General features: G+C 37.6%; 3 protein-coding genes across 11 annotated transcripts; 2 read left to right on the top strand and 1 right to left on the bottom strand.

The window, feature by feature from the left end:
* Nucleotides 1-1,422: 1,422 nt before the first annotated feature.
* Nucleotides 1,423-80,314, top strand: LOC109067372 (IQ motif and SEC7 domain-containing protein 1-like). Of its 9 annotated transcripts, XM_042750728.1 has the most exons (15): nt 1,438-2,013; nt 5,331-5,360; nt 5,611-5,718; nt 60,139-60,424; nt 64,265-65,313; nt 66,713-66,874; nt 69,235-69,357; nt 69,550-69,716; nt 69,822-69,961; nt 70,205-70,234; nt 71,231-71,356; nt 71,465-71,564; nt 72,735-72,896; nt 74,278-74,457; nt 78,636-80,314. In XM_042750728.1, the coding sequence occupies exons 1-15, from the start codon at nt 1,784-1,786 to the stop codon at nt 78,647-78,649; spliced, it is 2,907 nt and encodes a 968-aa protein (XP_042606662.1). In that variant the 5' UTR covers nt 1,438-1,783; the 3' UTR covers nt 78,650-80,314. The 9 variants fall into 9 exon arrangements, with proteins under 9 accessions (XP_042606668.1, XP_042606662.1, XP_042606665.1 ...); XM_042750731.1 differs by lacking the exons at nt 1,438-2,013; nt 5,331-5,360; nt 5,611-5,718 and adding an exon at nt 21,132-21,375; XM_042750729.1 differs by lacking the exons at nt 1,438-2,013; nt 5,331-5,360; nt 5,611-5,718 and adding an exon at nt 33,985-34,607.
* A 1,662-nt stretch (nt 80,315-81,976) lies between these two features.
* Nucleotides 81,977-86,294, top strand: LOC109067371 (platelet glycoprotein IX-like). The gene is made up of 2 exons (XM_019084327.2): nt 81,977-82,177; nt 85,450-86,294. Exon 2 carries the CDS (start codon nt 85,451-85,453, stop codon nt 86,168-86,170), a length of 720 nt encoding a protein of 239 aa, XP_018939872.1. The 5' UTR covers nt 81,977-82,177; nt 85,450; the 3' UTR covers nt 86,171-86,294.
* Nucleotides 86,295-99,656: 13,362 nt separating this feature from the next.
* Nucleotides 99,657-107,610, bottom strand: LOC109076741 (cellular nucleic acid-binding protein-like). The gene is made up of 5 exons (XM_019092406.2): nt 107,462-107,610; nt 105,724-105,835; nt 105,580-105,645; nt 104,039-104,237; nt 99,657-100,657 (listed from the first exon to the last, which is right to left on the bottom strand). Exons 2-5 carry the CDS (start codon nt 105,830-105,832, stop codon nt 100,540-100,542), a joined length of 492 nt encoding a protein of 163 aa, XP_018947951.1. The 5' UTR covers nt 105,833-105,835; nt 107,462-107,610; the 3' UTR covers nt 99,657-100,539.
* Between the last annotated feature and the right edge of the window lie 10,138 nt (nt 107,611-117,748).

Below are 117,748 nucleotides of genomic sequence, written 5' to 3'. Positions count from 1 at the left end.
ATTTTCTTCTTTTTTTTACCTTTATTTATATAGCGCTATTAACAATGCAGATTGTGTCAAAGCAGCTTTACAGTAACAAATCAGAAAATAGTGTTAATAATGCAAAATGACTAACAAAAACTTAAAGATGATGGACTCTAAAGTGAAAAACAGATCAGATGTCTGAATACACTGGTAGAACTTCATTCCAGGTTCAGACTGCATTACAGTTTAATCTCATTTCATCTATTTGTTCCTCTTATTTCACAGATCCTTACAGTCCTCCTATTACACCACAGTAAAAGAGCCAAAAACACAAAGACATTGATCATGCTGACCAAGCAGATGACAAATTATGAGGTATTCATTTGTTTTCTTCAGAAATTACTTTATTAATATCCATATAATTCTCTCTCCCTGCATAATCACCTTGGATTTTGCATTAATTTTCACAAACAATGGCCCATTGTAAATTATTCCTTAAATAATAAAGAGAGAGAGAGAAAAACCTTGCATCACCTTAAACATAAAGCCAGTCATTTAACATTAGCGTCTTAAACTGCATTGACTGCATTGAATAGAAAAGCAAGAATTAGAAATGACAGTTAAAAGTCTGAACACCAACATATGCTTGCATATTTGTTTTGTTTTTTTGCACTAATGAAACGTAATAATATTTGTGATTTTCTTTGAGGGTTGTGTTTAGAGGACCAAATTCCAACAGTTGCTGTCAGTAGTCAAGGTAGTCAAAGTAGTCAAATGTTGAAACTTTTTCATCCACATTATCATTAAAACTTGTCTGCAAATGAATAAATCAAAATGTATTCAAATAATTTTGACTCTTAAGGTCTAATCTGATGTAAGCTACTGTCATTTTTTTACTTTATAAACAATAAAGAACAATTTATAGCAATATATTTGTATTCTACACTACTAGAATAGTACTAAATATTCTACTATGATATATCCAGCTCCTTTACAATGTTGCTGCTGCGTGATTGCTAGTACAGCACTGCAGGAGCTTTTTGCTCCTTTACTGCTTTAGTGCTTGACCTGCCTTTATTTCTGCTTCTGGAGATCCTCAAAGCCATAGCCTAAAGTGACCCCAAACGTGTTTGGACACTGAAAAATGTCTTTGCATTAGGCCTATATATCAAAATAAGCGCCATTTATTTCAAATAAACAGTAAGCCTACTAAATGGGGAAGAAAAAAAATCATTAAAATCAGAAAAATGCTATAACTGCCATATATTGGGATGTTTAAGCACTGAATTGTATCTATAAAGCAGTGATTAAATACAGGTCAAAAACAGCTACACTGCTGGACGCGACGCGAAACAGGACGCTGCAGACGGATATTGACGCGTCCGTCAGGACTGCGGTGGAATCGTGACGCAGACAACCAGTCGACCAATCAGAGTCTTTGTTTATTTGTGCGGCGGGTTTATTCGACCGACGTCGCGCGTTCGCAGTGTAGACAGCTGCGTTGTTGCGTCGCGTCGCATCGCGTCGCATGCGGTGTATTCAGGGTGTTACTGCGCCACCATTTATAAGTGCATTCTAGAGTATGGCAAGTGGATTAAATATTCTCTACTGCACCACGAACTCCTTCCAGAACTGTGAACTGTGATTTTTAACCATTTAAGCTTTAGTGGCACAAAGCACCGCAGGAGACGCAGAGTCAGTGTTTGACAGAAGCATGGCCGAGCGCGGGACGTGCGCACCTCTCATGTATCACCGCGCGTCTTGACCTGGACAAAAGAGGCAATATTTGACTCAGGTCAGTGCGCTGAATGAGAAGACGATGGACAGCCGGACCGAGAATCCGACGAAGGCAGCGGGCTATCTGAAGGAGCTGAATAAGATCATAGAGACCCAGCAGACGCTGCTGGAGCGGCAGAAGAGGCGCATCTTTGAGCTGGAGCAGCATGTGTCCGACCTGTGCGCAGAGAACAGCCGCCTGAGACACGAGTACCAGCGGCATCTGCTCACCTGCAGACTGCGCTCCATCCAGGAGAACAGCCCGCTACAGCAGTAAGACTCCTCTAGTGCACCTCCTGCAGAAACCTGCCTCTTAATCACGCGAATACACTGGCAGGAGGATATATATTTTATTGTTTTTAGAGTTTGTATCATTTTGGAGCGTGTTTGGTTAGTTTGATTTTGAAAAATACATAATTGCAGTGTCTGGTACGTTCATAATACTATTAACGTAGATTGTGCTTTTTTTTCTAACAGCTGTGGCAGTTAATGCTTTCAGCTATAGTCTCTCAGCCTGACCATAATGTGCCCAAAACCATATAAAAAGACTTAGATCTGAACAACCAGCATAGGCTGGTTTAAGATTGGTGTGTGTGATCAATCTCTGACTAAAGAGGTCCCATAAGCAGGCTCCAAGGCAGCAGTGTTGCAGATGTTGGTTAAATCTGCTGAAATCAGCAATCAAGTTTAAGAACAAATTAGCACCAAGTGAAACATTTCTAAAGTTTATTATGTGGGACTCCCACGGTTTAGATGTTCATGAGGTCTAGGAAACCCTCTGCTAGCCCTGTATTTCACACCTCTGCTGCAACTACGAAAACATGTCGGGTGAGATGCACTGTAAAAAAAAAAAAAAATCAGTAAAATAACAGAAAAAGTACTGGCAGCTCATTACACATGACATGACATGACATATCCATTAATTTAACAGACATTTCTTTTAACCCTAAAACACAATGCAAGGAAGTGTAAAATTCTAAATACTGTTAAAACACCGGTAAAAAATAAATACAGAGAAATTCCTTGAATTTATATAGTATATTGTGCCCTATTTTTACAGATTTTTTTTTTTTTTTTTTTTAGTGTAAGTAGATTTTCATACTCCAAATCACAACATCACACGTTAGTCTACCGGTATTTCTGGTTGATTTTCTTTCTCTTGCCCAGTCTGTAGTTATTTCATACATTAATGAAAGTGCTATTTTGATGTCAACAAAAAAGGCAGAATCACTTAGCTGAATGACGGCTGTCTAGTTGCACTTGTTGTTTGAGTAGTTGGGCAAAGTATGTGGCATCTTCTCATTGCTTCATGACTCCTTGAATAAGAGAGGAACAAATGGAAGATTGATATTTCATCACAGTATGGGATTCAGTAACATAGTGCCCTTAAAGGACATTTCTCTCTGTAACTGGATCTCTTATTTTCTGACAGAATATCTTCAGAATAGACACCAACACATGAGTCTGTTGACTCTACCATGAGTCTGAGCACTGGTGTCCCACAAGGTTCTGTAATCGGACCTGTACTGTTCTTCTCGTTTACACACTGTATTGATGTATTGTCAAGCATATCTCATAATAGCATAATAGTAGAAAAACTGTCATTCTTTTCAGTCAGATCTTTTTAATAAATCAGTTAAACTAGTTCATAAAACTATTCTGGCCCAAACAGTTCATGAGTCAAAACACTCACTGAATCATTGAACTGAAAACCATCATTTATGCAAATGTAAAGTTTGCAGGCTAATTAACCAAGAACCCATGGTTGAGCTGATAAGAAGAGGATTTGAAGTGTACATAGGACCTGACTGCTGGGTTGGAAAAAAAATATTTTTAATAAGTGATGTTAAAGAAAAGGATGTTAAAAAATAAAACACACTGGGTATATGTTTATGCCTTACCAACACACATAGAAGAGAGTTAGTTTTAGTAATATCCTTTAGTAATATCATAAACTTTTCAACCTAGTGACGAAATGTATTTTAGTACTGACATGAAATTACAATAGTCACCCTTTATAATAAACCTTAATATACTGTAAATCCTTAAAAAAATTGCAATATGTGCCTATGTGTGCAGTAATTCTGAGACATTTTCACAAATGGGCTTCCCTTAAAAATATACTTTAAGAAGATACGATTTGAAGCACATTGCAAGTGTCCATTCATTACAGTTGAATGCACTTATTTTTCACAAAAGTATATGATGCATACACTATCCATTCTTCTGAAGCCATGGTTTTATGGGACATAGGGACATACATACATATGGGACATACATAGGGGGTTATGTATAACACTGGAAGCCAGCAGTAAATCAGAGCAGTAGTCAATGTGTTTATAGCTTCTTTTCTTATGGAGTAGGCTGATGTTTCTTCAGACAGTGCAGTGGGCAGCTGAGAGGAGACTCACCTCTAATGGCTTCTGTTCTAATGTTACAGTCCTGAGATCCATTAGATCTGCAGGCATTTGTCATCCAGCTCCAGCATGACGTTTGCATTCAGTCAGACCTTTAACGATCAAATCCAATATATCTATACAGTTCATAATTTTACCCTCACTGGAGCTGATATTTGACATTAGAACACTAGTATGTACTAATATATGAGCTGGGTCATGGCCACAGATGCTGACAGTACAGAGTGCTGCAGCCGTGACGTCAAAACCCGGAACTAATTCACCACTGCTTTCCCTTGAGATTTTCCTGTGGGCTTTTTAATGGGTTATGTAAGTCATGAGCAAAATAAGCTCTTTGGTAAACATAACTTGACGAAAGTGTTGAGGATACGCTGTACTGTTGTGCAACGTAAACTGTGCACACAACACAAACCTTATGTAGTTACTTAAAAAAATAAATAACTGCCTTAAAATTTGTGTGTTTGAATTATGTTGTAGAGCAAAATGTCCAAGTATCGAAGTTATGTTTACTGCAGATCTTATTTTACTCATGAAACAAACAAAAAAAAACTCAAGGGGAATCAGCAGCACATAGTCTTCTGGGTTTTAATGTCACAGTTGCGGCATGAAAGCACTTTATTACAGTTTTTTTCAACTGCTTACACACAATATCTTTACTTGTGACAGTTTCTGAAAGCTGACACTCAAACAGCAGAAGCACACACCAAATCTGCAGGACCATACGCTAATTCTTGGCCTTTGACTCAGTTTTCAATTTCATAAAACACCCTTTGCAACACACAACACACAATTCTCCGTGAAACACACAAAATTCTAACAGAAATTAATATTATGGCAAAGGTGTTTTCAAATGTTTGCTTTTGAGAAGTGTTTGTGATATTTTGAATGCAGTGTTTCATTTTGCAAGAGATGTGAGGCATTTTGCATTTTGTGTGTGCAATTCTTGGATTTGTGTGGGTAAAATTTTAAAAATGTGTGTAAGCCGCTGTAATTCCTGAAATATATGCTGAAATTTGTCATAATTCTATAGTGGCACTTGTTAAAAGGCATATGATTTACAGTTGGCAAGGTTTACTGAATGTTTTCCATTCCATTGTAACTCTAAATGTGATTTTGATTTGTTCTACTCTGTTTAGATATGTTTTTCTAAAAAATAATTTTTGTGTGTTTCAGGTCAGAATATGGCAGTACAAGAATCGTCAGGTATGTTGTATGTTTACTTCTGTTATACTGGTGAATATTGTCTGAAGTTGAAAGATTTTAAACTTGTCGATTATAAACCAGATTACTCTGTGAGTGTTGGGTGCTCTTTCTGAGTGGTTGCTAACACCCTGCTAGGTGTTTGAGTGTTCATTTGGGTGCATCACATTCGGTGTCCACAGCTGTCCCGCTCTGCATCCACTCCTATGTTCTTGTGACGTGTCTGGAGTCTGTGTTGTGTTTCTGTCTGCAGAAGACATGCCTCCCTTCCTGTGGAAATGACAGACAGTCCCAGCAGCCTCAGATCAGCCGTGTGCAGGAGAACTGTGCCGTGCCGACAGTGGAAGTCTGCATCCTTCGGGTACAGTAAACTCTCGTCTTTGTTTAGATCATACTGTAGGCTGTTTGTATACTATACTAGAATTGTATTATTTTTCAATGACAGTAAGTCATAGCAAGTGGAATGCACTGTTTGTCTACTTTGTAATTACTTCCTTTGTTCAATTTGCTGAATTTGACTCATCATTAGTCACTTGTCAGTGACTGTAAATTCAGTACATTGAATTCTAGTATAATTTTAGCCATCTTGTGTCTTGTCACACCAGATTGCTAATTAACACAGTTAGAGCTACAGCAGCCATTCATTTCTGAAAGGAAGGTTTCAGGTTCAAAAAAGAGGTGAAGCACCATCAGAAGCATGAGGGTTGAGATGTGTTTTGCAAACACTGTTTTTTATGCAAAAACACTATTTATATTATAAGTGAACCGCAAGGAAAATATTAAAATAACAAAGCATGTCAAGACTGCTTTAACAAAAAAAAAAAAAAAAAAAAAAAGGAAACGGTCTGAAAAAGAAACTACAGCCGATTTTATTAATGTAATTTACAAACCCGATTCCAAAAAAGTTGGGACACTGTATAAATTGTGAGTAAAAAAGGAATGGAATAATTTACAAATCTCATAAACTTATATTTTATTCACATAGAATATAGATAACATATCAAATGTTGAAAGTGAGACATTTTGAAATGTCATGCCAAATATTGGCTCATTTTGGATTTCATGAGAGCTACACATTCCAAAAAAGTTGGGACAGGTAGCAATAAGAGGCCCGGAAAAGTTAAATGTACATATAAGGAACAGCTGGAGGACCAATTTGCAACTTATTAGGTCAATTGGCAACATGATTGGGTATAAAAAGATCCTCTCAGAGTGGGCAGTTTCTCTCAGAAGTCAAGATGGGCAGAGGATCACCAGTTCCCCCAATGCTGTGGTGAAGAATGGTGGAGCAATATCAGAAAGGAGTTTCTCAGAGAAAAACTACAAAAAGTTTGAAGTTATCGTCATCTACAGTGCATAATATCATCCAAAGATTCAGCGAATCTGGAACAATCTCTGTGCATAAGGGTCATGGCCGGAAAACCATACTGCATGCCCGTGATCTTCGGGCCCTTAGACGGCACTGCATCACATACAGGAATGCTACTGTAATGGAAATCACAACATGGGCTCAGGGATACTTCCAGAAAACATTGTCGGTGAACACAATCCACTGTGCCATTCGCCGTTGCCGGCTAAAATTCTATAGGTCTAAAAAGAAGCCATATCTAAACATGATCCAGAAGTGCAGGTGTTTTCTCTGGGCCAAGGCTCATTTAAAATGGACTGTGGCAAAGTGGAAAAAACTGTTCTGTGGTCAGACGAATCAAAATTTGAAGTTCTTTTTTGGAAAACTGGGACGCCATGTCATCCCGGACTAAAGAGGACAAGGACCAACCCAAGTTGTTATCAGCGCTCAGTTCAGAAGTCTGCATCTCTGATGGTATGCGGTTGCATGAGTGCGTGTGGCATGGGAAGCTTACACATCTGGAAAGGCATCATTAATGCTGAAAGGTGTATCCAAGTTCTAGAACAACATATGCTCCCATCCAGACGTCGTCTCTTTCAGGGAAGACCTTGCATTTTCCAACATGACAATGCCAGACCACATACTGCATCAATTACAACAACATGGCTGCTGCGTAGAAGAAGGATCCGGGTACTGAAATGGCCAGCCTGCAGTCCAGATCTTTCACCCATAGAGAAACATTAAACGCATCGTAAAGAGGAAGATGCGACAAAGAAGACCTAAGACAGTTGAGCAACTAGAAACCTGTATTAGACAAGAATGGGACAACATTCCTATTCCTAAACTTGAGCAACTTGTCTCCTCAGTCCCCAGACGTTTGCAGACTGTTATAAAAAGAAGAGGGGATGCCACACAGTGGTAAACATGGCCTTGTCCCAACTTTTTTGAGATGTGTTAAATGCCACAAAATTTAAAATCAACTTATTTTTCCCTTAAAATGATACGTTTTCTCAGTTTAAACATTTGATATGTAATCTATGTTGTATTCTGAATAAAAAATTGAAATTTGAAACTTCCACATCATTGCATTCTGTTTTATTCACAATTTGTACAGTGTCCCAACTTTTTTGGATTCGGGTTTGAATATACTTGTTTCGAAGCCAATTTCTGACAGCATCAGACTCATAATAATGCATTATATCTTATATTCATTAGGTAAATAGTTGGAAAAAATGGTGTATTTCACTGTTAGTATTTTTCCTTGTACCTGTCAATGTTGTGATTATTACTTTGAGTGACTCTCTCACAATTTGCAGAAATTCATGAATTTGTCAAATGCAATAATTTCATAAATGAGTTAATGAAATTGCAGAAATTCTGAATATAAACATGCATTTACACATACGATGCAGTGAATGCGATGAGAATATAGTTCAGCATGTTAATAGAGCACACATGTGTAGACGTGATGTAAGGCAGAGCTGAGCTCTTACTGCACTGAGTGGGCTGGAGTATCCTCACAGGAATAAATCCATCTGAAACAAAGCCTCATCCAGGGCAGCGCTGTGTCCTTCACGCTCATGGGACAAGCTGTCAGTGTGTGTTAGCTGCCGGTGACCGGAGAGACAGAGAGAGAGAGAGAGAGAGAGAGCGAGAGAGAGAGAGAGAGAGAGAGAGAGAGGGGCCACCAAACCAGAAATGCTGTAGTGAGTAGTGAGGGCCCTATGAAATTCATTTTATTTTTCCCAAATTCTATTTTTCTGGATTCCATTTTTGTAATTTAATTACATTTTAATATTCAAAAAGCATGTCTAATATACAGTACACGTCTAATATAATGACCTATATCCACAATAATTGATTAAAATTAAACAACAATAATGCATGCTTTGTGTCTGGATTCTGTATTTTATGATTTAATACACATTTTATTATCAATTAACATGATGGTGATTAAATGAATGCATAAAACTTTAAAACTTTAATAAATATTTTCAAATGCAATCAAATTGAAATTAATAATTAATTTAAATGTTTGGTTCTGCATAACAGAGGGTTACTGTTTAAATTAAAACATGGAAATTGTTATATTCCTTAAAATTATGATTGAATAAGTTACATTGTTATTATTATTAGTTTTAGTTATTTTAACATGAATCAGCACGTGATGCTTCTGGACACATCATCAGTGATGTTTCCTAGGGTCATCAGGTGTTTTCACCCTTGCCCAGATGACCCAGCCGGGGTTGATCATGTCCCGACTTGTGTTTAGGTAGCACTACCCCGCCCATATCTCTCCTACCCTAATCTGAGCCACCTTGAAGCTACCTCCACTGCCTCTGCGGCTGACTTAATGTCCCTTCGTCTACTGGCCCCTCTGATGCCCAGCATGTTGTAGACCCTGCAGAGACGCTGCAAACCCTCTACAGCCATATCACCCTGCAGCATAAGACTGGTTGCCTACTGAAACTAAGCAGGACTGAACCTTTTTAGTACCTGGATGAGAGAGCTCCTGGAAAAACTAGAAGAGGTGTTAGTGAGGTCAGCAGGGTGTCCTCACCCTATGGTCTGTGTGGGTCCTAATGCCCTAGTATAGTGATGCTAGGGACACTATAGACGGTTTCATCAGGTGCACATGCCTGGCCCTAAGTTAACTTCCGGTCTGTGTTTGTTTAACAGTCTGGCTATGGCACTGTCTACAAACGCAGTTAAAGTTAAGGTGATGAGTAGACTGAAGTTGGGTTCAGGTGGTTGTGCATTGGGATGTGTTTCCTATACAGTTTATTTATTTGTGGCGCTCACAATATCAAAACATGACAAATTTTCCAAAAGGCTTCGTTGAATAAACATGAGCTCGTACTGCACGTTTAAAAACAAAACGAGGTGCAGGTGTTTTTATATCACTGAATTTCTGAAGGAAGACTATCTTTAATTAGTCTGTAAAATTTTCGATGTCATTTTCATTTCATCTTGCATGTTATATGCCTGATAAAGCAGCGTTTGTGAGCTCACTGCTGCTTTGTGCACCACAGTTACTGGAGAAACCTCTGTTTCTCCCGCTTTAAAGCACCTCCTGCTGGCAGAGAATGAATTTGCATTTGCAGTAAGTCTGATTTATGGAACTAACATATTTTGCTTGTTATCAAAAGTAATCTACTCTAGAGGGACTACTTAGCTGTTGTTATTGATTCTGTTTGGAAGTCTACCGGAAGTTAAGTTAGGGCCACAAAAGCGTGCATGCGCAGTAACGTTTGTTTATGTTGTTGCCGTTGAAACCGTCTATACTGTCAACAAGCAAAGTTAAAGCGAGGACCTGACTGTCTGTGGTCACTAAAAATCCCATGGCACTTCTCGTAAAGAGTAGGCATGTAACCCTGGTGTCCTGGTCAAATTCCCTCCACTGGCTCTTGTCAATCATGGCCTCCTTATAATAATCCCCATTCTCTTGATTGGCTCTATCACTCTGTCTTCTCTCCACCTGGTGTGTGGTGAGTGCACTGGCGCCAATGTACTGTGGCTGCCATCGCATCATCCAGGTAGATGCTGCAGACTGGTGGTGGTCGAGAAGAGTGCCCCCCCCCCAATGAGTGTAAAGTGGTTTGGGTGTACAGCAATGCACTATAAAGAGATGGATACCTCATTCATTCAAATGCATCATTCATACATCCCACCTCAGTGGGCTCACACCTTTTCTTTTGCTCTTTTTCACCAGCTCTATGTACTTAGATCTCTTTCTCTCATTGGCCTCCTCAATACGATCTTCCCAGGGGACTGTGAGTTGTAGGAGGCTTCTGAGATCAGTACCATGTCTGGCCTCAGCGATGTTATAGCAACAGTTTCAGGTAACTCCCAGTTTCAGGGAACCATCTCATACTGGAGATGGTCTTCAGAACTTTTGTCATGTTGCCAAGTATAGCATCCCTCACAGGGCTCCAAACTGCGACTAAAACAGTTGCATTTGCGACCATAAATATTCATATGCGAGTGAAGTTTTTGCTGAGGTCGCCACTGGCTACTGCCTGCCGAAAGCGCCTCAGGATTTAACCGCTAAAAAATTTTCTCAGGCAGCTGATTTGCTTCATTTTAGCAGCGGCCCGTCTGTGACAAAACTAACTCAGGCCGAAGGTTAATACACACAACTACACCGAGTGTGGACCCGCTGCGTGTATGACAGCTTTCAGCCGAGATCAGCCCATAGAGAAAAAGCCATGTCATCCAGAAGTGTTTTGTAGAGTTGGCACGGCTCTGGCCCATTATCTTCTCATCGATGCCGATGCTGAGCCAACAGAGACGCATTTCAGCCAGAATCAGCCCATGTGTTATTGCTATCTGGGTATATATTTACATCTTATAACTTAAAAATTGCATGTAATGCCTTTTTTCCTAATTGTTTTGCGATCAAATCTTTTATTATGTTCACATATTAAACTGAGACGATGCGCATCAAAGTTTTAATGGAAAAAAAAAGAGTTTTAAACAGTCCTCATCTCTGCCGCACATCAGAGCTGACGCACACAGTCTGATAAACGCAGCTCCGCTGTGCAGCGAGAGAGACATGACGGAGACAGAAGAAGGGAAAGTGCAGAAAAACAGCGTCTATTTCGTGCACAACTTGAACAAACTAGAACAGGTATGGATATTGGCAATATCGTTAACAATTCTCATTTATAATAATTACAAATATGGCTGCTTCTTAACAAGATCTTGGTCTGTGTTCTTTTAATCTGTGAACTTCATTATTTGAAGCGCACTTGCCGTTCAGTAATTGCAAAAAGTTCTGTGCTTTGTCACTTTTTAATAAACAAAGCACCAGCTTAAAATTATTCCAAATTCATAACGAAATTCAAACAATAAATACAGTTTTGGCGCTCTTTAATGCAGCAGGCGCGGTCATTTTGGCGCCTCAGTTCAAGGGCAAGTAACCCATTTAATCTTTCTCATTACTACTAGAGTACATAATGAACATGAATTAACATCAAAAGGTAGGCTATTTTATAAGAGAGCCTACAGGACAACTTAATGAAATGCCTCATGTAAAACTCATTCAGTGTTACAAACTGCAGAAAACACGTAAAGCTTGTAAACATTGCAGCGTATTATACGTTTACCTCAGAATAACCATTTGGTGTCCATAAGCTCATCAGTCAGCTAGAAAAATAACTATAAAGAAGAGCATTTTGCTATATTTATGCGCTATTGCATATTAATATTTTTACTTAACCTGTTGTCTACATGATTCAACTCCTCCTATAAAATTGGATTTTACTAATTACTAATTAAAAAACAGACTGAAAGACTGAAAGACATACACTCTTAAAAATAAAAGTGCTTAAAAGGTTCTTCACAGAACCATTTTTGGTTCCACAAAAGAACCATTCAGTCAAAGGTTCTTTAAAGAACCATCTCTTTCTCAACTTTTCATAATCTGAAGAACTTTCTTTCTCCAAGAACCTTTTTGTAAAAAGTATAGGCTCTTCAGATGTTAAAGATTCTTTATGAAACCATTTAGACAAAAAAGGTTCTTCTATGGCATTGTGAAGCACCTTTATTTGTATGTGTATGACAACATTTACAGGATGCATTGAGGACGAGCCCAAACTACACTCAGTGGCCAAGTGATGCTTATGCTCCATGATACTGGTACAGATAATGAACAATTCTTTGTGACTGTATATTTCAAGTTGGAAAAGACATTTAGTTCCCACTTTAAGTGAACCTTAGTTCCCAGGTCATCTACAAGATGGATTAAAATGCTGATAAAGTCAAGAAAAGATGAGACATAAACACATGACAGTAAAACACGTTTATTCTGTGGCACCTTTTTTTTTTTTTTTTTTAAAGAAGCCAATAATTGTCAAAATAATGATTGATCAGTTTCTGTTAGTCCCACCCACAATTATGTTAACGACGTGAGGAAAATAGTGTTAAATTTGAAAGTTGAATTTGAAAATAGTGAAACAAACCTTAGTCAGTATTTAAAAAGTATATATTGGATTTCCCAAATGAAAGGTAAGTCTTAACACTGAATCCGGACCGCCTATAAATGAAACCAGACCAGCGGGTGATGGATTTATAGATTAGAAACTTCTGAGCCAATAGTGTTTATAAGCATCATATTACCATAGGTACAGTGTTTGATCCGCTAAATAGATGGGTTCTTTGTGAAAAGAAAAAAATAAACATTGTGCTAGATAGGCCTACTCTTCTCCACAACGAACTGCATATTTGCAGCTGCGCTCATTTCTACTGTTCTCGATATCTACTCTCCTTTTGAACGCGAACTGAGACACTTGATTATGAGATCATCCGCAAAGACCCATCGTCTAAGATAGTGCTTTACATACAGTAAACTTTAGTTAATGTTTGGCAATGCCTTAACTAATATTAATAATGAGAAATACATTTGGTACTGTATTAATTAATCTTTGTTGACATTAGTTAATAAAATTTCAACTTTTCGTTAGCTCAGGTATGGTTAACAGATAAAACTTTTAATTTTAATAATTAGTAAATGTTAGTAAATATTGGTAAATGTTGAAATTAAAATTATTTTTTTCAGTGCTTTAGTAGTATTGTGTATTGAATCTTTGTGCTGTATTTTCTGTTTGCAATTTGATATGCAGTTTTCATATGCTACACTTTGCCCACCCAGTTTTATGTAGGCCCACCCACTTAAACATTTCCGGCCTTGCCCCTGGTTTGGCCCAAGTAGCTCTGCATTCTACTACATGTTCCCACCTTGTCCAGGCTCCCTGCTCCGCCTGAGAGACTTTCGGGTTACATGACTCCCAATATTGCAACACCTCCCTAGGACAGGTCACAATAAATTCTTCATTCACACTGCTGACGGGGAGTTTCAGCTTGTTGTTTCGCCCATATAAACTGATGCTGCTTAGGCTTCGGGGTAATCCAAGCTACTTCCATAAAAAACCTTCTGATCCTCCTCTCAAAGCCCTCCATTGTGGAAATTGGAATGTCGGGGCCAAAGAATCCTCGGCAGGATCCCATGTTGGTAAATCCAGGCCTTAAACTTGGCAGGAAGGTGTGACTTTTCCACTGCACCTAGCCAGACTTCTAGCTCTTGGTTGGTGGTTCGGATGGATGCTATGTCTCTCAGACGGCAGTCAAACATCTTCCCTAGGCTCTTAACAGTTTCTTTCTGTGATAGATGGTATCTGGGTATTACCAAGTATAAAGTGAAACTTGTCTGTGACCTTTCTTCAACACCAGGGATTTGGACTTTGCTGGCTTAAATCTCAAGAGTCAAGAGGCATTTATTTATCATTTGCATAGTTAACACTGGGGAAAATTGGGTATTGAAATGCTTGTGACAAGGCTCATACAGTGACAATAACAGGACCATACATGAACAGATATAGACGTACGTGGAGGGCACTGAGAGATTGAGTGACTTCAATGACCATAGGCAGAACGATAAACACAGACAGAGCATTAAACACAAATAAGTGGCAGTAACAGATACAATAAGGGTAGACAGTGTTAAGAGTTATAAGTAGTCCTGAGGTACTAATACAAGAATATTGGGATAGAGCAGTGTCCAAAATGTCATTGTCACAGAGTGTCGCAGAGTTACATGAAAGAAAATTAAAAGTGGCAGTGCAGATTCAATAAATAAACTTAAGAGCAGCATGTATTCCGATTTTGTATTTCCGAGTAGAAGAGTGTCCAAAATATCATTGTAGAGTGTCACAGAGCTACATGAAAGAATTTTAAGAGTGGCAGTGCAGGTGCAATAAATAAACTTAAGAGCAGCACATATTTCGATTTTAGATGAAGGATAGCTGGCTGTTAAGCAGTCTGATGACTTGAAGATAGAAGCTGTTCTTCAGTCTGGTTGTCCATGATCGGATGGGTTATAAGCTTTTGTTTGGTTTGGTTTTTGGTGATCGGGTGATGAGCAGGGTGAGTGCGGTCCTTGATGATGCTGTGAGCATTTCTCAAGCAGCGAGTCTGATAGATGTCCTGTAAGGCTGGGAGTTTATGTCCACTGATGAGCTCCGCTGTTCTCACCACTCGCTGAAGAACTTTGTGGTCAAAAGAGGAGCAGTTGCCAGTGATGCAGCCGGTCAGGATGCTCTCTATAGTGCAGTGGTAGAAACTTGACGTAATGTTAGAGGAGATGCCAAACCTCTTCAGCCTCTGCAGGAAGTAGAGACGCTGACGGGCTGTTCTCACTGTTGTCTCGGAGTGTAGGCTCCAGGAAAAATCCTCAGAGATGTGAATGCCAAGGAACTCGTAGCTCTTAACTGTCTCTACTTTCTCTCCATTGATGTGAATGGGAACATTACCCTCTCTCTGTGACTTCCTGTAGTCCACGATCATCTCTTTGGTCTTGCTGATGTTTAGGGAGAGATTGTTATCAGCACACCATGCTGTGAGTGCATTAACCTCATCTCTGCAGGATGTCTCATCGCCATTTGTGATGAGTCCTAGGATAGTTGTATCGTCAGCAAATTTAAGGATGATGTTGGAGCTATGCTTAGTAGAGCAGTCGTAAGTGAACAGGGAGTACAAGAGAGGACTGAGTACACATCCCTGTGGGGCGCCAGTGCTGAGTGTAAGTGAGGAAGATGTGTGATTGCCAATTCTAACCACCTGGGGTCTGCCGATCAGGAAGTCCAGGACCCAGTTACATAAGTGACTGTTAAGACCCAGATCTTTTAGTTTGACTATTAGTTTGGTAGGGATGATGGTGTTAAATGCAGAGCTGTAATCAACGAACAGCATCCACACATAGGTGTCTCTTCCCTGTCTCTTCCCCATGGCTTATGATATGATTGGTTGAATGGTAAGCTCGCATCTGATTGGCTAAAGAGTACGACAGACCCACGTGGGAAGAGAGCTCTGCCAGGAAAGTCTCAAAAAAACACACACACAAATCCGAGTGGATTCGTAGTAAATGACTATTTGTACATTCAGACACTCGTACATTTTAAACATTCAAAGTTTTTTGTGCACAGTTGTATATCTACGAATTGTGTTTTGCATTTGTGAAATGTATTTTATGAATATATAATTTTATTTTGCGCATGTGAATTGCTTTTTCTGAATATATTTTTTTTTTCACGCACGTGAAATTTTTTTGTGTGTACGTGAATTAGGTTTCATGCATGTGAAATTGTCTACGCATGTGTGAATCGTGTTTTTTGCGTGAATTATATTTGAGACTAATCTGCTTCCATAATAAATCGCCATCCTAATCCATGAGTTTTATCACTGAGGTGATATGTAAATGTATTTTTGCAGACGTCCATATGAGAAACAATTACCTTCCAAATTGGGCTAAAGACAAAGTTTTAAAAAAAATTTTTTTTTTTTATTTAGGATAAAGTGAAGTAGAGTTTTAAAAAAAATTTTTCTTGAAAATTGTGATTCAGCATTCCGGATAGGGGTGGGAAGAATATTCCACCAGCCAGGAATGGTGAACAAGAATGTTCTGGAAAGTGATTTTGAGCCTCTCTGTGGTGGTACCACGAGGTGTCGTTTACATCTCAGACTTCTGGAGGGGAGGTAGATTCGTAATAGTGAGTGGAAGAAGGCAGGTGCTGAGCCTGTGACTTTTTTATATGCAAGCATCAATGTCTTGAACTTGATGCGAGCCGCAACAGGTAGCCAGTGCAAGGAGATAAAGGGATTTGTAATATGGGCTCTTTTGGGCTCGTTGAAGACCAGTCATGCTGCTGCATTCTGAATCATTTGTAGAGGTTTGATTATGCTTGATGGAAGTCCAGCCAGAAGAGCACTGCAGCAGACCACCCTAGAAATGACAAGGGCCTGGACAAGAAGTTGTGCAGCATGCTCCGTTAGAAAGGGCCTGATCTTTCTGATGTTGTGCAATGCAAACTTGCAAGATCGAGCAGTCTTTGCAATGTGGTCTTTGAAGGTCAGCTGGTCATCAAAGATTACACCAAGATTTGATGGGGTAATTGTAGAAGAACCTAGCTGGATGGTGAAATCATACTGTAGAGTTGGAGTGGCAGGGAAGACAAGAAGATCAGTCTTTGACAGGTTGAGTTGTAGGTGATGTTCTTTCATCCATGCTGAGATGTCCGCCAGGCAGCCTGAGATCCATGCAGCTACCGTTGGATCATCTGGTTGAAATGAGAGATAGAGCTGTGTGTCATCAGCATAGCAATGGTAGGAGAAGCCATTTGCCATTTGGACCCAGTGATGAAGTGTATATGGAAAAGAGGAGGGGTCCAAGAACTGAGGAACCCCAGTGACAAGTTGATGGGCTTTGGATACCTTCTCTCCCCATGCCACCCTGAAAGACCTACCAGTGAGATAGGATTCAAACCAGCAAAGTGGAATTCCTGTGATGCCCAGTAATGAGAGCAGGCAGGAGGATCTGATGATTGACAGTGTCAAAAGCAGCAGATAGAGCCAGCAGAATAAGAACTGATGATTTGTAATCAGCTTTTGCAATCTACAAGGTTTCCATGACTGACAGTAGCCCAGTCTCAGTTGAATGGCCACTCCTGAAACCAGACTGGCGTCCAGTTTGTTGTTCTGTGAAAGAAACAAGGACATTACATTGGAACATAACTTGATGTTCCTGACAATCACAGTACAGTGAATACTAGCCATAGTGTAGTGTCTATTTCATATGATGAAAGATGGATTATGATTACATTCTCCATAAGTGGGCAACATAACGTCATGACAAAAACACACACATGGTCCTTGTGCTTTGCAATCCCAATTTTGTCAATCTAACTTATACCTGAGACTTAGGCCCACTGCTAGATATATATGACAAATGCCCTCAAGATGCACCACTCTTAAAATATGGCCCTGCATGCCATTAGAGCTTCAATAAAACATACAAAATGCATAAAACTGACTCCTCATGAATGAAAACACAACAATATGTATGCATCGTGTATTATTAACACTCCATTTACACAGACTAATTTTGGCCCTTAGCCTTGTGACACCTGTGAGCATTTCAAAGGAGTTTAAGCTGGACTTTAACTAGGTCACTCCAACACTTAAAGTTTTGTTTTTCATCCTTTCTGAGGTAGACTTGCTTGCTGTCTTGCTGCTACATGACCCAACTTTTAGTTCCTGATGTAGCAGAACATCCCCAAACCATCACACTACCAGTGTGTGTATGTATGGGGAACATAACAGGGCCTGTTTTGCATTCTGCTTGTACTGTGTCTGTTCATAAGACTTTGATCCATAATTCATCCAGGATCATACAGGTGGAAGATTAGCAACTATTCCAAACTCTCTCCATTTGGATAAAATGATTCTGATCATGGTTCACCTGAGCCCTAAAGCTTAACAAATTGCAGCTACGTTAACAGTGTAGCCTAAATGTGTCTGATCACATGATGTCCTACAGGGAAATGCGTGTTTGTTTTGTGAGAACAGCCATCTGTACGTATTCCAAAGTCTTGTTTTATTTAGGGTTACGAAAAAGAAAAAATACCCCAAAATGAATTTCTTAGTAAATATATCACTACATGTAAATATTAGGCTTTTCATCATCATTTATGTTGCCTGTGCATTGTTTTTCTCCTGTCTATACAACCTGAGCTTGTTTTGTTGAATGTTGGAATTTTATTTGCATGCTAATGAATGCCTTTTGAAGATAATTGAATCAACCCTTTGAACTATGTATGTCAATAGAAGTGTTCATCAGAAGGCATCTTTATACACTATTGCACCATCTTTCAGTGGCACAGGCGTTCATCTGATGTGACTCAGGGGAAGCTGCAGCAGTACAGTTCTTCCTCTTTTCTCACAGCTCTTCTCACTCTTCTATAGTTTAACAATGCATGCGTAAGACTGTGTCAGTGCACAGATAGACAGACAGACAGAGGCAGATGAGCTTGTCTCTGAGCTTGTAGTTAACTGTAATGCCATCTGGTGGCTATATTATGCTACGGAACCCCATCATCAAGAAATGTGCCTATTTATTTTAAATATGTGTGTGATATGCTTAATGCTTGTGGAGCCTAATGTCATTCATTAGACAAACTGACCTCAGATCATTCCTATGAATCATTTATGTGTGTGACCTTATTTTTTAAAATCTCGGTCTTTCATTCCATTCAGAGGTCAAAGAGGTCGAATACTGCAGCTTCACACGCTATTTTAATGCGCGTACTGCCTCAGCTTGTGCATATTAGAGTTAAATCTGTCTTGCGTTTTAGTCTGTGGATAGAATAGAAACAGCCCATTGTTACACTTGCATGGCACAGCAGTGCAGACACGCTCTCAGGTCCATTTTTAGCACAGATACACAGCAGAAAATAGTCTGAGAGGTGGAATTCCCAGCCCACCATTCCCATGCACCATCACTGCTATTATATTGCTGCTTGCTTTCCGTGGGACACAATGGGGCACTTTTTAGAAATGAAATCTCAACTGAAGAAAAAAAAGTTTTTGTCTGTTATTATGGATATCTTAATACCATGATGAAATTCGAACTTACAAGCTACTGTATATGCATTCAGGATTTATAGTCTCTTTGTCACCAGTACAGACCCACAACCTTCGTGATAAAACGACTCTTAAAGCTGTGCCTGAAATCAGTCATTTATTCAGACATTAACCGTTGTCTGTCTGGTAATTGGTCTGGTAATTGTGCACTGTATAGGGGACAGTGAATGATTCAGACAGTGTAAATATGCTTTTATTTGAAATAAATCGAATAAAGCCTGGTTTGTGTCAGTGTCACAAAAACCACTACAGTGGGTTGTGAAATGCTGATCAAATCCAAATCAGTCAAATAGGATTGACTCGGAAAAGATGCCAACGAATGCACTCGTGCCACTTGATGCACAAATGCACATCTTCCTTGTTGCATGCGCAAATACTGATACACTAATGTAAATAAAAACATCTGCATTCACAAACATGTTTATATTTGTACAAATCGCTGCATGTTTGTGTAATTCTGAATTTCACAGACACAAGTTGACAGGCATCTGATTGTGGATAGTGAGATACATTTGCAACATTTATTAAGTTCATGGATAATTGTGTGTGCATTTGTAAGTAAATTTGAAACTAATTTCATCCCATAATGCACAGACATTCCAGCACCAGAGAAAGACAGAGTCAGTATGTTCAATCTGCAAAAATCAGATGCTGACGGGGTAACACACTGATCCCACAAAACGAAACGAATGTGGCTTTTGTGGTTTGTCTGCGTCTGTCGTGCAGTGTGAACTGGCTTCCATACAACTGCGGCCGTCACACGCTGTCAGATGTGGCTTTGCCTGGCTGTGACTTTAATAAACAAAAATTAAAAAAGGGGATGAGGCACTCAATATCATCTCATCCTGAGTGCTGTTTCAAATCACATCAGAGGGAATTGCATTTATGAAATTATGTATGTTAGATTAACTTTAATATAAATGAAACCTAGAATGAATAATAGCTTGTTTCTGTGATATCTGTATTTGACTACTTAACATGATGAGGTTGACCTGTGCGACCTGAGAGCCATTTACAATGACAACTGCATACAACATCATCATTTTGACATAATCTATTGAATTGGTTTTTTAAATTGTCAATTTATTTTACTAAATGAAATATTTTTTAATTATTAACAAAATTGAATGACCAAAAATTAAATATATTAAGCTGTTCCGTATTTTGCACACAACCATTACCACAACAGATTTTTTATTTTATTTTATTTTATAACATTTGGTTACACTTTATTTTAAGGTGTTACAGTGTAATTATACATTTAAGTGCTGAGTAATATGAATTAACTACATGTATTTGGTATATGGTTAGGGTTAGGATTAGGGTTACTTGCATGTAATTATGCATCATTTATTGTTATTATAATATTAAGTACATGCAAAGTGTAACAAGGACATCTTAAAATAAAGTGTTACCAAAAATTCCTTCAAATTGCATCTCCTGACATCAACTGGACCTTTTCCGTCCCTCAATGTATGTACAGTTTTTTTTCTTTTTAGTCCGGTGGAATTTATTTTATTCACTTTCATATGTCACAATATTATAGTAGTAGTACCAAACTATGTTTGATAATTAATGGAATAATAATCATTTTTAGTCGACAGGTTTTATGAAACTTCCGTCTCCAGGCCTAAAATAACAAATAAAGTCATGACATAACTGAACATTTTTTAACTGACTGTTTAAGTACCTTTTTTGTTTTCTTTTTCATATAGTGACATTATATTCACAACCTTTTTATCACGCGTGAAATTCTCATGAACAAATGATTAATTTACTGGCCGTGCTGTTTCATTTCTCAGAACAGAAAGCGATTCTCTCTCTTCCTTGCTTGCCCTCTGTCTGTGATGTTGATGCATTATTAGGTGTGTAATGGGTGCTGCATTCAGGATCTCTCTCCTCCTGTTTCTATGGAGACCAGAGAGCCAATCAGCTGCCGTGGCTGTGGACTGTACTAAAGGCTGCAGATGGAGGAGGCAGAGCATGTTCTCCACATTAAGAAATCTCTCTCTCACACACACACGCATTTCCTCAGCAGCATCTGTGAATTGCTGTCCTCGTTCTGCGCAGTGTCAGTATTTGCTTGCTGATGTAAGTGTGTGATGCATGTGTGACGTCACGGGCCAGGAACACAGCGCTGTAGCGTTGAGCAGACTGAATGAGAGCCACGGCCATGGCACACAGACTCGGCATCATGTGAGTATCAGATGCGGTCCGCATGCATGACAGCGCTCAACAGATGTGTGAGGCTGTGCGATTGTGTGTGTGCTCCACAGGGAGCATGTAGAGATGGATGGCGAGGCGAGTTCTGCATTGGTCATAACGTGTTCGGGATGTGCTGTTGCAGTACACGGCAGTGATAGCTCTGTGCTTGCTCTGCTGAGGTGAGGTGTTTTCACGTGTCGAATAAACACGAGGAGCTGTGACCCTCCGTGTGTGTGTGTTTGGCTGTAGCTGATGTGCATTGTGACGCAATTTCACAGTCACATGCTTAGAGCACAATGTGCTGCTATGAACTGTGATCTGTGATGCATTTCTTCTTCATGTGCAGTGTTCAGTCTGGCCATCTGTCCCATAAATAACTGCAGAAATCTTTTTGATGCTTTGGATTTTTATTTTTGCAATTAGTGTATTCTTGCTCTTGTCAGCATATAAAGTGTACATTAGGCATCTGAAAGCAGCATCAGAGATGTGTGAGTGTTCATTGGAGATTCAGTCCTCTCAAGGTGACTGAGGTTAAACTGAAGGGCATTAGTTCATGGGCTGAAGGCTATTTGGGCACTTTGTAGGACGTCCCAGTGGTGAATTCAAAGTGATTCAGTGAGGAACACCAGCATCCTGCTTGTACTGCACAGTGTGTACTTTAAACTGCTAGTTATTTGTTTATTAATTTTTTTTTTTTCAAATAGCATGCAAATCAGTATGATGTGTGCAATGATAACATTTCCAATAATAGTATGTCACATTGTTGTCACATGACCTCATCACATTGCTTTTATTTCAGCCAGTGGCGTCCTGTTATCATTATAATCAGATATATATTTATTTAGTTAATTTGTGTTGTATGACAGATATTGTTGCGATAAAGCTCTTGTATTTCTTTACTTGTATTTAGGGCTACACAATTTCAGAAAAAAAATTTCAGGTTTGATGGCCGAAATGTTTTTTTTTATATATAAATATGGTTACTTAATAATAATAATAATAATAATTATTATTATTATTTATTATAATATTTTATTTTTACAATAAGCAACAACCTTTATTTATTATGTTAAAGCCAGGAACATTATTTGCCCCTTAATATTTGGTGGCCAAGATGAGTTTGCATGTGATCCCCAATGAGAAGTGATTATGTTTTTACAAACATTTGAATGCATTAATAACATTTAAGCTGTATCTGTGAAATATTCCTGTTACGTTGATGTAAGTTTATGGAAATCTGTGACTGAAGCGGTGACGTTGTGAATGTGACAGCAGTCTGGTGCAGAGTTACATAAAGACCTGAGTACTCATGGAGAAATGAACTGACCTCATCTTCACCTGTCATTTATTCATCAGTATCAGACACAAACCGCCATTTACACAGCAAACTCTTTATAAGGCTGTTGTTTCAATCGTAATGTTATTTTGGAGATGAGAATCTGCTAAAAAAGCATTTTAATTCTTCTAACAATGGATAGGAGAGAGTATAAAGTCATTTGGTTCTCCTGTCTGAGAGTGAATCATCGTATCCACACACTGAGCAGAGTACTGCAGGGCACTGTGAGAGTGATGGGCTGACGTGTGTTTGTAGAGTCGAGTAGATGACGTCTTTGTTTCTCCTTGTGTCGTAGGTATGTAAATGCTTTGCACCAGTACTGCTGTCCCACGCCGTTGTGCTCTAAGCAGCTAGCTGTACCTGCTCCTCTCTCTGAGTGCAGGTAAGAGGCGCTCAGAATGCATCCTGTCAAACTCTCAATCCTATCAGACCTTACGTAATGCTCTGTGCAAACTTTCAGTAGCTCTGCTGTTTGTTTTGTCTCTGTTATAGTCAACTTTCATATTTTGGTCTGTGTCTCACTTTAAATGTTTTATGTACTGTATAATATAAGTTGTCAATACTGTTGGCTACAAATAATATGATGGAACAGTAGCAATTTAAATATTTTAGTGAAATTGTTGTTTAATGAACTTGAAGTCTTTGCATTGGGGTATTTGTAAATATGAAATATGTGAATCTCTAGTGTCAGAACAAATATTCTGAAACGTTTTCTACAAACATTTTTTTTACATTGTTTATTGTAATTCCAGTTCATGAGAATGAGTTTTGTTTGTTTCTATATCAAGCTGTCTAATGAGTTTTAATAAGAATAGCATCATGTGAAATGTCATGTGATTTGATTTGATTGAAATTGCTTCAATTTAAGCAAGATGATATATATATATATATATATACAAGTGCATCTCAAAAAATTGGAATATCATGACGTTCTTGTTAATAAGTTTTGTAACTTATTTCAAAAAGTTAAACTTTCATATATTCTAGATTCATTACATGTAAAGTAAAACATTTCAAAAGTAAAACTTATTTTTTTTTTTTGATGAATAGAGCTTACAGCTCATGAAAGTAAATAAAATCAGTATCTCAGAATATTAGAATATTTACATATATATAAATTAGGTAGGAATTTCACCCCTTCAAAGTTGACTGGAAGGAAGAAAGTGGGTAAAAAAGGTGCACAAGCAACAGGGATGACCGCAAGCTTGAGAATACTGTCAAGCAAAGCCCATTCAAACACTTTGGAGAGATTCACAAGGAGTGGACTGAAGCTGGAGTCACACGCTCAGACGTCTTCAGGAAAAGGGCTACAAAGACACTTCTGAAACAGAAACAACGTCAGAAGCATCTCACCTGGGTTAAGGAGAAAAAAACTGGACTGTTGCTCAGTGCTCCGAAGTCTTCTTTTCAGATGAAAGAAAATTTTGCATTTCATTTGGAAATCAAGGTTTGGAGTCTGGAGGAAGACTGGAGAGGCACAGAATCCAAACTTCTTGCAGTCCAGTGTGAAGTTTCTGAAGTCACAGATGATTTGGGTGCCGTGACGTCTGCTGGTGTTGGTTCACTGTGTTTTATTAAGCCCAAAGTCAATGCAGCTGTCTACCAGGAGATTTTATAGCACTTTATGCTTCCATCTACTGACAAGCATTATGGAGATGCTGATTTCATTTTCCAGCAGGACTTTAGCACCTACCCACAGAGTAATCCAATGATTCAATGATTCCAATGATATTACTGTGCTTGATTGGCAAGCCAACATGCCTGACCTGAAGCCCATATGGAATCTGTGGGATATGTTCAAGAGAAAGATGAGAACAGTGGATCCGAGCTGAAGCTCAATAGTGCCTCAGCAGAGCCACAGACTGATCGCTTCATGCCACACCTCACTGATGCTGGAGCCCCCGCCAAGTATTGAGTGCAGAAATTAACGTACTTAAAAAAAAAAAGTTTTTTGTTTTGCAAATCCTATTTTTATTTTGTTTTTGATTGATCTTAGGAAATATTCTAATATTTTGAGATACTGAATTTTTTACTTTCATGAGCTGTAAGCTCTAATCATCAAAATTAAAACAAAAACACTTTTGAAATGTTTTACTTTACAGGTAATGAATCTAGAATATATGAAAGTTTCTCTTTTTTAAATGTTACAAACAATTAGGACCTTTTTCACTATTCTAATGCATTCTGATGCACCTGTTTATTTGAAAAAAAAAAAAACATATTTTCAAAAATCATGTTTTATTTTTATTTTATGTTTTTTTTTTTTTTTTTTTTCTTTGTGTTATTTGTATTTTTTTTTTGTTTTTTTTTAATGTTATAAATATAACAAATGTGGTTTGATTGAGATTAATTGGAATGCACAATGAAAAAACAGTTTTGTTAAAAACATAAAACATAAAACATTAAACATCGCAAATTAACTAATTGGAATTTATATATATATATATATATATATATCCTCAAAGCAGTTTTTTATGTTTTTGCCTAATTCAGATCTGAAGCATTGTGAATCAGTTCAGTGTTTGCAGTTGACAGCTGCATTATTTTCTGTCGGTTGTGAATCTCTTGTTCTGTCTCTTGTGTAAATGTAACCTGTTGAATCTTTCAATGTGGCTCAGTTTGCTCACTAGTTGAGTAGTCATTTTAGCTACAGGAACTATTTATGAAAAAATATTTTTAATGTGTGGTCTGCAGTTTTTTTTTTTAGATTTGTTTCATTTTTATTAGATTTTTATTAGATATCATTTTTGATCAGATTTGTTTAATGTCTGATTTTTCTTGAGATTTTGAAGCTTGATTAGATTAGACTGGTTTTTAGAGCTGTTTCACATCTCTGCTGTCTGTCCTATTATTCTCATGAACTGGAATTTTAGTAGCTTATTTCTGAAATTGAAATAAAATGATGTGAAATGTGTTATTATAGACCAATCTCTTGTCAGTGTCACACAATAAACTGGTGGCAAAAATGACCCAAGTAGACTCAAAAGAGTCCAGTGCTGTTGAGAGACGACAGTGTTGTGCTGCGCTGTCTGCTGTTAAAGGGATAGTTCACCCAAAAATCAAAATTATGTCATTAATGACTCACCCTCATGTCGTTCCAAACCCGTGAGACCTCCGTTCATCTTCGGAACAACAGTTTAAGATTATTTTAGATTTAGTCCGAGAGCTTTCTGTTCCTCCTCCATTGAGAATGCATGTAACGTATACTGTCCACGTCCAGAAAGGTAATAAAAACATCTCAAAGTAGTCCATGTGACATCAGAGGGTACCGTTAGAATTTTTTGTAAGCATCGAAAATACATTTTGGTCCAAAATATCAAAACTACGACTTTATTCAGCATTGACTTCTCTCCCGGGTCTGTTATGAGCGCGTTCACAGCACAATCCGGTTCGGCGAACGAATCACTCGATGTACCGGATCTTCTTGAACCAGTTCACCAAATCGAACTGAAACGTTTGAAACGGTTCGTGTCAACAATAAGCATTAATCCACAAATGACTTAAGCTGTTAACTTTAACATGGCTGACACTCCCTCTGAGTTCAAATAAACCAATATCCCGGAGTAATTCATTTACTCAAACAGTACACTGACTGAAACGAGCCAGATAACGAACGAACATTGACTCGTTCTCGAGTCAAGAACCGTTTCAGTCGTTAACGCGTGCGATTCGAGAACCGAGTGAGCTGATGATACTACTGCGCGATGCGTGAAGCAGACTGACACACAGCGCGTCTGAAATTGAACTGGTTCTTTTGATGATTGATTCTGAACTGATTCTGTGGCTAATGTTTGATGCGCGGGTAAACTGAAGGCTTGAATCAAGGGCAATCATCGCCAATGAAGTCATTACGGTCGAACGCAAAAGAACTGGTGAACCGTTTTCGGCAACCGGTTTATTGAATCAAACTGTCCTCGAAAGAACCGGTTCGCGGAGAAACAGAACTTCCCATCACTACTGGTGATCCGAAAACCGATGCAACCGGGTTCTTGACTCGAGAACGAGTCAATGTTTCGTTTCGTTGATCTGGCTCGTCCAGAGTCAGTCCAGTGTACTGTTTGAGTAAATGAATTACTCCGGTGATATTGGGTTATTTGAACTCAGAGGCAGTGTCCAGCCATGGTAAAAAAGTTAACAGCTTAAGTCCATTTTAGTGATTAATTGCTTATTGTTGACGAAGCGAACCGTTTCCAAACGATTTTCTTTTTTTTTTTTTTTTTTTTTTGGTTTTCTTTTTTTTTTCAAGTTCGATTTGTGAACTTGGTTCAGAAGATCCTTGTTACATCGGAGCTGATTCGTTCGCTCGAACACGCGATTCGTGCTGTGAACGCGCGCATAACAGACCCGGTAGAGAAGTTCAATGCCTGAATCAATGTCCGTAGTTTTTGATATTTTTTGGACCAAATGTATTTTCGATGCTTCAAACAATTCTAACGGCACCCTCTGATGTCACATGGACTACTTTGAAGATGTTGTTTATTACCTTTCTGGACGTGACAGTATACCGTACAATACATTCTCAATGGAGGGAGCACGTGAAAGCTGGTCTCGGACTAAATCTAAATAATCTTAACCCTGTGGTTCTGAAGATGAACGGAGGTCTCACGGTTTGGAACGACATGAGGGGTGATCCCATAATGACATACAGTTTTCATTTTTGGTGAGACTATCCCCTTAAAACAATGCATCATGACGCTCTGATCGTCCGCTATAATCTTACTGTACTCTAAGAAGCCTGTGCACTCTTTTTTTGCGATGTGGCTGGTAACCTAACTGAATCCTTTGCCATCAAAGTACATGCGAATCATTGTGGAATTATACTTTGGGTTAAATTTTGACACAAGGATTTATTGTGTGACAGCTAAATGTATTTATATATACATGAAATTTGTGTGTTTGTTTTTTTTTTTGTGTATATTGTTTGTTTGTTTTTATTGTTTTTTTGTTTCATTTTAGTAAATAGTAGTTACAGATTAGCACAACAGAAGATAAGATGAGCAGATAAACCATAGAAACTTTTAGAAAAAAGAAAAATTTGAATTAATTGTGACTTTTTTTGGACTGGATTTCTGCCATCATTGAGTGTACGTGTGCTGCAGACACTGAATAAGACATATTTTGTTTTGGACCTAGAACCATAAGTTCTACATGACCCTAAAATCCAGTGTCCGATCTGTTGGGGAATATAATACAATTAAGAAATTGCACCCTGGAACAAACGTTCAACCATGTTAAAGGGATAGTTTACATTTTGTGAGCATTTACTCACCCTCAAGTTGTTCCAAACCTGTGTGAGCTTCTTTCTTCTGTTAAAAGAAGATATTTTGTTAAAGGGATAGTTTACATTTTGTGAGCATTTACTCATTTGGTTACCCACATTCTTCAAAATATTTTTTTTTTTCTCATTCGATTTATGTGCCAAAATAGTTTGGTTGGACACCAGCAACAAAAATGTAGGTTGCATCTATGCAGTTCGAGGTCAGAACATTTCTGTTCACCTTTGTACGGTAAACAATATTGATAACATTGTGTTTGGGCCGCCGCATGATGTCCAATATAAAATCTGCGTCCTGAAGCAATAGTTGCTGAGAAGTGCTGGCCTAGAGTGTGCATTGATGTGTGTGCTTATAGCTTATAGTGTGCTTCTCTCACAGGGATGATAATGTGCTGCATCAGTTCTGCTGTCCTCCATCTGGAAGCAGCAGTCCTTCAAGATAGCAGGAATGACATCTGCTCGGCCACGGATCTGTCCTCTCTCTCAAAGCATACTTCATCCGTCCATCTATGCATCCGTCTCCTGAGGGACTAAATGTCATTGTGTGTGCCGTCGCATTCACATGGAAATCTTTCTGCAGTAGTTCATTTCATATTCACTGGAAGAACACAACTGTAGCGCTAGAACTGATGAATCCTGTCGAGTGCTGAACCTCAAACGTGTACCTCTAATACAAACAGTGTGGAAGAGAACTTCATCCAGTACTCGGAGTGATGCATGAAATTAAAAAGCAATATCTATTTAAGAATCAGTTACTGTATCATAGCTGTGTTTGCTTTGCCTGATATCAGTAGCTTATTGTCTTGACCATGTAATAAGATTCAAATTAAAAGTTAAATTTTTGACCTTCTTGTACTGTATATGATTTTTATTTTTGTATTTTATTTATTTAACACTCAATATCTGTGCAGTTGTGTGTTTTTCTTTCATGTGTGCATTGTTTTGTTTAGATAATCTAGAGAGATTAATAAGGACTGTGTTCAGATCGTGCTGTATACTGTTTATCATGTTTATTTTATGTAAAACACTATGTAATGATAAAATGGGAGTAGGTTTAAACAGTAGTATGCTGCATGGTTGCCACATGACCTCATTACATTGCATCATCATCATATATTTATGATGCTTTTCTTTCTTCTTTTTTTTTTAACAAATTTTGTGGTAAAATCACTTTAAGAACAAGTTCAGGCTGAGACTTCCTGTTCATTTGTCACACTGTAAATGAAAGGTGATGGCTTGGAACAGCAGTGTGGCAGATGTTGTACTGTTTTCAGTCAGGTTTATTTATATAGAGCTTTTCACAATACACATTATTTCAAAGTAGCTTTACAGAACATCATGATGTTGATGTTTAATAATGTTTATATTATCTTGTTCTTACTATATTCCTTTATAGTTGCATTTGGCAGATTAGAGCTGGGTGATAATTTAGTTAACAATTTGAGATGATAAAAGCAATTGAGCAGTTGACATCTGCTATAGGGCATAGTAAATATCACCCTATGTGAGTACATTGTAGAACAAAGCTGGACATACTTGCATAGCTAACTTTATATAAAGAGCTGGCTGATAATTATATTTTACATTTTGCGACAAAATAAAAATGAATAAAAATGACAGTGCCAACTTTCTGAATACTATATGTCCAGATTATATTCATACTACATGTGTACAGGATTGTGTTACCCAGGGTTTAGGACGACCCATGGTTTACTGTTTGATGAGTGAAAAGCCCTTGTCCTGCTCTAGTGGACCACACAGGCCATTACATCAAGATCTTGGCTTAATCCCAGTTCATACTTCTAAGTATGAAAAGTATGTTATGAGCTGATGTGTACTTTAAAAGTTCACCAGCAATAGCTTGTGAAAGTGACGTGACATTCAGCCAAGTATTGTTGTCTAAGAACCTTTGGTGCACTATTTTCAAAATCCTGTGATATTCTCAATATATTTTTATTTAAATTGTTGTGTGGATATTGCTTCAAAGCAGCTTCACACTATTAAACAGGGAAGTAACAGAATGAATGATGCAAACTTTAAAATGATGCAAATCCAAAATGTGCTATAAATAGGGATGTAACGATTCACTCAACTTACGATTCGATTCACGATTTTGATTTCACGATTCAATTTGATTTGATTCGATTCACAATTTACACAATCATACACAATGAGATTAACAATTTTTTTTTTAACTAAATGAGACAAATTATACATTAAATGTGTCCTTTTATTATTGCTTGTACAAAATGCTACACATTCCTTTGTGAAATTGAAATATAACACTATAATAATATACTAATATAGCACTTGCATATTTTTGCTCTTTTGTTGGTTTTGATTGCTTCTATTGTCCTCATTTTTAAGTCGCTTTTTGGATAAAAGCGTCTACTAAATAATTTTTTTTAAATATAACGTAAATGTAAATAACAAAACTAAAATGAAATTTTAAAACAAGCCCCAAATCAAATAAATAACACAAATAAAATAAATATCTTCATATAAACAAAACAAGGCTTTGTCTGTGCTCTTTTCATTTAAAATGAGAGGAAAAACCACTGCATTTTAACATGATCCGAACAAAGAAGCTGCATACATGCAACATGAGCAGTTTTTAATATAAATTAGATTGTATAATTTCGAAATTTGAAGCAAAAACAGAATGGTTTGACTTCAGTTTTGTGAAACTATACATAAAAAAAAATCAGCATGAAACAGAAACAGCAGATGAGCTGAACGAGACGCAGATTCACTCTCTGCCAGCAGGTGGAGCTGCACTTCTGAACTTTGATATCCATTATACAGAGGCAAGATGAAAAGAAAAAATACCATTTAACCTTTTCTAAAAACAGTAAGTTCCCCTCAGACACACATTCATATAAACTCCTACCCCAATTTGATCGCGATTTGTTTAGCATCTCAACCGATTTGAATCGTCACATATTTGAATCGATTTTCAACCAGCTTGCAGTTAATCGTTGCATACCTAGCTATAAAGCATCTGTAGAAAGACCATACTGTACAGTAGTGTCATTATTCAGCTCCAGTCAGTTCAGTGTTGATTCAGTTCAGTTCAATAAGTGTGTAAAGTTCACTCATTCTGAAACAAGTTCAATTCAGCTATGAACAGCTCTGCTGAATATGGTCAGTGTCATTATTCAGCTCAATTCAGTTCAAGTTTTGTTCTCATCTGATAGTGTCAGTGATGTCTAATCGATGATATTACTGAATTTTATGTGTCTTTGAGACTCCAACTAATTAAGCCAAAGGCAACAGTGGCAAAGTTCCCAAACTCCATCAGGTTACAAAAAGATTCAGTTCTCTTCTGGCCTAAATGAATGAACATGGTGTGATGTTGATCAGGATATGTTACAATGGCATCAGGCGGGAAGGAAGAGATGTAGTCTGTCCAGCAGGCTGAAATATGGAGGTAGAGCTGGAGTTTACGGAGTAGTAGGCCTTAAGCACAATCAGCATCCTTCTAGTTAGAAGGTCTCTGTTTCCAGTCTCGGCCGAGCTAGGAGGTCTTTCTGTGGAGTTTGCATGTTCTCCCTGTGTCTGCGTGGGTTTCCTCTGGGTGAAGCACAGGTTTCCCCGCAATCTTAAAGACATGCAGCATCAGAGAATTAGACACAATAAACTGCCTGTAGGTGTGTGTGTGTGTGTGTGTGTGTGTGTGTGTGTGTGTGTGTGTGTGTGTGTGTGTGAGAGAGAGAGAGCCCTATGATGGACTAACCATATACAGGGTGTTTCCGCCTACGGCCCGAGACGCTGGGACCAACTCCAGCATCCTCACCAATATACAGGGGACAAGCAGCTTGGATGAATGCTGCTGATGTCCAATTCACACCTTCAGTGAAGCAGTTCACTAGTCATGTCATAAACACTAGTGTTTTTTCCTCCATTTTCCCAACTGATGAAGACACTTGGATAAGTGGCAGAACATCTTTACACAGCAAAAACACTGCAGTTGAAATTTTTAGATCAGGACTGAAGGAGTTTTTTTTTTTTTAATCAAATTCCTGTAGTAACCAAAATGCAGGATTATTACATTTAGAAATGAATAAGATAGAATTAAAAAATGAAATTCTCATAACTGCTGGACTCTACCAGTATACTCTTTTTCTTAACATGCTGCTTTTCTTTCTTTGCGTACATTTTTACAATGTTTTACAAAGTAATGCATAAAACATGAAGAAATGATTTCATCACTGATGCATTTTTTTGTGACAGAATAATTTGTAGCTGTTTTAAACTGCATCATTTGTGTGTGTTCTCTTCTTTGTGAGCCCTTTGTGACTGATTTATTGATGGCAGTTTCTTTCCATGCTGATGGCTGATGCTCACAGACTCTCATGAATACTTCAGTGCATCAGTACATGCTATAAACTGTGACTGTCTCTGCTGTGAGCAGTACTAATCAATTCACACTGAAGCTAGCATGTGCTTTCAGCTTGAAGGTGCAGCGCTCATAGAAGGAGGTGTGGAGGAGTGAAAATGATGGCATTATGATGTGCTGAATTACCCCGTGATACCTGCATGCTACCTCTGTTTATGACTCAGAGCTCTGGTAGGGTCTAATTGGTGTCCCTTTATTATTAGACAAAAAAGAAAAAACAACAACAGTAAAGGGGCATTTCCTTCATTTCATGTGAATGTGAATGAAGTAAACAGGCAGCTCAAGTTCATTTGAATTTCAATGCATTCCAAAGTTAAAGTTTGTGACCAACAGAAGATTGATAAATTATGGTGTGACCTATTAAAAAGAAAACAAACTTGCATGATTGCAGCGTTGCAGTAAAGTTCAGTACAGTGTTGATTGCATATTTTTGCACTTTGAAAGTATTATGTGTTGAATTATGTTTACACAGAGTGTGACATCATATTACAACCGATGCAAGCTACAAGTGCCTTGGCCTTGAAGTTATGAATGAATGAACCTTTCTGCATCTTGAGAATGTGCTTTTTTGATGTGACCAAAAAGCAATCACTTTAGAGTATTAACCACCTGAAAATCTAGCATATTTACAACCTTACAACCACTCAGAAAACCTTCACAAACTTGTATAGCAAAACCGTAACATAATAGGGGCATGTTTTAAGGCAACAGTCTCTTAAATTTTTGTAAATGTTAAAATCTAGTTATTTTATGGCAAAAGTGTATTATAATCCAGAGATGTTTTAAGGCAACAGTCTCTTAAATTTTTGTAAATGTTAAAATCTAGTTAGTGCAAAACTGCACTTTACTCATTAATTTATTTTTTAAAAACATCAGTGCTGTTTATATATGTTTGTATTACATTTATGTTTATTTTATGTTTTTTAAAATTTTTTATTAAATTTTTTTAAAAATTTTATTTTTTTTTTTTTTTTTGGAATGTCCAGTTTTCTTATCATGATTAGAACGCCATTTACAGGTTATAAAAAACATTTCTTAGAACGTTTAAGTAAGATAACATCATAAGGACGTTCCGAGAATGTTGGTCTAAGAAGGTTTTCTCAACGTTGGAAGAATGTTCATCAAGTACGAATAATGTCACAAGGATATTTCGAAGAATGCTGTTCAAAGAACTTTTTGTCCTAACATTTGTATCTGTTAAAAAAATTGTCAGAACATTCCATGTTAGTTGGGCATGTGCCATCAAATGTCTCTCAAAATGTTTCTCAGCCAATTACACCAATATCAAAAGAAATGCTGTACATTTCTCATGCTTCTTAGTGATTCTGTTGTCAGTAATGGCCCTTTGTAGGAGCACTTGAGCCTTACTGATGGGTCTGATTAGAAAAGCTGCTTTACATTTCTCTATTTACTGCAAGACCGCACTGTTTTTCAATGCAGTAGAATTATTTACACTGTGGTTTATGCACATGACATCATAGTATTGAGGATGAGGGAGTCCCTCCCCTCTGACAGCCCAACCACCAGAGTATTGTCAGCAAACCATTTGCAAGTTCAGTAGTGATGTTGTTGCCAGGCAACCGACATTCAGCATATATAGGTGGAGATCTCTTCATGGATGCAGTGAAATGCACTCGTAGGGAACAGCTGAGGAAAATCCTGCAGCAAGGAGCACCTGCACTCTGGAAGTTCACTATCAGATGTCAATCTGACACAGTTTATTCAGTGTACGCTGAGGTGCATGTCAGAGACTCCATCCTCTGGTGTTTGCTGGATCTATATGTGAAGACGCTGAAGCTGATGCAGTGAGGGTGGATCTGGAGCTGACCTGGTTTCCTTATCAAGGATCCGAATGCTGTAGGAATCTCCTCCTGGATACACAGAGTGTACCGGGCTTGCCTGGGATCTCTTGAGGATGCTTTGGGTTCTTCACAGCTGCAGGAGAAAGCAGAAAGCTGGATGATTGGACTGTCAGATGTGTTTGGCCCATCAGATTCATTGCAGCATTGCACGACCTGCAGACAGCATGTAACACGGACAGAAATGTTCTCTGCTGCACGAATCTTTGGCTTGCGTCTCTCAGGTGAAAATGAAGGTTGATCATTTTGCCATGTGACTGAGCGTCCAGCCCTGAAAATGTCAAGATTTAAAGCTCTGTGTTTGGATTATTGGCAGTTTTTGTGCCTGCAGCCTAATAGCACATTTTTCAAAAGGTAAGTATGAGTTGTTTGTCAAATAATAAACATTTAGCATGCTCTTAAAATAATTGACAGTACAAGCAGAATTTATATTGAACATGACAATTATAATTGGCCCTATTAGCACAGTTGTTTAGTGTTTAAATCATTAATCAAAATGACTTTTCAGCTGATGTCACCTTGACCACGTGGACTACTGTGAATGTTAACCAATAGACCAATAGCTGTTTAGGCGCTGTTTTCAGCTGGTTATGGTTGGTAAAGCAGTCCTTCTGAAATCTTGCGAATGGGTTATTCACTTATTTGGTGTTTTTGTCATTATTTTAAGTAATGCTAGATTTTGAAAAGGGATGCAAGCACACACTCTATCCCAGGCAAAAAGCCTCTTCAGAAGTGGATGCCGGCAGTGTTTCTGTTTCCAGCTCTGACTCTGTTTTTACAGATTTTCTACATATTTTCATATTAAATATTCTGTTTAACTAAAATATGCCACATTATGGAATTAAAATTGGCCAGTTTAATGTATTTTGATCAAATGTAATTTTATTTTTAGAGGTAACAGTTCTCTGAACTACTACAGCATACTGAGGGTCATAAAGTCTTTACTGTATAACGTATCACAGGTTGACTCAGAGATGGCAGAGCGTAGGATCCAAGTGCAGCATAAAATATTTAATAAAAATATCCAAACGTGAAAAAATAGGCTAAAACAGTGTCACGGAATGCTCCAAAACAAGAAGATCCAAAAGCAGGATTTATTGAAGAACAAACAGAGTTATCCACATCAGGGCAAAAACAGAGCAACAAAAAACACGTAACAGTAAACAAACCGGGCTTTTATGTGAAAGAGATAACAAGGTAAATGAGACATAGCTGAATGTAATGAGACTGATAGTCAAAGCAAAGGGTGATGGGAACTGAAGTCCAGAGAAACAAACAAAACTAAGCGTGCCCTCTGGTGGCTATACATGGACACACCAACTAGACACTGTGACATTACCCCCACCCCCTCTAAGGAGCAGATCCCAGATGCTCCACAAAAAGTCAATGAAATCCAGGAGGGAGGCGGAATGAAGGCAGACCAGGGGGAGAGATGGCGGGCTAGGTCCATGTAGTGAAAAAGGTCTAGAAACAGAGGTAGGCCAGAGGGCCAGGGTGGAGCCAGCAGGGCAGAAGGCCAGGGCGGAGCTGGAGGGACAAACCAGCGAGGCTCCGGCCGAAAAACAACCCCGACAGGCGACCAGAGCAGAGTCAGGAGCTTGGCAGATAGCAAAGGCAGAGCTGACGACCACCTCGGTGGAGCTGACAAGGCCGATGAACCCCCTATCAGCTCAGGCACGACTGCAAAGACCACAGAAAGGTTAGTAACAGCCATGATGGCTGTAACAGGACAGGCAGACAGTTCAACAACAGTCTCCCTGGCCATGACAAGGCAGACTGAGAGTTCAGGAGTTGACACCACCACCCAGAGGGGAGCTGAAGTGGACGCCAACATATCGAGAGGCTCCACAGCAGAAACCACCACCTCGAAGGAACTAGAGCAGACTCAGTAGTGGACTCTTGGACTGGAATGAGTGCAGGAGTGAACTCAGAAACTTGAGTAAGCTCTAAGGTGGACTTGTAGACTGAAATGAACTCTTGAATGAATTTGTAGACTTGAGTGGGCTCTAAAGTCAAGTCAAGTAACCTTTATTTATATAGCGCTTTAAACAAAACAGATTGCGTCAAAGCAACTGAACAACATTAATTAGGAAAACAGGGTGTCAATATTGCAAAATGACAGTTAAAGGCAGTTCATCATTGAATTCAGTGATGTCATCATGCAGCTCAGTTCAGTTTAAATGGTATCTGTGCAATAATTTGCAATCAAGTCAACGATATCGCTGTAAATGAAGTGTCCCCAACTAAGCAAGCCAGAGGCGACAGCGGCAAGGAACCAAAACTCCATCGGTGACAGAATGGAGAAAAAAACCTTGGGAGAAACCAGGCTCAGTCGGGGGGCCAGTTCTCCTCTGACCAGACGAAACCAGCAGTTCAATTCCAGGCTGCAGATAAAGTGAACTCATAGACTTGAGTGGGCTCTAGAGTGAACTCATGGACTTGAGTGGGCTCTAGAGTGAACTCATGGACTTGAGTGGGTTCTGGAGTGGGTTCTGATGTGGACTCTGAAGGCTCCTGGACTAGAGCAGGTTCAAGGGTGGACTTCGAGGGCTTCCGGACTGGAGTGGGTTCATGAGTGGGCTCTTCAAGGGTGGACTTCGAGGGCTTCCGGACTGGAGTGTTTTTTCGGCCGGAGCCTCGCTGGTTTGTCCCTCCAGCTCCGCCCTGGCCTTCTGCCCTGCAGGCTCCGCCCTGGCCCTCTGGCTTACCTCTGTTTCTAGACCTTTTTCACTACATGGACCTAGCCCGCCATCTCTCCCCCTGGTCTGCCTTCATTCGGACTCTGAATGCTCCCATAAACGCTGAACAGCCCAGAGGCCAAAGGCAAAGACGGCCTTCTTGATTATGGCATCAGCAGTGAAATTGGGTGGTTCTGTGGCGACCTCTGAGACCACCAGAGTCAGGTCCTCTAGGACCACCAGATTCGGGACCACCAGTGTCGGGTCCTCCAGGACCACCAGACTAGAGACCACCAGAGTTGGGTCCTCAAGGATCACTGGACTGGGAACCACCAGGATTAGTTCCTCCAGGACCACCAGACTCAAGGACACCGGAGTCGGGTCCTCCAGGACCATCGGACTCAGGAGCACTGAAGCCGGGTCCTCCAGGACCACCGGACTCAGGACCACTGGAGCAGGGTCCTCCAGGACCACCAGACTGGGAACCACCAGAATCGGAAGAGTACAAAAACAAACAGAGTAATACACATCAGGGCAAAAACAGATAAACAAAAAACACGTAACGGTTAACAATAAACCTGCAACCAAAGGCAAAGAAAACTGGTCTTATATGTGGATGAGGTAACAAGGTAAATGAGACACAGCTAAATGTAATGCGACTTGATAGTCAAAGCAAAGGGACTTTGCTGAACTGAAGTCCAGAGAAACAAACAAAACTAAGAAGCATGCCCTCTGGTGGCTATACAGGAGCACATCTACTAGACACTGTGACACATAGTAAATCGAGACAGAGCTGATGACAACACACTAGACAGACAACACCAGGCACCAAACTGAGCAGATAACAAGGAATAAATAGCCTACACTTTGGGATCTAATCAAGGAAATGAGTCAAAGGTGAGAGACATGAGGGCTAATGACAGAGACTATAAAAACTACAAACAGAAACAGGAAACTATGAAAATGGGAAGCACAAATTAAAAGTCCAAACGAGCACAAAATAGAAAACAAAAGGCCCAACAGAGAACAAGGCAGGTGGCAACATATACTTACAATTATATTTTTACATCACAGTTAGGTAGAATTTCATATTTAATTTGAGGGCAGGGTTGAATTAACTGTTATCAAAATAAATATTAATGGTTCTAAAAAGTTTGATTTATAAAGCTACATTTTCATATTTTATTTTATTTTATAGTTATTTAGCAGTCTACTTTTCCCCACAGGGAAAATATTAATGAATATGCCAAAACAGATACTTTCATACTAATGTTCTTGTATTCATGTAATTTAAGTTTTTTTTTTTTTTTAGTAAAAACATTTGAATTTGAGTTTCTGTAAAATAGATGACGTTTATGAGAAGATCTCTCAGTAAAGAAGCAGCGTGACATTGGAGACCTCAGATAACTTGATCTACTCATCTGAGACAGCAGACACCATTACTTATTTACTGACTGACCCAGCCTGCAGCAGATTATGCCAGCACACGGCTCATAGATCATTCAGTGCTGCCATCTGATTGTTGTGTTGAAGGGGCTTGTGTCTTTTGCTGACATCAGTGGTCTTCTCTGAGCTTCTGTGTACTGTCCGGGACGTGAGTGTGCCTCTCTTTTTCATTCATTAAACACATACTCATAGTCTGATGAATGTTGAGCTTTCTAAACTTTAGTATAGTGAAAAACGGGTTTGTTAGACTTTGCCTAATCCTTTTTGCCTAATCATTTTTATCATGAGTAGAATGTCTTCAGGTTTCATGATTGTCTTTACAGATAATCAATCATTTGTCTGTATTATGCATGACATTACAAAAGAATGCTTTTGAAAATCAAACTGGTTTAAGTTTACTTCATGGAGTATGGTATTTGATCACTGCTAGGTACATCCACTTTCAGGTTTTATGAGTCTATACTGACCAACACAAAATATGAATATGGCTAAAGCACAATTAACTTTATTTATGTTTACATATTTTTTTTTTTTTTTTGAATTTTGAAGTTAAAAATGCTGTATAGAAGCCTTATATTAAATAACTGGAAGTCATCTTTACCTCCCTCTTTTCAAATTTGGATTATGGACATGATCTCTGTCAAATGGAAAGAATTTAATTTCTGAGGTCTAACACCGTTGAAAAGTTTTCCACTGTCTAGGGTTCATTTCTTGGATATTTAGACAAACTAGCTGCCCAACCAACCACTAATGTTTCCTGTGAGGTTTGCGTTGTGAAGTACATTACCTTCAAGCATATGATATCTCTAACTACTGAACCTGTATTTATTATTGTAAGCATTATGATTTATGTAAGTTATTGCATGTATGTGTATTTTTTATTATTATTAATGTAATTATTTTTTTTAGTTATTATTTAATTAATTTATTTATTTGTGAGTGCGTTTGTAGTCTGAGACAATGTTGTTTGTTCTGTGTTGTACTTTGAAAAAATCCTTTAAAAAATGCTGGATGGAAATGGAAAACATGCCCCAAATATGCGCAACCAAATCTCATGTGGCTTTGCCTCAACAGATCATGTGATTGGATAAATATATAATTAAGTCACGAGACTCTAGATAGTGCACACCGATGGGCCCATAATGCTATCAGCTAGATATCACATGATCATTACATGGCACAAGTTGATTGGTTTCTTCTGCATCTGCAGACAATAAGCTTGCTGCCTGACATTTAAAAAGCTTGGTTCTGTGTTTGCTGTAAGTCTGTACCCTCCACCTCCCCCAGCTCCACCTGCATAGATCTGCTACAGGTGATTCAAAGTATGCTATTTGTGCAGCAGCACCATGCCTTACTTGGTCACAGCAGTATGTCTGTGGATAAATTGGCAGTATCAAGTCTCTGTACTTGCTCTGCCACAACAGCAAAAATAATGAACAGCAGCAGAAGTTAAGCAGATCTTTTCCACCAAGACCAAATACATTAACACTGCCATATCCATTTTGAGATTTGTCATGTCTGAACTGGACTAAACAGTGCACCAATCAAATTGCACACCATCTACAACATTGTTTTAGTCTGTCATGAAAGTTATTTGGTATAATTACCTCTTAAAACACCATTGTATTTCCAAATATCTGCTCCAGTTTCTCAGAAAGTGAAGATTTTGCTCCCTTGAACACATGGGGTGGACACAGTACACAGTCATGAAAACATTGCTATCTACATTTACTCTGTTTGTGCCAAGGGAATACATATCACAATTTGAAATCAGTTAAACAGAACCAGCTGCTAGTCAATAAAACCAGCACTAATAACCATCATAAACTAACCTGAACCAGCATGGAAATGCATGCTGATTTAACTCTTTCCTGACCACTGGGCTTTGTGATGTGCTCATGCTGCAGCACTGCAGCGTATAAGTTTGTGTGTGAGTGAGTGTTTGCTGTGCATTTCATTCCCAGTGTGTTATTAGAGTCTGGGTTTCTATATAGTGAAGCTCATATAGTTGTGTTCTGTAGAGCTGCAGTCAGCAGCATTCAGACTGAAAGGAAACAACTGGAAACACTCGAGTGGACAGCACTGTTAGGAGTGTTGTGTGTGTGTGTTTGTCTGTGGGTGTGTGTAAGTTTTATATAATGGCGTGGCTGCTGTAGGCTACAGTAGAATGTTTACACCAGGTGTAACCAGTCTCGGTCCTGGAGGGCTGGTGTCCTACAGAGTTTAGCTCCAACTCGCCTTAACAAACCTGCCTTGAAGTTTCAAGTATACCAAGCAAGACCTTGATTAGCTGGTTCAGGTGTGTTTAATTAGGGTTGGAGCTAAACTCTGCAGGACAGTTTGATGACCCCTGGTTTACACATAAACAATGACTGTCAGGTGTGTCAGCATGCCATACATCACTGACAGCCTTCAGATAAACTCCATCCACATGCTGCCTTGTATCTTAGGCTTTTACGGGCAGGAGGTCACATGTTGTCCCAAGTTAGTTTATTTTCAGTGCTGTGCATCCCCATTGTGGTTGCAGCTTTTATGCAGACAGGTTTGACAATTGTGGGGGTTTTAATGATTACAGAGAGTCAAAATATCATCCAAACAATGTCTGGATCAATATACTGGGCATTAAGGCAATGACACATGATGATGGTCCTCCATCGGTCGAAGTAGGGCTGTCATTAAGTGTCTGTCAGCTCCGTTGCTGCTTTGTTTTCCACAGTGTCTGAGCTAGTCGGACCTTGTCGGCTGGTTTTTAGCCAACTGAGTAAGACGGAGCACTTCATTGGCTGTTGAGCTTAGCGAACCATTGCACAAGAAGAATCTTCGTCTTCATCTCACTTGAGCATTCTAATAAGCAAATATTTTAAATGGGTCATATGATGCTTTTTACAAGAGCATTATTTTGTGTATTTGGAGTAACAGAATATGCTGACATGCTTTAATGTTCAAAAAACACATTATTTTTCAAATAATGTACATTATTGTAGGTCCTCTATGCCCCGCCTCTCTCAAACACGTCGTTTTCTACAAAGTCACTCCTCCTGACAAGCACAGTCTGCTCTGATTGGCCAACTGACTGACCAAACACCACAAGCATTCGTCGGAAATGTAAAGTCCATAATGACGAGCAACATCTTTCAAAATAAATGTAAAGACAGTTAATATTGTCTGCAGTTTTACCATCAGTTCAAGCCCAGGGGAACAGAGTTCACGTGACAGACACCGTGATGAAGCTCGTATGTGTCTGCAGTCTCTCAAGATCAGACGGTTAAGACAGCTTTCTCCACTGTGTGACCCTGTCTCTCTCTCTCTCTCTCTCTCTCTCACACACACACACACAATGCGCAAAACTCCACATTTGAACAGTCAATAGCAAATACTTTAAAAACAAAACATACTCACAGTAGCTGATTCAGATTGTCGTAGCAAAGTCAGAATTACCTCCTCTCCTAGATTCATGAAACGGCCGTCCATAAAATGCATTGCTGTTCTGTTGTAAATAATCTTAAAGATTCCTAAATGCATCAACTTTGGGAAGACCAAATAAAGTGCTTTTGCTTTCGCCTAGATAAACACAGCATCTCTCTGACATGGCTGCTTCAACACTAACTGCGGTTACTGAAACCACGCCTTCTTTCTTTGCGTGAACATTTAGGTGGCATTATGCAAATCTTCCCACATCCTGACGTAGACATGTGGGGGCGTGTTTGAATGAGCCGTTTTAGGGGGGCGTGGCAGAGTCTTAACTTTTATACAGAATATCTCTTTGGATTTGGGAGTTTAGTCTTTGCAACTTTACAGATCTTTTTCATGCACCAAGTGCTTGTAACACTCCGAAGAGAAAGGAAAAATTGAAATCTCATCATATGACCCCTTTGACAAAGACATGGTCATCTAGAAAGAATGTGATCAACATAATTCATATTCAAAACTGTAAGAAATCGTTTTTTGAGTAACAAATATAGACTACTGCCACCTGCTGGTATGTGAGAGATATTTCCTTTCACAAATGTGCAGAACACACATGCTAGTGGCCTGTTGACTTTAGTCTTTATGGGATGTTCAAGCACAACTTTTTTGGTCTAGAAGCAGGCGACAACAAAGTCAGCTTTCATTGCCGCAGGTTCTTTGATGTTGGTCTGGTGTGTCATGGCCTTTAGGACCCACACAGGCCACAGAATTAATATGTGACCCTGGACCACAAAACCAGTCTTAAGTATCAATTTTTCTTTTTAGATTTATTTATTGAAATTGAGATTTATACATCATCTGAAAGCTGAATAAACAAGCTGTTCCATTGATGTGTGGTTTATTAGGATTGGACAATATTTTATTTTTTTATTGTCTGTGAGGTGAACAGTAGTTTTATTTTTCCTTTACCACCAACTTTTACTTACTGACCCAAGCTTTAACCAATACATCATAGTAGCACTTTATTATTAGTAGGCAATTAATAGGTGTGTAATAATTTTTATGTCAAAAAATTATTCTCCTGATGTTCATCTTCCGCTCTCAAAGAAAGAAAGAAAGAGTGAATTTAGATCATCATAAAGCTTCAGAGATTAATTGTCTGGTTTCATAGTTCAGTGCTGATAACTAGAGCTCAGATGTGATGTTGTTGCCCCATCTGCTGGGTAAAAAACCCCATAAACAATGCTAAATCATATCTGAAAGCCTCTTATGTAAGCTGCTCCTGACCGGTGGAAGTGTTGTTTCTGTCCTGAGGGTGTTGTGTGCTCTGCGTTTGGTCAGATAGGAAATGAGATATTCTCATGAATGATTCAGCATCATCTCTCCTACAGGAAGAACCAACCCAAAGCCTGTGTTCCTGATGTAAATCCTGAGAAAAAGCTAAAAACCTTAGGATAACATTAGGATCAAAGTCCACTATCACAGCAGGAGAACATTGTTGAGATAACCTTGGGTTCTCCTGTCATTGACCTTAAAATGACATGCTTTTGTGTAGGGTTGAAACTAAATTCTTTGGACAGTGACCCTCCTGGAACAGAAAATAGTCCTTGTAGATCCTCATGAAAATAATTAACATTTCAGATCATTTGGGATTAGTTTAGTTTGGATATATATTTTACACAGTGGTTACACAATTTTTTTTTTTTTTTTTTTTTTTCTGATAATAGTACAAAAGATTAAAAAAGCAACATGAATGCAAAATTTTTGAAAGATTTTCCTTGTATATCATTATTTGTTATGGACATTGATACATGATACATTATGTTTGTGTTGAGTAGATATTGATGCTGTTGCTGGTTCTTTATCAGTAGATAGCTGATGTCAGCTACAAACATTACAGACAGCACGCGTGTTTTGAGTGAGAAACTTTACGAGTGTGTAATGAGTGCTGAGACTGAACTAATGAACTCGTTGATTATTTGACCTAGTGTCAGATCTGCAGTCAGCCACCATCTCAGTCTCCTGAAGATCTGCTGATCTGGAACGGGCTTTGGGTTGAGTATGTTTGTGTGTGTATGTGGCTTTCTTTTGTGAATATGAATGTGTCAGTTGTCTATATGGTGGAGTGTTTTGGTAATATTTGTTTCATCAGCACAAATCTGTCATTTTGTTACAGTATATATTAGAGATGCATATGTAATTTATTATAATTTAATATGATATATGAGTTGGGTAACACTTTAGTATAGGGACCAATTCTCGCTATTAATTAGTTGCTTTATTATTATTAAAATATTATTAAAATATTGGCTGTTTATTAGAACTTATAAAGCACATATTCTGCATGACCATATTCTACATCCCTAATCCTACCCAACACCTAAACTTAACAACTACCTTACTGACTATTAATAAGCAGAAAATTGGGCGATTATTGAGGCAAAAGTCATAGTTTATGGGTTGTTAATAGTGAGAATTGGACCTTAAAATACAATTTGATCATGAGTTGTTTAAATAAAAGTTAATTATCAGGTTTCTTTATGTAAAAACGACATCTTAATGTACTATTAGTTTTTCCATCCAAAGTGTCTTATAGATCACCTATTACATGTTTAGACCTCCTGGAGCAAACTACGGTCAAGTATCTTGAACATGATGGTGGTAGTTTCTCTTTCAGCTTTAAACTTCTGCTAACACACCATAGCAAGTCATAACAAAATCATACCTGGACAGCATAACTAACATATATTTTTAAGTGGAATTTGTAATCATGCAGAATGTGACTGAGTTTTACCTTGAAGTTCATGTTTGGAAATGGCTGTCCCAGTGTAAAGTGTGTGTGTGAATGGAACAGCATTCTGACGTCTGTCTCTTGTCTATCTGTGATTATTGTTTTTCTATGAGTGTTCATAGAGTGCATTTTTATGCATGCAATACAGTGATGGATGAGAGATGAACAAATAGATGTTTCTCAAAAGGCTAAAAGAGTTTTCTTCTTTTTGAGTTTTGCTGCAGGATGTTATTTCATAATTGTTTGTCTCCATGCATTCTCATGAGAAAAAGGCAATTCGTAGTCCGTCTGCCACTAAAGTTTAGAGGATCCACATGAGCCTGGGGACCCGGTCTGGGGCCTGAGTAAATAGAGAATGAGTCTCTCTCATTCCAGAGCAAGAGCCACATATTCTCCAGCAGGGATTTATGTGAGCCAGCGACCCTCTGGGCATGATAGACTGAAAGAGCAATCTATTGGCTTTTTGGCTAATCATGACAACATGACAATACAGCACAGTGTCCATCACAGCATTAGCTTGTTACAACAGGAATTTCTTATTATTGCTTTGGTATAAAAAAGCTTTGGCTTTGGTATCGCTTTATTTTAAGGTGTCCTTGTTAAACATGTTACATGTACTTACTATTATAGTAACAATAAATTATGCATAATTATATTCAAGTAACCCTAAGCCTTATCCTAATACTAACCATATAGTAAGTACATGTAGTTAATTAATATTACTCAGTACTTAAATGTATAATTACACTGTAACAAGGACACCTTAAAATAAAGTGTAACCTAAACTTCTCTTTCTCTTCTTTGGACCCTGCAGGTAGTCACATTTATTTAATGCATTTACTGTTACGTTACTACACATACTGTATATCTGTATACCTGCTTATTAAAACTTCAAATGAAATTCATGACAAAAGGCTAAAATCTCAACAAAACAACTTCAGTTATTCTGTTTATAGACCTATGTATTGTGAGGACTCGCCACCCTGGGTCACATCACTATAACGGACTTGTGGAAGGGATTTAGTTGTTTGCTTTCGCTAGGAATGTCACTTCAAATGACGTCCTCTTCTTGAAAACACCATTGAAATTAAACCAGATCTTCTGTCTGCAGTCCCACAGATTCTAGTTAAATTCAGCCTGTTAAACAAACCTCAGCAGATATGACCACATAACACACCTGCTTTCAGAGAAAGCACGTCAGAATCAGAAATATAGAATGACATCAGTAGCTGTTTCCGTCCACCAATTTTTATGCACATTTTAGGATATTGCATAAAAAAATGCTGGATGGAAATGACAAAATATGCATTAAAAAAACTTATGCGCTCAACTAAGTAGGATAATTTTTTTATTTGGTAAGAAAACATGCGCATAAATTGCACATAAACTACGATGGAAAGACATGTGACTTTGCGATGGGACAGCATGAACTGGACCAACCAATGGACCGATCTCATTGCACAGCATCTGAAATGCTAGTTTTGTCATTCTAATATGCTTGAGAAAAGTCTCGTCAAAGTGCTTTGTTATAATTAACTCCAAGAACTGTGTTTCCAAACAGAAGACTCAGAAAATAAGAGAACACGACTGCGTTTCACCAGCATGCTCTGAAACTCGTAATTTATTATATACAGTATACTAATTATTATGTACAGTGCCTTCTACTATACTGCAGCAAATTTAGTTTTTCTTTATGATATTTAGGTCAGGTTAATCAGGACTGACGATTTTGTTCTCTTCAATTCCCTGGGTTTATATTTATTTTTGTTTAATGTGGATTGACGATTTTGTTCTCTTCAATTCCCTGGGTCCGGTGCTTTATTTGCAAATGTTTTATGTAATAATAATTTTTACAAATAACAAGAATTTAATTCATTTAACATATGTAAATGTGTTATATTCTTATTAAAGACATATTTGTATTTTGCAAATCAAACAAGTGGCTGTTGACTTTTTTTTGTAGGGGCTTTATTTGGTGTAATGCTTTTTGCCCATACATTTAATTCATAACTTTGGATGGAAACATAGCTAGTTTCCGCTGGTACTGTGTGACATTTTTTAGGGGTGGTGTTGCTTTTTAACACTCATATTTTCTGGTCAGTTCTTGTTAAACCATATAACTTTGTGATGACTTAAGGCTGGGTAATGAGAATATAATAATGACTGGCAGGCACAATAATAAGACGCTGTGATTGTGGGCCTGGTGGCAGTTATCTTTGAGTTGAAGCAGATGTTTTATGAGAGGCCAGTTGGGTTTCCCGGATCTGTCATCAACCTGGCTCTGTCTGTGAATAACACCACAGGCGCAAACCCTCCAATGTACTACACATTTTAGTGTGATATGAAGTAAACACAATCAAGATCAGATCTATTGCTGTTCTGGTTGAGGTTTGCTGCATGGATGTCTGTTTTCTGCACTGGTGAGCTAAAGAGGAGATGTGAGATTGGGAAGTTTAATGTGACAGGTGACACATGCATAAGTGAACTGTGAGGTCTGGAGGAGGAACAGTAAAATAGCCCATAATGTCTCATGCTCACAGACTTCAAGTGTCATTCTTTCTTTGACTTATGGACGTTTGCGCTGCTTCTCTGAACTTGTGAACTGTTCCCCTTAGCAATGCACCGTTTTAGTTTTAGTTGCAAACCAAAGGAAGCAGTCGTTTTCTCCACATGGAGAGAAAACGTCCCACTTCTAATTAGAGGACGTGGTCACCTTCATCCAGTCATGCAGCCGCAGTGATTGGTGTCCTTGTAAAGGAAACAGTTGGCCATCTGGTACTTATTTTCTCTTTTTCCTGTCACCTCACATGCCATTATTCAGAGAGGGCCAGTGAACCTTGCAGCACCTCTACAGCCCCATCTCACGCTCCTCACACCATCATCTAGAGCCCTGTCAGTCCACGACTACAGCTGCCTGTCACATCATACATTTTTGTACTTGACCTCTACATATACAGTACTTGAATTATATATAATGCCCCATGATGTAATGAAATACAAGATTACTATTGCTTTGTTCATGTTAAAACTATATTGTAACATAAACTAATAAACTTAATGTGGTGCATATTTTTCAGTGAAACATAAATGAACAGGTAAAAGTTCTGTAATAGTACTAATTAACCGAATGAGTTTTAAATACAAAATAACCATATATATATATATACATATATATATATATATATATATATATATATATATATATATATATATATATATATATATATATATATATATATATATATATATATCAATTTATTTATGTATTTATCATCAGTAAAGTTTCAGTTTCTTTCAATGTCATTCTTTTTAAACTGAATATTGCTTGTTCCACAGGTAGACATATTTTAGCCAGGTTCATACTTTTAAACACAATACACTTAATTATATCAATATGTACCAATATTGATAATTATATAATTTAATTAGATTAATATTTATATGTAGACCATTCTTGCAAACCATTCATTATAAACTATGCCATGATTTATGGCAAGTATGTAATATATAATCTTCTTTTATATTTGACTGAAAAATATGCAGTATATTTAAGTTTATTATTTAAATACACAATTTATTTATATAGTTTATTATTTATATTAACTTTGTTTATGTTAAGCTGTGTAATTTATGTGTAAATTATGCATTTTATATGTAATTAAAATGCATAAATCTTACATTTAGGCTTTTTTATGTGTATCACTGCTTTTATGTTTTCACAAATATTTAGGGCCCAGATAATACAGAAGACATAAAATGTTGCCCCTTATTCTGTAAACTATCTATCTGCATCATTGATGTTTGTAATGTGAAATTATAATAAATTAGTTTAATAAACATAGGGTTTTTGTTTAAAATCCATTCCCAGTGTTGCAGTGAATTGGTTTATGTGCTGTAACGCTGTGTATTCTTTACAAGAGTAACCATAACCGTACAGAATATAAGAACAAGAATCAAGACAGCCTCTATAAAGGCTTTTGTATCCACATATAAATTTGAAAAAAAAGGTAATTGAATCAAGGTCAATGAATACTCAACGTCTTTTTCTCTTTAAAAAGCATGCAGCATGTTTTTGTAATGCTGAGAAAGTGCATTTGTCTTTCAGAGTCTAAACACATGAAGCATGTAAATGTGAAGCATAAACACATGATCGTCAGAGCAGAGCAGCAAAAGCTGGAGAGTTTGAACAGGACAAGCTCTCTCTCTCTCTCTGAAAGGCTCTATTAATAGAGGTGCTTCCTCTTTTTCCCACTTGCATTCCTCCACTGCCCCGTGCAGAAGTCACCCTGTGAGTGTTCACTCATTCATTGGTTCCTTCCCTCTCTCCCGCCTTCTTTCACAAGCACAACCTCTAACTGTAGATCTGAAGCAAGGTTTGCGTTTCATAGGCTGCTGGCATCAAGTCTGTCGGTGGGATTCCTTTTGGTGGATGTGCCAGATAGAGAGAGCCCTGGAGCGCATGGATCCAGTGATGGTTGAGTTGGCTGCGTTGTTGTGGACGTGTGTTCTTCTGCAGATACAGTATGTGGTGTTTGCAGTGCAACTCAGAGAAAACGCAGTCTCTGCTTGAACTGGAGCTGGACAGCTGGTAAGACTGGACTATAACTAGTGTTTGTGTGAAAGTTTAGGTCTGAACTAATGATTAAACAATGCATTTTGAGTATAATGACTATAAAATGAATGCTATTAAAGAATATTTGTTGATATTAGTGCTGTCAAACGATTAATCGTGATTAATCGCATCCAAAATAAAAGTTTTTGTTTGCATAATATATGTGTGTGTATATTTATTATGTATATAAATACACTGACATGCATGTATATGTTTAAGAAAATCATGTTAAGTTTATATATTAAATAAATTTATACATGATAATTTATATGACTATTAATATATACATGCAAATACTAAAAACGTTTATTTTGGATGCGATTAATTGCGATTAATTGTTTGACAGCACTGGTTTATATTCATGTATTCAGTGATGTTATTGGAAGTGGCCTTTGTCCAGTTACAGTACATCTGAATTAAGTCAACAAAGGTTTCAAAGTGCTGTAAAACAGACTGTGGAATATAATGTTTGCATTGAAAAGCCTGTGTATATACAAGCTTGTCATATGCTGTTGACCTGGTCTATGTCAATTTAGCACCGGTTTCATTCATTCTTTGGTCTCTGTAGCAGTGGTCATGTGCCCTGACAGAAGTATTGCTCTATATTTATGAGATGATCACATAATAAAAGTGTTTTTTTTAGCCTGTCCAGCTGAGAGATACAGTGTAACATGACAGTCCACATGTTTCAGGTCTCGAACACAGAGTTCTTAGACAGTATAAAACTGGATATATTTGCTTGTCAGAGATGTCCTCGGCTGATGTTGTTAGTCTTATTAGTGGAGTTTTTTGTTGTGAGGTGTTTTTTAGATTTTTGTTTTGTTTTTTTTTTATTGTGTAGTGTTTTTTTGTGGGATCTGTGTTTTTCTGTTTTATGTTGGAAGGCCATGAGGCATTTGTCATTCTGGACAAATTATCAGTTGCACTTTATTTTAAGGTGTCCTTGAGTAATATTAATTAACTACATGTACTTACTATATGGTTAGGGTTAGGATTAGGGTTTAGCTTAGGGTTACTTGCATGCATGTAATCATGGCTAATTTGTTATTATAATAGTAAGTACATGGAACGTGTAACAAGGACACCTTAAAATAAAGTGTTACCTAAAGTGCTACTGAATTTTCAAATTGAAGTAGCTGTGTGGGTTTTTTTTTTATTACCTTTCGTGGAATTTTTATTTTTTATTTTTCCTGTGGTGAGGGAAATCAGGGCCTGAGCTTTGAGTTCAACACTTGTGTGTTGTGTTTTTGTCTATGTCACATGTCTGCAATGCTGAGCTAGATAACAGAATAACACCAGAAAGATCAGCAGGGAACGGCTGCTTCCTTTGCTGGAGGACACATAACAGCCACCTCATATCCTGTGCAAACAGCCCTACAGCAAAACCACAAATCAGCAGACAATTTGACTCGGGACATATTATTTTTATTGTAGCATTGTTAGTAATGGGATGCCTGTGTGATTCTTTGGTTGCCTGTGAATGTATCATTCAGTAATTCAGTTACTAATTGCGAAAGGTCTGCAAGAGGAGTTCTTATGTAGGAAATGTAGCGGCAGAAGTATTAAAAAATATAGATAACAAAATATCAAAGCAAGTGGCATCAGTAAACTATTTGTGCTAGAGCTTTTCTCAATTACATTGCACTTTTGGATTGACTCACTTTTGCAAGTTACTGGTGTCAAGTCAGTTCTCCTCAGGTGACCACAGGTGTAGTTCATATGTAGTTCATTACATCACAGCTATGAAAAGTTCCATTAATGTTTGACAAAGCAAAAAAAGTCATTTTTAGCTGTGTATCTCATTTGTTGTAGTTGTTTTTACCTCAAACCTACAACACATTGTCTTTATTTTGTGAAACATTGTGCTTGGCTGTCCCTCTTTAAATATCAAACCAAGTGGTATTTATTTTAGTTATCAAATATGATGACTTTTAAGTGTGGCTTTGTGGTTTAAGTATCCAAACGCTTTTTGAGATCACTTTATGTTTAATATGTGATGTTGTGTTTGACTGTCATTTATAGTAAAACTGCAAGTGGGTCATGTGGTCTGCAGTGTGTTTCAGGCACATATGGAAATCCACTTGAGACGACCAGCATGCTCTGAGAAACACACACACACATATACACACACACAGGGCTGAAGTCTGCTATTCATTAACGTGATGGACTCCCAAAGATTTTTCCTGCCCTCTTTCTCATCCACCTTTATTCCCTTGGAATGCTGGAATCCCCCTGCTGTCTGTCAAACACCCATTGGTTTGACAGACGCACATCCTCTCGCACACACACGTACACAACAAAAAAACACAAATTAATCTAAATAATTTTAATACCATCTGGGGGTTTTTTTTTGGGGGGGGCATTTTGGACTGAGGTACTAGTTTGTTTTAATAAAAGTCAATAATAGAGTAATAGACACCCGGTGGTTTGACAGACGCACTTCCTCTCGCACACACACGCAACAAAAAAATCCAAATTAATCTAAATACAGTAATTTTAATACTAAAATAATAGACAATAACAGACAATAATAATCCTTTGAATCTCATTCAGTTACTGTTACCTACCCTCTTAAAATCCATTTTGTAGGTGTCTATCGACCCCCAGGACCACTAGGTAACTTTTTGGATGAATTAGATGTGCTGTTCTCAACCTTTCCTGAGGATGGTACTCCCCTAGTTATACTTGGAGACTTCAACATACACCTAGAGAAACCTCTATCTGCAGACTTCCACACTCTGCTTGCCTCTTTTGATCTCAACCGAGTGTCAACTACTGCTACTCACAAATCAGGCAACCAACTGGACCTTATTTACACATGACACTGCTCCACTGATCATGTACTGGTTACTCCACTGCACACCTCAGATCACTTCCTCCTCACTCTTAACCTCAACATGGTCCCTAACACATCACTTACCCCTCCACATGTCATCTTTTGATGTAACCTATGCTCACTCTCACCCTTCCGGCTAAACTGTTAGCATCTTTTGATACTAACAGTGCTACTGATACTTTCTGCTCCACTCTTACATCTTGTTTAGACACTGTTTGCCCCTTTTCTTCTAGGCCAGCCCGTACCACCCCTTCTGCTCCTTGGTTATCTGATGTTCTACGCGAACATCGTTCTAAGCTTAGAGCTGCTGAAAGGGTGTGGCACAAATCCAAAAATACTACTGACCTTAATGTGTATCAGTCACTCCTCTCTTCCTTCTCTGCTAATGTCTCCACTGCTAAAAGGACTTATTACCATAAAAAAATTAACAATTCGTCTAACTCTTGCATGCTTTTTAAAAAAATTTCCTTGCTCCTTTGTCCTCCTCCTCCCCCTCCTGCATCAACTCTAATAGCTGACAACTTTGCCACGTTTTTCATTAATAAAATTAAAAACATCAGTGCACAGTTTTCCACCACACAATCCGTCAAGCACATCTCACCAGCAAACATACACTCATTCACATCCTTCTCTTCACTCTCTGAGGCAGAAGTCTCCAAACTCCAAACTCTTTTAGAGAACTACAGACCAGTTTCCCTTCTTCCTTTCATTGCAAAAACACTTGAACAAGCTGTGTTCAACCAAGTCTCTGCCTTTCACACACAGAACAACCTCCTTGACAGCAACTAATCTGGCTTAAGAAATGGACAATCAACCGAGACTGCATTGCTCTCATTTGTTGAAGCCCTAAGACTGGCAAGAGCAGAATCCAAATCTTAAATACTTATCTTGCTTGATCTGTCCACTGCTTTTGACACTGTTAATCACCAGATCCTCCTGTCAACCCTACTGGCAAAGGGCATCTCAGGAACCCCACTTTGTGTGTCCAGGCTGGACTATTGGCAGGTCTTCCAGCCAGTTCTATCAAACCTTTACAATTAATCCAGAACGAAGCAGCAAGATTAATTTTTAATGAGCAAAAAAGAATACACGTCACACCTCTGTTTATTAATTTGCACTGCCTACCAATAGCTGCTCGCATAAAATTCAAGGCATCCATGTTTGCCTACAAAACCACCACTGGCTCTGCACCCCTTTACCTAAATTCATTACTTCAGACGTATGTGCCCTCTAGAAGCTTGCGCTCTGCAAGTGAACATTGCTTGATTGTGCCATCCCAAAGAAGCACAAAGTCACTTTCACGGTCCACAGTCCTTAGCCATCTTCAGGAATCAGCTTAAAACACATCTCTTCCATCTTTATTTGACCCTCTAACATTAGCACTCACTATTCTAATTCTATTCTTAAAAAAAAGACCTCTAACACTAGCTTGCTCTATTCTTTTTCAATTCTATCTGTTTTCTTTTTATTTATCATATAATTTAAAAGCCCTTGCTACGTGTTTAACTGTGTTTAAGCTAACTGAGACTTGTTATAGCACTTGTATCTTGCTCTTTTGTTGATTTTGATTGCTTCCATTGTCCTCATTTGTAAGTCGCTTTGGATAAAAGCGTCTGCTAAATGACTAAATGTAAATGTAAATGTAACACCGAGTGGTTTGACAGACGCACATTCTCTCGCACACACACACACACACACACACACACACACACACACACACACACACACACACACACAACAAAAAATCTAAATTATTATCAATAATTGTAATACAATCTGGGGTTTTTTTGGGGTGGGGGTGGGGGGGGGGGTGGCTGTGGGCTGGCTGATTTTGGACTGACATACTAGTTTATTTTAATAATAGACAATAATAGACACCCAGTGGTTTGACAGACCCACATCCTTTCCACGTGTGTGTGTACTTGTACAGCTATCTTTGTGAGGGCTAGTTTGATTTTTAGAGCATCGGAGTGAGTACAATTTTGTAAAGTGAGGACATTTTGGGCTGTCCTCACTTTCTGAGAGCCCTTTAAAGGCCTGTTTGAGGGTCAAGACCTGGTTTTAGGGTTCAGGTTATAATTGGGTAAAGGTTAGGTTTAGGGTTTGGGTGAGGCACTTAGCTCTGATGGGTAGGTTTAGGGTAAGGAGCTAGAGATTGCATTGTGTCAGTGTATTTCCTCACAAAGATAGCTGTACAGAGTTGTGTGTCTGGGTGTTTTCTTTCTTTTCAGTTGTCTTGTGAAAATCTTCTGTGGTTATGGTGGCCACTCTTGATTAACTGTTAGAAACACAGTTGAGGCTCTAGGGCTCTGTAAGAGGAAATGTCATTTTATACTGTTCTTCATTTTCCCCTCAATCATACAGCTGCTGTTCCTTTTTACTGTGACCTGTGATGAGGAAATGACTTCTCTAGAAGAGTCTGAGTGACACACTTTCACAGAGTTTTGCCAAATCACTAGTTTAAACCTAATTTACAGAGGCTTTCCTGGTAAAGTATCTAAATTGAAATTGTTGTTTATACACTTCTTGTTGTTTGAGAACTCGTTCAAATATGGTAAACATAATATGGTCCATAGAAGTTCTCCAGCTAATTTGGATGTAGTGATGGAATATGAATTTCGGATACAGTTTGGCTTGTAAAGGCTAGATTTACTAACAGCCTGTGTCAGTGCGTTAAAAAACTACTATCAGGATTTACTAAAGCCGCAGTAAAAAATTAGCAATGAGAAGGCACGGACACAGTTATTATTAGTTATTGCATATACATTTGAAGGGGTTTGGCTTTCAGATGCAAAATGTATGGCAAGTGAGTATTTAAATGAATTATGCAATATAATTTACTAAGGTTTTTAGTCAGTTTTCTGGTATTTGTGCCATCATATAACCCCCCCGAAAAAGCATTTATTGTTTTTTTTTTTTTGTTTATTAGATAATAGTGGTGATTGTTTAGTACTTATTGGTGGAATTATTTATTATTATTAATATTTTTTAGAAGTATTCTGAAACTATAAGCACATTACATGCTTTAAACTCAGTCTGATATTGTAAAACAAACTTTTTGCAAAACTCTAAACACACTCTACATTACACACATCATTTGAAACTAACAGCTCTTTTGTTTAATTTGAGTCAAGTCAAGTCATCTTTATTTATATAGCACGTTATACAGAAAAGATTGTGCCAAAGCAACTGAACAACATTAATTAGGAAAACAGTTTGTCAATAATGCAAAATGACAGTTAAAGGCAGTTCACCACTGAATTCAGTGATGTCATCATTCAGCTCAGTTCAGTTTAAATAGTATCTTTGCAATAATTTGCAATCAAGTCAGCGATATCGCTGTAAATGAAGTGTCCCCATCTAAGCAAGATTTACTGATGACCTACACACAGTGATCATGTGGGAACACACTCAAACACCATTTGTTCACTTAGTAATCAAAACTTGTTATTTTTAGAACCATTTTGTGATGGCATACTGAAAATTGGAAACCAAATAGTCTCTACACACTAGAGATTGCTTGTATAAGGATAGAGGATAAGAATGCATAACATCCTTGAAGTTGTTACAGTACATTATAATTCCACAAATTCATTGGATCTGCTTCTCTGAATGTCTGAATGTGAGGACAGAATTAATTCATGCTGCAGTCACACTGACTGCAATACAATCTCCGGAGATCACAGAGTGATCATGCTGTTGGTTGCTAGTAAACATTACTGTCTGTATCACATGGACATTGGTCACGGCTGCTCATTTGTGCAAACTTGAGCTCTGCTTTGCAACTGTTGATGTTAGTGACAAAAGTTGATCAGTGAATGAATGATGCTGCATAATTATCCTTTACATGTTAAAAATGTTAAATCCTAATCCATTAGAATTTAGCAGTAAATGCACACTGAAACTATTCTCCATCTCATTTTACACTGCAGCATGGTTTCTAAACTGTGTGCTGACATTTGTGTCTGAGCACTAGGTAGGCTGGCCACCCGCGAGAGAGGAATGTGTCAGTGTTTGCCAGGACAGATGGTGCATGAGATTCGTCTCGAGAAATATTATGCAAGAAGTGTGAATTTCATTGTGTCGACAGCACATCTCCATGACTGCATGTACTCTGTGTGAATGTGTGGACACGGCACTTATCTGGTCACTGAGATCTTCCCCTGTAGTCCCTTTTAATGCATCACAATTAGTCATAAACAGTTTTGTACTGTACTTGTATTGACTTCAATGAAAAGTTGGGTCCGATAGCAAGCATTGATACTTCAATACCAATGTTATTTTTACCACTACTCACTAATGCTATGACGTGCCTAATAGCATGTTTAGAGAAGCACTTTATTACCCCCTTTATTGTTATGTTTGGTATCATTCTGTAAATAACATGTAGTCTGGATTATTCTAATTTCAAAGTAAGACTAGCATTCTATTTTACAGTCCTGTTCCACATGTAATAACTAGGTACTAACCCTGAACCTACCTCTAATCCTAACCTTAACCCATGTAGTTACCTTATACTACCTAATACTTTCTTAGGTGAGTACACTGAAAATACACATAAGTGCACATACTGTAAAATAAAGTACATCCTATTTAAGGATGAAGTATCGCTAGTTTGTCTTTTGATTAGTTAAAACAGCCTAATGTGCAGAGGTTGAATGTGCAGTACTTCACATTAGTTGTGCATAAGTTTACTGTATTTCATAAAAAGGTGTGCTTGGTTGACATTTGCATTCAGCCTCTCCCGCTGCATTGTAAGGTCTTGTTTAGAGTTGTTTGTACAGTGATGCATGTGACTGGAGGCATGACAACTGCAAACTCGAAGGAGGAAGTTGTTGAAGGAAGTTTCTTTTCTACATTATTTGAGCAAAATCCTGTACATGCAGGCGAGTTCATGACTCTACGCCGAGCGTGATGTGCTGGTTTGTAAATGATTGTTTTCGTCAGAGCAGACTTTGGCTCTCTGGAGGAAACTGAACTGCCCTTCGAACTTGTGGCTTACAATGGCAGAAAAGAAGAAGAAGCTGAACTTCTTTGGCAGGAGGTCTTTCTTTGGACAACATTCAAGTCGAAATTCTGCAAAGAGTAAGAGTTAGTGAGTAATTTTCATTTAAATATGGAAGACATATGCTATGACTGAAGTAAGCATAGCTGATCCTCGTGAACACATGACTTACAAAATGAAAAGGAGTTTGTGTGCTAAGCATGTGCTAGTTAGATCAAGTGCAGTCTTAACTTGATCACTTGAATGTATTTGGTAGAATCATTCTGATTAGGCCTTCTAAACAGCTGAGCTAATAATTAGTTGTGATGTGTAATGCCACTGTGTTTTCCTTTAAGTTTACCATAATGTTTGTTGCAGCTGTTGAAGATTTTTAATCAAGTCTGTTTTTAGAAGTTGTTTGTTCTGTTTATATGTTCTTAATTTTGCCTTTCAATGGTTGGATTTTGATTATATATATATATATATATATATATATATATATATATATATATATATATATATATATATATATATATATATATATATATATATATATATATATATATATATTTAAAAAAACTTTCACTTGGTTATTGTGGGCAATTGCTAGCGAGTATCTTTTTGATTGCTAGGGGTTTCTGGCAGGTAATTAGGTAGTTGCTTACTAGACCAAATCCAAATGGACCCTACCAGGTCATAATATCTCTTTGAAATATCTCTTTCCTTAGCAAGCACCACTAATAACTGTCTTTTTATTTAATATTTTTGGTTACACTTTATTAAGGTCCAATTCTTGCCATTAACAAACCATTAAATTTGATTGTCTCAATAAACTCCTTATGTTCTGCTTATTAATATTTAGTAAGGTAGTTGTTAAGTTTAGGGATTGGGTAGGATTAGGGATGTAGAATATGGTCAGAATACATGCTTTATAAGTATAATAAACAGCCAATATTTTAATAACAGGCATGCTAATAAGCAACTAGTTAATAGCGGGAATTGGTCCCTAAACTAAAATGTTACCATGTTTTTGTTTTGTTTTGCTCAGTTTTGAAAATCAAGTTTTCCAAGTTGTTCAAATATTGACAGTGTTTAATGAAACACACATTATATTTGCCTAAAACTGTGTGTATAGTAGCTTTAAGGCAAAGTCATGATTATTAATAAGTTTGCAATTAAAATAGTTCTAAATTTACTTTGAAACTTAGAGTCAAGTGCATAAATGACAGTACTCCTGGTGTTTCTAGAAACATGGAATGTGTTCACCCCTGAATGGTTCTTATCTATTTAAATTTAACAACGAAGGCTGCATTTGCATAGATCCAATCTTTTGACACATATCCAGTTCTTTGTGCCGCCTGCTTCCTTAAGTCTCACCTGACTGCCAAAATATACTGACAGCAACACTTGGAATAGTTGGAAGTGTTGAATATGAGCACAATGTGATGTTTTATAGCATGCCAATGCTTTTAAACATGTCTATAGTGGCTTACAATGCATCGGGACATTGCATCTGATTCTGCAAAGGTGGAGGAGAAAAATTGCATTGTTTTTGCTTTGCCGTGATAAGTGCAGTCTTATTAAACAGCATAATTTATGTAACTGCCCTTGTTACATTGTAGGGCTGTCAAAATGGCTGAAAAACTACAGTAAATTCGAATTTTGTATGTAAATATTATCAATATTCAAATTATACTCGAATTTAAAAGGCCTAATTTCAGTTAGGGGGAAAAAAAGCTTTTGGCTTCTCTCCTGGCGCATCGAGCAAAATATTATGCACGTTTCTTCAAAGCATAATAAAATAACACGACTATCTTTGAAAAAAAGTGCATAATGTTTAAAATAATGTTTATTAACTGTATATAATTAAAGTTGCTTAAACAATTAGAAACAAATCAGCATCATGCATGTATGTATAGTTTAATATACAGTGGGATGGGGAAAAACCACCATAAAGTCTTGAGACATGTTTTTAAAAACTTGAACTTACATTGATTTTACATGGCTTTCTAAACATACCGCTCTCTTGTACGAGACACGAGTGCAATGGTGATAGATGAACTTCTAGAAATTGCGATAAATATGTGTTCTGTGTGAACGGCTTGGTTTTGGTTTTGACGTAAACAACATTATCTCTGCACTGATGTTCTCTTTTTCACAATATTTTGAATGAACAACAATGTAGCAGCGTCGCATCTAGTGGGTTCAACTGGATAAGCTAAGAAAAACATTAAAATGCAATGACACTTACATTGACGTTGCATTTCATGCACCACTGATAAGGCTGCCTGATGCACACCTACAATCTGAATGCAACGTTTCTGCATTCAAATGTAGATTTTTATTTTAAATTCGACGAATTTCCGAAATTTTACTTCTTTTTTTTTGACAGCCCTATTACATTGCACCACAGATTAATGTACTGTAACAGGTAACTTCATTAGCACTCCACTGACTGTTTGATCATGAACCTCTTGTACAATACAAGTATTTAGATGCAGGTCAGATGACCAGGAATCACATTTAAAAGTGTCAAAAAAAAATTAAATTCCAAAAAATGTGTGTGTTTGACTGTTGCATTTGCATCTTGCATCTTCTGCAGCATCTCTCATGACATGACATTCAGGAAAGCAGCTCCGGTTAAAAGAAGTTTAACACAAAGCCATTTGGTGTGAATGGCCCCTAAATCTTACTTATTTCAGAATAAAAAATGAAAACTCAATCTAGGATAGGTCAGGCATGAAAATGCAGCCTGAATCACAGAAGCATAGAAAAGCTTTTATATCTCATCTGGTGTTGGGAATGGTACACTTGGATTTACATGAAAATCCTAGGCTAGAGTGCATAGAGACTGTTAATACCTGTACAGGAGCGGTCCTGCAGAAAGCCTAGATGCTTAATAACAACTATGGCCATGTACTTGCCCATTTAAAACAATCTGGATGGATTTGTCAACATTAGAAAGGCTAAGAAAAATGTTTGTGCATAAGCACAGCAGAACGTTTGCATGAGAATCTTTTCTGCACATGCAATGTATGTGAAATTGTTAGTGAGTATGACCCACTGTACCATGTAAATGTTGTAAATGTGTATTTTTACATTCATTAATTTGCTTTCTTGTCTTGTCTAGTGTGGAGGGGAATGTTCAAAACAGTGAGCCCGGCCCTTCCTTGGACACCAGCACAGGATATGGCCATGATCGAGTCTCTGTCACACACAGTTCTTCCTTGAGTCCGGAGCAGTTTGAAAGCCCAGTGTACAGTCACAACATCCAGCCAGGCCCACAGCGCCCTCAGCGGCCCAAACTACAGCACTCTCAGTCCATCCTCCGCAAGCAGGCAGAGGAGGAGGCCATAAAGCGCTCGCACTCCCTCTCTGAGAGCTATGAGCTCTCCACAGACCTGCAGGACAAGAAGGTACAGTGTCCCAGCAAATTAATATTGGACCAGAGCTTTGAACGAACCTATGCTGCATTTTGTAGTTTGCACAATCATGATTATCATCAACATTGTGTGTGTTTCAAAACTTGGAAAACACTTTATTCACACACATAAGTTTGTTGATAATCAGAAATTCTACTAGTAAGTAACTTTGCACCTACATGTCAACTAGCAGTCATTACAGTATTAGTACATTGTAAAAATTATTTAACGGAAAAAGACCTAAAAAACCTATTAATTTGTTAATGGTAAATTCCCCTACTTTATACAGTGAAAAATGGCAATGCATTTCATGTAATTTTGCGGTAATAATTTTGAAAGTTAAAAAGAACATATAATTAACGGTGAAAACCATAAATTGACATTCCCAGAATTCCCTGCGTTACGTTTAATGTTTTTTTTAGTTTAAAAAAACTATGTTTCTTATTAGTTTTTCTTTAATGGTTATGTTCATTAGGGTTGTCTAATGTTGTTAAATTAATTGCATTATTTCAGTATCATGTGTGTTACCATGATGGTGTTTAGTGTTTGTGTGAATGGCATTGTGCATCTTCTGTATATGTTAGTATTTTCCTTCTCAGCTTTTGGAAAAGTTGTTTGTGATAAGCTTTGGTTCATCATGTGACTTTCTCATGACTGCATGCTTTTGGTGGTTATCAGTGTATTACAAAAGTACTAAACATATTTCAGTAGTTTAATAGGTTGCTATAGTGCTGCTGGAAAGTTTGTGAACCCTTTAGAATTGTCTATATTTCTGCATAAATACAACCCCAAAAATCATCAGATTTTCATGCAAGAGAACCCAATTAAACAAATGAGATGAAAATATGTACTTTGTCATTTATTTATTCAGGAAAATGATCCAATATTACATATCTGTGAGCGGCAAAAGTATGTGAATCTCTAGGATCAGCTGTTAATTTGAAGGTAAAATTTGAGTCCATCTGTTCAGAGGTGTTTTTAATCAGTGAGATGACTATCAGGAGTCAGTGTGTGCCCTGTTTTATTTAAAGAACAGGGATCTATCAAAGTGTGGTCATGTTTGTGGAAGTGTATCATGGCACAAACAAATGAGATCTCTGAGGACCAACTCCCTGAGGAGTTGATGTTGTTCATCAGGCTAGAAAAGATTTCAAAGCCACTCCACCAATCCACAGTCAGACAGATTGTGTACAAATGGAGGAAATTCAAGACCACTGTTACCCTCCCCAGGAACGCTCCACCAACAAAGATCACTCCAAAGACAAGACGTGTAAAAGTCAGCTACTGTAGGTTTCATAGGCCTTTCTCATATTGGCTAATGTTACTGTGTATGAGTCCATCATCAGGAGAACATTGAACATTCCAGCATAAGAACCTCATCCCATCTGTGAAACATGGTGGTACTAGTATAATAGTTTTGGGCCTGTTTTACTGCATCTGGTCCAGGGTGGCTTGCCATCATTGGTGGAACAATGAATTCTGAATTATACTAGCAAATTCTGAGGGAAAATGTCAGGACATCTGTCCGAGAACTGAATCTCAAGAGAAAGTGGGTCATGCAGCAAGATAATGACCCCAAGCACAAGCACACAAGTCATTCTACCAAAGAGTTAGAGTTAGAGTCAGTCATTCCAAAGCTAATGTTTTGGAATGACTGAGTCAAATTCCGAACCTTAATCCAATTGAAATTTTGTGGAAGGACCTGAAGAAAGCAGTTCATAGGAGGAAACCCACCAACATCACAGAGTTGAAGTGGTTCTGTACTGTGGAATGGGCTAAAATTCCTACAAGCTGCTGTGCAGGACTGATCAGCAGTTACAAGAAATGTAACTTGCAGTTATTGCTGCAAAAGTGGGTCACACCAGATACTGAAAGCAAAGATTCACATACTTTTGCCACTCACAGATACTGTATTTAACACCAGATCATTTTTTCTCAATAAATAAGTAACAAAGTATACAGTATATGAAGAGTTTGGTTCCAAAACGCAATAAATCCATTTTGATCAATTTGAGTAAAGATTTGTTTCAAACTTTCACATAGCATCTTTAGGTTATAATAATATTGAAAATTCAAATCCAGATTTTGATTTTCAAAGATTTATTATAAAATTGTATTATTTTTTTCCCAAAATGCAAAAAATCCATGACGCTTTTTGTTTGTTTGTTTGTTTGATTTTCCATTGAATCAATATAATTTTTTCATATTGAAACTGTTGAAAATACACAACATAGTAAGCTGATCCACATATTACAGGCTCTGAACTTACTGAACTCTGAACTCAGTACTAATCTTATATACAGGTACTGGACTAAAAATACATTCAATCAGTCATCGCTTCCAAAATGAATTCAGCGGGTCATCTTGTTAATGCTATAAATTAATTACAGCAATAAAATATAATTTCATCATGAACATACATGAATAACAATATCACATTAAATCACAAAAATTCCAAAATGATATTTCCCTTAAATTCAACTAGCTACCCAAAGTGCATTCATCTTTGCCATGTACATTTATTTAGTTGACTAGTGCTATACACTGTATTAACAAAAACATTAATGGCATTAATAAAAACACTTACACTGACAAGCTACGCAATATCGCATTCATTATCGAATGTGACTCATCTGCGATTATGTATGTGATATTGCATAACTTGTCAGTGATCTACGGCTCTGTGTATTAAATGCCGCTCCATCTGAAAGCACACGATGGAGATTTATCACAGAACCGGCTTTACTGACGAGAAGCACATGACAATCACATGTGATTTATCATGCAGCCCTTGTTTAATGATCACAAGTACAAAGTAGATGAGGAAAACTAGGATGCCGATTGTATTCAAAGCACCGTCATTACTGTCTAGAGTGCCTGGAATGGTGCGCTGTTATTGGTTGTTACCGTTTACAGTGTGTGGAATGGTGCGCTGTGATTGGTTGAGCGGATATATCGCATCCTGCAAAGAAAGGAGAGTGGTGTTTGTTGCAGTTTGGAAAAAAAAGGGAGAAAACATGACAGAATAACTCGGCGGTTTAAAATGCCGATTAAATGGCGTTTATCGCGTTTTGGAACCAAACTCTTCCTATTTTTGTCTCCTTTGTTTGATTGGATTCTCTTTGTCTACTTTGTGGATTTGTGTGAAAATCTAATTATGTTTTGGGTCATATTTATGCAGAAATATAGAAAATGCTAAAGGGTTCACAAACTTTCAAGCAGCTAAATCCGGATAGCCTAAAATGTTGCTACTGTATTTTTGATGGTAAAATTCTGGCAACCACAGCTGACAAGTTTTTTTTTTTTTTCATAAATTTGATGGAATTTTTTTTTAATTACAGTGTAAACTGACTGCTTAAAGTGTTAGTTCACCCAAAAATGAAAATTAGCCCATAAATTACTCACCCTCAAGTCATCCTTGGTGTATACGACTTTCTTCTTTCAGACAAATCCATCCGGAGTTATATAAAAAATTGTCTGAATCCAACGATTGCGGCACTGCTGCTTCTGCTCTGCTCCTGCAACGCTCTGCCGCGCAGCCTCTGCGTGCGGTGTGAACGCTCTCATCTGTTAACATAGGCACCGAAAAAAATATGCGCTGCTTCTGCTCTGCTGCCGCTTGCGGTGTGAACCCGGCGTAACCCTGTATAGTTAGTAGAATGCGTAGACTACCAAAATAAAGTGTAACCCAGTATAGTTAGTTGAATGTGTAAAGCAGACTATTGAAATAAAGTGGAACCTAAAATTGTTTAATGTTACCTTGTACCTTCTAATTATAACCCTACTTGGTTTGTTATGATATTGTCTTAATCATATGTTTCTTGGTTTTCTAAGGTGGAAATGCTTGAACGGAAATACGGAGGCCGTTTCATAACCCGCCATGCTGCACGTACCATACAGACAGCTTTCCGCCAATACCAGATGAACAAGAACTTTGAGCGTCTCAGGAGCTCGATGTCGGAGAACCGCATGACCCGCAGGATCCTTCTGTCCAACATGAGGATGCAGTTTTCCTTTGAGGGGCCTGAGAAAGCCCACAGCTCTGTATTGGAGGGGAGGCAAATGTCTCTCCTGGATGACGTCAGCCAAGTAGGAGGCATGGTGCAGGCCACAGAGATGGTCCCTGTCATTTTGGAAGCCCCAGAAACTCAAAACGACTTGACAGACACAATCACAGAGCTAGAGGACACTTTCTCCAGGCAAGTGAAGTCACTGGCGGAGTCTATCGACGATGCACTAAACTGCCGTAGTCTGCACAAAGAGGAGACGCAGCCCGAGCAAGCAGTTTGTCAGGAGAGCAAGCATCAGGATGATGAGATCTGCGATGTGACGCTCTTCATCGATGAAGAGGAGCTCTCTCCGCTGGTCCAGCCGTCCACTGACGCCAGGGATGAGAAGCTGGACATGGATACTCCTTCCCTTGAGCACCAGGGGCCATGCTTACCTCTGCTGACCATTGAGCCTCCCAGCGACAGCACAGCAGATACAAGCCACCACTCCGAGCAATGTTTGGTCCAGCCGCTAAACATTCACCAGTGCACCGCAGCTGGACCCTGTCCCAAACAAGGGCTACCTCCTAGAGTCCCTTCGCTCTCTGGAGACGAAGAGCCACTTCGACACCAGCAGCTGGAGAGCCACCTGGCCACCAACGGCAAGCGGCAGAGCAAGTCCGAGTCAGATTTCTCAGACGGAGACAATGACAGCATCAACAGCAATTCAAACTCCATCGACACGATAAACTCAGAATTGTCATCCAGAGACGAACAGAGTCTCAGGAAACAGATGTACCACAAAGACACTCGCAACAGCTGGGACTCTCCGGCTTTCAGCAGCGATATCATGCGCAAGAGACAATACCGCATCGGCCTCAACCTCTTCAATAAGTATGTATTACAATCAGTGTTAGGCAGTAATGCATTACTTAATGCGTGACTGTAATTTGATTACTTTTTTAGTAATGGACAAGCTGAGGTCTCTATATGTTACTGCCACGTTACATTGCTGTCAGAATGCAGTGTTTTATAATCTAGAGATTGTAAAAAGGATGTAGCATATGCATTGTGAGTCAAGTGCCAGTGGATTAGAGACCTGCTACCGCGAGACCCGACGCAACAGAGTGCAGCGCGCAGGACAAGATGGGCAAGCGCGTGTGTATGTACGGGATGCGGGAGAATAAAATGATTCACGGGACTCCCAAAAAATTGAAATATCTAAACAAAATATCTAAAACAAATAAATTGTTTATTCATCTATTGCATTAAAGCAACATAAACTAATATAAAATATAAACGAGTAACAGCTGCAAGCGTATTCAGAGTTTCTATTTAAGCTATAACACGCGTTTGCAGCGTTGAGCAATGCAGTGCCGAAATTTGCGTGCTCACGAATCCTTTCATTATAACACACAAATTGTAGACATTATGAACGATTCATTATGCATATATTTATTATGTTATAACACAGATTTTTGAGATAGTGATGAACTGAGATGTCTTTTAAAGATTATAAATGCAGCGCTCTTTGCTGGCATTCTGCCAAACCATGCACGCAGCAGCCGCTTGCTTTAGTTAAAAATAACAGTGTTCTGTGAATGTTGATGCTTTAATAACAAATATTTATGCTGGGATTTCATAAATTTCAGGTAGAAAACAGTAACTTAACTAGTAATGTAACTAATTACTAATTACTTTTGAAATAAAGTAATCAGAACAGTAACATGATTACTTTAAAAGGAGTAATCAGTAATTTGATTACATTTTGCCCAACACTGATTACAATTATTAAAATTGAGATTTATACAGCATGAATAAATAATCTCTCCATTGATGTATGGTTTGTTAGGATCGGACAATATTTGGCTGAGATACAACTATTTGAAAATCTGGAATCTGAGGGAGCAAAAAAATCTAAATATTGAGAAAATCATCTTTAAAGTTGTCCAAATTAAGTCCTTAGCAATGCATATTACTAATCAAAAATTAAGTTTTGATATATTTATGACAGGAAATTTACAAAATATCTTCATGGATCTTAATATCCTAATGATTTTGGCATAAAAGAAAAATGGATTTCTTTCTATACTCATAACTCTTTTCAGTTGTAGCAATATTATTCTTCCTATTATTCAGTATTATTCTTCCTATACCTTTTCAAGCTTCTTTTTTTTTTTTTTTGCAAATAATGTTTTGGATTGCACTTGTTTTAATTTGCATGTCCTATACCGACTATGCCGAGTATGATTTTGAGTGTTCAGTAGGATGAGACCTGCTGATCTACTTTCAGAAAGCCAGAGAAGGGCATCCAGTACCTGACGGAGAGGGGCTTTATTCCGGACACACCCGTGGGTGTGGCCCACTTCCTGCTGCAGAGGAAAGGCTTGAGTAGACAGATGATTGGAGAATTTCTCGGGAACAGACAGAAACAGTTCAACAGGGATGTTTTAGAGTAAGTATTTGCCTTTTTTTTCATTTATTCATCTACATAACATCAGTTTTTTTTATATAGTTTATAATTGCCACGTTCCACAAATATCATATCATCTACAGACATAAATCCCATGTTTTGTAGAGAATGTTTTAGAAAAACTAGCTAAAATGAACTATGCATACAGTAGCTAGTTTTAAACACATTAAATATCTAATTCAAACAAAGTGACATCATTTGGACCTCCTTCTGTTTTTACAGAAACAGTATCTCTGACTGTGTTTGTCAAAATCAACTATTCAAACATGTAACTAAAGTGAAATTTGTAACCTAGCTACTTGCTCCCAATTAGGCTACTAACTTTAGTTTTTCCACTGATAATGTATTTAAAAACAAAAGAAAACACTTTTTCTGTACCCTGTTTGTGCAAACTGGCCACTGTAGCATGCAGCAGACATGTGTTGACGATTGAGGGCACACTCTTAAAATGAAAGGTGTTTAAAAGGTTCTTCACAGCAATGCCATAGTACAGTGCTTCCCAATCCTGGTCCTGGAGAACCCCAACACTGCACGCTTTTGGTGTCTCTCTTATCTGACACACACATTTGAGGTCTTGGAGGTCGGATGAGTTGAATCAGGTGTGTTTGAATAGGGAGACATCTAAAATGTGCAGTGTTGGGGGTTCTTCAGGACCAGGATTGGGAGCCACTGCCATAGAAGAACCACTTTTGGTTCCACAAAGAATCATTCAGTCAAAGGTTCTCTAAAAGAACCATCTCTTTCTTACCTTTTTATAATCTGAAGAACCTTCTTTCACCACAATGAAGCTTTTGTGAAACAGAAAGGTTCTTCAGATGTTAAAGGTTCACTGTAAAAAATGACCGTGAAATTTACAGAAAAACTATGTAAAATCCATACAGAAAAGTATTGTAAACCCCAAAACATATTTTTTTTGTTTAATTCACAGTGGAATTTTGTAAACTATTAAACATAATATTTTGTTATATTTACAATAACAATATGTGATTGTGATCAACATTATTTGTTAAAATTACAAATTATTGGTATCAAAAAACAAGAGAAATACTGTAATACTCATAACATAACAACAATTTTGTTAATTTGACATGCAAACTATTGTAAAAACTAAAGTTTTAGTCTGTTGTTGTTTTAAAAATACAAATAAAGTATGTATGTCACTTTACAAGTTTATGCTGTAGACTAAATTTTAGCATGATTGATGAAACGATGCAAATTGAGGTAATACATTTTTTTCCACAAAAAAAAATAAAATAATTGTGAACCTGAGAGGTTGCCCATCTATATATATAAAAATATGGCTACAATTATAATAATATTGTTTTTATCATTAGGCTATTGTTTGTAGCATATTGTACACTGTAAAAAATAAGTGTCATTTTAACTGTACAATTTTGTAAAAATGCTACAAAAAAAAAGTGTTAATAGGTTAACAGTAAGTTCCTGTACTATATACAGGGAAAAAACTGTAAAAGACCTCTAACAGACATTTCATGTAATTTTACAGTAAAATGCTGTTAATTTTACAGTTTTTAGAAATAAAAAAAGAACAAATCAATGTATAATTTACAGTCAAAAACTGTAAACTGATATTCCCAGAATTCCCTGTGTGACGCTCCACATTTGAAAGTATTTTGTTTAAATAATCATGTTTTTTAATAGTTTTTTGTTATCAGTTGTACATTTGGGCTTTATGTTACATCTTCTGCTGTTTAAAGAAAGTTTATTGAATTGTTTAAGTATCGTCTGCACCATGATGGTGTTTTGTGTAGCATGAATGACTTTGTGCACCTTCTATATATTAATATAAACTTCTGCTTGTGGCGAAGCTAATGAACTTCGATTTCTTCATGTGGCTTTTCTCTTTTACCACCTGCATTATTAGGTGGTGGTTGTCAGTATGTTAAAGGTACAAAACAGATTTTAATAGCAGTGTGCGTTTTTGAATTTACTGGTTTACATTCAAATTTTCTTGTTTGTAAATAACAGTTTTATACTGTAAAATTTACAGTTTTTGGCCGTAATTGTGTTTACAGTTTTTCTGTATTATTTTTTACAAAAGTATTCTGGCAACCACAGCTGCCAAAATTATTTTGTAAAAACTACAGACTTTTTTTTACAGTGTACTGTAAAATTTACAGTTTTTGGCCTTAATTGTGTTTACAGTTTTTCTGTATTTTTTACAAAAGTATTCTGGCAACCACAGCTGCCAAAATTATTTTGTAAAAACTACAGACTTTTTTTTACAGTGTTCTTCATGGAACCATCTAGACAAAAAGGTTCTTCAATGGCATCACTGTGAAGCACCTTTGTTTTTAAGAGTGCGTGTGTGTCTGTTGCAGCTGTGTGGTGGATGAGCTGGATTTCTCAGTGATGGAGCTGGATGAAGCTCTGCGCAAATTCCAGGCTCAAATCCGGGTTCAGGGTGAGGCACAGAAGGTGGAGCGCCTGATCGAGGCTTTCAGGTGTGCTATCAAGCAACATACATCTACAGACATACATCATTTTTTTAAAATCATTATGAAGTGTTAGAACTTAGAAAAGACAAATATACAAGGTAAAAGATAAACAAGCAGCACTAACTCTAAAAAGATAATTTCCATTGTTTCATATTGAAATGTTTTAACATGATTGTGATCTGTGGTGTCTTTGTTCAGCCAGCGCTACTGCATCTGTAACCCTGATGTGGTCCGTCAGTTCAGAAACCCTGACACCATCTTCATCTTGGCTTTCGCCATCATCCTCCTCAACACAGACATGTACAGCCCCAACGTCAAGCCGGAACGCAAGATGAAACTTGAGGACTTCGTCAAGAATCTGCGAGGTTTTGATTGAAACGCACACATCCGTAAATTACATTCCCATCCGAAAACAAAACAGAGACAGCTGTAAAGCATTATTCCAGCTGTAATGCCTGTCTTGTGTTGAGGGGTTGATGATGGCGAGGACATCCCTCGGGAGATGCTGGTCGGGATTTACGAGCGGATCCAGAAGAAGGAGCTCAAAACCAATGAGGACCACGTGTCTCAGGTGCAGAAGGTGGAGAAACTCATTGTGGGCAAGAAACAAGTAGGTTCATCATAATCCTGCTTTATGAAACTGTACTAAATTTGCTAAAAGATGCAGACTTTTATTTTGAATCTCCAGTCATTAAACTTCTTCTTAAACACTATCTGTGCAATTAACGAAGATAATGAGAGTCCTGTTCTGGTCATTTCTTCAACAATTCAGATATGACAATTTTGAATTTCGTAAAGAGAATTGCATTAGTACACACACACACACATCTTGACTTTTCCTCCTGCATTACAGATGGGATCACTTCACCATGGCCTTGGATGTGTAAGTATTTTTTTATGATGTATAAATACAGCAGCTGTCTGTCTGTGTGTGACAAATCATTATTTCTTTCCACGCTTCACTACCACAGACACTTTCCCTAATTTTTTTTTTTTTTTCCAAATGTCATATCTGAACCTAAAATCAATAACTGAATAATTCGAACTGGATGTAAAACATTTTCTTTATCCTTTTAAAACTATAGATACGTAAATATTGATACAGTATGTAAAGATTTGGTAACAGAAACAAAATGTACTGTAAATTTACTATAATTTACTATAATTTACAAAGAGACTCTATCAAGAGTTAAAAGATGAAAGTGAAATGCTTCACGTCATGTACAGTAAATGGATCTGACTGTGTGTGTGTACTTACAGTGCTTAAAGGGATAGTTCATCCAAAAATGAAAATTAATTTACTCACTCTCATATTGTTACAAAAGTTGTTACAAAAGAAGATATTTAGAAGAATGTTGGTATCCAAACTCTTGCTTGTAACTATTCACTTCCATAGCGATTTTTTTTTTTTTTTTTTGTCAATACTATGGAAGTCAATGGCAACCATCAACATTTTCCAAAATAACTTATTTTGTGTCCAGCAGAAGAAAGAAACTCATACAGGTTTGGAACAACTTGAGGGAAAGTAGATGATGACAGAATTTTCATGTTTTGGGTGAACTATCCCTTTAACCATATTTTGTATGCAAATTTGCCATCATAAGTGAGCTAAATCTGACAAAACCTCCTCGTTTTGGGGAAATTCTCATTGGTGACAACAATAATAAAAAGGTAAATAAAGGCTTAGGGTGTGTTAGGTTGTAGTATCATAGCTAGCTCTCTATAAAAACAATAGAAGAGAAAAAAATATCATAGCTCAGTATAAAAATAGGCGTCGGCCGGTGGAAAGTCCCCACCACGAAAGAGAAACAAACACGTGTGTGTGTGTGTGTGTGTGTGTGTGTGTGTGTGTGTGTGTGTGTGTGTGTGTGTGTTACAGGTGCTGTCTCAGGCTCATCGCAGGCTGGTGTGCTACTGCAGACTGTTTGAGGTCCCAGATCCCAACAGACTACAAAAACTGGGGCAGCACCAGCGAGAGATCTTCCTGTTTAATGACCTGCTGGTGGTGAGAGATCACATGACATGAGCATGCTACATCATCTACTAAATACTCTCATTAATGGACAAATATCAGCATGTGTTGATCACTGTGATTTCTGCAACTTTGTGACAGGTTACCAAGATCTTCCAGAAGAAGAAAAACTCAGTGACGTATAGTTTCAGGCAGTCTTTCTCTCTGTACGGGATGCAAGTGATGCTCTTTGAGAACCAGTGTAAGAAATATGAACACAATCAGTCTTTCTGAGTGAAAGGCTAGAAGTGCCATTAAAATAATAAGTAGTGCTGTCAAACGATTAATTGCATCCAAAATAAAAGTTTTTTGTTTGTTTGTTTTTTTTGTTTGTTTTGTTTTACATAATGTGTGTGTACTGTGTATATTTATTATGTATATATAAATACACACACATACATGTATATATTTAAGAAAAATATATGTTTATATATTAGATATATTTATATATAATATAAATTATATGAATATAAATATATACGTAAATATTTTCAAAATATATATTGTATGTGTGTGTATTTATATATACATAATAAATATACACAGTACACACACATATATAATATGTAAACAAAAAACTTTTATTTTGGATGTGATAATTTTTTATTCATACAACAACTGTAATGTACATTAACAAATCATTTCTCAGATAGATAGATAATAATCAGACATACTTAAAGTTGTGGGATGCTGTAAATGATACAATTATGCAGTTTAATTCAGTGATTATAAAAAAATATTTGGTAACACTTTAGTACAGGGACCGATTCTCACTATTAACTAGTTGCTAATATGCATGCCTATTATTATCATATTTGCTGTTTATTAGGTCTTATAATTTTAAAGGGATAGTTCACCCAAAAATGAAAATTTGATGTTTATCTGCTTACCTCCAGGGCATCCAAGATGTAGGTGACTTTGTTTCTTCAGTAGAACACAAATTATGATTTTTAATTGTTTGTTAATAGAGAGAATTGGACCTTAAAATAAAGTGTGACCAAATGTTTCCTTCGTTTTATGGCACTCTTAGTCCTGCGCATTGCTGAATGTATCCTAAAGGCCACTGCATACTGCACTGACAGACACAGACCAATGCAGACAATCACCAGATTACAGTACATCACTTCTCTGACATTCCACCGCCCAAAAAGAGCCGATCCAGCATGTTCAGTCATCGAAAAAATGTGATCCGACAGACACCATCAGACCCAGACAGGGTAAAACACTGATCAGACAAAACCTGACCAAGTGTCTGATGCCATCTGTCAGCATTTATCAGTGCGCTGTGAAGAATCCAAATACATATATAATTTATTTATTTTCCTTCATATTAATTTTTATGGAGTAAAATTATGTTTTCTTATTTTTTCAGTCTATCCGAATGGTATCCGGCTGACTTCAGCCATTCCTGGTGCAGACTTCAAAGTCCTGATCAATTTGAATGCTCCCAACTCTCAGGACCGCAAGAAATTCACCAGCGACCTGCGAGAGTCCATCGCCGAGGTCCAGGAAATGGAAAAGTACCGGATAGAGTGTAAACAGACCTTTATTCTTCCTCATCCTCACCGTTAGCGAAGCAGGTTTTGCGAGCTACCCATGTTAATGTCGTTCTCAGACGCAGAGTTACAGTTGTTAGGAATAAAGAGCAGAAATCTCATGATCTTCATGAAATCTATCATTTCACAACCATGGTCTCGCTAGCATTTGACTGTCTCTATTTAAATATTAATGCATATCCAGCTTTGCAGGAATGCTGGACTTATTTCATATGTGCCAAGCTCATCCAGTCATATGATAATGGTCATTTACATGTTTGATTGTAAGGGTCAGAATCAAAGCTTCATTCCCAGATCAGAATCCCAATGTGGCTCAGATCAGATTTTTTGGATGAATGTGTAAAAAGGAAAAATCAATATGACATTTTCAATTCTGATCTTGGCCACCTTCTAATGTGACAGAAAAAAAAGTAAACAATTTTTTGCACTGCTACATGAACGTCAGGTCATTTTTAGGTAACACTTTATAATAAGGTTCTCATTTGTCAACATTCGTTAATGCATTGACACATGAACTAACAATGAAAAATATATTTTTACAGCATGTATTAATCTTTTTTAATGTTAGTTAATAAAAATATTCACGTTCATGTTAATTTACAGTATATTTACACTGTAACAACTTTAATTTTTAATAATGTATTAGTAAGTTTTGAACTTAATATTAACTAGCATTAATATATGCTATATAATTATTGTTCATGTTAATTAAAATAGTTAATTAAGAAATGAAACCTTATTGTAAAGTGTTACCCATTTTTACATCTCAACTCAGCATTCTTAGACATTGTTTCCAATGTTTAATTTTCTCATTTGACTTATGATTTCTCTTTTTTTTTTTTTTTTAAATGCAAAAAGTGAGTAAGTTTGTTACTGTTGCCTCCTTTCTGATGGACAGATTTTATTCTAAATATTCTTTAGTATGTTATGGGAAATGAAGCACATTAAACTGAAATCAGCTTTAATGTAGAGAAATATGCGTAATGAGCTAAATCACTTAGCTCCTGTGTTGCCAAGTCAATGCTGTTGCCATGGAATTGGGCTAATTTAACACTGTCGCGTGTTGTTTTTCATGTCTGTAGGTTGGAGCGACCCCAAATGTGTGATGTTTAGCTCCTGAAATGCGAATTTTACCGGAGAATCCCACCAAAAAAACATGTATTTTACACAAAGCATGATTTTTAATGGGGACTGGGATAGTTTTGGGCTAGTTTTGAGTAGCAGTTGGGTGGGTTTTGTTGTGAAAACCTGGCAACCCTTCTTAGCTCTTGCTTGTTGTCTATGTACGATGTACTTTTGGCATTGTATGCTATATGAATTAAATTATTGTTGACTGTATGTGTGTTTGAATGTTTGTAGCTGAGCTGGAGAAACAGAAAGGAGTGGTCAGACCCAGTATGTCTCAGAGCATGTCGGGCCTAAAGAAGGAGAGTGGAAACGGCACCATGGGCCGCACTAGTCTGGATGACACGTACACCATGGGGGAGGGGCTAAAGCGGAGCGCGCTCAGTAGCTCCCTGCGTGACCTTTCTGAAGCAGGTGAGTTCAGTGTATCTGATGTACTGATGAGCAGATTGCCTTTCTGCTCAGTAAAACCAGAAAGTGTGTTATGGTTTTATGGTTGTTTGATTCCCTATGTAGAATGATTTTCCTGAACCTAATCTTTCCACATGTTACACTTTTTCACTGGGAACATTAGATGACTGCAGTATGGGTCCTAGGGTTTGCAGTTTTGCATTCCCAGAATTGAGAAAAAATGTTGGTACACAAATGATCATCTGTGTTGTGGATAGCTCCACTGTTTATATTCTGAATCATTTTTCACAAGCAGTTTTTGATCTTGGCAGTGTTGTGTCAGTGCTCTTTACACAAGCAAAGCTCATACACAATCCTGCTTAACTGATGTGTTATTATAATAATATTCTGGGTTCAAGTTATTGATTAAAATAAATCTGTTCAGAGTTAGCAGAAATAATTTTAGAAAAGCCCTTTTTCTTCGTTTAGAAACATTATTTGAGTTGTAACATTGTTTAAATCATCACCTTTCAGTTGTTTTAAGGTTTAAGTGTATAGGGTTTATGAGTTGTAAAATGGTGTAATAAGCAAGTGGTTAGTGACTTAACACCAAAATCCTATTTATACATGTTTTGTTCTTGTGGCTATACTATTTAAACAGTGGGTGTTTTCACATCTTTGAATTGATCATCTGAATTCATTTCCACTGTATATCATTTACTGTAAAACTGCATTCACAACTTATGGGTTTTCCTAGTGCTGTCACTCTATTGTTATTGGTAGACTGCAAATCAGGACAAACACAGCAGTTTGCAGACCATCCAGGACTTGTGTACAGTGAACTTCATGCTCAGGACATGTCGTTTCTGAATGCTGGAGAATAAAGGTTGCACCCTTTGTCTGATTTAGCCCAGGTTTGAAACGGCAGAGTTTCAGCAAAACATCCCATTGCTCCCTTTGGTTTTCTCTGTCTCCTCTATTGCTGTGGCACGTTGTATGCTTTCCCGCTTATACACATGCTTCCAGCAGTCCAGGTAGCTCCTTTGCCTTTCACTGTTGGTTCCTTAGGAAGTGTTTTTTCTGCGGGTCTGGCCTCAGCTATACTTGTACAAGATGTGTGTACTGCTGTTAGGGTTATGCTGTATGTTCCTGTTAATGGTGTTTTTTTAGGGGAGACACTCACACTCACATCTCCCATTTCAAGCTTGCTGGGTTAAAAACAACCAACTTGGGTTATTTGGTACCTAGCGCTGGGTAAATATTGGACAGAACACATGCTAGGTTATTTTGACCCAGCTGGTTGGGTTAAACAATTTACCCGCCATGCTGGGTTGTTTAATTTAAGTCATCTATTGTTTAAAAATTATTATACTGCTGCCTTAAAATGGGCTGGAAATTAAAAATCACACACAGAGTTACTAGACAACAGGATTTCAGGATAAAACAGAACAGGTGAGAAGGAACTAATTACTGTACCAAACCAGGAAACTAAGGGAAAGCAGGCAAACGGAAAGAAAACTAAAATGCAGAGGAGCTGCTGGGGTCAATAGCCTCTTGGGCAGCGTGCCGACATGTAGCTCCATTGAGTTTGAGTCCTGGCTCCCGGACCATTCCTGATCCTGTCCTCCTTTCTCTCTTCTACTTCACTTCCTATCTCATTACTGTCCTATCATAATAAACGCAAAAATGCCAAATTCATGTAAGAGGTGTGATTTAGAAGTGATATTTCTTGAAAGTTGTGATGATCACACTAGATAAGGTGTGTTAACAGAGAAAGTGAAGATTCTAGCAAACAACTTTGCAATGTTTTTGTGAAGTTACCACCAGGCTCTGCTTTGGTAGACAAAGGCAACTTTTGAGAAGAAAATCTCATGTAATTTTTTTTCCAGGTCAGTTTGCAATACAGCACAGAAACTCCACTCAGTCTGCTTTATGTAGATTGTATTGAAACTGCTCTTTTAGTCTTATACATCATTTATCCAAGTGTTTGTGAGCGTTGTGTGTCTTGGCTTATATGTATTTGCTACAATGGCTCTTGACAGGCAGCAGTATGCACAGATGGAGTATACACAGCAAACTGGCAGTCAGTTACTGCTGATAATGACCCAGAAGGTAGAGGTCTATACGAGTCCAAAAATTCGTACCCGAACCCGAAGAGACCCATAAATGTGCTACACTGAACCGATCCGGACCCGTCTATTAGTTTGAAAGTTGATCCCGGGCCCGTGCAAAACCGAGAAATGTCAAAAATGTACTACCCGGAAGCGTCGCGGACTCCGGGTCGGGCCCCAGGTCCTTGGATCCTCCATGTAGACCTCTACCAGAAGGTTCAGAAAGTCTCAGCTATCTTTGTGTGTTCATCAGTTTAGAGCAGAGGGATGTTACAGGTGTGATGTACATCTCTAATCTACGCTACTGCATGTCTTGGGCAGGCAAGCATGAGCGCTGTACTAGTCTCTAAACAGCTGTGTGGAAGTACGTTTCTTTGAACCTTCTGTGCTTCATGGGTTAAAACAGTCCATTGTTTGTTTGTTTTTTGTTTTTCTCGTAACATATTTATTGATGCCTTCCCCGCTTGCCTGCCCACGTGCATGAACTGCTCACCTACTGAAACTGGGGCTTGTCTGTAAGTGCTGGTGCTCAGTGCATGTTTTTTTCAAACAGTCAGATGATAGCGTTTCAATGTTCATGCAAGTCTGTTCTTTCGGTTCTTTTTAAAGGGGCTTTTACTTGTATCCATTAGATGGTTGATGAACCTCACTGTGACGAGAGGGGCGGCGCCGAGAGCCGTGGAATGTTCATGCAAGTCTGTTCTTTCGGTTCTTTTTAAGATAAAAGGAGGAGTGATGACAGTGTTGAACAAGAGCATTAGCATTTACTCCACCGGCCTTGCTCCGTGACCACGGCTCTCTGCCCCGCCCCTCTCGTCACACTCACGCATACAGACACAGAGTGCTCTTCTTTAATCAAATGCTTGGTGTCCCTGCAAGTCTCATCAGTCCATGCTGATCAGACCTTTGAAGACCGAGTCAAATGTGGATTTCAGTCTGGTTTTTGTTCACGCATTATATTTCATGCTTTTTTATATTCATTTTGATGGATGATTTGAGTATTCATTCGAAGTGGATTGTTGCTTAGACTTATCCATTAAAATATCTAACATTGGGAATTAAACAATGTGATTGTCTGTCAAGAATAAAGAGACAAAACAGCTGAAGATGTGTCAGTTATAAATGCCTGAAGTACTGCTCACTCCAAAGAGCAATGCTTTGCATGTTAAAGATTTGCTGTTGATAACTTAATTCACATCGACAATAAACACAGACGACTTTTGTCTTGTCGACAGAACCATCAGACATCATTTTGTAAATGAATATACCGTTCAGAAGACCTTTTTCTTCATTTCTGTTTGCTGCTGCACTCTTAACTGTATATGGCTGCATTTTCCATTTCTCCTTCTATGGGTTAGGCCACGGGTCAAACAGGAAATGGGCGTTGTGTTAATCGCTTTAATAAAATTAGTGCCGTTAAAAATGAGTTTGTGTTGACGCGTTATTCATGTGTTCATTTTGACAGCCCTACTTTATTCACATTCTGGCCATCTCAATAAACATTAAAAATGGCTAAAACTCTGCACACTGATGTCGGCCTTCAGCCTTGTGTTAAAACATATAACAAACATCGTAAATATTTTTAATGTTTATTGAGATGGCCAGAATGTGAATAAAGGCTTTTAAACTTTTTTTGTCCAGAAGAAGTGCCTTGGATTCTTCTTTTTTGTAACCGTTTTGTTACTGTCAGCTGCTAAAAAGGCATTGAAGTGACTGATATACCCGCGGTTTCACAGACAAGGCTTAAGGCTAGTCCTAGACTAAAACGCATGTTTGAGATGTCTCAACTGAAAATATCTTAAAATATGTCAGTGCCATTGATCTGTCTCAAGATGCACACCTGTAACGTTTTCTTCTAAGGCATTTTTATAAAAGCTGCTTAATTATTTTAATTAACTAAGGCCTAGTCCTGGCATAAGCTGAGCCCCGTCTGTGAAACCGGGCCTTAATGTCTATGGAGGAAATGATCATGAAAATACATGTCTATAGTTACTTCACTTCTGCACATTTTCACTTCAAAATCTAGTTGACTTAAAGTGTTATTGATGCTTTATTAGTTCATTAATGTTTGGTCCACGTCTCTCCTCACAGGGCTCCATCTGTAGCAGTCCTGCTCTGCACCAGAGAGACCCTTCCTTCCAGGAGCATCTGTACCCTGACACACACAGCGCTCCAGACTCCTTCCTTGGGTCACTCTTTGAAAGCATTCGGGTCAAGCGCTTCGTCTTGGGCAAACCATACTGCCCTATCACCACACCCCACTATAGCACATAGCCAACGTGGCTTTCAGAGAACAGCACATGATCAGCAAATACAGACCCTGTGCTATCAGCACACTGGTATGAGCTTCAGACAGACACCAGCCAAGCATCTGTGTTGGATGCCTTTCGCTCTTACTTCATTATGCCTACTGGTGAAGGTCACAAGATTAGAATAAGAATTTATATTTTGCATAAAGAATACCAAGGACCATTAATATATATTGCATTGTTACATATTTTTTTCTTTAATGCATTTTAAAGCTATAACAATAATAAAATTATTATTATTATTAGTTATTGTTATCAAATAGATTTTAGTCTGTTCCTTGAAAATATAATAAAACAATGATATTTCGGTTAATATGAGCATACATTAAAGCCAGTTACCATGCTGCACAAATATTTTTACATTAAATAATGCATAGGTTTTTTTTTTTCACATTGCAGTAGTATGGTTTTAATAGCAATCACAGTTTTGTATTTATTTATTTATTTATTGAGAATTTGAGAAGTGTGTTTAATTGTGCTTAATATCAGCAAACAATCTTAATGGTCCTAAATACGGGTTTTGTTGCCTTTATGCAAAATATGATATTTATTTTCTCGACAGGCTTCTTGATTTCTTTGATGGGTTTCATTAGATTTGCCTTGCAGAGGTTATAAAAACAAACAAAATAGTGGGTTTGCTTGTATTCAAACATTGTGTTTTTGAGACTGACATTCACTCAAACTAGCAGAATGAAAGAGTAGATGTTCTAACGCTGTATTAGTTGTAGATGACAGCTCTACATGTTGTCTAAACGATCATTAATGAACGTGCCAATGACCATTGCACCCACTATGTTTCGTGTGTAGTACAGTAGTACAGTAGTGTAACTGAAACCATTGTAAGCAAAAAGCGATGTTATAGAATACTGTAAAAGATGTATTCACAACTTTTTGAGAACAATATCTTGGTCAGTTTGAGTGGAAGTCATATATAAATAAGTATGCTAATAGAAACCTTCCGTTGTGATCTATTATAAAGCACAAATGCAGTATCATGTGGCACTTTGAACTGCTCAACTATGGTGAAGTTGTACAGCATCATATCAATCTTACACACTTACAGTAAGAGTTTTGAGGAGATGTTAAAATATGTCTGCATGCCTGGAGTAATTTTTTTTTTTTTTTTTTTAAGAATTTTTTATGATTTAATTTTTTTTTCATTGGAGGAAACTCCTGGACTTCTGAGGGCCAGTGATGGAATTCTTTTTCTATATTTTATGGATTGTTCTTGTTTGTTTTTAAGTGCAATATGTTTGTCATGATGACGTGGTCACGGCCGGAGCATCTTTACTATTACTTCATCATAGTGGCGTAGAGATTCTCATCGAACAAGTGTTTTTACATTGAATGAAACGTCAAAGTGATCAGCTAGGCTTTAACTGTGATTTGTTATTGATGTTGTTCTTGGGTGTTTATTTATTATTGAAAATAAACCAGTGTTACCATGGCAATGAAGTGCAATCATGTAAAAAGTACTCTTCTTTTTTTACTTTTAAACAACTAGGAGATGGTTTCAGGTGAATATTCTGCTATATTATGCAAGCATCTGTATGTTTAGAGGAATCTAGAAATGAACTTTTAGTCTGTGAAGTGAGGCAAATGAAAATGATTGTTGTAAAAATGCAATCTGATCAGATATATAAGCTGATATTTTTCAAAATTGTGTAACCTTTGCTTCTGAGCACGTTTTCATGACCCCAAACCAAAGCATTAGGTTTTCTTTTCAACATATCACATATATTGAGTGCAATATTCATTCTGATGTACTAGAGTCAACACAAACTGTTTACCCCTTGTGTTTTTTTCAATTGTGTTATATTCTTAATATTATTTGTATTTTTATTATTTGCTTTTTATAGTTTTGCTTTTTTTTTTTTTACCCTTTTATTCCTTAACCCCGCTCCTTCAATCACCTGCCATACATAATTTCTTGATGTATAAAAGAAAATCATCCCTTACTTTTTTCATGTTTAATATCCTGTTTTGCTCACAATGAATTAAAATGTTGTTTCATGTTGACTTTAAGAAGAAAAAAAAAATGTAAAAGATTTATATTACTTACAAAGTAACCGTTTCCAAAGATTTTTGTTCTGCATAAAATATTAATAACATGAGAAGATATTCTGATATTTTGATTGACAGATGAAGGACTGAAGGTTCAGATGCATTCTCCACCGTGAGCTGATCAACACTCAGCCTTAACTCTTTTATTTCACTTTACATATCTTTCTTATTATTCTCTTTTTATGTTTCATCATTTCATGTGCTCGACCTGTTGTTCTGTACTGTGTTGTGTGTTACTGCAGATAATGCAGCTCATCCATGTAAAAGATGGCATAAATCGATCTTGTCCCACTATTAGCCCATGTACAGAGGGCCTGTAAAGACACATTTGAGCAGTAATAAATATATTAGGGGACCAAGTTAGGAACCATTGTGTATATAGTGTGTACAGTATCCTGACTGCATAATATGACATCTATCTTTAAATGCGAGGTGTGTTCCCGTCTGTTTTGCTGTGTATTACTGAAACAGACTGCTGGATGTTTCTCTCCTCACAGGCTGCTATCACTCTGTCCCAATCAACCACTCGGAGAAATAGGTCATAATAAAGGGCATTGGTTTATCTTGTTGTTGTAGAACTGAGAATGCTTGTCTTTCAAGATTTTATTTTATGTGATGGTTATCTATGTCAGTGTACAGTCAATGTAAAACTCAAACTGTGACGACATTCAGAACATAAAATAAAACAATTATATGATACGTATAGTTGACTGATGGTTTGTTTGTTTGTTTTTTTAATTAGACAGTTTTCCAAAGCATTCAGCAGTCTATAATTTAAATTATTTTTGATATTGGTGTATTCACATTTAAAGGGGGATTGCAGATTTTCACGAAATATAAGCAGATATTTTGTTTTGGTGGCATGTACGCACTGCAGGCTAAACATTGCTCATTCATCATGTATAGCAAGTTATGCCGTTTTCAATATTTTCAAACTCATCTCAACTGCAGATAAAAGCAAGCAGTGAGCAGGGCATTTCTAATGTGTTGTTGGCAGATAGTCTTATCTTCTGCTCACACAGGCCAGCCCTGGGATGATCACACACCCCACGATGGTCCTAGAGCTCTGACTGGTTAATACTGAAAATATTCAAAAATACAGGAAAAACAGTTTCAGACATTCACAGTTTAAAGCGCCAGCAATGCCTGTTTTGATGTACAGAAACATTTGCAAGAAAAGGCTATAGTTGATGTACATTTTAGCTTAAAGCCAGATTGATTATTACACTTCTTCAGTTGCTGTCATTCACATGCTAAAAGGTAAGTCTTGCATCCATTACACACACAGAAGTCTGTCTTATTCTAGTGCATTCAAACATTTTAGGAGAGAAGTAAATGTCCAATTTTGGGGTCACTTATGTACAGATATATAAAAAAGCTTATTCCTATATATAAAGCAGCGAATATGTTTTATTATTATTATTATTATTATGGCAGCCACAGTGCTCTTCAGTGCTGTTTATAATGTCTAGTCTGTCTAACTTTTTGAGATGTTTGACCTCTTTCATGTCACTGTTGGACAGTTTTACTTAAACACGCTCTACACTGATGTCATGTTTTGTAATATTTGTTTTGTTTTATTGTTGTTCTTTATTTTTCAATGATAACATTGAGGTCAATACAAGTTAAGCTCTGTTTACAGTAATGAAATGTTATGAAGGACAAAGTACTGCTATAGTTCTGTTATTTGTTGTCCATTTAGGTGTGGGACTACTGCTCTAGGTGGATGAACTTCTGGTTATGAATTGTATCTATATAAATAATTTACCTTTTGGTAATCTTGTGCACATAATGCTAAAGTTACAGTGTTGTCTTTTCTGTTTATGTTTATAACAGGAGTTCTGTATATATAATAGTGGAAGTAACTTTGCATAGACAAGCTATTTTAACAATTTTATTTAAATGTTGGTTAGAGATACCTAAGTCATTCACAAGCTGCTCAAAGAGCTGTCCTTGCAAAGAATAAAAAGTGTTGTTTCCTACAATGGATTTTGGGTAAATATCCACATCATCCAGCTCTTTTGTTTTCTGTCTTACATCCGCTATGGCGTAAAAAAAAAAAAAAACTATAAACTGAAAGTGTCAAACTGAATGATGAACTATTTCAGACTTTTTGCAAACCTGTTTGACTGATTAGATCAAAAGAGTTTAATTTGGCATTCTTTTGGTACAAGTTTTAATCACCTCATACAGGGCTGTCCAATACTGCTCCTCGAGGGCCACTTTCCTGGAGTTTAGCTCAAACACACCTGCCTGAAAGTTTCTATTGATCCTAAAGGCTGATGTTGTGTTTGAAATCACCTCCTACCTCATTCACTACCCTACAGTGCATCATGGGTACACTCGTTATTGCGGTGCATTATGGGATTGAATGGTTTCACTATGGTTTCAGATACCACTACAAATGGCTGCCCACTCAAATATTGGCCTATTTAAGGGTATGGGGGCAATTTCGAATACAGCCCTTCTTGATTACCTTGGTCCTGGTGTGTTTAATTAGATTAATTAGCTAGAGCTAAACTCTGCAGGACAGAGGCCTTCCAGAAGCAGGACTGGACACCCCTGACCTAATGCACAACAAACTTCTATATTCTGTAAAACAGTTCACATCGCTTCACCTTCAGGTCTGCACCGTTAAATATCGAGCTGTTTTACTAAAGATAAGGAGCTACCAAAGATGAGTTATCCAACGCATATGCAAATTGATATCTAGGAGTTATTTTTCTTCTTCTCACTAACATCGAATAAAATGATTACAGCTAGATAGGTTCACTGATTACTTTAAAGGTCCATAGATATTGCCATCAGTTTACACTGCTGTTAACTCTTTATCCAATAAGAGGATGTGATGAGACATCCTCTTGTTTGTTTTCAGGATTTCCAGTTTTGTTCGTGCAATATTTGACATAAAGCCAATAGACAGCATACATCACATGATTGCTGAAATATTAACAGGGAAAATTAATTGCTATATGGTGATCTCTATTGCCAGACAAGGATTTATCAAAATGTAAAAAAGGGGAAAAGGGATCTAGCTATGCCCCTTAGTTTTTATTTAAGCTAATAGAGCCATTTATAAGCATAATAATTCACAACTTGTCCTAAATACTGGATATATTCAAGGTTTGTCATGAAACTCTAGATGGCGCAGGCCAATAGGTCAAACTCAATCTGACATAATGACATCATTATCACATGGCACAGTTGATTGGTACTTTTTGTATCAGCAGCCAATGAGCTCGCTGCTCAACATTCAAATATTTGGCTAGTGCTTGCTGTATAAGTCGCAGCACTTCAGAAAGCCTCCACCTCCCCCAGCTCCACCTGTATAGACCTGCTACGGTCTGATCATGTCTGCTATGGGGGTAATTCATATATGTTATAAGTTTATAAGTGGTGTTGCTGTATGCTCACAGCAGCATGTTGTGGATGCATTGGCAGTAGCAAGTCTTTGTACTTGGACTTAAAAAGCTTGGTGATTACTGCTCTAAAAATACATCTTGCAGATGTAAATGCAGACGTCAAATAGACATGATGTACGTGTGCTATCAGGGTGTACTCCAAGACAACTGACCTATCGGTAAGCCCCACCTCTTAGTTACTGTTGCTCCCTCAGATAAACCAATGGAGCTGCTCACTCTCTTACATTGACAGCTGTCAGTGTGAAAACATTTTCCCACTATGTTTTTGAACAATTTTGGACACTGAAGGGCCACCATTCAAGTGGGAATTAAATATGCCATGGAGGGATATATAAAATATTTTAAAATAAATATGGTGGGTAACTGGAAGCAAGGGTTTACAGATCACAATGCAAATGGGAGAATTCTCATGTTACGGTCGGTTGTCACGATCACGGATGACAACATGCAGGATCAACACTGTTCATGTATCGCAATTTATTATGGAGATGTACTGAAATGTAGACCTTGGTTTATGTGTTTTTGACCTACACTATATATGATGTGACAACAGTTCGCTCTTAAGGTTTGTACTTTAGCATGGACTCACTAACTCAATGTTAGCCAGAGATACCTTGCTGAAGCACAAGATGACATTAATGTTCTGCTTGAGCAGATGAAAATTGTAACCTAATGAGAATGTGACAACCATAAAATTAACGTTTTTGTCTTCATTGGGATTTTGGTTGAATGCTTAGGAACATTTTATTTGAGTTTTAGGAAATGTAATAAAATAAATTCTATTACCAATCCTCTCAGGGTACCTGGAATCAGTGTTACAAGGCACATAATTTTACTATTTTTGTAGCATAAACACCATGAAACCGATGTGAGCTTTAGATCTTCCAATGTTTCTCTATGGCGCTGAAACCTAAAGATGTCTAAGTTCCACTCCCCGTGAAACTGATACTTGACTGCCATGGGCTCATCTGCGTTTGATGGGAGGGGCTTACCGATAGGTCAACTGACTGACGCTACTCGGGCTTCAGATTTTTATTGCATGTAATGATGTCAGTAAGTCCCTGCTTCTGAAGAAATGTGCTAAAATATTTGTGGTTTCTTCACACACAGGATGCTCTTCGGTTCAGGACTGACCCTTCTCTTGTGCTCGGTCTTTGCACATGTCAGTTCCCAGTCCTGCAGGTGCAAGACTTTACCGTCCCGAGGTCTGAGGGTGAACTGCACCTTGCAGGGCCTGAGAACCATCCCTCATCTTCCTGCAGAAATCACTGAACTCCTGCTGCAGAATAACCTCCTGACCACCGTAACTCCTGGGCATTTAGACCGGCTCCACCACCTGCAGCTGGTCAACTTATCCGGGAACCCCTTCCACTGTGACTGCAGCATCCAGTACTTAAGACAATGGCTACAGAGGAATAAAGCCATCTCTGTGATGCCGGTGTGTGCCAGTCCTACAGAACTAGCCCACAGGTCCATCGATGAGCTCACTGATGCTGATTTTGCGTCCTGTCTCTCTGATCACTGCTTTGAGTGGGTTTATAATGCCATCTTATGCTTAATGCTTTGCTTTCTCATTGGTTTGCTGCTGTGGTGCATGCAACTGGCAAGAAACTCTACGTTTATTTTGGGAATCGATGAGAGACACACTGGATTTGAGGCAGAATCTCTTCGATCGCTCAAACCCAAACACAGAGTAAGGATGAGGTGGAGTATCGGGTCACTGAGCCCAGGAACCGATGACATGGACAAGCCTTTACTCAACATGGACATCCTCCCTCAGATACTGGATGTCCTGCACAAGCAACACAACATTAAGATTAAAGTACCATGAAAAACTTAACTTTATACTGATCCCTTCTAGTAATTCCTGCCAGTTTAGTATGTATTTTGCTCTGTAAGGTGGATTTATTTATGATATTGCATTAAAAAATTAAATGAAAACAACCTAAACCAAACAAAAGGTTTCAAGTGAATCATTATCATTCATTTCAAACACAAGGCTAGTGAGGCTGTCTTTGGGACATGGTGCTGCTCACATGGGCCCAGTGTATAAAAAAGTTAAAGGGATACCCCACCCCAAAATGAAAATGTCCAAACCTGTAAAAGTTCCGTCCGTCTTCGGAACACAATTTAAGACATTTTGGATGAAAAACATAAATAACAGTGTCAAGGTCCATAAAAGGTATGAAAGTCGTCGTCAGAATACTCCATCTGCCATCACACATGCAATCTGGGTTATACATTATGAAGTGACGGGAACACTTTTTGTAAGCGAAGAAAAAAAAAATAACAACTTTATTCAACAACTCCTTTGCTTTTTGTAAGCGAAGAAAAAAAAAATAACAACTTTATTCAACAACTCCTTTGACAAAGGAATCATTGAATAAAGTCGTTATTTTTGTTTTCTGTCTGATGGCAGATGGAGTATTCTGACGACGACTTTCATACCTTTTATGGACCTTGATACTGTTATTTACTTGGCAGTCAATGGGACAGTCACAGGCCTCCCAGTTTTCATCCAAAATATCTTAAACTGTGCTCCGAAGACGAACAAAGCTTTTACGGGTTTGGAACGACATGGGGGTAAGTGATTAATGACAACATTTTCATTTTGGGGTGGAGTATTCCTTTAAATCTGGATAAAAATTTGGAAATCCCAGTTTTGCTATTATAATTATAATTAACTTTATTTTATCAGATTTAATGTGATCAGATTACTTTAGGGGCCCTGGGACTCTTGGTGCATAGACTTGGGCCCTTTAGTGCCTCCTAGTGCAAGTCTAATGTAAAGTTCGATGGCCTACAGTGGGAGCTGAACACAAGGGGCTCAATCAGAAAACATACACCTGTCTCGACCTAGTCTAATGAGAATCCATAACACACGGGGTGCACAAATTGTATGAAGAGTAATAAGCAAATGAATGTACAAATTCATACAAATTCACCAAATTGTAAAAATACTTAGTTGCTTAATATTTGCCTACCAAAACATCTACAAACCCAATTCCAAAAAAGTTGGGACACTGTACAAATTGTGAGTAAAAAAGGAATGGAATAATTTTCAAATCTCATAGACTTATATTTAATTCACAATAGAATATAGATAACATATCAAATGTTGAAAGAGAGACATGAAATATCATGCCAAATATTGGCTCATTTTGGATTTCATGAGAGCTACACATTCCAAAAAAGATCACCAATTCCCCCAATGCTGCGGCAAGTTGAGTTTCTCAGAGAAAAATTGCAAAGAGTTGAAATTATCATCATCTACAGTGCATAATATCATCCAAAGATTCAGAGAATCTGGAACAATCTCTGTGCGTAAGGGTCAAGGCCGGAAAACCTTAGACGGCACTGCATAACATACAGGAATGCTACTGTAATGGAAATCACATCATGGGCTCAGGAGTACTTTCAGAAAACATTGTTGGAGAACACATTCCACCGTGCCATTCACCGTTGCCGGCTAAAACTCTATAGGTCAAAAAAGAAGCAATATCTAAACATGATCCAGAAGCGCAGGCGTTTTCTCTGGGCCAAGGCTCATTTAAAATGGACTGTGGCAAAGTGGAAAACTGTTCTGTGTTGAGACAAATCAAAATTTGAAGTTCTTTTTGGGAAACTGGGATGCCATGTCATCCGGACTAAAGAGGACAAGGACAATCCAAGTTGTTATCAGCGCTCAGTTCAGAAGCCTGCATCTCTGATGGTATGGGGTTGCATGAGTGTGTGTGGCATGGGCAGCTTACACATCTGGAAAGGCAGCATCAATGCTGAAAGGTATATCCAAGTTCTAGAACAACATATGCTCCCATCCAGACGTCGTCTCTTTCAGGGAAGACCTTGCATTTTCCAACATGACAATGCCAGACCACATACTGCATCAATTACAACATCATGGCTGCGTAGAAGAAGGATCCTGGTACTGAAATGGCCAGCCTGCAGTCCAGATCTTTCACCCAGAGAAAACATTTGGCGCATCATAAAGAGGAAGATGCGACAAAGAAGACCTAAGACAGTTGAGCAACTAGAAGCCTGTATTAGACAAGAATGGGACAACATTCCTATTCCTAAACTTGAGCAGCTTGTCTCCACAGTCCCCAGACGTTTGCAGACTGTTATAAAAAGAAGAGGGGATGCCACACAGTGGTAAACATGGCCTTGTCCCAACTTTTTTGAGATATGTTGATGCCATGAAATTTAAAATAAACTTATTTTTCCCTTAAAATGATACGTTTTCTCAGTTTAAACATTTGTCATCTATGTTTTATTCTGAATAAAATATTGAAATTTGAAACTTCCACATCATTGCAATTTTATTTATTTTTAATTTATTTTTTATTCCATACTGTGCATTTCGGAAACCACATCATTGCATCATTGCATTGCAAAATGTAAAATGTCATACATACTTGGAAATAAATGTTTTCATTTTCCATGTTCTACATCAGTATCCAGTACAATTGTTCTTCTTATATTTATGGCTATAATGATTATAATTTAATATTTTCTGAAAATAAATAAATAAATAAATAAATGTTTTGTTGTAAAAATGACCCCATCAGCTTGGTGTTCATAACATGAAGGAGCTGAGGATGTCAGAACCAGTGGAGTTATCGATGGTCCTGCATCCACCTTAAACAAGCTTCAGCTGGTTCAAAATGCAGCTGTTAAGAAAACCAGAACTATAATATCATCCTAATTTTATCATTGTTACTGTACACTGGCTACCTGAAAGGTTTCACATCAATTACAACATACTGATACTTGCTTCTTAAGTCTCAATTGTTTGCTGGAAACTCAAAAGCGAAGATCAGGAGACTCTTCGGTATCTTTAACAGGGTTCTTTATTGAGAACATGCTGTGTGGTGCTGCAGTCATCAAAAGACTAAGGCAGTGATACATTGTACTTTGTAGTCGTTTATTGGGCAGTCCTTAAAGGCGCTGACCTTACACACAGCCTCAGAAGCCTCAGCCTCAGCCTCACTTAACCAAAACATCTAAAGACAATGCAGGCAATCAAACAGCTTTGAGCTCCAGCAAACCTATACATTACAGTACACAGGGTTCCCACACCTTGGTTAACTTCAAATTCAAGGACCTTTCAAGGACTTTCCAGGTCCAGTACCCTCAAATTCAAGGACTTGATGTGGGGACACATTTCAAGTGAGAGCGAGGTTAAATCGTGTTATCCTGTAAGATACATTGTTACAGTTTTCATGTCTCAAACACAACTATGTAAAAAAGCTTTTTTTTTGCATTTATTTTTGGCCATGACAGAGATCTGATATTCTATTTGTTGCATTTCTGTTTTGCATAAAACTGAAGAATATTCGGTGCATCCTATACTGTATTCTAAAATGATCTGATATTAACTTTTGGATGGATTTTATTATAAAGAGCTTAGGCTCAAGTAACCAGAAATTTTAAAGGGGTCATATGATGCTGCTAAAAAGAACATTATTTTGTGTATTTGGTGTAATGAAATGTGTTTATGTGGTTCTAAGGTTCAAAAAAACACATTATTTTCCACATAATGTACATTATTGTTGCTCATCTATGCCCCGCCTTCTGAAACGCGTCGATTTTTACAAGGCTCATCGCTCTGAAAAGCGAGGTGTGGTCTGTTTGGCCAGCTATCTTGTGTGTTTGTGTGCTTGTTGTGATTGGCCGAATGCCTCAAGCGTGTGACGGAAATGTTACGCCCCTTAACATATTTTGATGTCCTGACATAAAGACATAAACATAAAAACCATTATAAACTTGATATAAACATGATTTCTAGTCATGTCCTCTGTTGGAAGGCAAAACAAAGTAGTTCCGCTTTCTCAATGAAACAGCGTCACCTTGAGTGAGCGGAGGCCGGAGGCCTAGAGTGAGCTGAGGCCTAGAGTGAGCAGAGGTGGGAGTGGGCTTGAGAACGGAGCGGCCGCTGGATTCAACGAAGGATCTTGCGACAACCACGTGACGACCCCGGGCTGGAAAGCCGATCCGGCGATCCACAGCGTGAAGTTGATATATTTACTCACGACCAGCATGGGTCAGCTCTAGGCAGGACAAAGCGGAAAATCGTCCTCTTTTGGAAGGCCAAACAAAGTAAGTTTCGTTTTTACAGTGAAAACACAGTGTCTATACTACATGACGGCGACGGCAACAACATTAAGTTTTTCTTATCTCATGGGTTGACATTATCTTAACAAGAAAAGCAATTCAACATTAATTTCAAGGTGTGTCTGTGAAACGTTGAGGTACCATCATAGTAGTTTTGTGCACGCATAAACGTCTTGTAGGGTGACCATATTTAGTTTTCCAAAAAGAGGACAGTGGGTGCGGGCAGGGCGGGAGGCTGGGGTGTGGTTGGTTGGTGGGTAAAGTAGTGCCCAAAGTAGTGCAATGACCATATCCCAAATATCAAAACTGAAAATGTCATTTCCATACCTAGAATACATATTATACAGTTACTATTATGCATATTGATCATAAACACAGCTAAAAAGCTTCCTACCAGTGGCCCTCCTTCACAAAACTTAACATCTACCACAGTTTTATCATAGGCAGAATGCAAAACGTTAATGTTTAAGCAACATTTGAAACATAAATCAACCCATTAACAGTTTAAAAGTAGCCATAGGGGAAAAAAATGCAGACCTGGCAACCCTTCATTCAACACAAGCTGCAGGAGTCAGATTTGACTGATCACGTGTTGAGGAGAGAAAGATGGCTGATAGACCATGCTGGAGGATTTGCTGCTCAACAGATCCTGAGCTTATTGACAAATATATGATCTTACTTTACCCAGAGCGTGCATGATCGCGTGAACAGGGGTGAAAGTGAACAGCGAGTGCTCATTCAAAAGAGATACTCTGCGTATTGATAGATGCTCCCTGATGCGCGAAAATTATGCAATATTTGAATGTTTGTGGGAGCAGGCAGGACTGGACACAAAAATCACGGGAGCGGACAATAATGGTCAGAAATTCAGTGGGAGCTGGATTAAGAAAACAGTCCCTTGCAGCACTCTAATATAAAAACACACACAATCACTGGCTACTGTAGAAATTAAAAACCGAATCCCCGACATTTTGGGCGATTCAGAAATCATCTGATTGGAGGCACTTTTTTATGTCCAAAAAGAGGACATGTCCAGAAAAAAAAGAGGAAATATGTTCACTTCTTACGTCATGGCAACGTACAACACAAAGTACCTCATGTGGGAAACACTTAACGTAACGCGTAAATGCGTGTAACTAATGTAAATCAAGCAAGCTAGTAAGCATAGGCCACAAAGTGTTGGCGAAATAACACATTAGCAGACCAGAGGGAATAATATGGAATTTTTTCCAAAAAAACTTCTTGCACAAAATAAATTCAAGCACTTTTAAGGACCTGTGCCAATGTATGGTTATTTTCAAAAACTTTCCAGGGTCTTGAAATTTTTTTTTTTTTTTTTCAGATTCACAAACTTTCAAGGATTTTAAGGACCCATGGGAACCCTGAGTACAAATGGGTTAAACCACATCTATTATTTTACAAAAGTGTGGTATTGTTTTTGGAGTAATTTATATGTGTGGTGTTTACATATTTAATGGATTTAGCTACTGTTCAAACACTTGAACAGCGCACATTTCTCTAGGTTAACATTAGATTATGTAAACATTAGTGACCAAGTAAAGTTGCTAATACTTACATATTTCAGATAATTTCAGTCATAATCAGTGAATGATAGGCAAGCATTTGAATGTCCTGCATGATGTACTGTATTACCACATAGACTTCACTTGCCGTTAACGATCTGTTAGTCACGGACTGCGTGACTTCGCCTGTGGATTTTTTCTTTTTCTTTTTTTTTTCTGCGGCTAAGCGACTAATACAATTTTGGTCGACCAAGCTTCTTCTGAGATACCTTTCTGCAAGTGATGGGTCATGAACAATCATTCTTTGCTTTTGTCACATAACAAATGAAGGAAAGACTCGAAAGGCAAAGTAATTATTTTTATTCCATGTAAATTATCTTTAGCTGCATTATAATGATTTCTTTATTCAGAATATGATCTAGATTGTGTAGGTGGATTTGTTTGCGGAATTTGGCTGTTAAAAGTATAACACAGGGGTCACCAAACTTGTTCCTGGAAGGCTGGTGTCCTGCAGAGTTTAGCTCCATCCGTAATCAAACTCTGCAGGACACCGGCCCTCCAGGACCAAGTCTGGTGACCCCTGGTATAAAATTTAAAGCCACTTAAATGAACAAAATGGCTTGAATAAAAATCTATTGTGATGAACAAGATCGAACTGAGAAAGTCAGTGAAAATAATCCGAACTGCCCATTACTACTTCCTGCAAACCTCAGCTCCAATCCTGTACCAACATATCTGTCTGTTATTTTCAAGTATATTTTCATGTGTTTGATTAGGATTGGATGGTAGCTCTGCAGGATGGAAGGAAGCCACCCAGAAGCAGGACTAGCTATCTTTGACCAAGAAAATCCACAAAAAAAGTTTTGTTTTTTGCATTTGGCACCAAACCCTGGGAGACACGTAGGGGATATTCCAAAAAGCAGGTTATGTGACATACCCAGGTATGTGAGAGGATAAGCAAGCGGATAACCTCAGCTTTTGATTCCAAAATCGAAGGTTACTTTCAGGGTATGTTAGTAACCATAGTAACTTGCTCTCTGAAGATAACCTGCTCTGGAGGTTCTAGGGTTAGTTCACTTCAGTGCTATCAGCGCACGTGTGATCTACTCACGAGCCTTCAGTGGGTGTGACAGATAGCGCACAACATTATTCGGTTGTTAAGTGGTGACGTAAGAAGTGCTGTTTCTGGGTCCAAGCCTCAACTCGCTTCACTTGAGAATATTACCTCAGCAGCCGTTTATGAGCACTGTTTATTCATATTAAACATTTAAGCTAAACGTTTTCAAACTTACAGTGTACATTACAGTCTCCATGCTCACAGCGTCCCAAACACAAATAATTTTTATTATATAATATTTTCATTGTCTGGCTATCTGGGATTTCGGTATGGAGTTAAAGGTTAGGATTATAATTTTTTTTGGTAGTATTATATCACATGTGAGTGTATATTCGCCCCGTTTGTTGTTGTCTCGTGGTATCTGATAGAGCATTTGGACAGGAAGCAGTGACACGTGACGTCATATGACAATATGTAATATAAATATATATATATTCGCCCCGTTTGTTGTTGTATATTTGTATATGGTTGAGATTTTTATATATGGTAATTTGCAATATCAAGCAGCAAAACAAGCTTTTTTTTATTAAAAATAGCTGGAAACAAATGAGACCGGAAGCCAGACCCATAAAATTTACAAATAGGCATGTCTGCTCTTATTGGAAACATAAAGTGGGTAGACTTTTATTTCTAGCCATCTGAAATGGTATTGAGTGATTGCATTGTAAATTATCCTAAATGCATCTGAGGGTACATTTACACCTGGGCCCATATGTATAAACCTTCTCAGAAATGCTCTTAAATATAGTCTTAAGCTTTGACTTAAGTGTCAAAAATTTCTTAGTAAAAAGTAGGACTTTTCTAAGAGTAGGAGACTTTAATAAAGATGCTAAAAGCAACTTTCAGTAAAGTATAAGACCGATTCTTAAGTGTTGACTGAGGTGACACTTAAGTGTTGTGATCTAAGGACTACAAAGATGTCAACACAAAATGGCCGACCTCGACCTCTGAATCAGCCTATAGTGAGCCTGCATGTAAAGTCAAAGCAGCACAACACAAATCAATGTAACTACATTAAAATCATTTAATTAAGATACTGAAATATTTTAATATTTAAAAGTATTTTTTAATGCTTTGCACTGTGCAAAATTATCACAAATTATTACTGATGCTTTGTTTGATGGTATGTCTCCTCGTTTACAGTTGGAGAACATGTGAACATGAGTTCCATTAATGGCTACAATAACTCCAGGAAAGGCCACAATTCTCACAAAAGTGGCTTGTTTTTGCAACATGGTTTGGCGGTTAGTTGGAAAGTCAATAGACTGCCATATAGTAGTGGCCAAAAAGGATGTCTGGCCTTGGAAATCTGACATCTTCACCCATAATATATATATATAATAAATTGTACAAGATCGTTAATTGTACAAAATTTTTGGCCATGCTGTCATACAATAAAAATTTTGAACACATGCAAAAACAAGACCAACGGAATGTAAATACTGTAACTTATGATGTAGTCAGTGTGCCAATTTAGTGATTTTGTCACTAGATTTAGTGACTTCCTCATCCCTTTAGAGACTTTTTTCCCAAAAACCTAGCAACGAAATCAATTTCTACAATTTCTACGTTATCTACATTCCGAGATTCTCCCATGACGTCATAAAGGCAAGTTCACTGATCTATATAAATATAAATATAAATATACAAACATGGCCGCCATATTGAAGGGTCGTTCCAAACCGAAGTGCTCAAAACTGGCCACTTCAAAGGGTCCTTCGGAATGAAGGATTTCGAAGGGTACAACTGATGGACACTTCGGGCTCCCATGATCGTTTGCGCAGATTCTTTGCATGATTACAGTGCCTCCATGTGGGCACATGATGATGACGCAGAAGGCCACTTCAAGAAACAGTTGTTTGGTCCCCTACACCAGTGCTTCCCAAACCTGTCCTGGAGGCCCCCCTGCCCTGCACTTTTTGTATGTCTCCCTTATCTAACACACCTGATTCGACTCATCAGCTCATTAGTAGAGACTGCAAGAACTAAACTGGGTGTGTCTGATTAGGGAGACATACAAAATGTGCAGGGCAGGGGGTCCTCCAGGACAGGTTTGGGAAGCACTGCCCTACACCCTTCAACCCTTTGCAGCTCTCACTCTGGAGGGTAAACCCTTTGAAGGGATTAGGGCATAGGGATGTGCCCTTCCGAATGGAATGCAGGGCTAGTCTTAACACTTAGGAACCTTTATGAATTACTCTTATTCTTAAATCTAATAAGAGCAAAATTACGTCATTCTTAGAATTTTGACACCCCTTTTTTCCTACCCCTCCGTTTGATGCCTTCACATGAAGGGGTTTCAATTCTATTTTGGTTCGAGGGGTAGGGGTAAGGGGAAGGGCCAGATAGCCCTTCAAACGAAGATTTTTCAGGACCACACTTCAAACGAAGGGGTATGAATTATCTCAGCTTGAACCGGCTACAGTGGCAACTAGGCATGGGCCGGTATGAGTTTTTGACGGTATGATAACCTTAAGCAAAAATATCACGGTTTCATTGTATCACGGTATTGTTGTTACAACTCTGAAATGTGTTATTTTTAAATGACTGGGTAAAATGTTTTTTTTTTTTTCGCTGGACACAATATATTTTGTTTTTGAGGAACATACAGAATATTAGAAACAGCAGAATTAGTTTATTTTTTTCTTTGATTTGTTTCCTAAAAATAAAAAAATAAAGACTGACATCTTTATTTAACCTAAATTACAGTTATTTAATTTTAGTTATATAATTCATATACATATAATTTATATCATTTCATATCATTTAGTTATATAATAATAATCATACACATAATTTGATTGAATAACCCAATTTGAAGCAAAAACAGAATGTTCTGACAAGCTTTGTGAAATTATACCACATAAACTTTTCAGAAGACAGTAAGCTCCCCTCAGAAACAGATTCATATAAACCTCCAAATCAATATTGAGGATTTTCTTCCAATAGTTTGTGTATCATGAACAGTGAAATGGTCACATTTATCATGTTTACTATGGTAACATTAATGGCGATCGTGCAGTCTTTTGCATCGCTTATAAATATTTCTGCCTCGTATGATGATTATAATCCACATCGGATCAAGTTATTTCAAACACTCGCTGCTGACTGAAAGTGAGTTTTGAGCTCAACTTATTTAAAAAAAAAAGTGTTTAATGCTGGTGTTATAGCTGTTAGCTTTATGAAATGATCCGCGGCGCTGACGCTCTCCAGATGCGGAGAAACTCCGCCTTCGTTCATAACCACTCCTCTAGCCCCAGCTGGCCCGCTTTGGCCCAAGGTTTTCGTCGGGCCAAAAAACCCGGGCCGTTGGCCCCGAGGAAGCACCGAGGAGGCACGATCAAGCCCCGGAAGTGGAAACGTGACTGGCCCTGGCACGCACTAGCACGCCCGCTTTTGGCAGTGGAAACGGGGCTAATGTGAAGTGTACCCGGGCCTTAAGTTCGGCCATCCTACACACACGTGACTGACCGCTCGCTCGCACCAACAGGAGGAGGAGGGGTCAGTGTTACTCTCTACACTGCACTCAGCTTGAGGGATTCCTACTCTTTCAGTCTCTGAGGAGACATGGAAAACAGTGCATACCCCAGGAACGGTATAATGGAAAATATTAGTGGTTTTGAAACCGTGACATTATCAAATCGCGGTACACCTCGAAACCGGTAATCGGCCCATGCCTAGTGGCAACATGGCTGCCTGAGTGAACAAAAATACACATAAATGTAAGCTCTTTTTTTTTGGCATTAATAAATATTTTATATTTTATATATGTGTGTGTGTGTGTGTGTGCATGTCAGTAAGCAGCGCAATAAAAAGTGAAAGTGACATGACATACAGCCAAGTATGGTGACCCATACTCAGAATTTGTGCTCTGCATTTAACCCATCCAAAGTGCACACACACACAGCAGTGAACACACACACACCGTGAACACACACCCGGAGCAGTGGGCAGCCATTTATGCTGCGGCGCCCGGGGAGCAGTTGGGGGTTCAGTGCCTTGCTCAAGGGCACCTCAGTCGTGGTATCGACTTCCCCATTAATATAGAATGGTAAGGGTCTAATGCACACCAGTATAGGTGTGTTTATTGTAGGAGCTGGATGACATACTGTATGATGACGTGTAACGGTATTACTATGGTGTCCCAATTCTTATGGGAATATTTTCACCCATATTACCATATTATAACTTTGTAGTTATAAATGAAGAGGTGTCATATCAATCTCAAGATCAGCACATGTACATGCTACAGTTTTGGAGATATCATCATGGAACTGGTTTTCACTGTTGCGCTGACAAGGTTTTATATTTCCGTGGGTTCAGATTAAACCTGCCAATTGACAAAGATAATGCAATGCAGTTGATAATAAACACTAGATGACTTGTAACTTACTACTGCTTTAAAATGTCCATCGTGTTTTAATTTGCATGCAACAAAGAATTTGGTTTGATGCACCTGTTTCTCTGGAGATGAATGTCAGACGTTTGCTGAATGTTCTGTTTTCCCACAGGAATGGCATACAGCTGGAGCTGAAGGACATGCTGGCTTATTAGCCAGGTGGCTGTGTTGGCTCAGTAACATGAACATAATTGCTGCTGAAACAGGTTTTCCACAGGCCTTTATCTTTTAGTCCTGCAGCGGGTGTTTCATTGTCATGACTCTGTTCAGCCCATACCTGTGATGTATCTAATATAATCCCCGACTCCTTTTATGTAAAAGTTTCCAGACCTCATATTTAGAGCTGAGATCCAGTTCCAGCAAAAATGTGACCTGGCCACTCACTTCCACCAGCTGCTTGCATAGCATTTGCTCTGCCATGTGTCTGAACTCACATGCAGCTGAAAGTGCCAGTAAGGAATCTAGGTACTGTTGTAGTTTTGTACCCCCTCTTTTTGATTTTCTCTCTCCTGTCTCTACAGAGTAATTCTGGGCCCATATTCACAAAACATTTTATCTTACCACTAAGAGTTCTCCTAAATATCAGTAAATGTTTTTAGCTAAGAGTTTTCTCTTAAAACCTGTTCACAAAGCTGCTGAGACAAACTATGTCCGCATGCTTACTAACTATGCACACAGTGATTGGCTGATAGTCTCTGTTAGAGATTTATTCATAGAAATATTGTAGAGCGCAATATTATGTTGCCATGTTCAAATAAAGGTTAAAAAATAAAAATGTTAATTGCCACATTCAAATAAAGATTTTAAAATACAGGCTAAGTGTCTCTAAGTATGTTTAGCTAACTGTCAACCTCCTACATGTATGCTTCTCGTAACAATTAGCAGATATGCATATAAACAGACTTTTAATTAACAGAGTAGAATAATCATGGCTGACAGTAAGACATGCAAACATAAACGAAAACCAAACTGGACGCAAGAATAGCTGTTACTTCTTGCCTAACTGGTTAATGAAAACAAGGATATAATCAAAGGAAAATTTGGATAACCTCCCAACTCACAAAAAAAAAAAAAAAAAAAAAAAAAAAAAGGCAATACCTTAAGCTCATTATCGTCAAATGTTTCTAAAATGTTCACATTCTGAGCCAGATTGCCGGCAACGGCCATCTTAGGATAGTTTGTGGTTCGGTCTTAGTGACTCTTCACTACTCCTAATCTTTATGAGCTAGTTTTAGCGCTAAAATGCTTTGTGAAATACTCTTAGGGCAAAAATTCAGGAGTCCTAAATTTAGGACTGTAAATAGAACTATTATTTTATTTTTATCTCCTAAATCGGTGAGTTATGAGCTACTTTTAGCCTTCACATGTTTTGTGAATAAGGGCGCCGGCATCTAGTGGCTAAATACCTCTGCACAGGGGCACTGCACAAGATCCCGGGCCCTATGCATAGGCAGTCCTGATGGGCCCCCATTAAAATATCCAGGTAAAATAAAATATATTCCAGACTTTTCAAGGGCCCTCTCTTCCTTTGGGGCCCTGGTAATCAGTACTGGTTTTACCCCCAGTCCAACACCCCTGCCTCTGCAGACACAAGAACTTTTTAATTCAGTAGTTTCACTACTCCCTGCAATAATGGCACAGAGAAATGCCAAAGCACAGCTCATAAGTATTATTTTTTTTTTCTGCTGGAAGTTTAGATATCTACTGCATTTTCACTTACTTATTACAAAATTCATTATTTAATATTTAAAAATTTTATGAATGTAATCATTAAGATCTCATTTAAAAAAAAGTTCTAATCATTTAACATTGTCATAAAATGTTTTCTTTACAAAGAAAAACTGCAATAACGACTGGAAATTACACAGCTGAAATACATTTCTAATTGCTGGATGACAGAGCAGATGAAATGGCATGAATTTGCTATACAATTAAACTTTTCAGTACATGTTAACTACTGAATGGGCCAATTGTGTATGATGTAGCTGCTCATATCATTGACTAGTGAACAATTGTTTTTTTTTTTTTTTTTTTTTTTTTAAATAAATACACTTGTGGAAGAAAAACGTTTCTTTCCAAATTTCTGCCCCAATTATTGGCAAATGCCCATGTGGAGCGGAAGTCAACCATTTCATTTTTAATAAAAATCATGAACACAGGCAGATTCCTCATCCTCCTCCAACTTTATTGACAGCTTAAAATTACATATCTATGTTCTAGGACTTAAGTTGCAATTTCCTTCCGACTTAAAAACTGAGTACAAGCAATGATATTCTTACAGTAGTCCAAGTGATATTGTACAAAAATATCTGATTTCTGTGAAAACATTCTTTTTTTGTTTGCAAATTGTTGCTAATTTCATGTCTCTCTATTGTACTGGATAATTTAAGGTAGAAAGGACTAAAATGACTCTGTAATGTTCTGCATTAACAAGCAGTGTTTGCTGAACCTGCAAACATGAAGAAAAAAAAATAAACAAAATAAAAATACAAAAAAGAAAAATCTAATTGTATGATTTCTGGAAGTCAAATTAATTCAAATATACCATTATAACATATTTCCTTAGGAGACACACACACTTTGCTGTGAGCTGCTAGTGGGCACCAGATCATAATGGACTTCCTGTGATGGAAATGGTCTTTCTTAAGCCTGCTTTTTTTCTCCGTATATCCACAAAACAAAAGAAAACAAAACACCAGAATTGAGCCTTCGCCTGACTGCTCTCTTACATGATCTAAGGTTCACTTTCGTGAGCCCAGAGGTTCCCTGTGGCGCGGGATGTCCCAGTAATGGATCTTTTCACCAGTGGCATGGAAAGGGGTCCCTTAACAAAGCATCATTCATATCACCTCTACCTAAATCAACATTTTATTTTTAACGCATTATGATTTTTTTTTTACCCCTTTTCTTCATAAAGGAAAAACAAAACTCAAAGCTGCTCACTGGCCTGGGAAAGGCCTCTGTTTGCCAGCCTTTGGCCAATGAAGAGGATTCAGAGAAGAGAAACAACCATCAATCAGGAAAGGAGGGGCGACAGAGGAAAGAAGTTACGCAGACGCTTCAATGGTGCATTCTCTCGCCAGGTGACCGGTCTTGCCACAGTTGTAGCAGTTCACCTCAGTTGCCTTGCTGCACTGCACTGCCACGTGACCAATCTCGCCACACCTGCAAACAAACACGCATTTTAGTTTCCCGCTCAATTCAAAGCATTCTGCTCTGTACCTCACTGTCGTAATGGTAGTAGTCATTTAGGTAACACTTTATTTTAAGGTGTCCTTGTTATACGTTAACTGTACTTACTATTATAATAATTATTTATGCATAATTACATGCAAGTAACCCTAAGCCAAACCCCAATAACCATATAGTAAGTACATGTAGTTAATTGTAATTATACATTTAAGTACTGAGTAATTTTAATGTTTTCTTTTTTTTTTTTTTTTATGAATTATTAGAATATATATATTTATTTATTTATTTATATTTTTTTAGGGATATGCGGGTATCAAATTTTCATGTTGCGATTAACTGATAATGCTTTTATCGCGGTTGATTAAATTCCAATAGGTATCACTTTACAATAAGATCTCATTAGTTAACAGTGGTGTAATGTAACAAAGTAATACTTCTATATAGGGCTGGGTTTTGACACAAATTTCACGATTCGATTCAATTCTCATTCACAAGCTTGCGATTCAATTCGATTACTTCAATTAGATTCAATTCAATATCGATTATTTTGGATATATATCAGGTACAGTACATCCCAAATTTTCTCAAGGAAAAAAAATCTCAATTAATGCTGTAAAATATAGCCTACATGAGACTCAGTTGGTACATTACTATAATATTGAAGGTTAATGGACTGATTTGTTAAAATTACACTTAAAGTTTTTAAAATAATAAAGTTACAATTACATAATATTTCTAATTCAGTTAGTTTTTTTGAAATATAAACAATGATGGCTGTCATAAAACTTGATGGATTTATTCAAACAAATTAAACATTGAAGAACAGTAAGATTTCTAAAAATATGTTATATGGTGCATATATTTAGCAAAACGCCCCTCCCTACAGTTTATTTTTCTGACTAATGAGTTTATGGTCACCAAATATGTTTTTCTGAGGTAAATGTGAAGTTACGTGACATTGTTTACAAGCCGTTATATTGACTTTTTGCGCAGCTGAAACACTGATTGAGCGATTACATGATACAGGATACGGCTTGTAAAGTTGTACCCTTTCTTTTAACTTACCTTCGGATGTTTAGTCATGACTCATGTTTATTTTGTGCTGAGACTGGTATTAATGTGGAGGAGATGATTAATTCACGTGCGCTTCGTGCTGCCGTGTCTGTTGAACTGAGACAGTGATCTGTCACTCCAGATTAAACAGTGCCAAAAGGGCATTTATTGTTTGAATACTGCAATACAATGGACAGAATTTAAATTCTGAAACTTTGTTTCATATTAAAAGTACCAAAGCACAATGCTTATTGCGATATATTGGATGGGAAGTGCCCTTCAACGTTCTGTCCATTAACTGAATACAGGCTACACTAATCGATTCTTGGGATTTAAGAATCAATATTGTTCCGTAAAAATGATAATCTATTATTAGAGATATTTTTTACCCAGCCCTACTTCTATAGTAATAATACTTAATATTTACTCCGATACATTTCCCAAAAGCATATTCTTTACTTTCTACAAAATAGTCAGAAGTCAGAAGAACACGGACTGCAGGAAAGCAGGTTTATTAAAGTCTATTAAAACTCAAAATTTAAGGCATTCTAAATTGTAAACGGCAAAAATGCTTCTATATGCTTTTTATATTTACATAATTTAATATAGTTAACTTAATCTATATCACACAAAGATAAAAAAAATTCTGCAGATATCAGCATGATAAATGTAATAAGCAATATTATGTCTAAAATGTCTTTACTGAACTTGTATGAAATGATTGTTTTTGCTCAATTTTGCCAAAGAAAATAGTTCCAAACAAAGATCATAGCACTGTTTTGCGTCTCTGAGCAATGGACGGTGTTTACTTATTGAATAAATCAGCTTTTTGCACGAATTGGTTGAAAAGATGATTCAGTGATTCACTCATTAACACAGTCAAATGCTTTGTTTCTGAATGAATCGGTTGAATCTCAATGACTCACTCATTAACAGTCATCTGCTGCCACATACTGGCAGTCTTAATTTCACATTTCAACAATTTTTTTTTAATGTTTTAAATTATTTTAAATATCAGTATTCAACGTTTTATGTTAAAAACAAAACATTTTATGCTATTTCTGCATCTGTAACTGTACGTTAAATACATCCATGTCCCCTCTGAGATACATAAACTGTGTAAATACATCTAAATGCTATTTCAGATGCTGATTCTTGAAATGTTTTCTTGTGCTGGAATGAAAGACACTAAGTACTGGTTGAAGTGCTTCTTATTCTTACCCAAAAATACAAAATGGAAGAAAGAGTTAAAACTGAACACAATCTTGTCTCTCAAGGTGTGTATGAACATTTTTCAATACTAAAGTACGTTCAATATTTAAAAAAAATACTTTTCGTACTTAAGTACAATAAATATCACAGACTTTTACTCAAGTAATATTCTAAACGGTGACTTCAACTTCTATCAAAGTCATTTTCTGTTAAGATATCTGTACTTCTGCTTGAGTATGGCTTTCAAGTACTTTATACACCACTGTTAGTTAACCGTTGTTAATGCATGAACATTCACAATGAGCAATGGCTACATTCACTATAGAAGTTATTAATCTTTGTTTAAAAAAATAACACAGTTGCAACTTTTAATTTTAACAATGTGTTATTAAACATTGGTATTACCTCAGATAAATAAATGTTTTTCACTGGCAGTTTGTGTTAACTAATGAATTAACTAATGTTAACTAATGAAGCCCTAATTTAAAGTGTGACCGAACAATAACGAATCAAACAATATCTAGGACATGTTGTAGTCCAGATTTAATACATATATATATACACACATATACATGAATACATAATATGTACTAAAATAATATTTAATAAACCAATTTCTAATATTAAAATTATGAAAAATGCGTTTGAATGAATTCAGTGACTCAATCATAAATACTTCACTTCATTAGTTTCATTACTGAATAAATCAGCGTTTTTGAACAAATCTCGAATTAATGATTCAATGACAAACATTTTAAGTCACTTGTCACAGAAAGTGACTAACTTTAAAAAGGTGATTTGCTCTATTATGATTGCTACCATAAACATCAATGTTTATATCCAAACTATTAACTTTTATCCCAGTATTTCTGTGATATGAATGACTCGCGATCTTTTAACGATTAATCATGCAGCTCTAATAAACCTCATCACTTACTATCATAAAGTTATAAAAGTTAAAGTCCATAAGATCTGTAGCACACACTCACATGGTGCATTGAGTTTGGATACAACACACAAAAGAACTTTATATGCCTAGCTGGACATTATTATTAAATATTTTATTTTTGGGTAAACAATGGCACTTACCGGTAACATTTCACCTTGTCACATAGCTTCTGGATGTGTCCGAACCCCCCGCAGGAGTAGCACTTCTGCTCGTTGCCGTGGTCACAGTCACGTGCCACGTGACCGGCTTTGCCGCAGTTGTAGCAACACTGCTCTCTCTCCTTTTTGGGTTCTTTACAGTCTCTGGAAATATGGCCACTCCTGTGGCAATTGTAGCATGCTGTATTTGAAGCAGAAAAAAATCATTAACCAACAGTGTAGACAGAGTACCAACTGAACAAGATTAGATAGTTCTTACTAGGGATGTAACGATACCAAAATATCATGATACAATATACACACACACACACACATTTAAAAAAAAATTAAAGAATCGAAAAAAGAAATAATAATAATTTTGTACATTTTCAAGTTAAATTATCCTATCTAATGTGCTTTGAGAATTCAAAATTAAGAGCTGTAACTAGGTAGGGCTGGACCAGAATATTCTATTATTCGTTCGGTGGGTTGGCATTCGATTTTCAGTTTTGAGATTCAAATATATATTTTTTTTTTCGAACCCCTGGCATCCCCCGCGAAACGGCTCTGATTTGCTTGAATATGAATCACCCATGAGAGAACGTCATGATTCATTTCATCTGGAAGAGAAAACACATGCTGAAGACCTCAACTGTGTGGGAGCACTTTAAATTGAGTGAGGACAAGAAAGGCAATACGCAAACATGCGAACTGAAACTGGCCCACCACAACAGCACATCAAGTTTGAAAAATCAACTTATTTCTGTAAGTAGTATGCCTATAGTATATTGTTGGTGTAAAAAAAAAAAAAAAAAAAAAAAAAAAAAAAACGAGTTGCGTTTATTCGACATTTTAATCAGTAATTTTACAAAAAAAAAAACAACAAAAAAAAAACATGCTGTTAATTTGGACTGCATTTAAACCACTAGCTGCCAGCAATTCATACTGAACTTTTAAGCTTTTATTTTGCCGGAAAGGGCAGTAGAGCTTTTATTTTTAAGGAAAACTTCAGTTTCAGTGAAAACAGGCTTACAAAAACGCATATCACTACAATTCTAGTGAAATGCTATAATTATCTGCCATGAAAATAAAGCCTAACTGGTGGCCACTGTGTTCCCAAACACGTGCTAAACTCACAGCAATGCAATAAACGAGTTCAGTGCATTCATTCAGTGTGAACGAAGCCGTTCTAAGGCACGGAAAACACAAGATCATGAGCTGATCATCTGAACGAAGAGTGCGCTTCGTTTTGAAACATGCAGCGAAACCAGACTTGATGAAGGGAATAAGCATATTGTGCTTTCAGTTTTAGTTTGTTTGACAGATACTGTGCCAAACCGTAATGGCCTTAAAACACAACTTTAAAGAACTTTTGTTAGAATAAGAAGTTTAAATATATTTTAAAAATGACACTTTTTGCCAGGAAGAGCGTTTCATATCGTCATGTGACCACGATGATATCGACACAGTTTTGCTATCGCGATATTTCGATATTGATAATATCGTTACATCTCAAGTCGTGTGTAGTGAGACAGAGCATTTACCATCCTCAGTCTGTTCGCAATCTCTCGCAATGTGTCCCTGCTCTCCACACCTGTAACAGAACAGATCTACAGAGAGAAAGAGCAACTTAGTTAGACTGCATCTGTCCCGAAGCAGTGCTATTTAAATAACTGGAGAAGCCCTACCCTTTCCTCGTCCACGGCCCCGGCCACGACCTCGCCCGGCATTAGGACAGTTCTTGATCCAGTGTCCGGAGCGGCCACATCCAAAGCATTCGCTGGTACTCATGTCCATTATCTGTGGAGATAAAGCCACAAACTCTGATTTCATTCATGCTAACCACAGAGTGCTCACTGCAGGTGTGAAAGATCTCATTACGTTTATTACAATCAGTGTTGGGAAGGTTTCTTTGGAAATGTAACTGATCACATTTGATAACTTTCTAAATTTCTAATAAATGTTTTCAACTGTTAATCATTTTGAAATAGTTAAAACAGGCTAGAGTAACCTTACAGAAGTACTCAACACTGATAACAGTCACGCTTTCAAAACCCATCATCACTTGAATTAAGATTATAACCACTTAATTTTAGAGCACAGCCACCACAACATCAGACTTTAGCACCACTTTTTACCTTGAGATCGTTCTGAGGTTAAATACCGATTTAAAATCATAACAAGATCTAGTTTAATAGCTTACAAACAAACAAACCCAAATAGGAAATAAAACAGTTATCAAATAAGCACGTGTCTTATTCGGTGTCCTAAACTCTTGAAACACTGGGGTCTAATATTTTAGAGCAGACACTGCAATTTGGGAAAGAAATCTCAGTATATGCAACAGATTACAGTTACACTTATTTTGTAATTAAATTATGTAACTTTGTTACATGTTTCTAGTTACTCCCCAAAATTGGTCACGATGTTCAAATATGGTGTAAAGACTAACATTACCAAATAACTTTACATAGGGTGTCTTGTTCAGTTTTATTTTCATTGTGATATTTTTTATGACAATTAAGCAAGGGTTTCATTCACTCGAACACAAAAGTTTTCATTCACTCCTCAAAAATCCCCTTTCAATGAAAATTCACGCCAGACACCATCTTTCTAGGATAACTCTGTAAAAACTTGATTATTTAAGTGGAAAGAATTCAAAGAAACAAAATCAAACACTTTTTAATCTCAAGTAAGGGATCTACGTTACTGTTAATGATGGCACATGGCACACTGCACACATGGTCCTAGCACCAAGGCTACTGCTAAAGGCTAACAAATCTAACACAATTAACAGGGTTCTCACTGGAAACAACTATGAACACTCATAACTGTATTTAAAAACAGGTTTCATGAAAACCAAAACTACTACATGCTGGTTTAACACCAGTAACAGTTACTAAATCGTCAGGTCATTTATTATCGGCCACGGAGATGCAGACTATAAGAGAAATTGCTCTCATCAGGGATGCACGAACACAGTATGAAATTAGCCTGATTAACAAATGTGTTTAAGAGATGTACAGGGGTTAAATGACACATGATTGAAGGAAAGTCACACGTGTAAATGCTCCGCAGCCTTAGAACCTCAGCACTGGGCCTCATCTTGCATTTTCACGCAAAAACTTAACAGAACACTCAATTCTATCGCTAATCTGCCGCGATGTGAGTTTTTATGAGCTGCTCTGCGATTTATTTCTGCAACTGCACATGTGCACGTGCACTTATATGAGACTTTCCCGCGCAGGCACGAGCCGCAGCAGGCCTCGGCTAACTTAACGTGCTCGATTAAACACACTCAACGCACACACGAACCGTGCGGTTAACATAATCACAGCTAGCATTAAATACGCAACGGATCACGAGAATAATATGGACAAAATCCGTTGGAAATGTGAGTTTATCGCAGATAATATATGTACTCACCTATAGCGAACACTAGCCTGTTAGCCCTGACTCACTGCTGTTTACTCCTCCCTTCAGCACTGCGCATGAATCCACTGAGCGACAGATACAGTAGCCAATAAGAGATCCCGATTCAGAGCGGGATGACCAATGAGGATCGAAGGTTTAGAGACGCCCCTCCATTCTGCCCAATCACTGATCGGAAAGATACACGGGCCTGCCCACAGGAACAGCACTGCTGTGACGTTCAGAACAACGGAATATAAAGCGTTCTGCTCTCTGTCACTGTGGCGTTATCTAGTCTGCTATAATTTACACAGAGGACTACTGAAATAAATAACACGTGTGCTATTCCAAACATTACACGTTTATATACACATGCAATCAGAGTTCAGTTACGAGGCACAACTCAAACTGACGGAGGGTTATTAATTATTTTAAGCAGTTCAAGCCAGTATCACGAAATCAATCGTGCAAAACTGTTCACTGCAGTTAAACTTTCTGATGTAATGCGTCCGAAATCAAACATTTGTTCCCGGATAAAGCAACCTTTAACCGCTGGTCCTCAAATATAGTGGCTTATGGGGTTTTTGTTCATGGATGTTTTTGTTTTTTTTTGTTTTTTCACGTATGGTGACCCATACTCAGAATTAGTGCTCTGCATTTAACCCATCCGAAGTGCACACACACAGAGCAGTGAACACACACACCACACTGTGAAACACACACCCGGAGCAGTGGGCAGCCATTTTATGCTGCGGCGCCCGGGGGAGCAGTTGGGGGTTCGATGCCTTGCTCAAGGGCACCTAAGTCGTGGTATTGAAGGTGGGAGAGAGAACTGTACATGCACTCCCCCCCACCCACAATTCCTGCCGGCCCCGAGACTCGAACTCACTAAACCCTTCGATTGGGAGTCCGACTCTCTAACCATTAGGCCACGACTCCCCCGTCGTGGGATTTAGTGTCTATAATAATAGTAGTATGCGGCAGGGCTTGAGCAAAGCCTTTAACTCAGCATACTTACTATTTAGGTCTTATTTTACATGGCATAAATAGTAAGAGTATTATGGTAGAATGTTATTTTGAATTCAGCTATTATTTTATGAAATTATACATTTGAAAAACCTTTTGCTACAAAGCTGCATTCAGTCAATTGCTCATTTTAATGGCTTTTCATCATATTACACCTACATTAGCAATATGGCCATGCTTTAAACGATACTGCAGAATAAATCATAAACTAATGACGACTGAACGTAAAATAATTAGTATTCAAAATTAAACCCCTTCAAAAGTACCCTCAGACAATCAGACATCACTAACATCTACTGATGCTCTGAATCACAACATCAGAATCAGTCAGATTACTGCACAAATCAAACAGAATTACATCACTCACTGGCAAACCCAAACACAACAACAGAGTAAAATGCAATGCTATTTGGCCTAAAGAGAGAGTACAGTATGGCAGAGTATCTGTACACAGTGTCAGATAAGAAACTGAGAAGCACGCTGACCAGATACAGACTCAGCGGACACAAGCTGATGATAGAGACGGGCAGACACAGAAAAACAGAGATTGTGTTCATACTGTGATCTGAATCAGATGGAAACAGAACTGCACTTCCTCACAGAATGCTCCAAATACACAGACATACGGACAGTGTTCAATGATCAAACACAGCCGATCCATCAGACATTTAAAACTCTTTCAAACCACGAGAAACTGTTGTATCTGTTCAGAGAACACAAGAACTGCTGTGTGTTTGCTGCTCAATATGTATGCCATGATAGAAGAGAAAACACTCAACCTGCCCTGATCTGATGTTTCCAGCACATGTAGATTATGTTATGCCATATTACTCTATTATATTACTTAGATGTATATTTTGCCTCTGTAAATCTAATACTTTATCTTATTTTATTGTATTTCTGACTTATACACTTACATAAACTAATTCATTTTGCCCTACATGCACTACATGTCACTTTCACTTAATACTTTTCATATATTTTTATTATTACTATTACTATTATTCTTTTTCTTTCTGTTAAATCATATGTGCACTATTTGTAAGCAGCCCAGCTGCAACTGCTTTGGCAATACAAATGTACAGTTTTTGTCATGCCAATAAAGCACACCTACATTTAAATTGAAAATTGAGAGAGAGAGAGAGAGAGAGAGAGAGAGACTGAGTGTGTGTGAGAGGGAGAGAGTCATCTTCACATCTTGACATCTTCACCCTACACACCCTGATCGACAAATACATTAACCAAAACAAAACCAAAATATTTGCTTGATTTGTAGATTTCCAAAAGGCCTTTGATTCAATTTGGCATGAAGGTCTGCTGTCAAAACTTCTAGAATCAGGTATTGGGGGTAAAACATACAATATTATAAAAACAATATATTCAAACAATCAATGTAAAATTGAAAATTGGAAATAAACGAACAGAATTCTTCACTCAAGGGCAGGGTGTGAGGCAGGGCTGTCCACTATCACTGACCCTCTTCAATATCTACATTAATGAACTGGCGATACTCCTAGAACAATCAGCAGCACCTGGCCACACAATACATGACTCCAACAAAAAGCTCTTGCTGTTTGCAGATGATCTAGATCTGCTGTCTCCAACAGAAGAGGGTCTACAGCAGAACCTAGACGTCCTGCACACATTCTGTCAGATCTGGGCCCTGACCATTAATCCTAACAAAACTAAAGTACTAACATTCCAGAAAAGACCCAGAGTTCAGGGAAAGAGACACAACTTCACCCTTGGTATGACCAAAATTAAAAAATGTCAAAAACAACACATACCTCGGGCTGAAGATAAATGCAACTGGTAAGCTAAATTTGTCTGTGAATGAACTGATAGGGAAAGCAAAAAGGGCCTTTTATGCCATCAAAAAATCTATCAAACTGAATTACCAATTAGAATCTGGCTCAAAATATTCCAATCAGTCATTGAACCTATTGCATTATATGGCAGTGAAGTATGGGGTCCTCTCCTAAATCACAAATTTGAAAAATGGTACAAAAACCAGATTGAAGCCCTACATGCTGAGTTCTGTAAGAGTCTCCTCAGAGTACAAAGGAACACTACGGACAACGCATGCAGAGCAGAATTAGGCCAATATCCTCTACTAATGGGCATTGAGAAAAGAGACATCAAATTTTGAAAACACATAAAAATGAGCGACCCCATCTCTTACCATTTTAAGGCCCTTAAAATCCATGAAGTAAACCCTGAAAAAAGTCCCCTGATTCAGATGGTCCTGAAGCTGCAGAAACAAACTAACATGACTAACAACAGCCAGCATTAGGACACTGAAATATTCATCCACAAAATTGGTCTAACCCAATTACAAAAACACAAAAAGAAAATTATCTTTTAATAATGTTATTTCTTTCCAATAACTAACTTATTGGAAAGAAACAACAGAAAAACAAAGTAAACTTGAATGTTATTTGGCCCTAAATAGAGATTACACAACTGCAGAATATCTAAGTACAGTGAAAGACTGTAAATTAAAGGAGTCATTCACGAGTTTGCCTGCCCATTCAGCCCTGCCAGGTAATGGTAAAACAAACTTGGCTTGCTGTCCGTGAAGGAGGCTCGAAACCACAGGCTCAGCTTGAGCTTTGAGTAAGAACCCGTCCCCATGATGGTAAGGTGTGGATGAAAGAGAAGGGATTTAAAGGAGGAGGAGGGATGCTGGAAGAATAGTCACTTGGACGGAACAATGACTGTTGCTTATATACGGTCGAAACGATGATTGGCAGGACTTGTTGATTAAGCTCCCTACGAACCTGCCTTGTGAACTTCATTATGATGCGATTTCAAGTTTTCCTTTCTCTTTGGAGTGTTACAAGCTGTTGGTGAATAAAGAAGATCTGTAAAGTTGCAAAGACTAAAGTCTCAAACCCAAAGAGATATTTTTTATAAAAGTTAAGACTCGTCCACGCACCCCTAAAACACCTCATTCAAACACGCCCCCACATGTCTATGTCACGATGTGGAAATATTTGCCTAACACTGCTCAAATGTTCACACAAAGAAAGAAGCCATAACTTTTATTCTCTCTGTTGCTGCCGGCGTCATGTCGTGGAGTGTGTAAGCGAAAATACTTTGTTTGGCCTTCCGAAAGAAGACACAAATAGAAATCAGTGGTTAAGTTGTATTTACAACACTGTTCCAGAACAATTCAACCCAAATATTTGAGTGTGTGCAGCACATTTTATGGAGGACTGTTTCCTGATCCTGGGAGAGAAGACTACAATGCTGGCTGTTCTGACTCACAGTCTGTAAGTACATTTACATATGTAAAGGATATGATCATTCAAACGCAAGTTTTTAGCAGTGTAGAGTAGAGCTTTTTGTTTGTTGTTTTTCTGATCACAAATACAGACATGGTTTTATGTTTAGGCAGTGCAATGCAATGCAACACGCAAAAATACAGTATAAGTCATTATAATAAGTAATTATGTCCCCACTGAATGCAACAAATGGATCGTTTGAAATGGATTTTATTGTTTTTGTCTTAGTGTTCTGATTGGGACATGACATGTCAGTATGTTAAGGGGCGTAACATTTCCGTCACATGCTTGATGTATTCGTGCAATCACAAAGCATAGCTGGCCAATCAGAGCACACCTCGCTTTTCAGACCGATGAGCTTTGTAAAAAATGACGCGTTTCAGAAGGCGAGGCATAGAGGAGAAACAAGAATGTACAGTATGTGGAAAATAATGTGTTTTTTTTTAACCTTAAACCTTATAAACATTGCATTACACCAAATACAGACTGAGCAATCATACTCTGACTATAGAGACGGGCAGATATCTACAGCACTGGCTGCCCTTACTGTACCCATGGAGAAGTGGAGACAGAGCAACACTTCCTCACCAGCTGCCCTAACTATCAACACATTAGAAAGACATTTTATCCAAAATTGTTAACACTTTGCCCTGACTTCAGATTGTTAAACAATAAAACACAACTTCAATATTTACTGTATTAGGTGAAAAACTAAATTGTATCTTACTAGAAGCAAGATACATTGATGCCTGTCAAAAAGAGGGAGGAGTCAACAAATCAGTGATGCACCCCCCCCCCCAAAAAACTCACACTCACTTTTTAATTGTTCATTTTTTTTTGTTTTTTTATATTTTTTTTATTTGTTCTTTTTTGTTTTTTTATATTTTTATTTTATTATTATTTTATTTATTTATATATATTTTTAATACATATCTGTTTTAGATTAAAAGTAAACGCTATACTTTGACAATACATTGTAACAACTGTCATGCCAATAAAGCATGTTGAACTGAATTGAATTGAATTGAGTTAGTGTGTGTGTGTGTGTGTGTGTGTGTGTGTGTGTCTGTGAGAGAGAGAGAGGGAGAGAGAGAGAGAGAGAGAGAGAGAGGAAGAAGAAGAAGAAGAAGAAGAAGAAGAAGAAGAAGAAGAAGAAGAAGAAGGAGGAGGTCAGGTCTCAGAGAAACAGACACCGTACCAGTTCAGTTATGGAGCAGAAGTGCTAGAGCACAGCACCAGCTATACTTACCTGGGCATCGAGATTTCAGCATCAGGGGGCTTCAGTCTGGCTGTGAAGGCCATAAATGAGAGGTCCGGAGGGCATCTAATGCCATAAAATCACGGTTTGACCAATTAAAATGACCAATCAGAACATGGATCAAATTATATCACGCAATCATTAAACCAGTATTAAAGTTTGAAAATTGGGATAAAAGTTTAATAGAAAGAACACAATTGGAATTTGCAAAAAAACATTCTAAGGGTAAACAGAGGCTTCTAGCAATGCCTGCAGGGCTGAACTGGGCTTAAACCCCTTACACATTGAAATACAAAAAAGAGCTGTTCAATTCTGGCATCACCTGAGTCAATCTGACTCTGAATCTGTTCAATATAAAGCCCTTCTTGCCAATGAATCCCACCCCAACACAGTGTCTCATTTGGGGCAGCTGTGGCCTAATGGTTAGAGATTTGGACTTGTAACCAGAAGGTCGCAGGTTCGAGTCTCGGTGCTGGCAGGAGTTGTAGGTGGGAGGGAGTGAATGAACAGCGCTCTCTTCCACCCTCAATACCCATGGCTGAAGTGCCCTTGAGCAAGGCACTGAACCCCCAGTTTGCTCCCCGGGCGCTGGAATATAGCTGGCCCACTGCTCCGTGGTGTTCATGGTGTGTTCACTTCTCAGTGCACTTGGATGGGTTAAATGCAGAGCACCAATTTCGAGTATGGGTTACCATACTTGACAAATGTCACGACGTTCACTTTCACTTTCACTCATCCTCTAAATACACTTGTGCTTCAACTAATGAAGGAAACTGAAGCTGAGTCTGACTCCAATCACAACCCCAACAATCATAAAGACAAAAAATCTAAAGTATAATTATGATGAAAAATTAAAAAATGAATTTGACCTCCAAACCTAACTCCAGTGTTATTCGGCCCTATAGAATCACCGAATTGGCAAATTACTTATCAATCAAACAATTAAAAGAAAGACAAATCCTTTCAAAATATCGACTCAGTGACCATGACTTAGAAATAGAGAAAGGAAGACATAAAAAATCCTGGATACCGAGAGAACAGTGACTGTGCAAACACTGTGACTTAACTCAAACAGAGGATGAGAAACACTTTCTTCTTGTCTGCCGCAAATACACCACTACAAGGCAAATATTGAATTGTTCTTGTTTTTTGTTTTTTTTTTGGCAAATATTGAATTGTTCTCAGTGAAACTACGCTATTTACTCATAGAGGATGAGATGGCAGTCAAACTAGCTGCAAAATATGTATAAACCATGCACACCATACGAAATGGTTAATTTATTGTATTCATTTGCTTTATTTTGCTTCATTGTATATAATTGTAATTATTATCATTAATATTAGAAATATTGTCTGCTGTTGTTATTTTTATTTTATTTTATTTATTCATTTATTTTCTCTCATTTATTACCCATCTAGAGATTTTACACATCTTGTGGCGGCGGTGACTTCACTCGTTTCTTCAGGTTATGGCGATTACAGGTTTATGGTTATACACTTTCTCGTGAGCGTTTATAGCTTCTTGAAATGTGTTGAGTTTTTGTTTGTAATGCATGTCTGTTTTTCGTCTGATGATTATAAAAATATAACTGGCTTTTGAAGTGTTTGTAGGGTTTGCTGTTTGATTTGATAGGTTTATGTAGAAAAGAAATAAGGGCCGCTGAGGTTACATTAATAAGTAGCTTCATGCCAGTGTAAACAATCTCTTTATACGTTTATAGCAATATGAAATGATTTCCCTGATAATAGCTAAATATAGTTATTTGAGTTTTATTTATTTTCCCTTAAGTTTACACCCTTTCCCGTAACATGTTACCGACGGACTTGTGTCTGTTTTGATCTCTGCGCTGCGAATCTACGCAAACAGAAAAGCATAGGCTACACAGTCGAAGAGCTTATGTGCAACTATGTTTGTTGGGGATCCAAATCGTTTTTGTTTATTAAATGTACAGACTCTGATAACAGAAACAATAACGTTAGTATTCATTTAATGCAGCAAATGTGTTTGATCTAAACTTACGTTATTAGATTTTGACAGCTAAGGTTAAGTTTCCCCGAATACAGAATCGCAACTGCCTGTATGTTTGTTTATTTGTTTTTCATTATTATGACACAATTTGCAAAATTCAAAAAAGTTCTCTAAATTTCACAATTCTCTTTTGCACAGCACAACCTACTAATATAAAGTTCATAAATGATTAAAGGCATTCAGTAATAAAAAGGAACAAATGTATAATTAGTAGTGCTGTCAAGTGATTAATCGGATCCAAAATAAAAGTTTTTGTTTACATGATTACATGTGCACTGTATATATTTATTATGTATAAATACACACACACACACACACACACACACACACACACAGCATATATTTTGAAAATATGTGCATGTAATTACATGTATATATTTATATTCATATAATTTATATTATATTATAAATATATTTATTTATATAAACAACATTTTAGTTAAATATACAGTATACATGCATGTGTGTGTATTTATATATACATAATAAATAGACATAGTACACACACATATATCATGTAAACGAAAACTTTTATTTTGGATGCGATTAATCGCAATTAATCGTTTGACAGCACTAATAATTATAAGTAGTAATAAATAGGTAAGTATTTCAGGTATGTTTAAAAAATAAAATAAAATCTTAAAATCTGACCAATCATTTATGCTATAGGAGGCAACATGCATTATAAAGAATCAGTGGTACATAAACCTTTAAAAAAGATACAGCACAGTAACAGTCATTATTTTGTATTACAGCGCCTTGCAAAAGTATTCATATCCCTTCATATTTCAATGTATTCTTATGTTGCAGCTTTGTACACTTGGAATTGAGGTTTGATTGCAATCAGTCTGATTGCATTGTTTGCCACTACCATATCTACAATGGCAGACTCCTGTTCAATACTAAATATCTTTCCTCTGCCACCAGTGTGTGGCAATGTGTGGATTCTATAAAGTAAAAGCAAAAAGCATGTCCAAATTGACATTACTGTATGCAGTCACATAAATGGGATTGATAAAACATCTGCATTACTGTAGAACACAGTTTGTTCTGCTAACAGGGCAATACAGTAAAGCTGAAATACACAGTGGTATACATTACAGTTAACACTGTGAATTACCTGTTCTCATTCCGAAAAGCCTGACAATAGATGCCACAGTGCTCCGACTCAGAATGGGCTGGACCCTTTGTCCAGCCTTTCTAAAGGACAAGCCATGATTGATGACATGGTCAATAATTGTTGCCCGAATTTCATTTGAAACTTGAGCTGGATTTTGTCCTCTTGCTGCTGCAGCTCCTCCACCACGCATACAAACTCCTCTTCCTCGGGCCCCTCTGCCATGGCCTCTTACTCTCCTTCCGTGCCTATGGCCTCTTTGATCCATGCTTGCAAATAGCAACACAGAGAGGTGGATTCTTTTATAGATGGATGAGGACTGATTGCTGATTGAAGAGTTGTTAATCTTGATGCCAAATGAGTTTCACACAGGTGCATAGAGATTTATAATTATGCAAGTAGTTTCTATCAGCTGTGAATAGATTTTTTTTCTTTTGTTCAACACAGTGAATCCAATAGAGTTTGGGGCCTTTCAATGAGATCTGTGGTATACTGTTTTGAAAAAGGTGTGAAAATTTGTGAAACAAATGAAAAAATGTTAAAACATTTGCAAGAGAAGACTTCTGCTGTGCTAATAATGTGATGATGAAGATCAAGCGGATCCCAGTTTCATTTAGTGTGTCTTAGCAAATGAGAAAAACTGTAACACAGCAAAGGAAGACATAAAATGGTAGGGAAGGATATTTAACTTAATTTTATTAAAATAATTGATTAACAGTATGTACTCTGTCAATAACACCTTCAAAGTACTTGACATCACAAACTAGAGCTCAAATTGTGTAAGACTATGTGGCATCTTAATAATGAACAGCGTTCAATGACAGCTCAATACTGACTAAATCATGAAGCTCTATTTGTGTATATTTAAACACTATCGCCCTTTGAGCATAGACGGCAACATCTTTCCAGACACTTAAAACTGAGGGCTTGTTTACTTATAATCTCGTTGTCAAAGTGCATCTGTCACTGGCTTGCAAACACAGAAAACAGCCTTCATTTCTGAGATCAACATCAGCTATGAATGGAGCTCTCCAGCTGAAATTTCAAGAGATCCCTACTTATTCTGGTTTGCAACTCTGGTTTCACGAATGAGAAGATATAAGTCTGTGTGTGTGTGTGTGTGTGTGTGTGTGTGTGTGTGTGTGTGTGTGTGTGTGTGTGTGTGTGTGTGTGCATGTAAAATACTTATCTATACTAATAAGCATCGTTCACACTGTGAGTCCAAATCCTATTTTTATGCATATCTATTTGGAATCCAGTCATATTTAGCAAGTGTGAAAAAAAAATTACAAATACATTTAAACAAATTACATGCTGGAAAACATAAGCAGCAATGCACCTGACAATCCACTTGATCTAAAAGAAAGCATGATTCATCATACTAGGCAACCTTCTTCCACTGCTCTGTGGTCCAGTTCTGACGATCATGTGGCCATTGGTGGACAGGGTTCATCATGGGACCCTGACTGGTCTGTAGTTAGGCAGCCCCATACATAGAAAGCTGTGATGCACTGTGTTCTGGCATGTTTCTATCATGGCTAGCATTAAGTGTATGTTGCAAGTTTTTTAGCAATTTTATCTACAG

The sequence above is a fragment of the Cyprinus carpio genome, chromosome B23, assembly GCF_018340385.1.
Source record: "Cyprinus carpio isolate SPL01 chromosome B23, ASM1834038v1, whole genome shotgun sequence".
In the NCBI taxonomy this organism is placed as follows: Eukaryota; Metazoa; Chordata; class Actinopteri; order Cypriniformes; family Cyprinidae; genus Cyprinus; species Cyprinus carpio.
The sequence above is the reverse complement of the archived record's forward strand: the minus strand, read 5'-3'. Positions and strand labels throughout refer to the sequence as shown.

What these genes read in the sequence shown, in the direction of transcription:
- LOC109067372 (XM_042750728.1), top strand. Translation starts at nt 1,784, where the DNA reads ATGGACAGCCGGACCGAGAATCCGACGAAGGCAGCGGGCTATCTGAAG. An exon ending in CGCCTGATCGAGGCTTTCAG is followed by an intron (nt 69,358 to 69,549) that starts GTGTGCTATCAA and finishes GTCTTTGTTCAG; the next exon opens with CCAGCGCTACTGCATCTGTA. An exon ending in GATGCTCTTTGAGAACCAGT is followed by an intron (nt 71,565 to 72,734) that starts GTAAGAAATATG and finishes TTATTTTTTCAG; the next exon opens with TCTATCCGAATGGTATCCGG.
- LOC109067371 (XM_019084327.2), top strand. Translation starts at nt 85,451, where the DNA reads ATGCTCTTCGGTTCAGGACTGACCCTTCTCTTGTGCTCGGTCTTTGCA.
- LOC109076741 (XM_019092406.2), bottom strand. Translation starts at nt 105,832, where the DNA reads ATGGACATGAGTACCAGCGAATGCTTTGGATGTGGCCGCTCCGGACAC. An exon ending in GGGCCGTGGACGAGGAAAGG is followed by an intron (nt 105,646 to 105,723) that starts GTAGGGCTTCTC and finishes TTCTCTCTGTAG; the next exon opens with ATCTGTTCTGTTACAGGTGT. An exon ending in GACAAGGTGAAATGTTACCG is followed by an intron (nt 100,658 to 104,038) that starts GTAAGTGCCATT and finishes GTTTGTTTGCAG; the next exon opens with GTGTGGCGAGATTGGTCACG.